The sequence below is a fragment of the Phascolarctos cinereus genome, unplaced genomic scaffold, assembly GCF_003287225.1.
Source record: "Phascolarctos cinereus isolate Bilbo 61053 unplaced genomic scaffold, phaCin_HiC Scaffold_4;HRSCAF=312, whole genome shotgun sequence".
NCBI classification, from domain to species: Eukaryota; Metazoa; Chordata; class Mammalia; order Diprotodontia; family Phascolarctidae; genus Phascolarctos; species Phascolarctos cinereus.
In genome coordinates this window covers 649,846,396-649,990,574 of record NW_027555847.1, presented here as the reverse complement: position 1 = coordinate 649,990,574, position 144,179 = coordinate 649,846,396, and the positions used below count along the sequence as shown (strand labels likewise).

The 144,179-nt window shown below is 42.9% G+C and overlaps 2 protein-coding genes and 1 long non-coding RNA gene across 10 annotated transcripts; 2 read left to right on the top strand and 1 right to left on the bottom strand.

Annotated features, from left to right (window-relative positions):
- Positions 1-16,039: 16,039 nt before the first annotated feature.
- On the bottom strand, positions 16,040-24,881 carry THEM6 (thioesterase superfamily member 6). Its single transcript, XM_020994980.2, has 2 exons — positions 23,829-24,881; positions 16,040-17,646 (listed from the first exon to the last, which is right to left on the bottom strand). Exons 1-2 carry the CDS (start codon positions 24,681-24,683, stop codon positions 17,536-17,538), a joined length of 966 nt encoding a protein of 321 aa, XP_020850639.1. The 5' UTR covers positions 24,684-24,881; the 3' UTR covers positions 16,040-17,535.
- A 51,966-nt stretch (positions 24,882-76,847) lies between these two features.
- On the top strand, positions 76,848-108,342 carry LOC110214195 (jerky protein homolog). Of its 8 annotated transcripts, none has more exons than XM_078153788.1 (6): positions 76,848-76,939; positions 82,929-83,224; positions 98,373-98,467; positions 100,966-101,092; positions 102,629-102,730; positions 105,686-108,342. In XM_078153788.1, the coding sequence occupies exons 3-6, from the start codon at positions 98,429-98,431 to the stop codon at positions 106,672-106,674; spliced, it is 1,257 nt and encodes a 418-aa protein (XP_078009914.1). In that variant the 5' UTR covers positions 76,848-76,939; positions 82,929-83,224; positions 98,373-98,428; the 3' UTR covers positions 106,675-108,342. The 8 variants fall into 8 exon arrangements, with proteins under 8 accessions (XP_078009914.1, XP_078009913.1, XP_078009912.1 ...); XM_078153787.1 differs by having other exon boundaries at positions 82,929-83,268; XM_078153786.1 differs by having other exon boundaries at positions 82,929-98,039.
- An 8,315-nt stretch (positions 108,343-116,657) lies between these two features.
- Positions 116,658-122,774, top strand: LOC110214216 (uncharacterized). Its single transcript, XR_013486356.1, has 2 exons — positions 116,658-116,785; positions 117,622-122,774. It is a non-coding gene; the product is annotated as an uncharacterized LOC110214216 (long non-coding RNA).
- Positions 122,775-144,179: the final 21,405 nt, after the last annotated feature.

Sequence of the window (144,179 nt, the reverse complement as noted above, 5' to 3'; positions counted from 1 at the left end):
AATTGCTATGAGACCCATTCCTCACCTAGAGTCCATGCTAGCCTGATAGTGGTTCACACACTTTATGGTGACTGTGTCATCAATCACAGTTCTCTGAGGCATATGCTCCAGCACAAAGCTGGAATTCTTTTCTCCCTCTTTTCTGATTAACAGCTATGAACGTGACTTTACTCAAGATAAATAAGAAAAAAAAAGTAAGAAGAAAATGGCCCTAGCAGTTTTGTCTTTTTTGATTCATGTCAGTTGAGTCCGATTCTTAGTGACCCCATTTGGGGTTTTCTTGGTAGAGATACTGGAGTAGTTTACTATTTATTTCTCCAGATCATTTTACAGATGAGGAAACTGGGGTAAACAGGGTTAAGTGACTTGCGCAGAATCTGAGGCAGGATTTGCACTCAGGTCCTCCTGACTCCTGGCCAAATGCTCTATCCACTGAGCCATGTAGCTGCCCCCCATGCCATCTTAGTAATACCAGATTTCAAACCATAGCTCAAAGTAGCAATCACCAAAATTCTCTGGTACTAGTTTTAAAAAGAGAGGGGTCTATCCATGGAGCAGACACAACATACAAATCCCAATATAGTAGCATAATCTTTAATAAGCCCAATGACACCACGTACTGGGGTAAGAACTCACTAGTCAACAAAAACTACTGGGAAAACCAGAAAGCAGTCTGGCAGAAATTAGGTATAGACCAACATTCACACCATATATTGAGATAAGCTGTGAGTGGGCATATAAGACTTAGCTAAAAAAGGACACAAAATGAAGAAGCAGAACATGGGAGAAAATGACTTTTAGATCTATGAAGAGGGGAAGGACTGAACAAGGGATGGAGAGGAACACAGATGACAAAAATGGACAATTTCAATTACATAAAATGAAAAAGCTTTTATACAAACAAAACCTATGCAGTCAAAATTAGAAGGGAAGTACTTAAAAGAAAAAAAAATCTTTATAACAAATCTGTCTAACAGAGGTCCCATATTAATTACATATAGACTGGATTCATAAGAGCAAGAGCCATTCCTCAATAAATAAGTGGTCAAAGGATAGAAATACACAATTTCCATAGGCAGAAATACAGACTGTCAACAAGCACATGAAAAAATGCTCAAAATCACTAATATTCAGAGAAATGAACATTAAAACAACTCAGAGGTTCCATCTCACACCTATCAGATTGGCAAAGAGGACAAAAAAGGAAGAGGAAAATTGTTGGAGACACTATAGGAAAATCGGCACACTAATACAATGTTGGTGGAGCTGTGAATTATTCCATCTATTCTGGAAAGCAATTTGGAACTATGACCAAAAAGTCATTAAACTATACATACCCTTTAACCTAACAATACCATATCAGTAAGTCCATACCCCAAAAAGATCAAAGAAAGAATATACAGAAATATCACTTTTTACAGTGCAATACAAAAATATTTATAGCCACTCTTGTCATAGCAATATGGGGGGGAGGGGAGGATGCACACATATTAGTAATTTGCTGAACAAACTATGGCATACAAATGTAATGGAATATTAGTGCACTGTAAGAAGTGACAAAAAGGATAGTCTCAGAGAAACCTGGGTAGCCGTATGAACTGATGCAGAATGAAGAAAGCAGAACCAGGAGAACAATTCCTACAATAAAAACATTGTAAAGAAAAATAACTTTCAAAAACTTAAGAACTCATGATTCCAGAGGACTGATGCTAAAATATACTACCCACTTTCTGCAGACTTAAGTTGCAGAATAAGATATACATTTTAGGTCACAGCCGATGTGGGAATATTTACCATGTTTTCTTTGTCTTTTTTTCTGGATTGGGGGCTTTGGAAGGAAGGTAGCAAGGTAGCAACAGGATTGTAAAAGGAAAATAAAGAAAGAAGGAAAGAAAGAATGAAGGAAAGAAAAAAAGGAAGGAAGGGGGGAGGAGGGATGAGGAAGGAAGAAAAGTCACAGAAACGTTCTTCAAAATGCACAGAAGAGAACAAAAGAGAAGACCAAAAAAATCACAGACAAGCAGGACAGCTTTGAAAGTGAAGTATTGAATTTATCATGCATTTCAAAGAAAAGCAAATTTCCTGTGTTTAGAAATGTCATGTGCAACCCTGTTTTTCTGTTTTACTGGGTATATGGAAATGTTTGTTTTATTTGGTGTTTAAGTTCAATTTTTTTCCCCAAAACATCATAGAAAAGAAAAAAAAATGGTTAAATACATTGTTACATGAATGTAATCATGGAATCTTGCTTCACAATAAGAACCAATGAATATGAAGAATTTAGGGAAACACAGACTTATATGAATTGATACAGAGTGAAGTAAGCAGAAACCGGACGACATTAGACACACTGATTACAACAATATAAATGTAAAAGAGGAGAAGGAGAAAGAGAAGAAAGAGGTGGAGAGGAAAGAGAAAACTGAAAACTTTATCATTATCATGGCCAAACTTGGCCTTGAAGTAGAGATGGAAAAATGTACCTCCCTCCCTTCTTTGCAGAGGCGAGGGACTGTAGATGTGAAATATTGCATATGCTGTCAGACCCTGTTGATGTGGGGGCTGCTTTTAAAAAAAAAAATTAAATAATTTATTTATTTTTAATTTTCAACATTCACTTCCATAAGATTTCGAGTTTTTAATTTTCTCCCCCTCCCTCTCCTTTCCCATCCCCAAGACATCGTGCAATCTGATATAGGCTCTACTTATGCATTCATATTAAGCATTATTTTCCCATTAGTCCTGATGTAAAGAATTAGAACTGATGGGAGGAACCACAAGAATGAAGCAATAAAAGAAAACAACAAAAGGAGAGCGAATAGTATGCTTCCATCTGCATTCAGACTCCATAGTTTTTTTGTTTTGTTTGTGGTGAGGCAATTGGGGTTAAATGACTTGCCCACTAGTGAACCTTATGTGTCTGAGGCCAGATTTGAACTCAGGTCCTCCTGACCCCAGGGCCAGTGCTCTATGCACTGTGCCACCTAGCTGCCCCAGACTTCACAATTCTTTCTCTGGATATGGGTCATTTTCCATCATGAGTCTTTTGGAGTTGTCTTAGATCTCTGCATTGCTGAGAAGACCCAAGTCTATCAAAGTCAGTCACAGCACAATGTGGCTGTTACTGTGTATAATGTTCTCTTGGCTCTGCTCACTTCACTCAGCATCAGTTCACATAAGTGTTTCCAGGGTTTTCTGGAGTCTGCTTGCTCATCATTTCTTATAGCACAGTAGTATTCCACTACATTCATATAACACAACTTGTTCAGCCATTCCCCAATTGATGGGCATCCTCTCAATTTCCAATTCTTGGCACCACAAAAAGAGCTGCTATAAATATTTTTGTGCATGTGGGTCCTTTCCCCATTTGTATGATCCCTTTGGGATACAGACCTAGAAGTGTTATTGCTGGGTCAACGGGTATGCACAGTTTTATAGCCCTTTGGGCATAGTTCCAAATGGCTCTTCAGAATGGTTGGCGGTTCACAACTCCACCAACAATGCATTAGTGTTCCAATTTTCCTGCATCTTCTCCAACATTTATCATTTTCCCATTTTGCCATGTTAGCCAATTGATAGGTGTGATGGTGTACCTCAGAGTTGTTTTGATTTGCAAGTAGCTACTTTCATTGAAATAGTTTTTTTAAAAACATGTCATTCTTGTTTTAGGGAATGGCTCTTTGGGTAGGGGAAGGGGAAGGGGAAGGGGAAGTATATTTTCAGAAATTAAAGTAATTCCAAACAAAAAGATACCAATTTTTTTTTTAAATGAGGGGATCATACCAGTTACTCTCTAAAGTTCTTTTCCATTCTAAAACCTATGATCTTCTGACCAAACAACCATTGCCGCTGTTGGGCAAATCATGGATAGAATCTACTCCCCTTTCCATCTTGGACCAACTTTCACTGTAAGGTCACTCATTGACGGGGTAGTTGTCAAGAAGGTGCCCTGTGCTACAGCACATCTCATAGGACTGAGGGTCGGGAGCAGGGGTTTGCTGAATCTAGCTCTAACAGGCACATGAGAATTGACTATTAAATTTTCAGTGCAACATTTCCCCTTCAGAAATCAGCAAATGCCTCTTTCTCTTCCTCTCCTTCTTCTTTTTCACAAAAATAATATATTGTTGTGATCATTGCATATAATGTTTTCCTGGTTCTGCTTAATTAACTTTGACTACATATCAGGGCATGATTTATTGTTTTATTGATCATGTAGACTTAAACTGATGGATTTAATAATGCAGATTAAACTTAAAAGAGTGTCCCATGCTAATGCATTGTTGATGGAGGTGTGAACTGATCCAACCATTCTGGAGGGCAATTTGGAACTATGCCTATAGGACTATAAAACCACGCATACCCTTTGACCCAGCAATACCTCTACTAGGTCTGCAACCCAAAGAGATTTTAAGAAAGGAAAAGGACCTTTATGTAGTACAATATTTATAGCAGATCTTTTTGTGGTGGCAAAGAATTGGAAATTGAAGGAATGGCTGAACAGGTTGTGGTAGACGATTGTGGTGGAATACTATACAAGATTGTGCTATAAGAAATCACAAGAGGGATGCTTTCAGAAAAACCTGGGAAGACTGATATAAGCTGATGCAAAGTGAAGTGAATACAACCAGAACATAGCACACAGGAATAACAATACTGTGTTATGATCAACTGTGGATGACTTAGCTATTCTCAGCATTACAAAGATTCAAGACAATGCTGAAGGACTCATGATGAAAAATGCCATCTATCTCCAGAGAAAGAACTGATGGAGTCTGAATGCAGGTCGAAGCATACTTTTAAAATTTTATTTTTCTTGGTGTTTTTGTTGGGGAGGGTCTGTGTTTCCTTTCACAACATGACTAATATGGAAATGTGTTTTGCATGACTGCACATGTATAACCTATATCAAATTACTTACTGTCTCAGGGACAGGGGGAAGGGAGGGAGGGAGGGACAGAATGCTGAGCTTCTGCTACCTCTTCTTCTACAAGGTGGGGACAACAACATCCAGACCACCTGCCTCACAGCTTCCAATAAAGAATGGCAAACGTGAAGCTGAACGAGACCTTGGATTGGCACTAGATTTATCTGAGGGTGGAGCATGTCTCCTCCCTCAAACCAAGGGTTCCTTGAGGACAAAGGCTGCATCTTCTATCTGGAAAAAAAATAATGGGCTTTTTATTTTCCAGGGAAGGAGGGAGAAAATAAGCCTTTGTATGGTATGTACGTATTATGTGCCAAGTGCTTACAAATATTTTCTCATTTGATCCTCCTAACGATTCTGAGGGAAGTGCTATTATTATCCCCATTTTACAGCTAAGGAAACTGAGGCAGGCAGTGGTTAAATGATTTGCCCAGGGTCACACAGCTAGTAAGTGTCGGAGGCAAGATTTGAACTCTTGGCTCTTCCTGACCTCAGCCCCAGCACGCCATATTGTGCTCCATTTAGCTGTGTCCAGCAAAGAGTTCTATTCCACTCTGAGCCTGGAGACTGGTGCCTGGTGACCTGTCTCCCCCAGGCTCTCTGGAGAGGTGTTCAGATGTTGGATAGCGGAGGAGGGGAAGGGAGGGGACATCATGGCTGAGCTCCAATTTCTCTCTACCTAGGCCTAAAATGTTCCTCTCCCTCTCCCTAGGGCCATTAGTAAGTGCTTGTCAGCTGGATGTTGCTAGAGAACTGATTAGGTCCCTAGACCAACCCTTTCTGTCTCTGGGAAGAACTTGGTCGTCTCCTGGGTGGCTAGTCTCTCCTTGCTGCCCGCAGCAGCATCTAAGGCCCTTTCTAACTCACCTCGCACAACCCCCTTTCAGTATGTATGATCACCTCCTCAGGTCTCAGTTTCCTCTCCTGTAAAACGAGGGCATTGGACTAGATGATCTTTAAAAAACCCTCAATTCTGACATTTTGTCAATTAAAGATCACAGAAACATCTCAGGGGACCCCTGGGGAAGGAGAAAACATCAGACAGAGAGCCAGGAGGCCTGGACTATCACCTGGATTCCTTCCAGTCCCCCAAGAGATACACTATTTACTATTGACCAATACTGCCTATATTAACATACTGACCATATGATCTTGAGCAACTCCCCCCTCTGTGGATCTCATGCACCTCATTTGTAAGATGAGGGGGCTGGATCTCTGAGCTCCCCTTCTGTGCACATTTGCTGGCTGACCCCCATGCCTGGAATGTTGTCACTCATCTCCACCTCCTGGCTGCCTTGGTCTCAGCTCAAATCCTACCTTCTATAAAAAGCCTTTCCCCACCCATCCTCTCCTCCCAATCTCAATGCTACTGACTTCTCTCTGGGATTGCCTACATTTTATCCTGTATAACTTGTTTGTACAGTTGTTTGCATGCTGGCTTCCTCATTAGATTGTAAGCTCCTTAAGGGCAGGGATTATTTTTGCCTTTCCTCACATCCCCAGCACTTAGCACAGCATCTGGCACACAGTAAGCACTTCATAAATGCTCGCTGACTTGACTTCTAGCTTTAAATCTCTGGACCCCATAGCTCCTCAAACTCAAATGAAGGGGAGACATAACGAGGAGGCACCCAATAGATAAGTAGCCAAAGGATACGAAGGGTTATCAAAACAACTGTAAGCTAAAGACAAGTATCTGAAATCATGCTCCAAATCAATAAGGTAGAGAAATCAGCATTTTATATCAGCATAACGTTTCCCTTCATGCCTTGTACATCTGCAAAAAATAACAAAAGCAGGAAGTCAGGTTAGAGGGGCTGTGGGAAGACACACTGACTAATAATTTGTTGGTGGAGCTGCGAATTGGGAGGACAATTCTAGATATCGATTTAGAATGATGCAAGAAGAGACTGGAAAACTGTTCATACCTTTCCACCTGAAATCCCACCATTGCGAATAGACTCCAACCAAGACAAAGACAGAAACAAAAATAAAAGACAAAAAAAGTATATAAAATCATATTTATAGATTATATATTTATATTTATCATAATTATTATATATAATGTACATACATATAATAAAAGACAAAAAATACACACACACACACACACACACACACACACACACACACACACACAAGGACCAAAGCAATGCAAATTAAAAGATTGCAATTCTAAGCTCTGGGAAAACCAATACATGTGCTCCAGAAGAGAGAATGAAACATGCTTCCTTTGGGCTGAGAGGTGAGAGATTACTAGGGCAGAATGGTGAATGTGTTTCTGGATTTGACTAATGTCTTGGGCAAATTTTCCTTTGTTACAGGGAAGGTTCAATGTAGAAAAGGGGGCAAAGGAGATATTTCCAGAAATGAGGCAGCTGGATGGCACAGTGAATAGAGCACCAGATCTGGAGCCAGGAGGGCCTGGGATCAAATATGTCCTCTGACACTTACTGTGTGACACTAGGCAAGTCACAAACAAAACAAAAACCTCTGTCTGCCTCAGTTTACTCATTTGTAAAATGGAGATAATGATAGCACCCACTGCCCAGGGCTGTTGTAAAGATAAAATGAGATACTATTTGTAAACTACTTTGCAAGCCTTAAAGTGATATATAAATGCTAATTATTATTATTACTACCACTAATGGAAAACAAATGTCATCAATAATTCTTGAGGAAAAAAACCTTCGAGACTTGGAATCAGGAAACTTGAGTTTGATTTACAGCTCTGAAACTGACTCCTCATAATAAAAAAAAATAATACTTATATAGCATTTATGATAATAATAGCTAACATTTACATAGCATTTACAATGATAATATCTAATATTTATATAGCACTGACTATAATGATAATAATAATGTCTAACATTTACATAGTATTTACTCCTTGCCAGGTAGTACAAAGTGCTAAGCACTTGGAAATTATCTCTTTTTACCATCATAGCAATGCTGGGAGGTAAATGCTATTATTAACACCATTTGACAGATGCAGAAACTGAGGCAAACAGATTAAGTGACTTGCCTAGGATCACACAGCTAGTAAAGTATCCGAGGTTGGATTTTAACTCAGGTCTTCTTGGCTCCAGGCCCACAGCTCTGTCCATGGTACCAGTGGCTGCTAGGCCTGTCACTAATCCTCTCTGATCTTTGGTTTCTTTCTCCATTAAACCAGAATAATGCTACCTGTGTAACACAGCTTCATGGCAATTGCCCCTTGTTCTGGCATGCCGGGCATGGGGCATTGTGTCCACTAGACAGCACAGACTCTGGTTAGATGGGGGCCTTTGTGGTGTTCCCAGTGAGAGAAGCTAGATGGAGTTTTTGGGAGAGAAAAAAGACTTGGAAAGGTTTGGAGTATTATGCCTAGAGCCAGAAGAGAAGATAGAGAAGACAGAGAAGGAGGAGAAAGTTGGTCCTTGAGTGGGACTTGCTGGGGACTCATTTCTTTGGCTTTGTCTGCCTCTCTTCTCCTAGGCCCAGCCCTTGGCTGCCCTTCAATCACATGTGCAAGCTCTTTTAGATTTTAAAACAGTGGCTTCGCTCCTTCCATGGGGGGACATGCACATCGAGGACCCTGTGTCTTGGCCAAAAGAGAATGCCAGGGGTTTCTCCCCTTCCCTGATAGGGAGTAGCCATGCTGAGAGTCACGGCCATGCCAGGCATTCATAATTCAAGGCAGATCATTAACACCCTTCCCGGCTCCTACCTTTTAGTACTCTGCTGATGAGACTACGCAAAGAGCCAGAGCCCAAGACTTGTTTATCTCCCACTATTTCCCAAATCTCCCTGATTCTCCAACACCCAACTGAGGCACTGAGCCCACTGATCTTCCTCTTCCCTTGGGCTTGGAGACCTGCCATCCCCATTCCCTAATTACTTTCCCCTTTCTCCTATCTGCCACTGTGTCTAGATGAGCACTCCCAGGATCCCCTCGCTCTTTCTCTTACCACATCGCAGACCTCTTGGATCTAAGCCAGGGAATTTACTGTGCCTACAGAGGAAAAGAGTGTATGTAAATTCTGATATAAGACACCAGGGGAAGATCATTAGAACTATACAAAATAATCTATCTGGTGCAGACTGAGTGGGTCTGGAACATCTAACCTGTTTTATGAGATCAACTTTTCCTAGCCTACATTGTCTCTATACTTCCCCCAAGTCAATATATTGCTTTGACACCACAGCTACTGTCTTATGGCCCCTTCCACAGTGGTGTCATTTGCCCCATAATGTCCTTGCCCTTTCCACCTCCAACTCCAACTTGGAAACAAATCTGACTTGTCTATCCCCTGTTCAAGACCCTTCAGTCCTATTGCCTTTAGGATAAGATGAAGACTCATGGCTCCAGCCTACCTCCCCAAGCTTGTTACATACTATTTCCCTTCAGGCACTCCCCAGTGAAGCCAAGCTTTTCTTTGGGCTGTTCCATGAATTCATCACTCCATCTACCCTCTTCTACCCCATGCCTTCCCTCACTCCCTCCTTTCTTTGTGTCTCAGAATACCCGGCTTCCTTCAGCGCTAAGCTCATGCACCATCTCAAGATCCTTCCCCATTTCCCTGATAGTGTTCTCTTCCCTCCTCAAATTCTCAAATATATATGTCAATAAGAGGTATCCTTCCAGAAAATGTAAGCTCTTTGAAGGCTTCTGAAGCCTTCTGTCCCCAGTACCTAGCAAGGTGCCTTGCCCAGAGAAGACTCTTAACAGATGCTTGTTGGGTTGGACTGGGAAATCCACAACCTGTTACTTTGGAAGAAGTTTTTTCATTAGATTATAATCTTCAACTCCTCAACCATTAAGAAGTCAGTTCTGGTTGATGGCAGATTCTTGGTGTCCCACCTACATTTCTATGTAAGTGATGGGCCATCTAACTAGGCATCTCCCTTTTCTCTATCCAAAGTAGAGAGGGGACAGGAAGGAGGAAAAAAGCCAGCAGGAAATACAGGGAAATTTGAAGACCCAATACAATGCCTGTATTTTAAAGCTGAGGAAACTAAGACATAGAAAGGGAGAGTGATTTGCCTAATGTCACACAGGAGCAGAGCTTTGAATCTAGTTCCTCTGATTGTAAATCTGATCTTACCATTACACCACACTGCCTGTATTAAAAAATTTTTTTCCCAGTCTTCTTGTTACCCAGAAAACTTATTAATTCAGCCTAAATCTATTTCCTCTACCCTTCCAAACTCCTACCTGCAAAATTGACCAGAAAAGATAAGTTACATAGTGGTAACCTGAGAAATTGATGATAAAGTTCCCTTCTTTTTCTGAACTTCAGTTTATGGAAAAGTTTCTCTAAGAAGAGAGTAAGTGGTAAGTAGGTAAGGGTGGAGAGGGACGGTGAAGACTACACAAAAACAGAATGTCCAGGACAGAAAGCCCCAAGCCTTGGGATGGAAGAGGAATATGTGAAGGCCATAAGTCAGGCATCTTGTTATAAAGACTCAGGTCACTGTATCCGTGGCGTGGGGGAAAAGCATCAATTGTAGTTTGTGGGTTTAGTGGAAAGAGTATCTGATATAGATTTGAAGGACCTGAGTTAAAATCCCAGCTCCACAACAAAGCAGCAGTGTTACCCAGGGCCTCAATTTCCTTCTTTAACAATAAGGGGGTTGCTTTGGACCTGACACCCCACTAGAAAGATATTCCAAAGAATACAAAGGCAAAGGACTGCTATACACAAAACAACTATGGTGGCATTCTCTGTTGTAAGCAAAGCACTGGAAGCAAAGGAGGTGCCCATCAACTGAGGGAAGGTTGAAAAAATTGTGATATACTAATGCAGTGGAATATTATTGTGGTATAAGAAATGACAAATAAGGATTCAGAGAAATTGGAGGGGTTTTATAATGAAAACAAAAACAATTTTCAAAACTTTAGCTCATTGATAAAGGTGGCAACTAATCATGGCTTTAGAAAAATGCATGAAGCATGCTTCCTGCCTCTGGGTAGAGAGGTCCTAGGATCACAGATTTAGAGCCAAGTGAGTCTTATAAGTCATGTGGTCATATTACAGACAAGGAAACCTGTGTCCAAAATGTTGCGATTTGACAAAAGTCAAAGGTAGTAAGTGGAAGGGGTTCAGGATGAAAAAAAAAATACATATTTTCAGACATGGCCCATGCGTTGGTGAGCTTTGTTTGACTAGACTTATTTGTTACCAGAGAGAAATTCTATTTAGGGGTGGGAGGTGAATTACTAAGTAGTGATAGAGATGGGGGAAGAAATCAATGGAACGATGTCCTCAGAAGTTACTAAACTGCACACTCTCTTTGATCCAGTGATACCACTACAAACCCAATACCCCAAAAAGATCAAAGAAGGAGGAGAAAGACTTATGTGTATAAATTATAGCAGCTCTTTTTTTTTTTTCTTTTAGCAAAAAGCTGGAAACAAAGGGGGCACCTATCTATTTGGGAACGGCTGAACAAATCATGGTATATGAATGTAATGGAATATTATTTCATCAAAAGAAATGATCAAAGGGATGGTTTGAGAGAAACTTGGGAAGACTTGTATACACTACTATGCGGACAGATTTGAGCAGGACCAGAACAATTTTTACAATAACACTATAAAGACAAACAAGCAGCTTTGAAAGATTTAAGGGCTCTGATCAGTGCAATGGTCAACCTTGATACCATAGGACCAACGACAAAGCAAGTGTGCTGCCGGCCCATCTCCTAGCAAACGTAAAAGACTTGGTGCAGAATGACGCGTGTGTTTTTGGAAATGGCAAATCTGTCCGTTTGTTTTGCTTATTTTCTGCAAGAATTTTTTCTTCTTTATTTTAAAGGAGAGAAGAGAGGAACTAGCAGTTATGTTTCCCCCCCCCCAAAAAAAAAGGATGAAAGGAAAGAAAAGGTCATTGCAGAATTTTTTTAAACATAAAAGAGAGCAGAACGTTCAAAGGAAGACAGAGAAGCAGGACAGCTTTGAAAGTGACATGATGGATCTGTTATACACTTTAAAAAAAAAAAGCAAGCTATACACAGTGGAGATACACAGTTTCACTTAGAATACTCTTTTTCTATTCTGCTTTGTATATGGAAATGCCCTTTAGAGGGTTCACTAAATTCAGAAAAAAGTAAAATTTTTAAAAGAGCATCAATAAAACATTGAAAACACAGGAGAAAAACAAAATGTTCAGAAGGGGACAGAGTGATTTTGCTGCTTATCTTGTTAAAATGAATATACACTTATTAAAAAAAAATGTTCCATATGCAATGCTCTTTGTTCTTTGACTATCAAAATGTTTGTTGATGCTTAAATTCATAATTTAAAAAGAAACATAATAAATGAGGTTGCAATAAATGATTGCTAAGGTTTCTTCTACACTCTAATAACAATAACAACAACCACCACAAGCATAAGGCCTGGGAAATTTTAGAAAGGAGAGCTTAGGAAGCAGAATTCTTCTAGGCAGTTTAAGGGACCTCATGAATCTGTAAGTTGACTTTCCTCTTGTGAATACCTGGAGAGAAACATTCTTGAGGTCTGGAGCTCATGGAGATGAGGGAAAAGGGAGATGAAAGAGCAGCTTTCTAGATTGGGGCATCCAGTTATGAAGGGTGGCTCAGAAAGGGGACCCAGATAGGGCAGGGATTGGAGAGGTGAGTCATGTAGGCTCAAGGAACCCTAACAAGCCCAGAAGTCTCAGGCTTCAAGGATCTTGGAAATCTCAGACACTGGTGAAAGATGAAGGCTCTGGGAAGGGAGCGGGGAAGGAGGAAAAGGTCCCCTGAATTAACTCCTAGAAGAGGCTGGCAGGCTGGTTGCAGATCACTAAGGCAAGAGGACCTTTCACAAGGATTTTTTTTTTAAACAGTAAGTTCTCAAAGTATTAACTACTGGCTGACTCATCTTGCACTGAAGTCATACCCAGAGGCCCAGGGAAGAAGTCAGCTTCTACCCACAAGGCTCTATGCTCCCGGACATCAAAGGCAAACTTTCCCCAGAGAATAAATGGAACTAGGATTTCCAAATTGGAAGGGGGCTCTAAGGATGTCTGATCCAACCTTGCTTGGGGGAGAGAATTTCTCTTGGAAACACCCCACAGGCGGTCATCCTGCCTAAGCTAGAGCACCTTGCCACATCCTGAGGCAGCCCAGTGCTCACTTGAAATATTATACAATTAGTCAATTTGGCTTCCTGCAACTGCTTTCTCCCAGGTCCCAGCTCTCCTTTACTGGATCTGCCCTCTGGGACTAAGCAGAACACTTCAATCCCTTGTTCCCAGAATACCCTTTTTTAAATATTTGAAGGTTACAATCTAGTACTCCTAGCCTTCTCTCCTCCAGGCTAAATTCCTTCAATGTGTATTCCTTGGGCTCAGCCTTAAGCTAGTCAATCAGCACACAAAAGTCTTGGGGGGAAACTCAAGAAAACCCGATTTGGAAGGGACCTCATCTCATTGAACCCTTGCTCCAGGTCATCTGGCCAGTTAGTGACAGCTCCACGCGAATACAGGGTTCCCTGCCTTCCAATCTAGGGTTCTTTCCTCATAAGGAGGTGTGGAAAATTGAGCTAGTGCTGTAACACAACCATAATCTGGGTGGGATGAATGGCGTTTTGGGCTGGGGCACTGAGCTTCCTGGCGCAGTGGATAGCGTGCTGGGCCTGGGGTCAGGAAGACTCATCTCCCTGAGTTCAAATCTGGCCTCAGACACATTAGCTGTATGACTCTGGGCAGGTTACTTAACCCTCTTTGCCTCAGTTTCCTCATCTGTAAAACGAGCTGGAGAAGGAAATGGTAAACCACTCCAATATCTTTGCCAAGAAACCCCAAATACGGTCACGAAGGGTCAGATATGACTAAACAGCAGCTCGTGTACTCCTTCAGTGGGTGGAAACGGCTGATGGGTAAATGACACGTGGGAGGACACACTCTCCCTGAAGGTCTTCTGGCCCACCATGCTTACAAGACAACTCCCCGGCCACCATTTCTAATCATTCTGGACTGAGTCCCTTTGCTGGCACCCAGTGTTGCCTGACTGGGTTCCACGTCTGCCTTATGAAGGGACTGGAGTTCTGGGGTCTTGGAGCTACCCACCTGCTAATCTCAAAAAATGCACAGAGATGCCTATGGCATGTTGCTTAGTCAGATTCACAGACACACCTATGCCACAATGAAGATGAGCAGGTGTGTGCCAAGGTGGGATGCCAAGGCTTTCTAGCACTGTCAGAAGCCAGGAGTGCTAGGCTCGGGGGCCAGGATGGCCAATCCCAGCTCAGAATCATGGGGGAGTGGGGGTGGGGAGGTCCAAGTGAAACTTCTGCCAGAGCACCCGATCAATCACATCTTAAGAACTTGCTTTAAAAGCCACAAAGAGCTCAAAAGAAGGGTGTTGTTTTTGTTTTCAAAACCACCAACTATGTCTTACTCTCCTTACTCTCATTTCAATTACATTTTAAGGTTTACAGTGTGGTGGGTGGATTTGATAGTCCCTTCTAGATCTAAATATATGGAACTATGACTCCCATTTGACAGATGAGATAACTGAGGACCAAAGGAAGGAAATAAATCCCTCCCCTGGCCCCAAAGCTATCAGCACACAGCATGGTAAGGGATCAAACTTAGGTCCTCTGCTTTCCAAATTTCACAATATACTGACCCATGTGATGTTATGGGTCTACAAAGCCTTTCCCTCACAAACCCCTGGTAGGACAGAGTAATATACGCGTTCGCATTACACAGATACAGGAACAATGACTTCCTAGGGTCATGCGGCTGGTCACTTTCAAGGCTGGGACTTGAATTCAGTTGACCCAGACACTCATCACTCATAGGTTTGATGGGGGGCTCGGGAAGCCAGGGGGTAGGACGACTCAGAGATTATCTGGCACCTACTTTATATATGCACAGGCAGAAAAGACTAGCCACAGTACCCAGGATTCAGAAGTAATGTGCCTCAATCAGTGCAATGTATGTTTCGTATGGGGTCCAGGAAACAGTCCTGGGGAATGGCAGTTTACCCATTCCTGGCTCACACACTCCTCAAACACATCCTGTCCTCTCACGCCTCCATACTTTTTATCAGGCCAGGCCTACAATGACCTCCTTGTCTTACCCCCTTCGTGCAGACATTCCTTGATTTTGGTCTAGATCTGTGATTTCATGTTTGGGAACTCCTATGGGAAACTTCCTCCATGATACGTAACTGGTAACTCATCTGTAGCCTTATGGAGTAACCTGGGGCTGTGGCTTGGCCCTGGTGATCCAGGTAGTGCCCTACAGGGGCAGAATTTGAACTCTGCTCTTACAGGCTCCAAGGCTGGCTCTCTGTCCACTATACCACACTAACTCTCACTGCATTCCAAATACTTCCTCAAGTCGCACCTCCTCGGGGGAGCCTTCTCTGATACCTCTACCATTAATGCCTTTCCCTCTCAGATCTCATGCAACACTTTGTCCCTTTGCTGCATTTATGTAATATGATGAATGAAAATTACCTGTGTGGGTGTCATCTTCCCACACTGGGATCCCCAAGAGGCCAAGGACAACCTTAGTGATCTCTCCCAGACCTAAGCACAGCATAGTGTAGTGAGGATTCTAGCAGAGGGTTCAACTGAACTGAAAAAAATCTGCTCCGATTTACCATGAGTTCAAGGGCCTGATTCAAAGCCAATGTGCCTAAGGATGGATTCCCAGGCAGTGCATTTGCCTCGAGGCAATTTCTAATAAGGATTTGCCAGATTCCCAGCATTTCTTGTGGAGCAGGAAGGTGTCAGGAAACATTTTTGCTTCCCTAAGGTAACAGCCTTTCTGCATGGATCACTAAGCCACTTACCCCCTGTGCACACACTTGCAACAGGTGCTGAATATTCTCTGAATGCCCCACCCCCTGTGTGACCCTCAGAAGTCACTTCATGGCTCTGAAGCTGTTCTTTCATCAGCAAAGTGGAAACATTTATATTACCTTTATCATAGAAAGGATTTTGAGCAAAGAGTTTCGCAAACCTTCAAGAATTATTGAAATGTGAGAACAGCAGATGAAAATATCTCCCTCTCTTTGGAACGGCCAGGACTTTGACTGCATGAATGTGTTTTTAAGGACCAGAAACAAGGAGACGCCAAGAATGAAGAGACCATAGGCTCCTAAGGATATTTTGTTTTAAAATCTTTTTAATATCTCTCTCTTAAGTAAAACAAAAAGACTGCAGCTTTTCTGAGACAGGGGATGAGAATGGCTGGGGTAACCGAGGAGAAAGAGAGCTTGAGACCTGTGGTCCCTGGGGCACCTGTTGGGGCAGCCACAGGAGAAAGAGTTTGGGACTTAGAGTCTCTGGGGCACCTGTTGGGGCAGCCACAGGAGAGAGCTTGGGACCTGTGGTACCTGTGGCACCTGTTGGGGCAGCCACAAGGCAAGCAGAGGCTGCAGTGGTGGAGGGTAGGCCTGGACGACAGAGGGGAGTATGGCTCTACGTGGGCCCTCAGGTCCCCACTTCTTGTTAGAAAAGCAAGAGACTGGGCTTCCCCTGCCTGGCTGGGCCTGCCCTCTCCCAGTTTTGGCTGACCACATGCCAGCATCAGCTCCTTGGGAGGAAGAGACAGAAATGTACAGGCCTTGACACAGATCTGGTATGGTGGATTAAATATAGTCTCATCCATAAAGTGCTTATTGGAGGGGAACCTGTGTAGGAGAGAGACCTGGTCACTACATTCAGGTGTCTGAGGGATGGGCAAGGTGGGGTGGCTGGCCACCAATCTCTCTTCTTCCCCTGCTCCTCGCAAAGAGGCCCACACAGCAGTTCTGGACCCCCACTCAGGGTAGAGAGAGCAAAAAGACTCTTGTCTTGTTGGAAAAGTCAACTTCGTGGGAGTCTGGGGTGGGAAGGGGCTTTAGGAGCATTCCAGCATGCTCTTCTCAGCATGGTGTGGGACAAAGGGGCACTAATTGATCGCTCTACTACTCACTCCCTGCATAACCTTTATAGGAGTCATTTCCCTTCTCTGGACCTCAGTTTCCCCCTCTGTAAGGCCAGTTGGATTAGACTATCTCTAAGGTCAGTTCCAGCCCCAAATCCTCTAAATCCTATGAAAAAGGAGACAGAGGCCCAGAGAGAGGAAAGGACTCTCCTAGGTCATATAGTGAGATCATGAAAGAGCTGAGATTCGAACCCAAGGCTCTTTCCACCACCCCAAGTTAGTCAGTAAAGGGGCTTTCCAGGCAGATTGTTCACTTGAAGAGTAAAGCCCCATGGGAGGCATAAATAGTAAAATCAAGGAAAGAAGGCATAGGAAGAGAAACAGAAAAGAGCCCAGGACTGGGAATTGAGAGGCGCAGGGGCCAGAGGCTCTGCTAGCGACTTGCTGTCAAGCTGGCCAAGCTGCTTTTGTACTCTGGGCCTCAGTTTCCATTTCTGTAATATAGGAATGACAGCCCCTGCCTGACCTTTCCTTTCCCCTCAGTTCACCCAATCTGGCCCTGCCCAGGTAGGGGGTCAGACAGAAGCCTCCCTGACCTCCTCCCATCCCTTCCCTGAGAATCCCAGCCCCAGTGGACAAGTGCAAATGTGTAGAAAATAAATTAATAAGTGACAGGGGCCCTGGCGTTCCTTCCTCAAGAAGAGGGACGGGGAAAGGGCAGGGGCCGGCCTGTTACTGATCCTTGGTGCTGCTGAGGCCAGATTCCGCCCGGAGTTTCTGGCTGCTGGCTTCGTTGTAGTTAATCCAGTGCTGCAGATCCTCGGGGAGCTCGGGGGACTCCACCTGTGGGGGACAAGCAGACAGGTGAGGGCCAAAATGGGTCCTGGCAGTGGCCTCCCAGTCCTGGCTTCTGATCCACAAGGGCCCCTCGACTTCTAGCTCTGCCGCTAAGAAGCTCCTGCTGACTGCCTTGGCCTGCGGTCCATGCCAGGGTGGGGCCAGGGTTCTGTCCCTGACTTCTGAGTGACAATGACTGCCCAGGTCCAGCAGCACCGGGAACCTCCTTCAGAATTCCAGAAGGACCACTTACTACCTATCACTGGGTACATCAGATCTTTACTACCCTAACATTGGGCAAATGACTTCTTCTTCTGGGGCCTCCTCTGTAAAATGAGGGGTGGGGATAAGCCTAGACCAGGAGTTAATGGACAGATTTCAGGGGGTCCATGACCTTTTAAAAAAACAATAACTTTTAATATAAATGGTCTCCTTTATAATCTTATGTAATTTATTTTATGCATTTAAAGCATTAATCTGAGATGTCCATAGGCTTCACCAGATTGCCAAAGGGATCCAGGACAATAAAAAAAAAAAGGTTAAAAAACCCCGGGTCTCAATCAGGGCTGGGGAACCTGCGGCCTTGAGGCCATATGTGGCCCTCTAGGCCCTCAAGTTCTGCCCTTTGACTGGATCCAAACTTCACAGAACTTCTGATTTGGATTCAGTCAAAGGGCTGCACTTGAGGACCTAGACGGCCGAGGCAGCAGGTTCCACCCCTGGTCTAGATAATCTCTAAAAAGTTCCTTCCAGTTCTAGAACCAATGAGCCAATGCAGATCAGAGCACCTCCCTGTCTCCGACACACACCAAGCTCATTCTTGCCTCCACATGCAGTTAGGACTGTTCTCTGCCTTGACCTGGAATGAACTCCCCACATCCCACCCACTCTCTTCCAGGCCAATGTCTTCAGGGAACTATTCCCTGGTTACCCCTGTTCATGGCCTTCCCTCTGCGCCAGATCCAAAAACATTTGGATGCATTCATCTGATCAAACTGTACAGCGGCTGGCACGCTACAGGTAGACAACCTGGTCTGGTCCAGCTGACGCTATCAGACCCTAGAGGTCAGCTTACTGCACTTCTTCCTTCCATAAATGTTTAGACCGATCTTACAGTTGAGAAAACTGAGGCAGGAAGCAGTTAAAAGCCTCACCCAGGGGTCACACAGCTAGTGTCTGAAGCCAGATCCTTCCTGACTCCAGACCCAGGGCTCTACCCATTGCACCAGAGGTCACAGGGGTCCAGGTGCGCTTGGATCAGACGGGGTGAATGCAATGAGAAGCACACTACGTTCTGAATCAGAAGACTTGGGTTCAAAGCCCATCTGTGACCTTGGGCAAGACGCCTAGCTGCTGTGAGCTCCACTCAGTTTACCCCACTATAAAATGAGGGAGTTAGATTAGATGAACTCTGTTATACGTGAGGGATTCTTAAGCTTTTTTCGCGACATGGACCTCTTTGGCCATCTGGTGAAATCTATGGTTCCCTTCTCAGAAGAATGTTTTTCAATGCATAAAATAAAATACAAAGGATTACAATCAATCAGTAAACATTTATCAATCACTTACTAGGTGGCAGGCACAAAGGAAACTAGTAATATTGAAATATAGTTATTAAAATACCTCCTCAAATCCAGGTTCACAAGCCCTGCCACGCCAAGCACCAGACTCAATGATCTCCATCTGGCTGCTGGACAAGCCTCACCTTGCCCCCGAGGGGCCTGGATCACAGCACTCCCATAGTCCCCTCAGGACAGATGACAGATGTCTACCACCAGTCTCTCTGTATGCTGCACAAAATGCCAGCCTCCACTGCCTGAAACTGCTCTTGGCGAGTCCTTCCCCACTCCAAAACCTTGAGATTCCTATAGATACTGCTCCCAGTACCCCAAAACACGTAGCTGAAAGCCCTCAAGCTAGTGTTCCAGGCCCCAAACTCATGTTTGTGGAAGCGTCCTCTTGATCCCAGCCAAACTCGTCTACACACACCCAAGGCTTCCTTTTCCTCCAAACCTGAAGTTCCTGCTCCTCGTTCCAGGGCCAGATCAAGTGTCCAGGGGGAGTCTTCTCCCCTGTCTGGAGGCTACATCTGAACTCAGGTCTTCCTGTGTCTCCTATTAGAATTCTCCCCACCCCCACCCTTTTCTAAGGTCACTAAGGAGCCTCATTTAGGTGCTAGAGTAGACGTGGAAATGATGATTAAACACAATTCATAGCCTATGGTGTTTTAAAGTTTACAAAGCAGTTTCCTCCTCATAACTGCCCAAGACAGGTCATTCAAGCATTACCATCCCTCATTTTACAGAGGAAGAAACAGGCTTCCAGATGAAAATGGCTTGCACTGAAGGTCCATGAACTTGAATGCAAATATAAAAGCACCTTTCTTGTCACCAACATCTAACTGAAATTTAGCATTTCCTTAAATTATTTAGGAAACATCATTCTGAGATGGGGTCCCTAGTTTTCACCAGACTTCCTAACGGGTCCAAGACCTCTTGTCTTCAATGAAGGCACTGATGGATGGCATGGTCAACAGTGCAGATGACACAAAGTCTAGGAGGTATGACAGCTCACAGGTTGGATAACCCGGCCAAGGTCTGAAAAGATCCTGATAAGCCAGGATTCCTTTTGATTAGGATGAGATTCAACATGGACAAATGAAAAGTGTCACACTCAGGCCCAAAAAATTAACTGGAGAACAGAATGAGTGAGACAGCCACATTTACATGAAAAGGAATTGGGGTTTGGTGCCTGCAAGGTTAATATGAATCAGAAGCATGACATGGGAGCTAAAAAGGTTAACTAGGCTCTCTCTCTGGGTGCACTGAGAGGTACAGAGAAGCCACAAGAACAGAGGCCATAGCAAGCACCACGGTTTTTGGCCCAGGTTAGACCATAGAAGGAGTACTGAGTTCAATCCTGGGTGCCTCTTTTTCAGATGAAGGATCTTTTAAGGTATCCAAGAGGTAACCAAGAGGCTGAGATAACCACAGACAGGGTCACAGGAGGAGGAGCTGATCTGAGGATGTTTAGCCTCGGAAGGAGAAGATTTAGGGGGAATATGACAGCTATGCTCAAGTGGCTAAAGAGGTATCACATAGAAGAGTAAGACACGGTTTGCCTGACCACAGAGAGAACTAGGATCGATGAATATAAGTGGGAGAGGCCGATTTCAACATAAGGAAACACTTCCTAACACGAGAATGATCTGAAAGAGCAAAGAGCCAACTCTGATGGTAGGTAGCTAGCTAGGAGGAACAGTGAGTCTGGAGTCAGGAAGGTTTGAGTTCAAATCCAACTGCAGAAACTCACTAGCTATGTGATCCTGGGAAAGTCACTTCATCGCTGCCTGCCTCAGTTTCCTCACCTGTAAACCCAAGGTGGTTGGGGGATCAAATGAGATAATATTTGTTAAGTGTTTTGCAAATCTTAAAGCACGAGATAATAGAGCGCTATTATTATTATCTCATTTGACTTGGGACATTATAGAGGAACTTTATGCCCAGTTCTGGGTTGGACTAGATAACCTCTCTAAGGTCCTTCCTAATTCTGGGATTCTGGAAACTCCCTGACTTTGGGTTTGTGTCCTCCTCCCTATTCTCAGACCCTGCAGGTTAAGCTCAGAACTGCTCAGAATTACCTATTTGGCTCAAATGTCCTGAAATGCTGTCATTGCTTAAACACCAAGGAAGATTCAGGAGATCTGTGATCTACCACTTGTTATCTGGATCTCATTAAACCATTTCCTTCCCTTCTGGAGGGCTCAGTTTTCTCATCCGTAAATTGGCCCCAATCACTAATTCATCTACCTCACAGGGAAGCAATTGAAATAATATGGAGCAATGTAAGCTTTTCTGATGAATGATAATGAGGAGATGATGTGAAAGGATCCCTGGGGTTTCTTCCAGCTCTCACATTCTGCGATTACATAATCCAACCCCCTCCCTTGACAGTCTACCCCGACAGTTTTTCTGCCCTAGGTCACATGGTGAGCGAGTCCGTAGCAGGGCCAGGATTAGTGGCAAGAGCCCTGAACCCTAGGGGAGTCAGGACCCCCGGCTTCTAGTGCTGCTTTGTGACCTTGGTCAAGTCTCCCTGGAAGCCCCTGGTTTTATCTTCTAAAGTAACTCCCAGGCCTCACATTCCAAGGTCCCTTCTAGCTCTGACTTTCTATATTCTATAATAATAGTTCATAATTATATAGCCCTTTAAGGTTTGAGAAACACTTTACATATGTCATCACGTCATCCTAACAACCAAGTAAAGAATTATATAAATGTAAATATATATGTAAATAATTATACATATCATATATTATAATTATATGTAATTCAATATAGAGATGGGGCACAGAGGGGTTTGGTAACTTGCCAATTGTCACAGAAGACGCAAATTCAGAAGTGAGATGTAATCAATAATAATAACTCACATTTGAACCCAAGTCTCCTTTGACACCAAGTCTATGGCATTTGCCACCATGCCATCCCACCAAAAAGCTTTCCCCAATCCCTTCAGTAGTTAGGGCTCCCTCCCTCCTCAAACTAACTTCTAGTCTCTTACCTGAATGTATTCAGTAATCCCCCCCCCCAGCTGAGTACAAGTGCTTTGAGGGCCGAATCCTTTGCACTTTGTATTTCTCACTGACTTGCACAAGGCCTTAAACATAGCAGGTTATTAATTACAAGCATTCTGTATTCTAAGGCCATGCTGGAATTCCATGTTCCAAAGTCTAGACTTTATTCCATTACATTTAACCGACATGGATGTGGCTGTAGTCCAGGAAGATTATGCGGGACAAGGCAAGAAGCTGCTAGAATTAATAGAAAACTCTACAGACAAATGGCCCTCCCTGCTCTGGCATTCTACATTCCAAGGGCCTTTCCAGAATTGACATTCTTCATTCATTCTACATTCCAAAAGGCTTCTCAGCAACCAGAATGTCAAGTTCTATGTTCTGCCATTCTGTGTTCTAAAGTCCCTCCCAGCTCTGACTTTCCATATTTTAAGTTCCTACCCAGCTCTGATAATGTGTTCTAAAGTCCCTCCCACCTCTGGCATTCTGTGTTCTAAGATACCTCCTAGCTCTGACTTTCTATATTCTGAGTTCCTACCCAGCTCTGATACTCTATTCTAACGTCCCTCCCAACTCTGACATTCTATGTTCTAAGTTCCCTTCCAGCTCTGACATTCTGTGTTCTAAGGTCCCTCCTAGCTCTGACTTTCTATATTCTGAGTTTCTACTCTGACCTCCTAGCTCTGACATTCTGTATTCTAAGGTTTCCCCACCCACCCCCATGCCCCAGTTCTGATTTTCTATATTCTAAGTTTCTACCCAGCTCTGATACTGTGTTCTAAGGTCCCTCCCAGCTCTGACATTCTGTGTTCTAAGGTCCCTTCCAGCTCTGACATTCTGTTTTATATTCTAAAGGAGCTCCCAGCCCTAACATTTTATGATCATAGGCCATGTAAATTAAGATGAAAATTAGATGGTGGTGATGGGGAGAACTGGTAGGGACAGAGAGTAGAAGAGGCAGAGGATTGAGCAAAGGGAACAAGAGACACTGAGTTAGCAGGTGAGAAGGGAGAAGACGGAAGACATCAGTTGGGGTACAATAGAACCAGAGGGCCCAAAAAAACATTTACTAGAGGGTTTGCCCTGGACTATTAGGAGATGGCAGGGGGGCACAGGAGACTGGAGGCGGAGGGATGCAGGAGGCAAACGAGGCACGATGCCTGACTGTGTATAGGATCGAGGCCGCTGGGGGTACAATGCAGGTCATGCATGGGGAGCTAGGGGTGCGGAATAATTGGTGCAGACAGGGATGTATGCTCTGGGGATGCCATTCAGGGGGCACCGGGAAGGGTCAGTTAGAAGGGGATGTTGGCACATGCGGGGATGCCATCCGAAGGAGTTCTAGGGGGAAGATGTTGCATGCAGGGATATCTGCTTGGGGGATGCCATGAGGGACTTTGGTGGGGATTAGAAGGAGGGAGTTGGTGCAAGTAGAGATCCCATGGGGGGGGAGCTCTAGAGGGTGGGGGAAGGTGTTGGTACATGCAGGAATGTCTTCTCGGAGGATGCCATCCAAGAGAAGCTCTCTTGGGGAGGGGGGCGTTGCACATTCAGGAATGCCAGGGAGGGTAGTCGGCTGAGGGTCCGGACCAGCGGGGAGTAAGGGCTCGCTCACCCGCCTCTTGCACAGGTACTGCACCACCTGGTCGGGTGTGGTGCCCAGCACGTGCTGGCGGAAGAGAAGCAGCGCGCACACGAAGCCGTCGCGGCCACTGATGAAGCGGGACTCCAGGTAGAAGGCGCGGCTGTCCCAGCCGAGCAGGCGGGTACGCACCTCGAAGGGCTCCAGCAGGCGCAGCGAGCGGCGGTAGCGCGCGCAGGAGGCGGCCAGCACCGCGTGCGCCCCGAGCGCGCGCAGGGCCCCGAGCACCCCGCAGCGTGCCAGATGCGCGGCGCGCGCCACGTCCGCCTCGCGCAGGTAGCGCGCGTTATTCATGTGCCGCAGCAGGTCCAGGTCGGAGGGCAGCACGCGGCCGGCGTAGCTCTGCTCAGCCAGCAGGTCGCGCACGGGCGGCTGCAGCAGGCGGGCGCGTAGCACAGCCAGCGGTACGCGCACCAGGTACCAACCGTCCAGCAGGGAGAAGTAGGCGGCCGCCAGCCCCAGCGCCACCAGCAGCCACAGCATCCCGGCGGCGGCAGCAGGCGGGGACGGATCGGAAGGCTGGCGGACAGCGAGAGAGCGAGCGCACGCCGGATGCGAGGGCCCCCCCGCGGCCTGGGGACCGGGAGAGAGACCGGGAGAGAGAGAGACAGACACTGAGCGAATGCAGCGCATGGGAGAAACCACCCGCGGAAGCCGGGCGAGGGGGGAAAGCGCGAGGCTGGGCGGCCCCCGCAACGTGGCTCCGCCCTTCCTCACGCTCTCCCCCCCCACCCCTCCCAGTCGTGGTTCGTTCCGCCTCCGGGTCCAGCCGCGCCGGCTTTCCCTTTTTCCCCCCGGTCCTCTGGGGTCATTAGCCCGGAGTGTCATCCCCTCCAGATTCCCACTCAACGCGGTGAGAGCTACGGCGCCACCTGCCGGCCGAGTCCCGGAACTTCAGTCCCTCACAGGCAGATGATTCTCCCGGATATTCCAAGCCTCTCTTGGATGTGCAAGTCAGGAGCTGCTGCTGCAGGCTGAGGCCCTGGCCAGCTGGTCCAGCGTGCCCAGCGCGCGAGCTCGCCATCCCCCGTCCCCCTCAGGAGAATGCAGCAGTCCAGAAGCCAGGCCCCTCTCCAGAATGGATAATACGTTTCAGGGCGGGGTCATACCACTCCGGGAGTGGGGTGGGGGGAATGTTGCCTTTGCCCTAGGGAGGGTGACAAGGTGATGTGCTACGTGCGTTAGATTCAGTGTCAGAAAATTCATAGATTTCGTAGGCAGCAAGGTGATGCAGTGGATAGAACGCTGAGCTTGGAGTCAGGAAGACCTGAATTCGAATCCTGCCCCAGATGCCTACTAGCTGTGTGACCCTGGGCCAATCTCAACCTCAGTTATTTTCTCTGCAAAAGGGATAAATAGGAGTGAAAGAATACAATAACAGCACCTCAGGGGATTGTTGTAAGGCTGACTATGTAAATTTAGCTATATATCATCATCATCATCATCATCATCATCATCATCATTACTGAAAGGAGATTTGGAGCTCCTCTAATCTACTTTTGCTAGTTAATGCCGAAGCTAGGGCTCCTAGTACAATGATTATCTAATTAGTCTCCTAATAAACTCCTTGACTTCTGGCAACTCATTTCCCTTTCCTGGGCCTCACTTTTTCTTCTCTGTAAAATGATGGGCTGGAGCAGAGGTCCTTAACCTGGGGCTCATAGACACTCTCTAATAATAATAGTAATAGACACTCTCTAATAATTAATAATAATAATGATGATGATGGATTTCAAAGTGTCTGTCAACTAGAATGGGGGAAAATGACATCTTTATTTTTAATTATTCTTTACTTGAAATCTAGCATTTCCTTCAAATATGAATGTAAGCAGAAACCCATAGTAGTCTGCACCAGACTGCCAAAGGGGTCCATGGCACAAAAAAGGGTTAAGAACTGGACTGGAGAATCTTTAAAGTCCCACAATACAGCTCTAAATCCTATAACCCTCCTTTTTCTCCATGGCAAGGAAGGGGACTTGGAGTCAGAAAGACCTAGGTTTAGATATGGCCACAGACACTTTCTGACCCACTGACCTTGACCAAATCACTCAGCCAGCTGCTCAAAGCCTCAGTTGTCTTATATGTGAAGTAGTTATAAAATAATGCCTACTACCCAGAGTTTTTGGGACAGACAAGTAGGGTAGATACCTACCGAGTACAAATAGGGTGGGTGTCACCTGGCTGGGTACCCACTGAGTTGCACAAGTCTGGGCAGCAGGAGGTCTATGGGTGCTTCTGGCCAATGCTGTCAGGGTTTGAGGCTTGACAGCTGGCCTCACAGGACTTGGTAAAGCTGATGTTGCCTGTGAAGGGATAGCCTGTGGGGAAGATGGGGGAGGAAGGAGGGTGATGCAAAGTCAGGGTTGAGTAAGAAAATTTTCCCAATATGGGCCCTCTTTCTCCAGTTCCATTTTACTGTTGATGGTACTGCTACCCTCCTAGTGACCCAGACTCAAAACCTCAGCATCTCCTCACTCTCCCTCATCCCACATAATCCAACCCAAATCTTGTCCATTTTACCTTCAGAACATCTCATGTTTATGTTTTCTTCTCTCCATTTACACAACTACCACCCTGGTGCAAGCCCTGACCACCTCTTGCCTGGACTATTCCAGTAGCCTTCTGGTTGACCTCCTTGCCTCCAGTCTCGCCCCACTCCAATCCATCCCACACTCAGATCTTCCTGCAGCATGGTTCTATGTCACCACCCTCTCCTTACTCAATAAATTTTACCAGCCCTATTGTCTCCAGGATCAAATGTAACATCCTTTGTTTGGCATTTAAAGCTCTTCCTAACCTGGCCCCTTCCTACCTCTCCAGTCTTATATATTACCCCATGCACATACTCCGTGATCTAGTCATTTGGCTTGTTCACTGTTCTTCACGTACAGATCTTTGTGTCCTGTCTCCATACCTTTGTCCTGGCTATCCCCCATTCTTGGAAATGTGCTCCCTTCCTCCTTCCCTCCCTCTGCCTCGGAGAATCTCTGACTTCCTTCAGGACTCAATTCACTTGGTCACCTTTTACAGGAGGTCTTTCCCCCATCCCCTTCAGCTGCTACAGGTTACCTTCTTCCTATCTACTCTATACTCTATTTATTTACATTAAAATGGAAGCTTCTTGAAGGAAGGGATGATGTTTTTGCCCTTTTTTGTATTACTAATGCTTCCTGGCACAGGGCACATAGTAAATGCTTAATAAATGTTCATCTTATCCATCTTATCCAACCTCATTATTTTATGAGGCCAAGAGAGGGCCAGATGTCACACAACTAGAAAATGATGAAGCTGAGGTTAGAACTAAGGTATTCTGACTTTTAAGTCCATTTCTCTCTTCAGCCATGCTCCTCTCTACCTCTCCTACATAGACCACATGTTCTATAGTTTTGGAGTCTTCCTGACTCTGGCCATGCACTCCTCCTGCCTTGTTACCAGGGAGCAAATTCTTACCTGAATCTACAGAGTGCTTTCTGGTGAGACAGGCCACGTGTCCAGGAGCGCACATGCTGATATTCTTGCATTCGGCAGTGTCCGTGGGTTGCTGGCAAGTGTAGCATCTCAGAGCCTGACCTGGCATGAGCGGAGGGAGAAGTGAAGGATCAGCTGACAGATGGCTTGGGTCTGGCCTTACCTCAGTCTTTGCATCTGAGCAGCCTTTAATGGTGTACTACAGCCTTCTCACAGCTGTTATCTTATTGAATTCCCTCACTTTCAGCCTCTTCCTAAGGAAGCCTTTCTGGATAGACCCAGCACATCCTACCATGTGTTCTGAGTGCCCTCTCACTGTATTTTGTGTGTGTGTGTGTGTGTGTGTGTGTGTGTGTGTGTGTGTTTGGACATATTTAGAATCTATTGTGTGTCCCTCTTCATGTGGGGGCTCCTTTTCCCCACCTCGGAGGAATATGTAATCTTGTCCTTCATGAAACCTTCAATCTGCAAAGAGAGATAAGCATCCTCAGGCAAGTTTCTGCAAGAGATTATCTACATGCCAATCTGGTAAGGGGCAAAAGGCAGGACCACTCAGAGGGAAAATGAGAAAGGGCTAGAATTAGAGAGATTAGGGGCAAGGGGAGATAGAGAGTGGGAGGATGGGAGAGAGAAAAGAAGAAGAGAGAGAAGATAGAAGGATGGGAAAGATGAGAGACAGAAAGATAGAGGGAGAGAGGATGGAAAGACATATAGAAGGAGAAAGAGACGTAGGCAGAGAAAGGCAAAGAAAAGCAGAGGCAGAAGGGGAGAGATAGAGAAAGAGACAGGATCAGAGAAATGAGAAGTACGATGAGGGACAAGTCAGTAAGCATTTATTAAGTGGTATGAGTGCCCAGCCTAGTGCCCAGCCCCTAGGAAACATGTAATAAAACTTTGTTGATTGATTGAAACAAACATTTACTGTGTACAGGACCCTGTTTTTAGGACTGGGGACAGAAAGATGCAAAATGCCATAGCATTTGTGTTCAAGGAACAGTCTAGTAGGGAAGATAAGCTATTTACCAAAAAAAAAAAATTGTAGCATGCATTAAAATTCTGTGATCGCAAAGGAGAGGTCCAGCAAAGACTTGAAGGACTGCAGTAGAGGGGAATCATTTTCAGTGTGTAAGGAAGCTGGAGGGAGTGGTGGTGATAAGGAAAGGCGTTGGTCTCCTCCCCACCAAGCTGGACTTGAAGGGAAGGGAAATCCTTTGATTTCAACACCCACAGTGAAATACAGTTAGAAAAGCACTGTACTGTACTAATAATAACAACTGATCTCACATGGGTTTAGTCCTTTGATATGTTACAAAATGTTTTCCCATCCATTCTCTCATGTGATTGAGGTGGTAAAGATAGCTGACGTTTATTTTGCATTGTCAAGTTTGCAAAGATAGACACACACATATACATAGCTACACACACACACACACACACACACACATAAATGTATATATGTGTATCTATGTATATGTAGAATCTCTGTAGATTTGATCCTCACAATAACCCTGTGAGGTAGGTATTATTTATTATACTTAGGGAGGAAATTAAGAGCTCAGAATGGTCAAGTAATTTCCCTAGGTTCATATAGCTAGCAAGTATCTGAGGGGGGTTTCGAATCCAGATCTTTCTGACTCCAAGTTCAGAACTCTATCTGCTGTGTCCCAATGTCCCCTCTTTGAAGACAGGAACAGTAAGACTTGGGGATGGGGAGGAAGGACCATTTTCAAATATATTACAGATGAAATTCACTGTCCTTTGTGCAAGAAAGGGTCAAGCTACATGGCTTCTGAGGTCAATCAGTCAATGAGCATTTATTAAGCACCTACTGTTTTTTTAAAATCTGAGACTCTCTGAGACTTGTTCAGTTCACATCATTATCATCATCATCATCATCATAGCTAGCATTTATATAACACGTACTATGTGCCAGGCACTATGCTAAGTGCTTTAGCAATATTATCTCATTTAGATCTTCACAACACCCTAGGAGATAGGAGCTGTTATTAACCTCATTTGACAGATGAGGGAACTGAGGCAAACAAAGGTTAAGTGACTTGCCCAGGATCAGAGAGCTATTAAGTATCTGAGGCTGGATTTGAACTCAGATCATCCTGACTCCAGGCCCAGTGTTCTACCCACTGCATCATCACCTTGCCTCTAGGACTCAGTGGTAGAGCTAGGGAGAAAACCTAAGTCCCTTCCCTCCCAGGCCCAGGGTTCTTTGCACTGAATCATAGATTTTTTTGTGACCTGGGTTCTAGTTTTGGGTCTACCGCTTCCTTACCGTATGATCTTGGGCAAATTAATGCCCACTTCTCTGTCTCAGTTTCCTCTTCTGTTGAATGAGTACAACAATCCCTTACCTACCTGCCTCCCAGGGTTTCCTTATGTGCAATAAAGGAGGGGAAGGAGATTGGGAAACATCACAGAGATCTTGAAGGAGGCACTTGGAGGAGGCATGTAAGTTGCCTAGATTAAGTGCTGGGGATACAGTCAGGAAGACGTGAATTCAAATCCTGCCCCAGACATTTACTAGCAAGTCATTTAACCTCTGTCTGCCTCAATTTCATCCACTATAAAATGGGAATAATAACACCAACCTCCCAGGGTTTTTTGTGAAGATCAAATGAAATAATACTTTAAAAGCATCTGGGACATAATAGATTCTTAGTAAAATTTCCCCTTTCCTTCTTTCCCTCTTTCTTCCTTCTTTCCTTCCTTCCCTCTCTCCTTCCTTCTTTCTTTCTTTTCTTCCTTTCTTTCTTTCTTCCTTCTTTCCTTCCTTCCTTCCTTCCTCTCTCCTTCCTTCCTTCTTTCTTTCTTTCCTTCCTTCCTTTCTTCCTTCCTTCTTTCCTTCCTTCCTTCCCTCTCTCCTTCCTTCCTTCCTTCTCTCTCTCCTTCCTTCCTTCCTTCCCTCCCTCTCTCCTTCCTTCCTTCTTTCTTTCCTTCCTTCCTTCCCTCTCTCCTTCCTTCCTTCCCTCCCTCCCTCTCTCCTTCCTTCCTTCCAACCCATGGCATCTTTGGGCCAGAAACAGCTGGGCACATCCTTACCCAACATTGGAGCCCCTTTTCCAGAATCCCTGACAGTTGACCACGTAGCATTTGCTTGAATAGATCCAATGATAGCTCATTGTCTAATAATCCTAGAATCATCATTATCACAGAACTATTGTTGTTAATTTTAGAGACAGAGAAGAGGAGGTTCCCCGGGTCTGGAGAGACCACATTGGGTTAGGACTTACTCTACCGGGACCCTAAGCTGGCAGCCAGCAGAAGAACAAGGAAAGGCCACATGGTGGATTGTTTCTGCTTTTTAGTTCTGGTGACCATCTCCTCACAGCTGACCTTTTAGGAGGAGGGCCCAGGAATGAGACTGTACTGGCTTATCCCATTGTAGCCCCAGGGGTGATGATCTGAGTGTACCTAGATGATTGACCTTCCTTCCTGAGGGTTCCCGGGAGCCTCAACACAGGACACGTCCTGTAGGATGAGGGACGCTTCCTGGTGAGCTGTAAGATAGGGACAAGTGACTGTTGTGGTGGCTATTTCCCCCTCTGTCTCCCTCATTCACAAAGAACCAATCAATAAACGTTTATTAAACGCCTACCATATACTAGACACGGTGCTGAGTAAATTCTGAGAATGCAAAAAGAGACAAAAAAGACACACAAGGAGCTTACAATATAATGGGGAAGACAACACACATACCAACATATACAAAGCAAACTATATACAGAATAACTAGACACTTTCCATATATCTTATTTGATCCTTACAATAACCCTGGGAAGTAGGTGCTACTATTATTATTCCCATCCTAAAGATGAGGAAACTGAGGCTGAGAAACATTAAGGGACTTGTCTAGGGTTACACAGTAAATTTCTAATAATTGCTTAGCATACTGCCTGGAACATAGTAAGCACTTAATAAATGCTTGTTCCCGTTCCTGACTCCAGGCCCAGTGTCCTCTACACAGGAGCACCACAGCTACCCCTGCTGGGGCACTTGAAGGTTAGATGGTGCATCTTTGAGAACAGTCCCGTGAGTGATGCTGGACCTTTCTTTGACAAGAGGCCTGGCGTGGGTAAAGGACTTGCTGGCAGCCCCCACCCCAGCTGATAAGTGGTAGAGCTAGGGCTTGTCCGAGGCCCAGTTCACTTCAGCAGACACTTAAGGTCTTTACCTACTGTGTGCAAGTAGATACTCACCTACTATGTGCAAGGTGCTGGGGGTAGGACCCAGTCCTTCCCAGTCCGGTGTTTTCTACCATACAGATCTTCGTATTTTACAGATGAGGAAACAGGTTCAGAAAGGTAAAATTATGTCACTGACATCTCAGTCGTATCCTACCCTTCATGACCCCCTCTGGTGTTTTCTTGGCAAGCATACTGGAATGGTTTGCCATTTCCTTCTCCGGCTCATTTTACAGATAAGGAAACTGAGGCAAACTGGGTTAAGTGACAGAGTCACTCATAAGTGTCTGAGGCTGGATTTGAACTCAGGAAGGTGAGTCTTCTTGACTAGGGGCCCAGCACTCTATCTGCACCACCTAGCTACCTCTTGGTTACTGCTAGCCTACCTAACAAATTGATCATGCTCAAGTCCTTGGCTTTTTGCTGATTCCAAGCCCAGTGCTCTATTCACTGTGCCACCTAGCTGCCTGCTTTATAGTTTATTTTCTTCATTTTTTTTTTCAATTTTAAAAGCATTTTTTCCATACTTTCTTTCCTCCTCCCCACCCCATCACCCCAGTGAGAAAGAAAAAAAAGGAAAAGGAAACCCTTGCAAAAAATATGCCTAGCCAAGCAAAACAAATTCCCACAATAGCCACATGTACAAAAATGTGTGACTCATTCTCCACCTTGAGTCCATCATCTCTCTCTCAGGAGGTGGTAGCATGCTTCCTCATCAGTGCTATGGAGTCATGAATGGTCATTTCATGGATTGGTGTTCTAAAGTCTTTCAAAGATATTTTTCTGCATAATGTTGTTGTCATTGCATAAACTGCCCTCCTAGTTTTGTTCATTTTATTCTGCGTCAATTCACTTAAGTGTTCCTAATTTCCTCTGAAACTATGTCTTCACTTCTTATAGCACAATAGTATTCTTTTATATTTATATATATTACTTTCGTAAGCTATTCCCCAATAGGTGGGCACTCCCTTAGTTAGTAATAATAGCTAACATTTATATGGCCACTACTAGGTGCCGGGTACTGTGTTAAGGATATTATAAGTATTATGTCATATGATCCTCACAGCAACCCTGGGAGGTAGGTGCTATTTTATCCCCGTCCTACTGTTGAAGAAACTGAGGCAAACAAAGGCAAAGTGACTTGGCCCAGGTTACACAGCTAATAAGTGTATGAAGCTGGATTTGAACTCGGGTCTTCCTGCCTGTGTGGTCAAACTCTCTACAGTATGCCACCGAGCTGCCAACACAGAAGGAGCTACCATATATTTATTTATTTATTTGTTTGTTTGTTTGTTTGTTTGTTTATATATTTTCATATGGGTCCTTTTGTCTTTTTTTTTTATCTCTTTGTGCCTTTAGCCCAATAGTAATACTGCTGGGTCAAAGTAATTTACAATTTAGTGACTTTTTAGCCATAGTATCAACTTGATTTCCAAAATGGCAAGACCAAGTCATAGGTATTCCAACAGTGTATTAATGTGACTGCTTTCCTACAGCTCTACAATATTTGCTATTTTCTACTTTTGTAGGATAAGGACTGGACCTATAACATCATTGGTATGGTTAATTCCCTAGTGAGAAATTATATATTAACCAATATGTTATAGGTTTATTATAATTTTAATTAAATTTATTTAAATTATAATTAAAATAAGTTAATTGCACTGGTTATTATATTAATAATTAATCATTATATTAATTATAATTAAAGTTATGAATAAATTAAAATTAGAAACAACATGTAGTATATTGGCTAATTTATAATTTTACCAATAAAAATAACAAAAGTCTTGCAAAATGCTATTCAATATAAGGAAAATATTAATAATTAAGAACTGAACATTTGATTTCATTGATATAGAGAGGGCCCATTAAAGAAATTCCTGTGGCAGTGTAGGGTCAGCATATTATCTACAATTTATAGCCTCTGACTCGAGGCTTAATTTTGTCCAAGGTCATACTGCCAGTATATGTCAGAGGCAGGATTTGAACACACGTTGACTTGGATCCAAGGCCAGCTTTCCATTTACTGTCATGCTGCCTCTATAATGATTAGAGCTTTCTGAAAATGGAATATATTACCTGGGAGAGTAGTGACATTGTCAGTGAAATTTATGCATTGAGTAGAAGTTGATCCAGATGACTTTTTTGATCCTTCCATCTTTGAGATTCTATAAATTACAGAATTTCAGAATTGGAAGACCCTCTAGTCCAACTTATATTAATTGAACAAGAACCAAGTGGTCTTTCAAAATCTGTTTGAAGCCTTTTATTGAAGAGGAACCTACTACCTACTGAGTCAATCTGTTTCACTCTGGGACAACTTTAATTTTGGGAAGTTTTTCCTCACATCCAATCTAAATTTACCTCTTTGCAAACTGATTTTAGTTCTACCCTCTAGGGCCAAGCAAAACAAATCTAATTCTCTTTCATATGGCAATCCTTAACATATTTGGGGAGGGGGGAAGCTGTTGTGTCCCCCCCCCATAGTCTTCTGCAGTCTAAACATCCCTGTTTCCTTTAACTGATGCTCACATGGCACTTCTTGAAGCCCACTACCATTCTGGTTGCCCTCTTCTTCATATACTCCAGCTGGTCAATATCATTTATTTTTTATTTTTTGGAAGCAATCAGAGTTAAGTGACTTACCCAGCATCATACAGATAGTAATTGTCTGAGGCTAGATTTGAACTCAGGTCCTCCTGACTTCAGGGCCAGTGGGTCAATATCATTCTTAAAATGTGACTCCTAGAACTCAACCCATTGTTCCATATGTGGTCTGACAAGGACAAAACACAGTAGGATTGTCACCTTCTTAATCAATCGATCAGTCAATTATCTACTGTGTATCGGATAGAGAGATGTAGCCAGGCCTCCTCCTCGTCAGGAAGACCTGGGTACTGAGTAAATCACTTGCACTATAAGTGCCCACAGCCAGTGGTGTCTGACTCAGAGACAATTCTCTACAGCCTACTGACTTAGAAAACCATGAATTCACATGACTTTCTGTTGTATTATATTTTTATTTTGTTAAGACATTTTCCAATTACATTTTAATCTGGTTTGGGCTATACTTTCTAGAGATTGATTGCTTTGGTCTTGGTAACTCCTTAAGATTCTAAATTGCAGAGAAGGTGGTGGTCTTAATTGATAGTTTCCTCACCAGGGAAACCCCTATACTGGTGAATTTCTAGTTCCAGTTTTTGCCTTATGTCACTGTGTTAGTTACTATGTGGAGGGATGCAAAAGCGAGACATGGTGTAACCTCAAGGATAGCATATTTTACTAGATAAATAAAACAAGTATTCAGAGAGTGGTGGCCAGATTTATTCTAAGTGATCACAGGGTCTTTGAGTGGAACCATTGGACAGTAAATTGTCATGTCTTTTCTAGTAGCTATGATGATATTGATTTATTTATTGTTTCCTGGGTAAGAGGTGGAAAGTAGTGGAAAAAGAGGGGAAGAAGTTAAAGTGTGGATCTCTGATCTTGTCCTTGGGGAGTTGATTTTTTGATCCCAAGTATAAGACTTTACATTTATCTCTACTACCACCAATACCACATGTACCAAATGAGATAATAATTGTAAAGTGCTTAGCACAGTGCTTGTCACATCATAAGTGCTCTATTAATATTAGCTATTATTACCACACTTTTTCCTCATCCCCCTCACCTCCTGCTATGCCGCTTCTCTACACAGTCTTATAGTATGCAGAATCTATAGTCATAGGACCCATCCCCTCAAGCCAAGCCACATCCAACAGGTCATCGGTAATCTTACAGTTCCTTCAGGACTATGAATGCCTTTCACACATGATAGCACCACCCAATGAGCCTTCGTGTTTGGAGGTACATTTCTGCTTCTCTCTATTGCTTTTTCTGTCTTCTATCTTCTTCCAGGGAAACTGGCCTGGTTATACAAATTACTTTGGACTGCTTCTCAAAAGATCTATAAAAAAGGAGATATTTACCTATAATGAGGGAGAGGAACAAATTTCTCTCAAAGAGAGAGATTTGCATTCTAGTTAGATTGGAACATAAGATTGCGTGATGGAGAGTGGATGATGAAAAAAGCTCTGGGAATGTATTTTAAAGTCTTTTCTTAAATATCCTATGTTCTGGATCTGTTTGTATTTCTGTGTGTGTGTTGTGTGTGTGTGTGTGTGTGTGTGTGTGTGTGTGCGCGCGCGTGCGTGCTGTTTTCTCTTTATACTTGGGTCTCCTAAAAGGTCTGGCTCATGTTTTTCCTTGAGACCAGGTATTACCCGAAGGCACAAGCTATGTAAGAAAAGGAAACATTTATCTATCTTGGGTTATGCTTCTAATTTCTCCTTTCTCCCCCACATTATGCCTAAGGGAAAACTGTGCCCTCATTTATAAATGTTTGCTGATGAGTCTTAGAACCATTAAACCCTCTTACTATATAACAGCTCTGTGAAAGACAAACAGGTCAATTGGACTATTCATTTCCTTCCACTCAACTATTCTTCAGCCTTTGAGAGTGTTTGTAAAGGTTTTCAGCATATCTCTTCCCCCCAGCCTTGGTCACCCTTTGAACATGGAATATTACTACTTCACATTCAGCTTGGACATTCTATGTTCTAAGGGCCCTCGCATCTCTGACATTTCTACCCCAACTGAGACAACCTGTGTTCTCTGGTCTGTGACTTCAGCTGGATTATTGAATCCAGGCATATCCCAAAGAACTGATTTAAATGTGATCCCCTTCCCTTGTGTAGAGAGGCCTGGGGGTTTAGAAGAATTGGATTCAAGTGTAGGCTTTGAACTTACCATTTATGAGAACTCCAGAAAGTCATTTCCTTTTCTCTGGCTCTCAATTCCTTGACCTGTAAATCCAATGACCTGTGAAGGGCCCTTCCAACTTTGACATTTTTTGGGCCAGTGAGTCTCCCTCTCCCCATGGCAAAGCCAACCTCCCACCTTCCATGATGATGTTAATTTCCCCTCCCTTTCCTGGTCTTCTCTTCTCTAAGCTAAACATTCTCCCCGTTTTTTAAACTGATCCTTATACAGCATGACCTTGGGGCCCTTCACCATTCTCATTGCTGCTCCTTTTAATACTTTCTGGTGTATCAATGTGTTCATCAAATGTGGCTCCAAGAATTGCCTGCCTTGCTCCATTTGTGATTTGACCAGGACAGAGGACAGCAGGACAGTCACCTCCCTAGTCCTGGATGCTCTGCTTCTCAGAGTACACATGTGACTCACTGATTTTGCAGTCCATTAAAAACCCTGGATCTTTTTTTCAAAAGACTGCTCTTCATGAAAGCTGATGAGTTCAACCAACGTTGAAAGCATAGGGAGAGAAGAGAAGTTACTTTGGAGTGTCATCCCTTATGAAGGTGATTGTTTTAAAAATCCGAATGGCAGCTTTTACATTTATTCCTAACAAATCCCATCTTTTTTTTGGGGGGGGGTAGGCAATGGGGTTAAGTGACTTGCCCAGGGTCACAGAGCTAGTAAGTGTTATGTGTCTGAGGCTGGATTTGAACTCAGGTCCTCCTGAATCCAGGGCTGGTGCTCTATCCACTGTACCACCTAACTGCCCCAAATCCTATCTTATTAGAGTTGACCCAATTTTCTAACCTGGTGAGAACTTTTGGAATTCTTACCTTGTGGACCAATGTGTCAACTACTCTTCCCAGCTTTGCACTGTCTATAGATTCATAAGTATGTCCCTCCTATTCCTTTATCTAAGTCATTGATTAAAATATTAAATAGCACAGGGCCAAGCACAAATCCCTGAGGCATCCCTTCCAAATTGACATTGAACAATTAATAACTTTCATTGGGGCAGATAGGTCACACAGTGGATAGAGTGTTGGCCCTGGAATCAGAAAGACCTGAGTTCAGATCTGTTCTCAGATACTTCCTACCTGTGTAACTGTGGACAAGTCACTTAACTTCTGTTTGCCTCAGTTTCCTCATCTATAAAATAGGGATAATAATAGTATCTTCCTTTTAGGGTTATTGTGAGGAGCAAATGAGCAATAATTTTAAATATCTTACTTGCACATAGTAAGCACGACATAAATGTTAACTATTATTATTATTGTTGTTATTATTATTATAATTATTATTATCATTATCATTATTAGAGTCTGGTCCAATCATCTATATAGTACTGAATTCATCTGACTGAATTATCATCCAACTCACACCTCTCCACCTTTTTCATAAGTATACCCTGACAGACTTCACTAATGACTTTGCCAAAATGTAGGGAAGCAGTATCTAACAGTATTCTTCTGCTCCACCCATCTAGTAACTCTGTCAAAAAAGGAAATGAGGCTAGTATGGCATGACCTGTTCTGGATGAATCATGCTGGAAGTCGGTGATTACACTTCCATTTAGAGATGTTAATTATATGTTCTAAAATTTTTGTGTGGCATCAAAGTCATGCTTGCTGGCCTATGGTATATAGGATCTATTGTCTTCCTTTTTAAAAAAATCAGGTGAATATTTGCCCTTCCCTTATCCTGTAGGACTTCTCCATTTCTTTATGATCTTTCCTAGATAATTGGCAATCACAAATGCCAATTCATTCACCCTAGGTTGACAAAGTCATCAAGGACAGCTATGATCCCTTCTAAAGTCATAGATATTAGAGCTGGAAAGGCCCTTAGATCATTGAGCAAAAGAGGTTTAGAGCTGGAAGGGGCCTTAGAACATAGGACATGGAATGTCAAAAATGGAAGGGGCCTTAGAACATAGAACATAGACGGTTAGAGCTGGTACAGGTCTTAGAGCATAATAGCACATGGGCTGTAAGTTAGTAAGAGCTTTGGAACATTGATCATAAGATATCAGAACTGGATGGGACCTTGAAATATAGACCGTAAGAGCTGAGAGGGATCTTAGACATCACCTAGTCTTAGGATAATAGTTCATAGGATGATAATATTTATAATAGGGGTTCTTAACTTGGAGTCCATGCCTCCCTTGATTTTGAGGTGGGCATCAGGATATGTGAACACGGATAGGGAAAAATTGAATCTTTATTTTCGCTAACCTTTGATTTTCTTCATAATCCTTTTATTTTATGTATTTAAAAACATTCTAAGAAAGGCTCCATAGGCTGGCTCATAGTTCAGTCATTCAGCTGCCAAAGGGGTACATGACAAAAAAAGGTGAAGAACCCCGATTTAGCATTACAAGTGGCTTTAGAGATCAACTCCCTTATTTTACAAAGACAGGGAAACTGAGGCCCAGGATTGTGAAATGACTTGTCCATGGTCACCATTATGAGGACATAGCTGAACCAAGTAGAGCCCAGGTTTTCTTGCCTCCTAAGCTACCAACTAAACTTTTATACGATCATTGATTTAGAGCTAGAAGAAACTTTAGAGGCCATTGGGTCCAACCTTTTCATTTCACAGATGAGGAAGCATAGGCTAAGAGGGGTTAAGTGACTTGTCCAGGGTATCACATAACTAGTAAGTATCTGTATCAAGATTTGAACTCAGGTCTTCCTAACTCTAAGCCTAGCACTCACTTCACTTGACTACCTAGCTGCCTCCATTCCTGATGTACCTCTGCAAGGACCAGACCAAGAAATACAGCTGAAACATGGGCTGTGACACCAGGAGCTATAGGACCACAAGATTTAGTGGCAAAAGGGGCCTTCCATATGATCTAACTGTATCTGAAACTCAGAGATATATCTAAGGTCACATGGAAATAGCAGATCTGGGGGCCAGGGAGGAGAACCAGGACTGAGCCTCAGAACTAAGGCTAGGAAGTAGACCAATCCTAGATGGAGATGGAATGGGGGCTATCCACACAGATTGCTTTTGAGGATGCTGGGAAGAAATGGGTCTTTCTTCTCTTATGTCTGACTCAGTTTGGGGAAGGGAACATGTTTGGTCTATATGTTCATTCAGTGCAGTATACATACTGCGCTGTACTCTTCTAATGGGAGAGGTATACCAAGCTGGACTGTCACCCTAGGGGAATCTTCAGAGGTGGAAGTTTGGGAAGAGTAGCCACTTCAAGAGCCAACACGGCAAATTTCCATGGAGTAGAGACAGGTTTAGCCATCTTGTGCAGCTTTCCCATATGACCCCCCCCCCAGCAGAACTAGCACTGATGACTGGGTTTTCTAAGGGGGCAGAGTTTTACTTAAAGAATCATCGTGTCAACTTTGAGTGGACTTGAGAACTCATCTAGTCTAGCACTCTAATTTTAAAGATGAGGAAACTGAGACCCAGTGAGGCAAAGTAACTTGTCCAAGGTTATAGCAGATGATAGCAGGACTGGAATGTGAACCCATGTCCCTACACTCCATAATGCCAGGCTCCTCTCCTACAACCTTCCTGTTCTATATAAGGAAAAAATTCATAACAATTAGAGATGCCCCATTATAGAAGGGGTTACTTCAGGAGGTAGTAGTTTCCCATTACTGGAGGTATTCAGAGACAGGATGGCTACTTGTTGGATACTTGCAGAGGGAATGACTCCTCAGGTGTAGATTAGCAGCCGCTAAGATTTTCTGATCAATCCCTCATCGGCTCTGCAACTAGCAGAAGTTCCCCAGACCTTGTATTTTAAAAAATATTGGAAGGGTTTATATTTTCCTTTAAAAATAGTAAAACACCTTGAAGAAACTGCTTCTGACTAGGGCTTCCTAAGAGCAGAATGAGCTCATGAGGATGGGAATGTTAGCTGGTAGCAGGTAGAGTGAGAGAGGCCAGTAAAAAAGGGGAGATGTTTCCCAAGAGCTGGGGCAGAGGACAGGGAGAGCAGGTGTTATCAGGTCACAGAGGGACTGTTAAGCAAGCTCTTAACCCCTTCCTGATTGAGACTGGAAGACTATTACATCACCGTTCCCTTTTGTCCCCATTGTCTTTGGTTCTATGCATTTTATTTTCAATAATTCTTTGGTTCTCTGAATCTAAATTCCCGCTGTTCTGTGGCTCTATCTGTCTGGGAGCTTGCCCTTTCAAATCTCTCTTTATCTTCTGGCCCCTGCCCTGCTGCCTATAAAAAATACCCATATGTTACCCATCCTACAAAATAAAAACCAAAACAACCCTTTCCCTTGACTTAACCCTCCTCTCAAGTTATTGTCCTATAGTGTCCTGTCTCACACCGTCCACCTCCTAGAAGAAAAAAATTGCTTCTATTTGTTCATTTTCCACTCACCTTTTAACCCCCTTCAATCCCACCAGTCCACTAAAACTGCTCTTCAAAAGGTTGCCAAGGATCTCTTTATTTCTAATTCCAATGACCTTTTCTCAGTATTCATGTTTCTTGACTTCCCTCAGTTTAAGGATACTTTTCTCCTGAATGCTACTGAATACTGCTTCCTCCTGGTTCTCTTCCTACAGGTCTGACCACTCTCTCACTCTACTCTTTGTTGCTGGATATCACTCTCTTTTTTTTTCTTGCTTTTTGGCTAGGCAATAGGGTTAAATGACTTGCCCAGGGTCACACAGCGTGTCAAGTGAGGCCATATTTGAACTCGGGTCCTGCTGACTCCAAGGCTGGAGCTCTATCCACTGCACCACGTAGCTGCCCCCAATATCACTCATTTCTCCGCCTCTTACATGTAGATATCCCCCAAGGCTCTCCTCTTGCTAAGCTGTCCTGGAGATCTAATCATCTTCAATGAATTCACTTATTACCTTGATTCAAATGACACCCAATTCTCCTATCTTGCCTTTGTCTCTCTTCTAAGCTCCGGTTTCCTACCACCAACTGCCTGCTGGGCATCTTTATCTGATAAGTATCTAAAAGTCAACACACCCACACCAGAACTCGTTATCTTTCCCTCTTCCTAACTTTCTTATTTCTGTTGAGAGCACCATTGTCTTTCTGGTCACCTGGGTTCACAATCTCAGAGTCATCCTTGACCACTCAGTGATCTGTAGCCAATCATTTGTAGATTCTACCTCTGAACCATCGCTCACATTTTTACTTTCTCTCCAATCAGCCCATTATTCTGATTCAGACTGTATTCATCTACTACCTGGACTACTGTCGTAATCTCCTAATTGATCTCCCTACTTTTCATCTCCCCACTTTTCATCTCCCCATATATCAAATGGCTCCCAAACTAACATTTCTAAATCACGAGGCTTGGCTAGGTTACTCCTCTGCTGAAGAAGCTCCTTACTTCCTCTAGGAGAAAATCAAAATTCATCTGTTTGACATTTGACTTCACAATTTGACTCCAATAGATCTTTCCAGACTGATTTCACTTTACTTGCCCTAAAATGCCGAACCTTCTAGCCAAGCTGGCTTTCTTGCTGTTCTTCATACATAATATTCCACTTCCCAATAACAATTCATTTCTGTGCCTTTGTGCTTGTCCCCCATACCTGGAGTATTGTCCCTGAGCACCTCCACCTTTTGGAACCCCAAGCTTCATTCAGGCTTCCTCATACACAAAGCCTTTCCTGATCATCTCAGTTGTTGGTGGTCTCCCATTTCCAGTTACTTTATAGATCATAGATTTAAGAGCTAGAAAGAGATCTTAGATTATCTAATTCAACCCTTTCGTTTTAAAGGTCAGGAAACTGAGGCCCAAAGATGTTAAGTGACTTATCCAAATACTCATAGAAGCAAATGACAGAACCAGAATTGGAACATGAATCCTCTAGCTCCAAATCCAGAGCTCTCTCCACGGCTCCATTTTGTAATTACTTATTTGTGTGCACATCCTACCCTCCCTCCCCTCTTTCTGATGGAATGTGTGCTCCTTACATCCTTAACAACAAAGGCTGTTTCTTTTCTTTTTTTTCCATTGTATCCCTAGCACCTAGCACAGTGTCTGGCATGCAGTAAGTAGGTGTTTTATTAATGTTTGTGGGTTTTATTAATGTTCAATTCTCTGGTTCTAAGATTTCAAGGTTCTACACACCATAGAATCATGGATCTAGAACTGAAAGGGACTTCAGAGGTCATGTGATCCAACTCTGACATTTTGAGGAAACTGAGTTTCAAGGATGTTAATTGACTGAACCAAGCTCACAGAGGTTCTAAGCATCAAAGGTGGGATTTGAACCTACACCTGTTGATTCTAGACCCAGTGCTATGTCCATTGTGCCATGGTTCTAAGTTTGGTTCTGGGAATCTTTGCCTGTGTGGTTTGTGAATCTTTGGCTCTATGGTTCAGATTTGACTTTCTATTCAGGAGCCCCCTCCCATATAGTAAACCTTACCACACAATACACCAGTCCCCTCCAGTAAGGCAACTTGCATTATTAAGCACTTGTTATGTGCCAGGAACTGTGTTAAGAGTTGGGGGCACAAAGAAAAGCAAAAGACATTCCCTGTCCTCAGGGAGCTTACATTTTAATGGAATAGACAGCATGCAAAAGAACTATACACAAACGGGATAAACTGGAGGGAATTTCAGAGGAATGGTATTAGCATGAAAGGAAACCAGGAAAGACTTTTTACAGAAATTGGGATTTTGTTTTATTTATTTTATCAGGAAGCCAGGAGGTAGAGATAAGGAGGAAGACTGCATGCCAGGCATGGTAGACAGCCACTGGAAATGCCCAATTTCTAGAGATGGAGTATTTTGTGAGAAGGAGGTCTGTGTCCCTGGGTTCCAAAGTACATGGAAAGGAGTCAAGTGTTAGAAGACTGGAAAGGTAGAAGGTGACCCGGTTACAAAGGGCTTTAAAAGCCAAACAGAGGGTTTTATATTTGATCTTGGAAGTCATAGGAGTTACCAGAGTTTATTGATTAGGGAGAGAAGGGTGAAGGCATGGTCAGACCTGCACTTTCCACAGCCTCTCTATGTAGTCCTGGGAGGAGTCTGAGCACTCACGAATAATCTGTCTTACAGCTGACTTCCTGTCTGCGGCAGTTCCACACGAATTTGTAGTTGTCATTGCTGAAGGCATCACATCTGTAGCATTGTAGGGTGTCACCTGACCGATGGAGGGATAAAAGGGATAAAGAGGGCTCAGGCTTCAGAAGCAGCTTCCTTTGCCACTACCATTCCCATCCTCCATCCCCAGTACCCCAACCTTTGCCTATCATAGGGAGAGGTGGCCTCCCTAGGGAGTCAGGAGACTGAGGTTCTAGTTCCTGGCTCTGCTATTCCTCAGAAAAGACCTTTCTTCTCTCTGTGACTCAGTTTCTTTGTCTGTCAGATGATGTTATACTGGCTATTCTCTAAGGTTCCTTCCAACTCTGACATTTTATAATTTTAAGGCGCTTCATCCTAAGTTATCAAAGGTTCTGCAATTAGGTGGAGATTGGAGTGGGAGTCAGGGAAAAGACCCCTAAATCCTGAATTAAAGCCCCTCCCCTGATTCTTCCAATCTTCTTTCCTCCTCCCCTCTGTCCCTATCTTTTCATCTTTTTCAGTGTCTGTCTTGGTCTTTTTGTCTTCCCCTCATCCTGTCTGTCTCTATCTCTCCAATTGTCTCTTTCTTTGTTTCTCTCTGTATAGACTTACCCCCTCTCTCTGTTTATATCTCTGCCTCCTTCTATCTTTCGCCGCCTTGCTGACTCTCTGTCTGACTTCCTGTTTCCCTTTTAGACTTAAAGAAAGTCAGAACTGGAAGGGATTGTAGAGACCATGTTGTGTTCCCATAGTTTCACCCAACAGGTAAAGAAGACAAGGCTATGAATGAGAAGTGGCCTGTCCCAGGTAACATGGCGGATCTGTTGTAAGTAGAACTCAAACTGAGACCTCTTGGCTCTCCTTCTGGTTCTCCTCACATTGCTCCAATCTGCTCCCTCCTCCCTATGCCCATCCCTATGCTCTCCAATTTATTTTCCAGTTGGATTTCCCCTCCTCACCAGACTAGCCACTAGCAGGATGAGATGAACTGTTGTGGCTTCAGGTGGGCAGCTTCCAGCTATGGGATCTTTATGTATAGCCTCTCCTCCTCAGGCTCAGTGCCAGCCCAAGGAAATCTCAGGGCCAACTCTGATCTCTGAATTCCAGATCAAGACTGTGTAAGAGCAGCTCTGGGGGACTGACGCCAATGTCTCACCCAGCTTCTCTGCCCTTGTTTTCACAGAAGCCTTCACATGTGCTGCCCTCACACACTCCCTGAGTCCTAGACAGCACAGAGAATGAAATCAAAGGGGTCGGAGACTCCAGTTTCCCTATTTTATAGGTGAGCAGACTGAGGTCTAGAGAGATGAAATGATTTGTCCAAAGTCACATAAGGTAATAAGTGTTAGAAGTAGGACCAAAATTCTGGTGTCAAGGCCCTTTCTACCCCACCAATTGCAATAGGTAGTGGAACAGGCATGGAATTTGGAATTAGAGAACTAGGGTTCAATTCCCAGCTTTATTTTTTACAATCACTTCCTAGCCTGTCCTTGGCCAGTGGTCTCCACACCCTACTCTGCACACTATACAATGAGTGGGGCTGGTTGGACTGGAGGGCTATGAGGTCCCATGCAAATCTAACACTCTTAGGGATCAGCAAACTACAGCTTGTAGGGCAAATCTAGCCCACTGCCTATTTCTGAGCAAACAACTTTATGTCTTCTGGCTTTAGTTTCTTCCTTTGTGAAATGAGGAAATTATACTAAATGAGCTCCAGGGTCCTTTCCAGTTAGCACAGCCATGGGACCGTCACATTGGAAGGGGCTTGAGATGGATGCTTCCTTGGGGTTGGTGAGGTGAGTGAGCACAAAGAGGTGGGTAAAGGCAATAGCTGGGTGAAGAAAAGGTATCTCTTGTTCATCGGCCTAAGGGAAGTCTTCTATATCAGCTCTGCAATAACCTGTCAGCCTGGGGAGGGGCCAGAAGGAGAACCAGCCTTAGAGTAGAAAAGAATCCTAGACTACTGGAACATGAAAGTTTCTTAGAACAAAGAATATCAGAGCTGGAATGACCACCAAGTCCCAGATCAAGTCCCAAGGAACCCCGAGGCTCCAAATGGCAAAACTGGGCTTCATAAGATAATGTGGATACCAGTGGTATCTTCCCCTCTAAGATATTAAATATAAACGTATGTAATTATGTATGCATCAGTAATCTGATTACCTACAGTGAAAATTTAATTTGAAAATAAACTTCATTTCCTCCATTTTGCTTCAGAATCTCTCAGACCCCTTTTATTCCAGACATATTCCAGACCCTCAGACCCCCCACCTTGGTCAATAACCATCCTAGAGGCATTCTATGGTCCATTTATTTTGGAAAGCATCAATTTAGAGCAGGGGGTTGGCAAACTATGGCCCAAGGGCCAAGTCCAGCCCCCTGCTAGTTTTTGTAGAGCTAAGAATGGTTTTTTTTTTACATTTTTTAAATAAAAACTTAAAAATGTAAGAGCTATTTTTTGCTTATTGACCATAGAAAAAGAGGTAGTGTAAGGTATGGAGAAACTAGCCAATAAGAAACTAGTCTTTATGAGTGCCAGTGGCCTTCTCTCTACCCTCGGGCCCACATGAATCCATGAGCACATGACCTTGATATTACTTCTGTCTCTGTTATAGCTATTCTTTCTTGCTCTTAGATGAAGGAATATTGGAGATGGGATGACCCTATGAGATTCTAAAGGTCAGAGGACCAGTGGTCCAATGTCAGGAGTCCATGATTGAGCCTGGTAAATTCTCAGCAAGGCCTCAAAGAGTAACTCATGGGATTCTGCCCAGAGGTAAATTGGACCTAGCTGCCAAGATAACATTTTCTTTTCTTTTTGTATTTTTTTTAAAGATTCATTAATTTATTTATTTTTAGTTTTCAACATTTACTTCCTTAAGATTTTGAGTTCCAAAATTTCTCCCCATCTCGTCCCTCCCCCAACCCCAAGACAACGTGTATTCTGAATACCCTTTCCTCTAATCTGCCCTCCCTTCTACCCCCCCCCACTTCTCTTATCCCCTTCCTCTTCTATTTTCCTATAGGTCAGGATAGATTTCTATACTCCATTGCCTGTATATCCTATTCCCCAGTTGCATGTGCAAATTTTTAACATTTGGTTTTAAACTTTGGGTTCCAAATTCTCTCCCTTCTTCCCTCCCTACCCACCCTCATTGAGAAGGCAAGCAACTTGATACAGGTTATACTTCTATAGTCATGCAAAACGCTTCCATAGGAGTCATGCTGTGGAAAACTAACTATATTTCCCTTCATCCTATCCATTTATTCTATTCTGTCTTTTGAGCCTGTCTCTCCTCAGAAGTGTTTGCTTCTGATTACTCCCCTCCCCCAATCTGCCCTCCTCGCTATCATCCTCCCGCTCCCTTATCCCCTTCTCCTCTATTTTCCTGTAGGGTAAGATAGCTTTCCATACCCAATTGAGTGTGTGTGTTATTCCCTCCTTAAGCCAAATCCTATGAGAATAATGTTCACTCATTCCCTCTCACCTTCCCCCACTTCCCGTCCACTGTAAAAGCCTTTTCTTGTCTGTTTTATGTGAGATAATTGACCCCATTCTACCTCTCCCTTTCTCCTTCTCCCAGTATAATCCTATCTCACCCCTTAATTTTATTCTCCAGATATGACCCCTTAATCTTCAACTCACCCTGTGCCCTCTATCTATCAATCTATCTATACATATAATTTTTTCCCCTCCAACTACCCTAATACTGACAAAGGTCTCATGAGTTACAAATATCATCTTTCCATGTAGGAATGTAAACAGTTCAACCTTAATAAGTCCCATATGATTTCCTGTTTACCTCTTCAGGCTTCTTTTCAGTCCTGTATTTGAAAGTTGAATTTTCTATTCAGCTCTGGTCTTTTCATCAAGAATGCTTGAAAATTCTCTATTTCACTGAATATCCATTTTTTCCCCTGAAGGATTATCCTCAATTTTTCTGGGTAAGTGATTCTTGGCTGTAATCCTATCTCCTTTGTCCCTCAGAATATCATATTCCAAGCCCTCCAATCCCTTGATGTAGAAGCTGCTAAATCCTCTGTTATCCTGATTGTGTTTCCACAATACTTGAATTGTTTCTTTCTGGCTGCTTGCAAAATTTTCTCCTTGACCTGGGAACTCTGGAATTTGGCTACAATATTCCTTTGGGGATCTCTTTCAGGAGGTGATCGGTGGATTCTTTTAATTTCTATTTCACCCTCTGATTCTAGAGTATCAGGGCGATTTTCTTTGATAATTTCTTGAAAGATCTTTTTTTTGATCATGGCTTTCAGATAATCCAATAATTTGTAAATTATCACTCCTGGATCTATTTTCCAGGTCAGTTGTTTTTCCATTGAGATATTTCACATTGTCTTCTATTTTTTTCATTCTTTTGGTTTTGTTTTACAATGTCTTGATTTCTCACAAAGTCATTAGCTTCCAATTGCTCCATTCTAATTTTTAAGGAAGTATTTTCTTCAGTGAGCTTTTGGACTTCCTTTTCTATTTGGCCAATTCTACTTTTGAAGGCATTCTTCTCCTCTTTGGCTTTTTGGACCTATTTTGCCATTTGGGTTAGGCTATTTATTTTTTTAAGGCAATTGGGGTTAAGTGACTTGCCCAGGGTCACATGGCTAGTAAGTGTCAAGTGTTTGGTCTATGGACGGATTTGAACTCAGGTCCTCCTGACTTCAGGGCTGGTGCTCTATCCACTGTGCCACCTGGCTTCCCCAGATTGGGCTATTTTTAAGGTGCTATTTTTTTTAGTATTTTTTTGGGGGTCTCCTTTAGCAAACTGTTGACTAGTTTTTCATGATTTTCTTGCATCACTCTCATTTCTCTTCCCAGCTTTTCCTCTACTTCTCTTACTTGCTTCTGAAAATCCTTTTTGAGCTCTTCCATGGCCTGGGACTGATTCATGTTTTTCTTGGAGGCTTTGAATGTAGGAGCTCTGACTTTGTTGTCTTCTTCTGGTTATATGTTTTGATCTTCTTTGTCACCAAAGAAAGATTCTATGGTGTGACTTTTTTTGCACAGTTTACTCATGATCCCAGACAATTTCTTGAGTTTTAAACTCTTAGTTAAGGTAGGACTCTGCTTCCAGTGTGGAGAATGTACTGTCCCAAGCTTCGGGGGTTTTGTGCAGCTGTTTTCAGAAATACTTCTAGGGACCTGTAAGTTTTCAGTTCTTTCAAGGTGGTACAATCAAGGGAAAGGTGTTTACTCCTTTCCTGGTCTGTGCTCTGGTCTATGAGTGACCACAAGCACTCTTTTCTGCATTGAAACTGTGAGGAGGATTCTGTCTTCACCACCACTTTGTTCCACCACACCAGTGCTCCTCCTCAACCCAGGATTGCCACCCAGAACTGTGACCCAGATCCAAGCACAGGCAAAGCAAGAGAATCCTGCTTCCTCACCAGCAAAGAGATCCCTGCAATCCTTCCCCTCCCTCCACCCCGCCCCAATCAACCACTCGGTTCTCCCTTAGTCTGTGGGCTGAGATCTCTGGAAGCAGCCGCCATCCCAGGGCTGCGCCAGGACTGGGGATGGGCCTGAGCTTCTCTCTCACCATGGTCACAGACTTTTCCTACTGACCTTTTTTTTTTTTTTTTTGCTGAGGCAATTGGGGTTAAGTGATTTGCCCAGGGTCACACAGCTAGTAAGTGTCAAGTGTCTGAGGTCAGATTTGAACTCATGTCCTCCTGACTCTAAGACCTGAACTCTACCCACTGCACCACCTAGCTTCCCCTCCTACTGACCTTCTAAGTTGTCTTTGGTGTTTGTAGGTTGAGAAGTCTGGAAACTGCCACAGCTGCTCATGATTCAATCCTCTAAGGCCTGCTCCAAGTTCACTGAGGTCTGGTCTTTGCTTGCATGCACGCCTATGCTGAACTGCGTTTCTCTCCCAGGCTGACATGATAGACCTTTCTAATCAAGGTTGTCTTTGGCTGGAAATTTGTTTCATTCTTTCTTTTTGTGGGTTTTGCTGCTCTAGAATTTGTTTAGAGCCATTTTTATAGGTATTTGGAGAGGTTTGGGGGGAGAGTTCAAGCAACTCACTGCTTTCACTCTGCTATCTTTGCTCTGCCCTTGAGACAACATGTTTTGGAGCCAATTCATTCACCTGATAGACCTCATTTGGAAGTGAACTTGGGTGGTTCATAGGGAGGAAAGGGTTCGAGAATAGAAAGGAATGCTTTTTGACCACAGTCCACTTTCCCTAGGGACTGAGGTGTTATAGGGAAGAGTGTACCCCCAGGTGATGGGGGGAATGTTTTGTACTTCTGTCAATAAATAGCCTTTCATAAAAGCTAATTGATGTTAATTGGTTAAATGTAACTGGGGTATTGATGTTGACCACTGATATTGAGGGCAAGTTTGGAGGAAGACATCCCCAACCCTTCAAGAGGACCCTGAGAAGGAGCAATAGCTAGGCTTGATGGGGATCAGTGAAAGCTGGGCAGGCGGGGTAGGGATTCTCAGAAATCAAAAAGCTAAATAGAAATGAAGAAACTGAAGTCCAGAGAGGGGAAGACACTTTTCCAAAGTCACACAGGAAGTTAATGAGAGACTAAAAGGACTTTAACTGACATCGTCTGACTTCAGACTAGTTCTGCCTGGCTTCAGAGCACACATCTAGACTATGGACAATTGTGGAAATCTGGTGGTGGTGGAAATGGTGGGGTGGGCAGAGAAGGCAGTGTGGGCAGCCATTTTAGGCTCCTTATAAGGAAAAGCTTCCTACCAGTCTGGGTAGTACAGAAGTGGAAAGACTGCCCAGAAGGTGGTGGATTCCTTTCACTAGAAATCTTCAAGCTGGTTGTTCACGAGTCAGAGATAAAGCTCCTACTATGAGCCAGGTCCTGTGCTAAGCACTTTATGATTATAATCTTGTTTGATTCTCACAACAACCTTAGGAGGCAGTGTTTATTTATATCATCCCCATTTCACAGATGAAGAGACTGAGACAGACAGAAATGAAGTGTCATTCCCAGGGTCACACACAGCTAATAAGTATCTGAGGCTGGATTTGAACTCAGATCTTTCTGACTCCAAGCCCAGCATTCTAAACACTGGCTCCCCCTAATATTGTAGGGGTGGGGCATTCCTGTTCATATATGAGCTGGCCCAGATGGCCAACTTTAAGCATCTGTGACTTTGGTCCTGAGCTCTTTTTGCCTTCCTGAGCTGTCTCCTATGAGCCCAACTCCATGATCTGGCTCTACAGTGGAAGACAGCAGAAGGAGATGCTACTGTGTCTCTGCCTTCGTGGAGCTCCACCAAAGTTAAATGATGAGTGAAGGTCTTTGTGGAAAGGCAGGGCTCATTCCCAGAAAATAAGGACATTGGAGAGAAGAGAGTCAAATGCTCTGGGTGTGATACAGTCTCGACATAGAAAGTCAAAGAGAAGGGGGGTGATCAGGAGAAATTAGCCTTTAGGGAAGACTTCCTGGAGGAAGCTGAACCTGATATGGGCCTTGAGGAGTAGGCAGGATGAGGAGGTAGGGAGAGCACAGAAGTTAGGAGGAGCTTGTATGGAAGAGGGTAAGCATTATGGAGGACCCTGAATGCAAAACTGAGGCTCATTTCTATCTCACACCCTCTCCATCCCTACCCTTTGCCAAGCCACTCCCCACCATTGCCAAGAGGCCTCACACTCTGGCCCAGGCACCGAACTATTAATGGTAAATGGCCTGTGGCCTCTCCTCTGGCTGACATTTTGGGTTAGTGAACACGTCACAGGATTTAATATTACCTCCCACACTCCTCTACTGTGAAAGATCTGAGAGCAGAGACCATGGGATCTCTTCTTCCTCCTGCTTCCTTTCAGGTCTAATCCTCAAACCTGGCCCCAGGCTGAACCCCAACTCTGTCCACAGAACTAACTGTTCCCAGGTTCAAGGTGGGGAGCTCCAATCCCAGACAAAGGCCCCACTTTGATCATAGGCAGAGCTCTAACCTTAGCTCAGGCTGTGCCTTGACTCCAATAGACATCTCACATCATATGATAAACCGTCAGGGTGAAAGAGTGTGAATGGCCCTCTATAGTGGATCCCTCCAGCTGAGGACAAAGCTCAGAGCTGCACAGAAGGGGTACAGGCCCTTCTAAGTGACGCTTTCTTCCTTTGTCCATTCTTTCTGCTCTTTCTCTGTCCTCAGAGACACCACTTGTCTTGTGTGACATTGTATTTGATTTGACCACAGAATAATTAGTATCTCCTGGCCTGGGCCCAAGTGAGTTTCTCCAGAAATCCTTCCCTCTTCCTTAACTCAGTATTTTCTCTCTCTTTTCCTCCATAGCCATCCATCAACCAGGGGTCAAACAGTCTCTTTTCTTTCAAGGATGGGGTCAGACAGGGACTGAGGTCAGAAAACCACCAGGACCAACCAGTTATCAGGAACTAGAATTGAGAGGGGGCAGCTAGGTGGTGCAGTGGATAGAGCACTGGCCCTGGAGCCAGGAGGACCTGAGTTCAAATGTGGCCTCAGACACCTACTAGCTGTGTGACCCTGGGCAAGTCACTTAACCCCATTGCCTAACCAAAAAAAAACCCCCCAAAAACAAAAACAAAAACCAACAAGGAACTAGAATTGGTAGGGAGAAAGCTCCCCACCCAACCATCCCTATCCCCCATTCTTGATGTTCATTTGTGTTTGGCTGTACTCTCAGCCGGCCTGGCTAGGAGGCTAGCTGGTGAGCTTACTCTCAGGGCCCTGGGGCAGCAACCTCAGTCAGCCACAGGTCACTGTGTCTAGCTTTGTGCTCACCTGCTCTGGTTGGAAAGAAAGGAGAATACACTGGCCTTTCCCTCAGCTGAAATGCTGTCTCCATGAAGCCTTTGCCAATCCCACTGGTTAGAAGGGACTCCTCCATCCTCCCAGTCCCCATAGCCTTGTGATCCTACTTCTCTGAAAGCTCTTATCACCTCGTGCCTTGTGCTAGAACTCTCCCTTCCTCCATGTCTTAACTCAGCCTCCTCTTGATTGAACTCTGAGGTCTGGGAAGGAAGGGGCTAAAGCCTATTAATTTTTCTGTCCTCCTTGGTACTGAGCCCAGAGCCCTGCCAATGGCCACCACTGAATAAGCTATTTCATGGAATTGACACTCTTAGGTCTGTTGCAGCTCAAAGAGGCTATGATTTGATGATTATAAGGTTCCACGACATTTAAGATTCTAATTTTTGTTTGTTTTTGAGGGTGTGAAAATATTTATTCCCCAAACTTAATTCTATTATTTTTCCAATTTCCAAGCATTTATTTCCTCACCCTCCCACTTCTTCCCTCCTCTCCAGTTGAACAATAAAAAGAAAACGAAAACTCTCCTAGCCAAATCTCACAAATTCCCACATTGGCCACATCTAAAAATGCCCATCTCATTCTACTTCTGGAGTCTATCACCTCTCTGGCAGGAGATTGGTGGAGTTCTTCATGTTTATCATTCTGGAATCATGGTTAGCCACGGTGTTAATCAGAGTTCTAAAGTCTTTTAAAGATTTTTTTTCCCCCTTTATAATGTTGTCATTGTATAAACTGTTCTCCTGGTTCTGCTTACTTCATTTTGCATCAATTTATACAACTCTTTCCTGATTTCTTTGAAACCATTTTTTTCTACTTAGAAGCAGCTAAATGTTACAGTGGAGAGAGTACTGGACCTGGAGTCAGGAAGACCCTGGCCTCAGACACTTACTAGCTGTGTGATCCTGGGCAAGTCCCTTAACCTCTGTCTGTCTCAGTTTCCTCAAGTATCAAATAGGGATGATAATAACAACACCTACCTCTCAGAATTGTTGTGAGGATAAAATGAGATAATATTTGGTAAAAGCTTAGCACAATGCCAGGCACTTAATAAATGCTTGCTGCTTCCTTCCTTCTCATTTCTTATGGTGCAATAATATTCCATTACACCCATTCCCCAGTAGACAGGCACATCCTTAGTTTCCAGTTAGGGGCTACTATGAAAAAGGCTGCTATAAATATTTTTGCATATATGGGTCCTTTTCATATTTCTTTGATATATTTTGGTAATTGGTCTACTAAAGTTAGAGTGAGAGGTATGCATAGTTTAGTGGCTTTCTTTAAAAACATAATTCCAAATGATTTTCCAGAATAGCATCATCAATGTATTGTGTTTTCCCACAAGTGGCCACTAGGTGGTGCAATATTTCCTTCTTGACTTTGACCTTATGTGTATGTGTCTTGTACATAGATGGAGGTAGATCTCTCTCTCTCCTCTCCCCAACTATATCTATATCTATATCTATATCTATATCTATATCTATATCTATATCTATATCTATATCTATATCTATATCTATATCTATATCTATATCTATATCTATATCTATATCTATATCTATATCTATATGCACAGATGTGTATATATATTGTGTGTATGTATAAGTGTGTATACATGTGCACAACTGTGTGTATGTATATGTGTATATACACATATATGCACATATACATACATATACATGTTATATGTGTATATGTTCAGTAGTGGGATTTCTAGATCAGAGGGCATGGACATTTTTGTCATTTTTTAAACATAATTCTAAACTGTTTTCCAGAATTGCTGAACCAATTCACAGCTCTGCTATTATCTTATCAGTTTGCCTGTCATCCCATACCCACTCCAATAATGGCTATTTCCATACTTTTTATCTTTGTCTATTTGCTGGATGTGGGACAAAAACCTAAGAGTTGTTTTAATTTAAATTTCTCTTATTAGGAATTTGGAGCATTATTTTCATATCATTAGTAATTTGCTATTTATCTTTTGAATATTACAGTTATCCCTTCCACATTGCATTTTTTTCCCACCATGGTTTGAATATATTTTGGATCAACATAAGAAATGAAATGAGAATTTTTTGGGAGTTCAGATGACACACAAAGGTCAGCAGACAATACAGAACCTATGACCAAATACTCAACCCAAATTTTATAATAAAGTACTATAAACACCCCATAAAAGAAAAATAAAAAATCCAGACTTCTCTGATACGAAGGGAGGGGCAAAAAGTTTTACACAGATTTTCAAGATCTGGAGTGGGAGAGGCATCGCACCCCAACCCCTGTGATGTGGAAGAGGCAACCGTGTTCTGTCCTAACTTTTGAACACTCATTTGTTGGGGAATGGCCCTCAGTCTTATGTATATCCGTAATAATTCTTTATATATCTTTCCAATTCTTATTTTGTGGGTGAAGATACTGATGCCTGGGGTGTTTGTAAGTTGCTCAAGGATAAATAAGTAGCAAGTAAATGGCATACTTGAACTCGGATCCTCTGTCCCTGAATCCAGTATGCTTTCCATTGGACCATGTCGCTTTCTCATCATGGGAGTTCCCTTCATTACCCTGATCACCCTCTTCTGGATGAGCTCCACCTTTTCAGCTCTCTACCTAAGATGGCAAGAATTATAGCTCTCTCCCCCTTCCCCCACCCCCACCTCTAGTTCCCCATTCCAGGACCAGGAGAAGTTTAGGGCAAGGCTCCTTCTGGGTCCCTTTTGTGATGTTTCCACAAACAGCCCTGGATAATTTTAATAGCCCAGCTACCCCCAAGATTTGCAGAGGTTCAAGGGTCATACATTTTAAAGCTAAAAGGGACCTTAGAAGCCACATCCAGCTCCCCCATTTTTACAGTTGAAGAAATGGGAGGTACAGTGAAGTTCAAAGACTTGCCCAGGGCTGCAGAACTAGGAAGTGTCTGGTGAAGGATTTGAACTCAGGTCTCCCTAAGTACCAGTCCAGTGCTCTATCCACAATGCCACTTACTCAAGTGAATGGGCTACCACCTCCCCCAAATCCCTAAATCTAATGGGGAAATGCTAATATGAACAGGAGATATCCAAGTGCTGGAGGAGAGAAGAGGCAAACAATACTAAGCCATCATGAGCCTACATGTAATTGGTGGAAAGTGACCCACTTGTAAGGTGCAAAGGGGAGCCCAAATCTCTAGGGCCCTAGGGGACCTGTGTATTTGAAGTCCAATGCTGTGGTATCCGTGGTACAAAGTAATGCCTCAAGGAAACAGAGGCACTCTGGACCAGAGGGACATTTTTTCCAATGGAAAGACACACTGACCAAGAGATAGACTCCAGAGAGTTCTACAATTTAGGAAAGTTGGTTCTATGGGAAAGGGAATGAGTTCCATCTGCTGGGAGTTTAGGGGAACTGCAGTGAAGAAGAACTCGATGATGGAGCAGAGACCAAGGATACCAACCCGCATAAGAAAAGACCAGTGGTCCATGGAGGACCGTGGAGGCACAGGAGTCATGAAGGGGAAGCCTAGTGCTTCATATTGTGCTTGCGGGCCACTAAGATCCCCAGGTCATTTTTCACATGATCTGTTCATCATTGAGTTCAAATCCAGCCTCAGACACTTACTGTGACCCTGAACAAGTCACTTACCCTATGTCTGTCTCTATTTCCTCGGTTGTCAAATGGGGATAGTAACAGCACTTATTTCTCAGGGTTGTTGTGAGGATCAAATGAGACAGTACTTGTAAAGCACTTAGCACAGTGTTGTTGTTCAGTTGTTTCAGTCATGTCCGACTCTTCGTGACCCATTTGGGGTTTTCTTGGCAAAGATACTGTCATGGTTTGTGATTTCCTTCTCCAGATCATTTGACAGATAAGGAAACTGAGGCAAGCCAAGTTAAGTGACTTGCGTTAGTGTGTGTCTCAGGTTGGATTTGAACTCATGGAGATGAATCTTCCTGATTCCGAGCCCAGTGTTTTATCCACTATGCCACCTAGCTGCCCCACTTAGCACAGTAACCTGGCACATAATAAACACGTAGCTCTCTCACCTCAGCGATGTATCATTTGAAAACTTGGTCAGCAAAGTATGTATGCCTTTCTCCAAATTACTGATTGAAAAGTTATTGATATTGTTATTGATATTGAACAGCATAGGTCAGGAATGGATGGATCCCTACCATCTTAGACCTCCCTCCAAGTTTCCATTAGGTGTAAGAAGGGAAGGCAATAAGCATTTCTTAAGGACATACTATGTACCAGGCAGTGCACTGAATGCTCTACAAATTCTATCTCATTTGATCCTCACAACCACCCTGGAAGATATTGTTATCTCCATTTTACAGTTGAGGAAACTGAGGCAGACAGCAAGTGTCTTGCCAAGGGTTATGCAGCTAGTGTCTGAGGCTGGATTGGAACTCAGGCCTTTCTAACTCCAAGCCCAGCACTCTATCCACTGTGTCACCTTGCTCTCTCGTTATGATGAATGCTCTTTGGGTTTCAGAATCTGCCTTGCTTTACGCTCACCTAGCATTCTACTAATCTACCAGTTTAATACCCCTGTTAAAAAGGAAATGAAGTCAGTCTGATGTGATCTATTTCTTTTTTAGGAAGTCATGCTAACTCTTTATCATCGTTGCTTCTTTTTAAGTTCTCACAAACCATCTCTTTTATAATGTGTCCTATGAAATTTTCCAGGAAGAGAAGTCAAGATGACCAGCCTTTAGTTTAAAGACCTTAATCCTTTTATGTTTTTTTTTTTAAACAAACTGGGATACTTGTCCTCCAGTTTTTTTGGCAGCTCTCTCATGCTCCATGGTCTTTCAAGGATCACTGATAGTGGCTCAGAAACCAAACATGCCAATTCTTCAAGAACCCTGAGCTGAGACTTGGTCAGTTAAACTATGTGAGAGCATGTCACCGGCCTGCTCATTTACTATCTCATATATCTTGATTTCCAACTTCTTATTAACCATTTTCTGCCCTTCACAGTTCAAAAATCATTCTCTTTGGCAGAAAATAATTCAGAAGAATGAAATCAAAACAAAAGCTGAGTAATTCTTCCTTTTTACTATTATCTTTTTTTAATATAAATTTATTTATTTGTAGTTTTCAACATTCATTTCCACAAGTTTTTGAGTTCCAAATTTTCAACCCATCTCACCTTCCCCCCACCCCAAGATGGCATGCATTCTGAATACCCCTTCCCTTAATCTGCCTTCCCTTCTGTCTCCTCCCCCATCCTTCTCTTATCCCCTTCCCCTTCTATTTTCCTGTAGGGCAGGATAGACTTCTGTACCCCATTTCCTGTACTTCTTATTTCCCATAGCATGTGAAAACTTTTTTTTAAACATATGTTTTTAAAACTTTAGGTTTCAAATTTTCTCTCTTTCTCCCTCCCCACCCACCCTCATTGAAAAGGCAAGCAACTCAATATAGGTTGTACATGTGCAGTTATGCAAAACACTTCCATAGCAGACATGTTGTGAAAAACTAACTCTATTTCCCTTAATCCTATTCTGCCCTCCCATTTATTCTATTCTTTCTTTGACCCTGTCCTCCTCAGAAGTATTTACTTCTGATTACCCCTTTCCAATCTGCCCTCCTCTCTATCATCCCCCTGCTCTCTTGTCCCCTTCTCCCCTATTTTCTGTAGGGTAAGACAATTTCCATACCCAATTGAATGTGTATGTTATTCCCTCCTTAAGCCAAATCCTATGAGAATAAGATTACTCATTCCCTCTCACCTTCCCCTGCTTCCCTCCACTGTAAGAGATTTTCTTTTCTGTTTTTTTTTGTGAGATAATTTACCCCATTCTACCTCTCCCTTTCTTCTTCTCCAAGTATAATCTCCTCTCATCCCTTAATTTTATTCTCCAGATATGACCCCTTAATCTTCAACTCACCCTGTGCCCTCTATCTATCTATCTATCTATACATACATATAATTTTTTTTCCTCCAACTACCCTAATACTGACAAAGGTCTCATGAGTTATAAATATCATCTTTCCATGCAGGAATGTAAACAGTTCAATCTTAATAAGTCTCTTATGATTTCTCTTTCCTGTTTACCTCTTCATGTTCCACTTGAGTCCTGTATTTGAAAGTCAAATTTTCTATTCAGCTCTGGTCTTTTCATCAGGAATGCTTGAAAGTCCTCTATTTCACTGAATGACCATTTTTTCCCCTGAAGGATTATACTCAGTTTTGCTGGGTAGGTGATTCTTGGTTGTAATCCTATCTCCTTTGCTCTCCGGAATATTATATTCCATGCCCTGCGGTCCTTTAATGTAGAAGCTGCTAAATCTTGTGTTATCCTGATTGTGTTTCCACAGTACTTGTTTCCTTCTGGCAGCTTGTAAGATTTTCTCCTTGACCTGGGAACTCTGGAATTTGGCTACAATATTCCTAGGAGTTTTCCTTTGGGGATCTCTTTCAGGAGGAGATCTGTGGATTCTTTCAATTTCTATTTTGCCCTCTGGTTCTAATATATCAGGGCAGTTTTCCTTGATAATTTCTTGAAAGATGGTGTCTAGTCTCTTTTTTTGATCATGGCTTTCAGATAGTCCAATAATTTTTAAATTCTCTCTCCTGGATCTATTTTCCAGGTCAGTTGTTTTTCCAATGAGATATTTCACATTGTTTTCTAATTTTTCATTCTTTTGGATTTGTTTTACAGTGTCTTGATTTCTCATAAAGTCACTAGCTTCCAATTGCTCTATTCTAATTTTTAAGGAAGTATTTTCTTCAGTAATCTTTTGGACTTCCTTTTCCATTTGGCCAATTTTTCTTTTTAGGGCATTTCTCCTCATTGGCTTTTTGGACCTCTTTTGCCATTTGGGTTAGGCTATTTTTTAAGGTGTTATTTTCTTCAGTATTTTTTTGGGTCTCCTTTAGCAAGCTGTTGACTTGTTTTTCATGATTTTCTTGCATCACTCTCATTTCTCTTCCCAGTTTTTCCTCTACTTCCCTTACTTGCTTCTCAAAATCCCTTTTGAGCTCTTCCAAGGCCTGGGACTGATTCATATTTTTCTTGGAGGCTTTGGATGTAGGAGCTTTGACTTTGTTGTCTTCTTCTGGTTGTATATTTTGATCTTCTTTTTCACCAAAGTAAGATAATATAGTCTGACTCTTTTTGCACTGCTTGCTCATGATCCTGGCCAATTACTTGAGTTTTAAACTCTTTGTTAAGGTAAGAGTCTGCTTCCAATGTGGAGAATGTACTGTCCCAAGCTTCAGGGGTTTGTACAGCTGTTTTCAGAGATACTTGTAGGGACCTGTAAATTTTCAGTTCTTCCAAGGTGGTATGATAAGGGGAGTGTTTACTCCTTTCCTGGCCTGTGACCACAATTCCTTTCTGTCCTGTAACTGTGAGGAGGGGTTCCTCTCCACAGCCACTACAAGCTCCACCATGCCAGCTCCTCCTCACCCCAGCACCGCCACCCAGAACTGTGACCCAGATCCAAGCATGGGCAAAGCAAGAGATTCCTGCCTCAGCACTGGCAAAGAGATCCCTGCAATCCTTCTCTGATCAGCCACTGGATTCCCCCTCAGTCTGTGGGCCGGAAGCTCGGGAAGCAGCTGCCCCCCCCCCCCAGGGCCATGCTCTTGGGGAATGAAGCTGAAACCCACCTTCCTCCTCTCAGCACTGACAGAAACAGACTTTTCCCACTGACCTTCTAAGTTGTCTTTGGCATTAGTGGGTTGAGGAGTCTGGAAACCTCCACAGCTGCCCGAGATTCAGTCCTCTGAGGCCTGCTCTGGGATTGCTGCGGCCTGCGCGCCCATGCCGCACTGTGCTGCGCTCCCAGCCCAGCGTGATACACCTTTCTGATCACTCATCCAGGTTGTCTTGGGCTGGAAATTTGTTTCACTCTGTCTTTTTGTGGGTTCTGCTGCTTCAGAATTTGTTTAGAGCCATTTTTTATGAGTATTTGGAGGGGTCTGGGGGAGAGCTCAAGCAAATCACTGCTTTTACTCCGCCGTCTTGGCTCTGCCCCCTCTATTATCTTTTATTATCCTACTTATTGTGAGCAGCAAGAATAAGATATCATAGATATTCCCTTTCCCTAACCTTCAAGGCAGGAAGCAACACAAAAGAACATACTATTATGTGGTTTTCAATACTCAAAAAAAAAAATTAGAATGGGGCAGCTAGGTGGTGCAGTGGATAGAGCACTGGCCCTGGATTCAGGAGGACCTGAGTTCAAAATCCAGCCTCAGACACATAACACTAACTAGCTGTGTGACCCTGGGCAAGTCACTTAACCCCATTGCCTAGCCAAAAAAAGAAAAGAAAAAGAATAACAAAATCATGGAAAGTTTTGGGGTAGCTAGGTGGTAAAGTGGATACAGCACTGGCCCTGGAGTCAGGAGGACCTGAGTTCAAATCCAGTCTCAGACAAGATACTTGACACTTACAAACTGTGTGACCCTGGGCAAGTCACTTAACCCCAATTGCCTTGAAAAAAAAAAATTACAATATGTTGAGACAATACACAAATCATTTTCAAGGTTCATAGCAAAGCACTCTTTCCATACGATGCCATATACATTATCTGGAGAGGGGCTGTGTCTGCGATAACACTGGAGTTGGCCTTTTGGGGCCACCACAGGCCAGAAGGTTCTCTGGCCTAGGAGCTGGAACACTTGGCATCTAGTCTAAAATTTTGCCCTTTAGTGTTGCCATATGTAAAATGATGATTTTGGATTAAGTGATCTCTGAGCTCCCACATTTCTCCAGCCTATATGTTAACGAGCTTCTCTTATTTTTACTATATTTTGGTGCACCACAAGATGGCAGCAGAGTAACATGTCTGGTTTTCAGAGTTCTGAACAGAAAATGGACAGAGACCTAGGAGCCATGAAACCTGTAACGTCAACCTGAGACCTTAGAATATAGGATGTCAGAGCTAGAAGGGATTTTAGGACATAGGGTGTCGGATTTGGAAGACACTTTAGAATACAGAATGCTACAGCTGATAAGAGGAGGAGGAGGAGAAGGAGACATAGAAGATTTATATAGTGCTTACTATGTGCCAGGTACTGTACTACGCACTTTACCATTATTACCTCATTTAATTTTCACGACAACCCGGGGAGACAGGTGCTGTTATTATTATTCCCATTTTACAGATGAGGAAACTGAGGCCACACAGCTAGTAAGTATCTGAGGCTGGATTTAAAATCATGTCTTACTGACGCACAACATTCTATCCATGTACCACCAAGGGATCATAGAATATGGAACATTGATTAATAAAATGGGAAGGGATCTTGGGACGTGGAACAACATGGAAGAACTGCAAAGGTATTTCTGATCATCTGATTTTCTTACACATCCTTAGTAAAATTTCTACCCTCCGTACCTCTCACTCTCACAAGTTTTTGTGTGTATAAGTTCCTGCCTGGGGAGGATAAATAATCAGACTCCAGGTAAGGACCAAGGTGTCTGCTCACCCTGTGCAATGTCTAGCTCTTACTCTCCAGATCTTTCTCTTGTTCTTTGAAGACACAGAAATAGCCTGGTATAGTGAGAAATTTCACTGGACTTGAAGCCAAGAGACCTTGGCTCTGCTTTGCCACTTACTACCTGTGTGATCTTGGGCAAGCTACGTCACAGAACTCAATAAGCCTTGGTTCCCTCATCTATAAAGGGAAGGGTGTAGAGAAGGGGAGAAGACTGGAAAAGGAGGGCAAATGCAAGATTCAGGCGTCTAGTTACACAACAGTAATAGGAGAAAAAAGTAGGGGTGGAGGGACCCACTTCTCTTATATCAGGGAATTAGCTAAGCAGGTTCAGGAAGTTCATTGGGCACCGGGCTTCAAGTTAAGGTCCCAGGATCAGAGAAGGTTTAGAGAGTGGTGAAAGGGCTGATGAAAGAAAATGTGTCAGAGAAACAGAAGGCTTGCATTAACTGATGCAGAATGAAGTGATCAGAACCAAGAAAACAGTTTCTACAATAACATCAATATGATAAAAATAAAGAATCTTGGAAAACAACTCTGATCAACATAGTGATCAACCATGATTCCAGAGGAATAATGATGGAGAACGCTGCTCATCTCCTGAAAGGAGGTGGACTCAGACCTTCATGACCTTATTTCATTCCCTGATTTAAGAGATAAGTATGCCTCCACCCCTAATAACTTTTTTCTGTTGCTGTTATGGAACTAGATGCTTGAATCTTGCATTTGCTTTCCTATTTCAGTCTTCTCTCCTCTACACCCTTCCCTCTTCCATCAGAATTCATTTTTTGAGCTGGCTAATGTGGGGATTTATTTTGCTTGGCTATGTTTATTTATTTTAAGGGTTTTTTCTTTTCTTTTCCTCTTTTTCTTTTCTTTCCAGTGGAGGAAAGTAGAGAGGAGGATGAAAAAAAAATAAATATTTGACAACTAAAAAGATTTTAATCTCAAAAAGTGGTGAAAGGCATAGATGGCTTTCATATCAAAGCCACATATGACAATCACAAATCTTGGAGGGATAGCAAATAGACTGCATGATAAAGTCAGGATTCAGAAAGGTCTTGACAAGCCAGGATATTGGAACAAATCTAATAAAATGGAATTTAAAAGGGGATAAATGTAAAGTCTTGTACTTGAGTTCATGATTTTTTCCTAACAAATATAAGATGGGGGTGTGGCATATGACTAGACAGCACTTTGTCTGAAAAAAAATTAGGAGGTGTTTACAAGGTCAATATGCATCAATAGAATGATTTGGCATCCAAGAAAGTAATGTAGCATTGGCCAAGCTTGGGTGCCAGTTGGAAGAGATCGAGAGAACAATTACATCATTCTTGGCCACTAGAAATGAGAACTCCAGGAGAGACAGAAGAGTAAGAAAGGACATAAAGGAATGGAGGAGACAAGATGGTGAATGTCACAAAGAACAAGTTGTGGGTCCTGAGATCAGGTTCATCTTCATGAGACATAGATACCCTTGAGCCAGAGCCCATTCAGAGGAGTAAATGGCAAGGCAGAAGAAGCTTGTGCCATGGCCTGAGCAGAGTAGCCAGCAGAGAAAAGTTGGCCTCCAGCTTTGGTCTGTCCCTTGGCCACAAGAAGAACTCAACCTGGATGCAGTTTCAGAGGCCATGTCATGTCCATCCTACTGAATGATGAGATTTGAATGTAGATGGGGAACTAAGAGGTATTTCCTAAAATCATTGGCCTTCTTATAGGAAAAGTGACCCCTGGGTTTGCTAAATATACTGACCTATGTCTTCCTAAAGCACCTGAGCTTGGAATGTATTTATAAGTGTTCAAGAATGGCCTGGAATAAGAGAAGCTGTGGGTGCACAGTATATGGTAGATGTTTTATTATGTACTGTCTTATTACTTTTATTGCATCTATTCAAAAAATAAAAACACTACATGCAGTTAAACATGTCTGCCTATTTACATGGGGGATAGTGCGGATGAGGAGGTGTGGGGGAGGGGGGAGAACAACTCTATTATGCCAAGATCACATAACTAAGGATCACTGAAATACTAATCAATCAACAAGCATTTATTGAGCACCTACCATATGCTAGGTAGTGAAAGGCAATGTAGTGTAGTGGATAGAATGTTAGCCTCAGAACCAGGAAATCCTGGGTTCAGGTCCTATCCTTTGACACATGCTGGCTGTATGACCCTGGGCAAATCATTTAACCTCTCAGTGCTCTCAGAACTCTTTAAGTCTATAAGCTGCAGTGAAGGTGCCAACCCATATTGGTAGAGAGAGTTCCTTCATTCAGGATAGCAAGTATTCACTTTTTTGGTAGCAGTCTTGGGTATTCCATGGATCCCTTCTCAGAATGTATATATGTGTATATACATACACATGTGTATATACATACTTGTATGTGTATGTATATATGTATTTATACACACACATACATACATACAGGCACACAGACACACATATATGCATATGTGTGTATATTATATATATATTCATATAGCAGCTTAGGTTCCATAGTACATAGAGTCCGGACCTGGAGTCAGGAAGGCTCATCTTCCTGATTTCAAATCTGGTCTCAGATACTTACTAGCTGTGTATTCCTAAACAAATCATTTAACCTTATTTGCCTCAGTTTCCTCATCTGTAAAATGAGCTGGAGAAAAAAAATGGCAAACTACTCCAGTATTTTTGCCAAAAAAATCCCAAGTGGGGTCACAAAGACTTGAATACAACTGAAATGACTGAACAATTATCTATCTGTCTATCTATCTGTCTATCTATCTATCTATCTATCTATCTATCTATCTATCTATCTATCTATCTATGTTCATGGGCCTCAGGTTAAGAACCGCTGATCAAGATGCTGCTTGAAATCATCGGTCTAGTCCTCCTAGTTCCTATGTACTAGGCACTGAGGGTACAAAGACAAAAATGAAACAAACAATCCCCATGATCTCATGGAGCTTAAATTCTATCAGGGGAAATGTGTCTGTATATAGGTGTATATATAAATAAGATACAAAGTAATTTTTGTGGGCAGGGCACTAGCCATTGGGGAAATCAAAAAGATTCCATGTAGAAAATGGTGTTTGAGAAGAATATTGAAGGAAATGTGGGATTCCAAGAGGAAAATTTGGGGAGGAGGTAGAGTTTCTGATGGGTAGGAGCTCATGAGCCAATTCTGATTAGTTATATCACATTAACCACTTCCCTTAGCCTAACAAAATGAGATCAATGAAGGTCCCCTAGGAGAATTTGAGGACAGACGTCATTCTGCTCTTAGAGAATCAAAGAGAACAAGTCATTGATGTCAGAACTATCAGTCTCTTTCTAGAGTGGGCTGGAGAGCATGACCCCATGGATGACTATGGAACCTCCCAGGGCCTGGTCCTTTTGGTTAAAAGGATCAGGCTGGTGGTTTAGCCGTCCCAGGTAGCAGTTCTTAGGCTGCCTTAGGAGAGGTATGACGTCCGGGAGAAGAGAGGGCAGAATCCTGTATTACTCCGTATCAGTCAGACTACAGCTGGAGCATCTTGTTCAGTTCTGGGCACCACATTAAAGGAAGGAATTTGATAAGCTGGAAGGATCAGAGAGGTGCCACCAAGAAAGCTAAGGCTCTCCAATCTATGCTGTATGACAATCTGTTGAAGTAACTAAGGATGTTTAGCCTGGAGGAAAGATGACTTGGGGGCAAGGAAGATGGGGAATAGTTGATAACTGTCTTTAAGTGTTGGAAGGACTATTCCTTGGAAAAAAGATTAGTCTTGTTCTACTTGTTTCTGAAGGACAGAACCAGGTCAATGGTTGGAAGTCGAAAAGAGGTAAAGTTAGGTTTGTAGGGAAAATCTCCCCCACATCGGAATAGGGGCAGGTCGGTGGCGTAGTGGATAGAGTGCCAGGTCTGGAGTCAGAAAGACTCATCTTCCTGAGTTCAAATCCAGCCAGAGAAGTCAGTAGGCAGAGTTGAGCATTCCAGGCAGGGTGGATAGTCAGAGAAAATGCCTAGAACCAAGAAAACAAATATCTTGTATGTAGAACAGCCAGAAGGCCAATGTCATTGGACCAAAGACTACATAGCAGAGAGAAAGGTGTAAGAAGACTGGAGGGGGAGAAAGGGACTAGGTATGAAGGGCTTTGAATAATAGAGGATTTTGTATACAATCCTGGAGGCAGTATGGAGGCGCTGGAATTTAATGACAAGGTTGGAGCCATGCTGTAGAAAAATCATTTTAGTCACTGAAAGAGATCCGATTTGTATATAAAATATTTATTGCAGCTGTTTTTGTGGTGGCTAAGAATTGGAAATTGAGCAGATGCCCATCATTTGAGCAATGGTGAACAAACTGTGGTATATGATTATAATGGAGTATTATTGTGCTATAAGAAATGACAAATGGTATGATTTCAGCCAAGAACAACTTACATGAACTAATACAATGGACAATGGATTGGAGTGTGGGGAGACTTGAGGTAGGCAGACCCACCATCAGGCTATTGCAGTAATGCAGGCAGGAGGTGATGAGGACCTGCACCAGGGTGGTGGCAGAGACGTATTTGAGAGATGTTGTGAAAGTGAAATCAACGGGCCTTGGTAATAGTTTGGATGTGAGGAATGGGGGGGTAAGAAATAGTGAAGAGTCCAGAATGACTCCTAGTTGGGAGCCTGAGAGACAGGGAGGATGGTGATAACTTCTGTAGTAATAAGGAAAGTAGGGGGGAGGGAGGGTTTAGGGGGGAAGATGATGAGTTCCATTATGGATATATTAAGTTTAAGATGCCTACTGGGCATCTAGTTCAAGATGTCTGAAAGGTAATTGGAGAGGTGATATTGGAGGTCAACAGAGAGGTTGGGGTAGGATAAATAGATTTGAGAATCATCAGCATAGAGATGGTAATTAAATCCATGGGAGCTGATGAGATCGCTAAGTGAAGTGGTATAGAGGGAGAAGAGAAGATAGATCAGGGCAGAACCTATGGTTAGATGGTGTGATCAGGAAGAGACAAAGGAGGAATAGACCCACATTTTGCTCTTAAGGAGTTCTTAGCTTTTTTTGGAGGGGGAAGACGAAACGGACACATAAAGAAGTAAGACAGTCCGCTTTATGGTTCAGTTGGTTGATATAATAGTAAATGTCCTAGGTATTCAGAGAAGGGAGGGAGGGAGAGAGGGGGAAAGAGAGAAAAAGAGAGAGAGATCATTGACTTTTTCCTTAAGTATGGGTTCTACCACAGCTAACACTACCACTCAGTAAATTCTAGTGGCTCCCTGTTCCCTCCAGGACCAAATATAAACTTCTCTGTTTGGCATTTATATCTTTTTCAACCTGGCTCCATTCTATCTTTTTAGCCTTATTATTATAAGGCTCCTCTACTTGCACACTGTGGTCCAACAAAACTGGCCTCAGTGCTGTTCCTCAGACACAACACTCCTCCCATGCATCTCCAATCCTTTGCACTGTCTGTCCCCTAGTCTGTCTTTCCCTCTTTCTCTTAAAGATAAGCTTAAGTATTACCTTGCGCATGCAGCTTTGTCTATTCCCCACTGCTGCCCTCCCCTCAAATAGACTCCAGTATCTCCCTACCACCTTCTGATGTGGAGTCCTCTGTTTGGCATTTAAAGCTCTTTACCACCTGCCCCCTTCCTACCTTTCTCATCTTCTTATATTCTGTTCCCTTCTGGCCTACTTGCTCTGCCTTGTACTTCACCTCCTTTCTCCATTCCTTTGTATTGGCTGATCCTCCTGCCTGGAATTTTACTCCCACTCCCCCACCCCTGCCCCCAACTTCTGAATCCCAGAATCCCTGGCTTCCTTTAAGACCCCAAATAAAATGCCACTTTCTCCACGAGGCCTTTCCTGATCCTGCCAACTACTAGTGCTATCCTTGCTAAGGTTATCTTTCCTCTACTCTATATCTTCTTTATATATGGTCTCTCCCCTGCTAGAATGTAAGCTCCTTGAGGGCAAGTGCTATCTTTCTTTCTATCTATCTCTAGCCCTTAGTGAAGCGCCTGGTGCACAGTAAGCCTGAGTAAATGCTTGTTGTTTGATTGATTTGTTACTGAAAAAAAATGATAGCATATCGGGAAATGCCTGTAATGTAAAAACAAAAAGGCATCAATAAAACATTTTCAAAAAAGGAAAATAGACAAACAATACCCTTGATGATTTAGCAGTTTCACATCTGATGGTCTGGTAGCTAAATTGTCTGAGAGCTGGGAACAATGATGTATGTAAAGTGTTTTTGTAAGCCTCTAATCACTCTATCAATGTCAGATACTATCGTTATTGTTTTATTTATGTTTTCCTTTCCCTTGCTTGAAGAACTATTTCTGTAACTGTTATTGTGGTAGAAGCTTTGGAGAATCATGAAATGTTTGATAGGTGCAGAGGAGAGATCGCGTATTGACTGCAACATACCACGCGGAGACTGCCGGCTAATTGTACACTTGCTAATATCAATACAGGAAAGGGAACAGTTAACCAGCTGTGAAATATTATACAGATAGTTTGATATGCTCTGCAATAAAAAAAAAAAGGTGTCCAACAGCAGCTTTTGAAGCAGGACTATAATTCAGGAGAGCTATTAGGGCTGGATATGGATTTGGGAGTCATCAGGATATAAAACATGTGGGAGTAGATAGGATGAGTCAGAGAGTGTGGGAAGAGAGAAGAGGGTCCAGGCCAGACTGGCTCTACAGCAGACCCATGCTTGGGATTTGTACAAGACATTCCACCAGCTCACTCTGGGCATTTTCACTGGTTGTCCCCCCTGCGTGGAATGTTCTCCCTCCTCATCTCCACCTCCTGGACTTCTTGGCTTCTTTTAGCTAAAATTCTATCATTTGCAAGAAACCTTTCCCAATCCCTTTTAATGCTAGTGCCTTCCCTCTGTTGGTTATTTCCAATTAACGCTAAAAGTATCTCATTTGCACTTTTTTGCTGGCATGTTGTCTCCCTGTTAGACTGTGAGATCCTTGAGAATTAGAATTGGTTTTGGTTGTCTTTGTATTATTCCCAGTGCTTAGCACAGTGCTGACACATAGTAGGTACTTAAGGCAGCTGGAAGCAGTGTAGCAAAATAGAAAAAAAAATAAAGTCTGGATCTAGAGGGACAGCATCTGAGTTAGCATCCTAGCTACTCCTTACTAGATTTATGGCCTTGGGCAAATCACTTAAATGTTCTTGGCCTATTTCTTCATCCATAAAAATGGTGATAAAGGTGCCAAGCAGGCAACTGGTGATGCAGGACAGATCGTCCTTCCGGCAACGTAGATTACAGCCTATCCCTTTCTTCCTCTTTTCCATGACTCCCATTCTTTGCTGGAGGGACCACCAAATATGCTTTTCTTGGTTTCAGCAGGTGGCAGAAGGATCCCAGTAGAAAATGCATCACTCTCACCATGTGACCCACCCATCTTCTATTTCACTTGTACTTTTAAAAAATATTTTTATTGATACCTTTGCTTTTACAAAACTTAGGTTTCCGCTTTCCTCTCCTGTTCCCAGAGAGACATCACTTCAACAAAGAATTTTTATGTTAAAAAAAAGAGGAAGAAAAAAAAATGCTGTTAACCCAATAAGGGCATTAAAGAAATCTGACATGTAATGTCCCATACCCAGGAATCCTATTTCCCCAAAACTTTCCTCTCTTCTACACAGGCTTGCAACTTTGGGATCATCTTTCACTCTTCATTCACACTCACCCCCCCACATCTAATCTATGACCAAATCTTGTCATTCCTTCTTTCACAGCATCTCTTGCATACCCCACCTTCTCTCTACTAACCCAGCCATTGACCCTAATTAGAATTTTTGTCACTTTACACCTAGACTTCTAAAATAGACTTTGAGTTGATCTCCTTGCCTCAAGTTTCACCCCATCCCAATGCATCCTCAACTCAGGTGCCAAAGTGTTTTTCTTAAAGCTCAGATCTGAAGGTGCTAGAGAAGGGTGGGAAAATGGATGGCTGGTAGAGGAGAAAAGGGCATAACAGTATCTGCCTTGCTTAGCCCCATGTTTAAGGCTCCTGGGGCCACAGAGAGACCATAGGCTAGCTGGTGGGAGATATCTAGATCTCTTAGAATTTTAAGAGTAGAAAGGATCTCAGAGCATCTCTAGCTGAATCTTTACTGAAACATGAATCATTCTCCTCTAGCAATTCACTCAACTGATTACTAAGGTGAGGAAGAGTGGTGGCTTGCATTGGTAGAAGTAACCACACTGATGAAATCACAGCTCATCAGTCCCAGGAACCATGGCCACATCTATTCTCTTACAAAGAGTAGTGACATCAGTTTCAAGCACTATGGTCATCAGTGGTAACAATTTGTTTATCAACCTTCACAGGCATTGTATACCAGCATGCATTCCTGACAATTTCTTTCTAAAAGAACATTTTTGTGACCAATGAGGACACTATCTTTTCCTTCATCTCCTCTTTCTGGTTTCCATGGGATTCTTCAAGATTTAGGGCTAATCCCACCTTCTTCAAGAGGCCTTTCCTGATCTCACTACCTCTGCCAGATTACCTCTCATTTACATTACTCATATTGTGTATAGTCAATAAATACCCAGCAAACATTTATAAAATGCCAGCTATTTGCCAGGCACCGTGTTAAGTGCTGTGATGTATATGAGATTTCCATATTATCTCCTCCATTGGGATATGAACTTCTTGAGAGCAGAGAACATATTTTTGCCTTTCTTTCTATTCCCACTGCTTAGCACTGTGCCTGGCACACAGTAATTGCTTAATAAATGCTTGTTGACTGACTGAATTTACTCTTTGACCATGTGAATTCTCTAAGTTTGAGCCCACTATCCCAAGGGATCTTGTATGTACAGGAGGTGGGGTGAAGGGGTCTGGGGAGGGGGCGGAGGATGCTTGTCTGTTTTTGTTATATCCATAGAGTAAAGACCTGGTTTTCATAGTTAATTAACTTTGGCTAACTGATAATCAGTTGGGAGCACACTAGATTGGGGCTCATGAAGAATAATACTAGAAAAGTTCCTGGCCTTCAGGTTATACCTAGAAACCACTCTCTGCATACTCACTCTGCCCTTACTAGAGGAAGTTGGCAAATAGGATGGAAGGGGTGCTGTGCCACTTTGAAAATACTCTCATATAAAGGCAATGCCCCGATTCCTCACCACCACCACCTCAAAGAAGGCAGGTTCTGAACTATGCCTCCAGGAGAGGCTGCATGCTCCAGTGAGCCCTGCATACCTCTGGTTCATTCCACAGCCAGGTTAGGGCTCAGTCTGGGGATGAGGTTATGGATTACTTTGGGTCAGGGATTAGGGTTCAGTCCCTAAACAGGACTGGGCTTCATCTGGAGCAATGACTAGGACTTCACCTGTGACTAGGATTAAAGCTCAATCTGGGATAAGGGCTAGGATTCACTTTGGGGTCTGGGTTAAGATCCAACCAGTGGTCAGGCTTACAACCCAGTCTATTATCAGAATTAGGGCTCAGTCTATGACCAGGATCTGGGTTTAATCTGGGATTTGAATTAATGTTCAGTCTTTCACTAAGGTCTGTTCTGTCATCAGTGCTAGAGTTCAGTTCTAGCTTAGGGATCTGTCAGGTGCCAGAATCAGGGTTTAAATTATCACCAGCTTTAGGACTCAGCTTGGATCTAGTAATAGGGCTCAGTCAATGGTTGGGATTACAATTATCCCTTCTGCATTGTGGGGGTTAGGGATGTGGCATGCCCCCTATATGGAAAATCTGCATAAAATTTTTTGGTCCTCCTTTTGTACTAGAGAAGTCTGAATTTTTTTTTTCTTTCATGAGGTGTTTACAGTACCTTATTGTAAAATTTGGTTAAGTATTTGGTCATAGGCTATATTATACAATACCATACATATATTTTACATATTTCTGAGTTTCTAAACTTTTTCTATTTGTTGTCCACTGGCCTTTGTGTGCCATCTGCGGCTTCCACAAAACTCCCCCAAGATTCTATTTAATTTCTTTCTTTTCTTGTTTTTTTCCTCGGCGAAGCAATTGGGGTTAAATGACTTGCCCAAGGTCGCACAGCTAGTAAGTGTCAATATCTGGTGTGAGACCGGTTTTGAACTCAGGTCCTCCTGACTCCAGGGCTGGTGCTTTATCCACTGTACCACCTAGCTGGCCCCTTCCCCATTTAATTTCTTATGCCAACCTGTGACATACAGAAACTGCGATGGGGAAATTGTGGTGTGGAAGGGATAACTGTAGTTCTTACTTACAGCATTGCAGAATTTAAGAGCTGGACTTGTCCTCAGCAGCTGTCTAGTTAAACCCATACATGAAGAGCAATCCCCTGTACAACACAGGCAACCAATGGTCATCCAGCCTTTGGTTGAAGCTCTCCTCACTTCTCACCTGGCTGTACTACTCTGGCACTTGTCTGATTTCTCCACCATATCCTTTCTCCCTCTTTTCAGTTTCCTTTTGTGTCTGGTCTTCCCCCATTAGACTGCAAACTCTTTGGGTGCAGGGACTATGGTTTTTTTGGTTTTGTTTTGTTTTTTAGTAGTTGTATCTCTAGCATATAACAGTGCCAGGTACGTATTACAGGCACTTAATAAAGAGTTGTTGACTATGAGTATGACCACAATTAAGGAGAACCCATTGAGGCAGCCCACTTCATTGTAATTTTTCTAGATTTTTTTCCCCCTTACATCAAGCCTAATTCTGCTTCTTTCTAACTTCCAGTTATTTGGCCTATTTTTGTCCTCTGGTGCCAAACAGAATAAGTCTGGTCCTCCTTCTATGTGACTTTAAGTTTCAACACTTGAAAGGAGTTACGTTTCTTCACTTTCTCTTCCCTGGTCTAAACTTTCTTATTCCTCCAACCAGAGCTCATATGGCATGAACTAATGGCCTTTCACTATCCTGGTGGCTCTTCTTTGAATGTCCTTCCTACGAAATGGCTCCCAGAACTGAATTCCAATTATGGCCTGACATGGGCAGAGTAGAGCAGCATGATCACCTCATTCCTTGACACTGGGGCTCTCTTAATACTGTCTAGGATCAGTTCAGTCATTTTAGATAGTTTTTCTTTTCCCTTTTTATTTGAATTTGTGTGTGTGTGTGTGTGTGTGTGGTGTGTTCAGAGTTTTATTCTTGAGAGTTTCCCACCTCTTCTGAACTGACTTCTGTAGAATTTTATTCCACATTCCATCCTCCTCAGAAGCCCTTGAAATCTTCTCTTCAAAAACCCAAGGTGCGTATCAGATTATACATGGCTTTCTTCTTTATCATAAACTCTAAGATGGAGTGGCCATTTCCCCCAGAAGGCTCCTATTATTTCCTCTCCAGCAATCAGTTCCTTCCTGTTGGTGAGAATGAGATCCAGAATTAAATTTTCCATTGCTGGTTTCTCCATTTTGAAGGATGGAATTATTCTTAAGGCAAGCCAAAAAATTATTGTCTGATCTGCCTTTGTTAGAGAGCTGCAGCAGACATTCAGATGATTGAAGTTGCTCATCTCCAGTAGATCATGACCAGTATTTCTGATCTGTATTTTTCTCTAAGATGGCCTCTATCTAGTTTTGTCCAATGATAATAACACTTGTATTTTGGCCTCCATTGATCTTTACTCAAATGCTCTCTCCCCTTCTGTCTAGTTTCTGGATTTCATTAGTTCATTAGTTCATCTAGTTCCTGGATATTACATTAATATATTTATTAATAGGTTGATACCCATAATAACATATAATACAGACATTAGGAACTGCTGAATTGGCCAGTTTTGCTTTACTGTTTTATCTTGTAACAAGGGAAGTTTCTGGAAGGTGTACGAGTGAGGGATATTACCGTGATGTAAAAAACAAAGATATTAACAAAAATAAAAATACATATGTAATGCTATCTTCCACCCTTTGACCTACCTTGTTCTCTTTTGAAAAAGAAATATAGCTGAGGGAAGGTAGGATGATAATGGGCAAAATTTAGGTGAAGTCACAAGAGATATCAATAACAATTTATTTTTAAAAAATGAAAAGAAAAATGGTATATAGACTTTTACAGCCATACTCCAATCGAGAGTTTCATCCCACCAAATGTCAGTTTTATTTAGTGAGGTTAAATTTGCCTCCTTGGGTAAGGATCTATAGTAATAATGATAATTTATTTATATATTATTTTATTTTACTTTACATTTATATAATGCCTACTATGTCCCAGGCACTGTGTTAAGTGTTTTACAAATATTATCTCACTTGATCCTCACAAAAACCCTGGGAGTTAGATGATATTATTATACCTATTTTACAGTTGAGGAAACTGAAGCAAACAGCAGTTAAGTGACTTGCCCAGGGTCACACAGCTATTAATGTCTGAGGCCAGAACTGAACTCATGTTTTCCTGATTCCATGCCCAGTACTCTATCCGCTACGCCACCTAGTTGCCTCTATTGTTCTTTTCATTTGTTAGTCATACTTTTTGCATTTGTGTATAGACAACTTATGAGCATGACTTTTATTACTTGGTCTTTCTTGGATTTTGTCTCTTGTGAACTTCTGGGTACTTAAGCTACTACTCTTCTGCTTTTATTGTAGGCCATTATCTCCGGTATCAAGTGTTGAGGGCCGATCTTAAGAGTCTGATAAGGGTTTAAGATCCAAGGCAGAGTTTACCTCTGCCCAGGCTTTTCCCCGAAAGGGCTCAATGATTAAGTGATACGGCTCTCCAATCCCTTCCTGATTAGGAGGTGCCTGAGACATTCCTTCTCACCCTTTGAACCTTAAATTTACACATTCACTCCTTTATGCAGGTGGCGCCAAGGCGCCTGGGAAAACCTTGGAAAATACAACCCAATCTAGGAACCCTGATAACGAGGAAATTCATGTTGTCACATCCTCAGCAGATGTTCTGGGGAGTATCTCACGGGGAGGACTCTTTGAAGTTAGGCTAGATTTTCTCTATATATCCTGTACCCTCAGATGAATAAACTGAGTCAGCAATTCTACTCTGCCTGGCCCATGTCTCAAGTTATTCCACGCCTCTCCGTTCGGTGTACAATCTGGTTGTGGGCAACAATCAAGCTTGTGGAATACCTACGTAGGTTTTGTTTTTAGTTTTTACTCATCTCCTATCCTTTTCTGTTTAAAGACTTTTTTTGTATTAGACAAGTAAGAATCTAGGTAAAAAATATTCTTACTAGTTCTGGTTAGATACATCTCAACCTTGACAAGGAGCCTATCATTCCTAATCTCATTCCCTTACCAAAATGATTACAATGAGCATTAAATCTGTGACTGGGGGTGATAGATCACTCTGGGGGTGAGACTAGGGTTCAGTCTGTGACTTGGGTAAGGGACAAAGTCTAGCTTTGTTCCAAAATCAAGTCTTAGAACAAGTTTGGGTCTCAGCCTTTGACGGGTGTTACTGTAACCAAGACTGAGGTGAATGGCCTCAATTTTCTCACTGATGTATGAATGGAGGTCTTCAGCTGGGGTAGGAGTGGGTTAGGTGGTGCTTTATGAGCTTTGAAGAGAAAAGAAAAGGTTTGGAAGGGCCACTGTGATGAGTTAGACAGAGAATCAATTAGAGAGGTGTATAGGAATTGCCTTGCTACAGTGAGTGCCCAGGAACATGAGATAATCTGCATGTATAATAGACTCAGTCAGTCACCTCCTTTATTATGCCCTCAAAAAGTGGTCAACAATAAAGCCCAGGAGAGGGCCCTTCTTTATCTGGGAGCTGGATGGCACAGAAGGGAGGAAAATCCTTGCTGTTTCAACTATTTCTCTTTTCTTCCCCCTCCTCTTCCTCCTCCCTTCTTTTTTCCCTTTCCTCCCTTCCTTCTTCCATTTTCTCTTCTCCTCCTACCTCTCCTGACTCCTCCTCATCCCCTTCTTTCTTCTTCTCTTCTTGGTTCTTAAGGGTTCCCCTGAACTTGTCCTTTGGAGTTTCCATGTTTTCCAGAAACCCTGAACCCAGAATATCCAAGAGGCCCTAAAAGGGTCCAGGATGAAGTGCCCCTCACCTCACCCCCGCCCAGATGACATACTTTGTTGTTTGCACCCCAAGCTGGACTCCCTGTGTCTCCTCCAGACAGATGCCTGCCTATCAGTCTGTGCTAGACAGAAACTGCTTATGCAGCTGAGACCCTCCTAAATAAGCAGACCCTCCTATCTTCTAGCAGTTCCAGACAGAAAAGAATGCTGCTTTCTCCATCTTAATTATTCAAGGTCTCTTCTCCCCTGCCACTCCCATTTAGGAAGAGGTATATTTCCTTTGTTGTAATCTCATAAATATGCAAGTTTCTGTTTGGATTGTGAACTCTGCCTTGGATTAGGATTCCACATGCGTGTTCATTTCTCTTTTAATAAATCTAGTTGCAATGCGATGTCTCATAGACTTGTGATACTGTTTTTTGTGAGCATTCTTTCCCTCCTCCCCTTTTCCTCTTCTGCTCACCCTTTCTCTCCTCCTCTTTTTCCTCCTTTTCCCCCTCCCCATTTCCATCTTCTTTTCTCCTCTCCCTTTTCCCTCCTTCTCCTCCCTCTCCTTATTTTTTCCCCTTTTCCTTTCCCCCCTTTCCTCCATCTCTGCCCCTCCTCCCTCTTCCCTGTCTTCCTCCTTTCCCTCCCTCTTCTCTTCCCTCTGGTCTTCCCTCTCTCCCCCTCCTCTCCTCCTTTTTTCCTGTCTCCCCATCTTTCTCTCCCTCTATCTCCCCCCTCCTCTTTCTCCCCTTTCCCTCATCTTCCTCTTCTCTCCCTTCTCCTTCCTCTTCTCTTCCCTGTCTTCCTTCTTTCCCTCCCTCTTCTCCTCCCTCTGCTCTTTCCTCTCTCCCCCTACTCTCCTCTTTTCCTGTCTCCCCCCCTTTCCCTCCCTCTCTCCTTTTCCTCTCCCTTTCCCTCATCTTCCTCTTCTCTTCCTCCTCCTCCCTCTTCTCTTCCCTCTTTCTCTTCCCCTCTTGCCCTCCCTCTTCTCCTCCCTTTCTCCATTTCCCTCTCCTCCCCTCTCCTCTCTCCTCCCTTCCCCTCACCCTCCCTCCTTCCTTTCCCCCCTCCCCTCCTAGGCCACCGAGAGTACCGAGATGCTCCGTCCTCCGGAATTCCTAGAGCGTTCCCGGAAGTAGCCTGGAGGGGGGCCCGGCTGCAGCAACTCCGCTAGGGAGGGGGGCCGGGTCGAGAGAGTGTGGGGTCCACTTCCGGCTGGGGGCGCGGCTCAGGCTCGGGGCCTGAGGAGACGGGTTCTTGGCGTGCGGCGCGCGGGGTGCCCCGTCCCCCGCAAAGCGCGTCCGGTTCCGCGTGTGGGAGCCCCACCCTCGGGCTTGCGCGTCCCGGGGCGTCTGTGCTCCGGCCTCTGTCCCGGGGGGGTCCCGCGGGGCCGGGGCCGGGGCTGCCCGAGGAGCCTACACGGAGCCTCGCTAGCGAGCGGCCGCCGCGGGTGAGTCGGGCCGGGGCTGGGGGCCCATGCGCAGAGCCGGGGGCTGGGGGAGCGGAGGTCAGGGAGGTGGGGTGGGAGGGGGCGCCCTGTGTGGCCAGTCTCCAACAGCCCCTTCCCCTAAATAAGAACCTGTCTCCGGGAGTCTATCCCGCCCACCCGAGGAAACGGGCCCAACGCTGGGCCCCCGGGCTCCCAGCCCATAAAGGTGGATCGGATTGTGGACCCCTCCTCCGACCCCCCCCTTTGAGAGTCACTTCTTTTTCAGCCCCCCCCAAAAGGGCCAGCTCCCCGCTTGCCTTTCGCCCTCCGGGGCGCGCACCCACGTCTGACTCCAGGGTCCTTGTCCACAAGAGAGCTGGGCTGGGCTGCCCCTTCTGCCCCAGCAAAGGCTTCTCCAAGACCCCTTTTACTCCTGCTGTTATTACTCAAGTTCAAGGACTCTAAACCTTTGTGTCACAGACTCCTGTGGGCGTCGAGCCCTTCTCAGAATGATGTTTTTACATGCGTAAAACAAGACCAAAGGACCACTAATTATATTGCAATGCATGCTGTCAAACTGTCAGAGAAACTAGTTCAGGACCTTTGCTCCTGTCTTTTGTTTTCACACACCATTTCCTTCTCCACCCATCTTTTACGGGATAGCGGTCTCCTTGGCCCAGGTTTCATAATTTACATGAGTTCTGCCTTAGTGGTGTCTGTTTCCATACATAGCCCTCCAAAGAAAAACCAATATGGTACCTTTAATTATAGAGTTGAACTCTAGAGATAATCGTCTGGCTTCTCCACCATGGGAAAAATAATAGAATATTGATTTTTTTTTTACATAAGTGTTCATGGAAGTTACATTTTAACTTAATTCTTTAAAGCACTGGTGTCAGACTCAGAAATGGATCCCTATTGACCCTCATAACAACTTAGAAAATCACAAATTAGGGGCAGCTAGGTGGCTCAGGATAGAGCACCGGCCCTGGAGTCAGGAGGACCTGAGTTCAAATCCTGCCTCAGACACATAACACTTACTAGCTGTGTGACCCTGGGCAAGTCACTTGACCCCATTGCATAACCAAAAAAAAAGAAAAAGGAAATCACAAATTAACATTATCTGTGTTGTATTTTTATTTATTTTATTAAATTTTTCCAAATTACATTTTAATCTGGTTTGAGCCACACTCCAGTGGTCCTGTGTTTGACACCTCTGTCTTAAAGGACTTTTACATAATACCAGTTGCTACCCCAAGGCACAGTATTTCTTTTATCTACATTGAGGTAAGATTCTTTTTTCTATGCTACCTTTCCCAACCAAATAAAACTTAAAATAACCATTCATATCTTCCCTATCAAATCCCGCTATCGGAATCCTTCCCTGGTACTTTTTCATTTCTGAACTATTAAGAGCAATTTTTGTTTGTCCCAAACAAACTAGCATTTATTGTTTAGGTTTTTTTTTTTTTGTATAGCTTCGTGAGTGGAATTATATGTCCCCACCCGTATTAAAAGCTCTTCTTTCTTGTCCTCTCCAGGGCCTAGCACAGGACTGGTCATGCATCACAGCTCAGTAAAAACTTGTTGGTTGTTTTTGGAACACTTGGTGTTTTTAGAGAATATTTTTGCTAGAGGAATGATTTTTCTGAAGCCTAGTATCTTATAATTCACTTACCTGCCATTCAAACTTGTGTCAGTCTTAACTGGAGCCAGAACCCAAAACCTGCAAACGCAAAAGGACCTCTAAGCATTGAGAAGTAAAGCTGTTATAAAACCTAGGGACTTGACTGCATAGGAGAGAGGTGTTGTCATCATCCCCCTAACCACTGGGTATTGACATCTGCAATCATGTGTAAGACAGAACAGTATATCTTTGATTACCTGGTCCAGTGCCCTCATTTTGCAGGTATAGAAGTTGAGAGCCAGAGAATGTTACTTGCCTGGAGTCACACAGCCAGCTGGTGCTACATCAAGAGTTACAGCTCCCTTCTCCTGATTTCTACAGATTTAATGGTGCTGCTCTTCTGATGCTGCATTTGAGATACTGTATCGCAGTGGGAAGAACATTGGGCTTGCAGTCAGGAGGCCTGTGTTCAGACCTGGCTCTGACACTTCCCTGAGTAATCATGGACAAGCTACTAAATCCCTCTAAGCATTAGTTTTCTTATTTGTAAAATGGTCATAATAATATTACTTGCTTCCTGTTGTAAGGGAAATACATTGCAAATTTTAAAACATTTAAAAAATGACCATTATAGTTGTTTAGTGTGCTTTCTGCTATACCACAGCTGCATCTTGAATCAAGTTGTATACTTTCAGAGTTGAGGGCTATTGTACTATAGCACAGAACAGCAAATTTAATGGACAATTACTAAGCACCTCTGTGCAGAGCATTGTGTTGAAGGCACAACATTTAGATTAAATTCTACACTCTCTGCCTTCAGAGAACTTATGATAAAAATTGGGTATACCAGCCATCCACAAATAAATATAATAAAAGATAGAATGTGATTGGGATAAAGGAGAAGTAGAAACATAGTGTTCTAAAAAAGTTTGAAGAGAGAGAGAGAGAGATCGCTTTCAGCTTGGGCATCAGGGCAAACTACATGGAGGGAAGGCCCTGAAAGAATAAAAGGATTTTAGCAGGTAGAGCTAAAGAAGGAGGTTGTGATAATTCAGTTGGTTTTTTTTTCCTGCTGCACCATAGCTATATTTTTAATGAGGTTGTAGAATCATGGGATCTCAGAGGTCATCCATTCCAGCTTAAATGTGTGCAGAAATCCATTCTGTGACTTGTCTGATGAGTAATCATCTAGTCTCTGCTTGAAGACCTCTTATGATGGAGAATCCTTGTTGATTGGATGCCCTGCCTGAAAACATGGAGGCATGAGAGGGCATGATGAGCTTGGGGAACATTGAGTAGTACATTTTGGATGTGACATAGCACATATGAAGGAAGAGTATGGAATAAGCTTGAAATGGTGGCACAGAATCTTAGGATTAGGTTCAACCTGTGCCCAAAGATGAGTCCCTTCAGTGATCTCCTTAGCAAGTGGTTGGTTGTCATGCAGCCTCTATTTGAAGTCCTCTAGTAAGTTAGAACCCACCTTTGGATGTCCAATTGTTAGATATTCCTTCTATCCAGCCTAAATCTACCTCTGCAGCTTTCCCCCCTTTGGTCCCAGTACTGGTTCCTGGGGCCAAGCAGAACAAGTCTAATCTGCCTTCCATGTGATGTCTCTTCTGATATTTGAAGATGGTTTTCTGTGTCTACTAAGTTATCTTTTCTCCAGGGTAAATACTGCCATGTGGTATAGGATCTTAGAGTCAGCTGGGAAGAGACCTTAGAGGCCACCTAATATCCTCATTTTACAGATGGGGAAACTGAGGGTCAAAGAGGTTAAGTGACTTGCCCAAGGTCATACAGTTTGTAATTGGTAGATCTAGGATTTGAACTGAATACATTGTGCCATGCTGCCTGATCTCAAGGCCTTTTATCAACCTGGCTGTCTTCCTCTGGATGCTCTTCAGCTTGCCAATGCCCTTTCTGAAATGAGGTGCACAGACAGAACACAGTACTCTAAATGTATTCTGATGTAAGGCAGAGTACATACAGCTGAACTGTAACATCCTTAGTTTTTAAATATAGGCTAAGATCACATTAGCTGTTTTTGATCTCGTGTCACACTGTGGGCTTAAATTGAGTTTTACAGTCTGCTAAACCCTTGGATCATTTTCAGATGAACTGTCTAGCCAAGCCTCCTTTTTCTGTATTTGAGAAGTTGACTTTTTGAACCCAAGAATAAAACTTTATATTTATCCCTGTCAAGATCTTTCATGTTAGCTTTCTCCCCCAAGATAGGAGTGAAATAGTTTGGTGGCCTAGTAAACACTAGGCGAAGTTATTTGTTTTAAATTCTCTTTGAGCAGAGGAGTGACATAGTTCTATATTTTGAGAAGGTTTGGTCATCTTTATGAAAGATTATTTAGAGAGGAAAGGGGGGGTTATAATAATAGTGTAGTTGAGAAGTGATGAAGGCCTTAACAGGACAAGTAATTGATGTTCAAAATGAAAACTAGATCATAAGCAATTTCTTTCAGTAAACATTAAATTCCAGACACATTCAATAAACATTTATCAAGGGCCTTCTGTGCTCAATCAGTCAATAAACATTTATGAAGTACCTGCTATATGCCAGGTGCTGTGCTAAGTGTTGAGGATACAAAAAGAGGTAAAAGACAGTCCCTGCCCTCAAGGAGCATACAATCCAGTGGCACTATGCTAAACCAGGCACTGTGTTAGTTATGCTGGAGATTGAAAAAAAAAGACTACATAGTAGTCCCTGTAATAAAGGAACTTGCATTCTACTAACCAGTTAAGACATTATACAAACAACTAATTCCAGGTGTGATAGAGAAGTAAAACAGTCGTAAAACAAGGTGTTGGATCACTTCAGGCTAAAGGAATTATGGAAGAAATTCTGGAAGAAGTAGCCTCTCAATTGGGTCTTGAATAAAAGGAGAATTTCAGTGGACAGAATTGTGGGGAAGAGTGTCTTCCCACCATGACATTCCCCCTCTCCCATTAGCTATGTGATTGGGCATATTATTTCCTTCTGTCATTATTTTCTTCCCAGAGTAAGAGCTGCCCTATCTCCCTCACAGGGTTGTGATGAGAATCAAGTATGGTCATATATGTGAATACACTTAGTCACCATAAGGTGCTATATACACATAAGTAGTTATCCCACAGGCTGGTTGAATAGAAAAGCCTTAGTGTGTGAAGCTGCTGCAGGGTGTCAGGTAATATTATACAGTCAAATCCTTAGCTCCTGGACAGCTTGAGGAGGAAGGGTGGGATAGGCTGCTTGGGGATGGCTTCCTGGGCCTTCCTCAGGGCCTTAAAGTTGGTATGATTTGCTCCTTGGTGCTACTTTAAAGTTGGTTTCATTCCTCACTGACATGGTGGTTTATGTTTTTCAGGTGTTAGTGGGGTAGATGGGGAGCCCTTCAGGGTCTTTGTCTGCCAAGACGGTCTCAGGAAGAGCAAGGCTCAATGATCCAGCCCCTAGGATGGACCTGTGTATGTAGTCAGGGCTCATTGAATAGCTACTAAATTGCATAAAACCTCTTCTCTAGAAGGCCAAGTTGGCTATGCCAAGATTAGCATTGAAAACAACTAGACAGCAGTTCAGGAAGGGGAGAAGTTTGTGCTTAGATGAAAGCATAATAGTCCAGACCTCTTTTTCATACTCACTTTATACCTTCACAGTTTTTCCCTGAAGGGGCTAATACCCAAATGCAAATTTAGAACTCCTTGTCACTTAGAATTTGATTCCTTGGGGAGGCGGCGTGGTGTGTGGGGGAAAAAAACAAAACAAAACACTGGACTGGAGTCAGAAATCCTGAGTTCTTGTTCTGGCTGTGCCACTTACTGTGGAATCTTAAGAACCTTAACTTCCCTGGGCCTCGGTTTCCTTCTCTGCAAAATATGAGCAACTATGAACGTTGTTCACTTTGTATAAAGCCTGCTATAGACAACCTAATTTCCTTTACCTTAATGTTCCTCAATTTGTCAGACATTTGTTGCAGACTGCATAGGTTCCCCATTGGAGCAGCAATCCTTGGTCTTTTAACCTGTTCTTTTTAGGTGATCCATTCTAGTTTACAAAAATAGAGGGTGGGTATGCATACAAATAATAATGATGATAGCTGATGTTTCTAAATAATCACAGCTAATATAGTTTTCAAAGGTTTTTACAAACCACCTCATTTGATCCTTGCAGTAGTCCTGTTCAGTAGCTAATGCAAATGTTATTACCTGTACAGATGAGGAAATTGAGGCTTAAGGAATATGTAAATTGTCCTAGGTATTATATAATCTCCATTTCATTTATGTGGCTTAGGATTAGAACCCAGGTCTTCTGACTCTAATTCCATTGTTCAAATGTTCTGGACAAACTTTCCATAACATTTTTTTCCTTTTTTTTCCCCCTCTGCTTTCCAGTTCATAACGTTCTGTGCTTGTAAAACAGCATTGTGGATACTGGAGAGAGCCACCCACAACTTAGACAGTAAAACCTTGATTAACCGGAACTCAGCTAACCGGTATTTTTGTGAGGGTGGAAGGAAGCTGCAGGCGGAAGGCAGGGAGAGCTGCCCCCAACCACCAAGAAGCCTTGAAGTTCAAAGCAAAGTTCTGTGATTGGTTGCTTCATCGACTGAGAAGATCTGCCTCCCCAAGTCAGAGAAGCTCTGCATGTGGTCTGGGAACTGAACAAGTTGCTAAAAAAGTGGATTTCTGTGAGCACTTGAGTGCAGAAGACGGGGGAAGCTGAGGCAAACGGGTGGGGGTCTTGGGCAGTGGGAGGAGAAGGAAGGAAAACTGGTGGGAAATGGGAATAAGGACAGGGCAAGAAGGGAAGACCAAGTGTTGGTGAAGTGGAGAGGTAGCCAGGAACCTTGGGAGAAAGGAGTGTGGGTGGAAGCTGTGAGAGGAAAATTAAAAGGAAGGAGAGGAAAACCTCAAGCAAATTGAAAGAGAGAGGGGGGCAGTGAGGTGAGAGGAGAAAAGCCAAATCAATACTGTGTGCAAGGAGAGCATACACCTCTATTCCTCTGTAAGTCACAGTGTGTATAAGCCATCCACTCCCATGGCTTCCAAACAGCCCGTAGTGAAGAACAAAGGAGAGAAGCGTAAGAGAGTTGTGCTGACCTTAAAGGAGAAAATTGATATCTGTACACGTCTTGAAAAGGGTGAGAACAGGAAAGCTTTGATGCAAGAGTACAATGTTGGCATGTCTACCTTATATGACATCAAGGCGCACAAGGGACAGCTGCTGCGGTTTTTTGCTAATTCGGATTCTAACAAAGCCCTTGAACACCGCCGCACACTGCACACCCCTAAACTAGAGCATCTAGATCGGGTTTTGTATGAGTGGTTCTTGGTGAAACGGTCAGAGGGAGTCCCTGTCTCGGGCCCAATGCTCATTGAGAAGGCTAAAGATTTTTATGAGCAGATGCAATTAACCGAGCCATGTGTTTTTTCTGGGGGATGGCTTTGGAGGTTTAAGGCACGGCATGGCATCAAAAAGCTAGATGTTTCCAATGAAAGACAGTCAGCAGACCACCAGGCTGCAGAGCAATTTTGTGGGTTTTTTCGAAGTTTAATTGCAGAGCATGGTTTGTCCCCTGAGCAGTTTTACAATGCTGATGAAACTGGCCTGTTTTGGCGTTGCCTGCCAAATTCGACTCCCGAAGGGGCCAGTGCCTCAGGTCTGAAGCAGACCAAGGACAGATTGACTGTCCTCATGTGTGCTAATGCTGCAGGCTCCCACAAAATCAAACCTTTGGTGATTGGAAAGTGTAATGGTCCCAGGACTTTCAAGGGAATTCAGCATTTACCTGTTGCTTACAAGGCACAGGGTAATGCATGGATGGACAAAGAAATTTTTTCTGATTGGTTTCATCATATTTTTGTACCTTCAGTCAAAGATCATTTTAGAAATATAGGCTTACCTGATGACAGCAAAGCCATTCTTCTGCTAGACAATTCTCGAGCCCACCCTCAGGAAGCAGAGTTAGTCTCTGATAACATTTTTACCATCTTCCTGCCTGCCAGTGTTACCTCGTTGATTCAGCCTATGGACCAGGGCATTAGGAGAGATTTCATGAGAAATTTCATCAATCCTCCAGTCACTGTACAAGACCTTCAAACTCGTTACAACATAAGTGATGCCATTTTTAATGTTGCTTGTGCCTGGAATTCTGTTACTAGTGAAATACTAAGGCGGGCATGGAGAAAATTGTGGCCTAGTGTTATGTTTGCAGAAGTATCTTCTGATGAAGAAGAATTTGACCGATTTAGAGTAAGGCCTCCAAATAACACACTGGTGCAGATCCTTGAAATGGTGAAGGATCCTCCTTCACCTCCAGTCAACAAACTGAATAAAAGTGAAGGAGATGAGTGGGCTGATGCTGACCAAGAAGGTGAAGTGTCACAGGGTGTTAGTGACACAGAAATAGTAGAAACTGTTTGGAATCCTGACAATGGAACTGATTCTGAAAAAGACAGTGATGGAGAAGATTTTAGGGAAGGGGAGAAAACATCTTGGGAAAAAGCTGCTTCATCCTTTGATTCGATTATTAGTTTTGCAGAAAAGCAGCCCGTGTTTTACAAACCAGGAGATTATGCAGTTGCATATGCTGCATGCTATTTTTATGCGACAGAGGCAGATGGCAAACAAACAAACTGAGATCAGGGATATAGTCAAGATAGAAAATCCCAGGGGTTATCCTGGAGTTTGCACTGATTCAGCCCAATCTCCTATACCATCTACATCTACAGCACTGTATAGTGATAACTGATAGTGATTTTGGTGTCCCTGAGGCCCTGTGAGATCTTAAATCATCAGAGAAGAATTCAGTTATATCCAGCAGGCTATATTTTTACTTAGGCAAAATAAGTGGACTTTTAGACAGATTTTCCACGGGGGTTGGTTAAAACCAAAGGTTGCGCATTGAATCTGGAAATTCATTTAATTGGAACAGCCCAAACTCTCTGTGCATTCCGGTTAATCGAGGTTTTACTCTATTGCCCTTTATGTAGTGTGAGGAACTCCTAAAGGAAAACAGTAGAACCGAAAGGCTTTTTCTTTGTAGCACAGAACTGAGTGTAGTGCAAGCCTATATTTTATCTTTCAGAAAGCACTTCCCATACAGAATCTCTGTACAGTAGTAACAAGATCCACAAAGATAGAGCTTAGTGTAGAAGTGGGGTATGTGTAAGGTGTTCAGGTTACCACAAATCAGTGTCTACAGACCTTTTCCTTGTGGGGATTAGATGAGACTTAAGGCCTTGTTGCTTTTCTGGGTTTTTAACTGGAGAGAGGGGCTTGGAACATCTGACTTTGACAAGTTTATTAGGTAGCATAAATCCTTCAGACTGAACTTAAGTGAGATTCTGTGAATGAGTCTCTGGAGGGCTTGGGGCCATCACATTCCCACTGGAAATAAAAATAGTCTATTTCAGTTTTTGAGGTAATATTTCTAAGAACTCAGAACAAATAATATTCCCAGCTTAGTATAATTACATTCCAGTAGAAAGAAATTGCTCTGTGACCTTGGGAAAGTCAGTCTCTACTCTCACTCCAAATACCTGTTCTTCCTATCAGTAAAATTGGGAATTAGATTAGATGACCTCTAAAGCCCTTTTTCCAGCATTCCATGATTCTATGGAAATACATTTTTGGCAGTTTATATTTGAAACAAGGCACTAGCAGCAAGGTACAGCCACTCTGAATGTTAAAATAATTCCTTCCCAAGGATATAAGAAATGCCATCTTAAATCAGACTGCTCCTCTGTCCAGCCCAGTGTGGGGACTCTGATGGGTATTTTGCCTTCTATTGGGTGACTTGGGTCAAGTTACTTCCTTTCTCTGGGGTGTTTCCTTACCTCTAAAAGGAAGGGTTTTGATGAGGCAGTCTTGAAGTGCCCTTCTGTCTTTAACTTTCTATAATTGATATGTTAATTTTGTGGGGGTAGAGGTTATGTACTCCAGAGTCTTCTATATCACATTCCCAGGAATTTCATTTGGTCCCATTTCTGGATTTTGGTAATGTCTTTAAATCCAGACCAAGACTGAAGAAGTTTCTTTAGTTTCTGTTGTATGTAAGTTGCTGAATTTCCTTGCCAAGAAATATACAGTGATTATTTGAATTATCCTTTGTGGCCTTGGACATTCTTATCTCAGTATTGAAAAGTCTGGCTGCTTTTTTCCCTTTTATTGTTAGGCCAATTTTGTCAAAAGATTTAGTATTTTTTCCCATTTATACCATGTTAATCTTTGACTTATAAACGGTTAAATGCATACCATGAACCATATATATCCCTACTTAAGACCCCCTCCCTACATACCAGCGTTTCTAGGAAACACGCTAAATACTTGTATTTTTCCATTCTTTTTTTCACTCCTGGGTCGCTAACTCCCATTTAACTTTGGATTAATGTTGTGGCAATGGAATCAGCACATACTTTTCATTCCAGGGTTTCCTATCCTTTCCACCAAGAGGCATTTAAGACCTAGTGGATAAAATTTTGTCCACAGCCTGTTTATAACTATTTCTACATATTTCTTGCGTTAAATGAAATAATCCTACAAAATATAAATGCATTGTGTATTTCTTGCTTTATATGCATGTGTATAGATTATGCAATATCTCAAATAGCTTCTAAAAAATTTCATTATTGCTAAAGTCAAATTGACTTTGTTCCCTTATTACTCCTACGTCACTTGCTGTTGAGTCCCAATGTGTCTTTGAGATGATGTTTGTATATCCGTGTATCTTTGTGCTGTTTCTGTGCTCTTCCCTGTTGACCCTTCTACAAAAGACCGTTAGATTCACCTCTGCTTAGGGAAATGACATGCTGGATGCTGTAGTGATTTAAAGCCACTGCTCTCCTCTTTCCCTCTTTATTGCTAGTAACCCTGAATGAAGGGCAGCTCATTCAAAAGACCCCTTCCCTGAGGCAGTTACCTTCTATTCAGACCTCAAGGTCTTTAAAAAGGAAAAAAGTGAGCTTTGTAATTGTCTTTTTATGAAAATCTTGATAATCAGGAGGACATAGGATGAATGCTGCCTTAAGTAAGATACCGAGTTCCTGAACTCCAGCTGGAGGTGTTCAAACTCCTAGTAAAGTGCTTTGCTGTGCTTATTGAACTGAACAGAATGCAAGGCCCACTGCTGTCAGGGATGTCATTGGGGAGATTCATTTACAGATGTCCCCTCTGACTCCGACTCTGTGATTCTGTGAGTTCTTGTTTTGGTTTCCTATGTGTGAATCCTGTCTCCAGCCAGATTGTAAGCTCTTGGTGAGCAGGAGTTATGTCTATTTCAGCATCAGTCACAGGCTGAACATATGGTTGATGATCAATAAATACTTGATTGATTGAGGGGATGTGTCTCCCAGAGGTTCTCATCTTGATAGCCCTATGCGGTATCCCAGAAAGATGATGGGAAGACTGTATTTTATAGTAAGCTTACCAAATGTCATATTATCTCTATTTTGGTAAAGTTACCAGTACCCTGATGATGAAATACTGGGATATGATGACACGTGATCCTTCCTTTTTCCATTGGTCACTTATAGTACTCTGACCCAAAAGCTTAGTCCTTTTTGGATTAAGTTTGGGATTGTTGCCATCGCCCTTTCCTCCGTATCCTACCTTAATAGGAGGTCCCCAGTAGCTTCATTCATAGACAAACTGATCATAGTGCACAAACTACTCTATGTGGTATGCGAGGATGATTAGTGTATGGATAATTAGCACATTACAAATACATAGAGTAGTACCTTTTGCCAGACTTAAGAGATTCTGTTATTTCTGAATTGGTCTACTCAGAAGTTCGACTCCTGCCTGGCCTTGGCTTTTCTTTCTTTAGCTCCCTGAAAAGCCAGGTTTCTTTTTGTGGGTTTTGTGCAATCTCAAAAATGTGTTCTCTTTGTCTCAGAAAGTTGGCTTCACCGCTCAATACTTGATCTTTACTATTTGGTTTTCAGTCTAGATCTCCTAATGGCCCCAAAGTGATAATACCACTCAGTTCCCTCTCAAGCCTTTTTTATGGGGCAAATGCCCAGTTTCTCATTTTTAATCCAGTTCCCTCCCTTCTCCATTCGCTGATGCATTCTGTGACTAATTCAGATGCTGGCTGCTCATTGCTCTGGTTTTATTATACCTCTGTTGTTCAGGAATATGCCTAGATATCTTATTTTTCACCTGCCTACGGAGGAAATGTGATGTGGGAAAAAAAAACTTACTGGGAGCCAGGAGACTTGGGTTCTAGTCTCAGCTTGGGCCTCTATTTTTGTTTTGTGATTAATCATTTCTGCATATATAAAATGGATTAGGCATAGAGGGAGAAGGGGGATTAGAAGACTCCTAGGAACTTTTCTAACCATAGTATCCTAATGGTTCCTCATAGCCTTTCTTCTGATTTTTTCTTTAGTCTTTGATAACGGAATTCTGGAAATTCCAGTGGAGGTCTTGAATTGTTACTCAGGTGTGCTCTTCACATTTAGCCTTTTTATGCTTTCTTCAACTATCTAACCCATACAAATAGAACTTCCAAGTACATACAAAGGATGAGCTGAATTTTGACAGGTGATTGCCAGGTTAATGACCTCTGTTCCATTGTTGGGATAGGCTAAGTGATGGTAGTAAGGGGTCACTCATAGAGCCCTCGTATTGCTCAAAAATGACCCAACCAAAACTTTCCCTGTCAGATTTATTTGGGTTAATGTAACAAGCTACTCTTTTACTTCCTTGAAGTAGGACCTCTTACATTCATAACTTTGTGTAAATTTGTTTAGTAAGATTGCTTTGCTCCTAATCTCTAGTTGATGGCAATAATGATGTGGGGTTGAGAATCTGGATTAGGCTTGTGAGAGGAATTATTTCTTGAGGGGGACCACAGACCTGTGTGGAATGAATGTCAGGAGAGGAGCTCCCTACAGGGCCAAAAGAAGATTCCAGAACCCTGGTGAATTCATTATAAGATAGTTTCTGGAAGTTGGGTTAGAGCTAGAAAGGATGATTTCCAATCATTTTATTTTATAGGTTGTGAATGGACAAAAATCTTGTCTTTATTTAATTCATTGTGCTTTCTACTGCTCCACCGAGTAAAGCCTACTAGTTTTACCTGAGTTTCTGGTGTAGCATGTCATCTTCTGCTTAGAAAACAAATGCAGTGGGAAATGGGCCATTTATAAGTCATAAGGCTAATAGGATTGTTAGATGTTAGGACAGCAAGAGTGTAAATTAGGGATGTAAGGCTGTCTCTGTGGATTAGGGAGAACCTGGGATCTGGTCTTAGGCCTTACTCATAAACAATCAAATCATTCCCTCCTATTTCTAAAGCTTTCTTGTCTATAAAAGGTGGGAACTAGAAGGGGCCTTAGAGATCCTACTGTCTGAACCACCTTTTATAGTTGTGTAAATTTAGGTATGGAGAGAAGCAAGTGACTTGCTTAAGAGTGTACCTGCTAATGAGTGATCTCAAGTCTTTAGCTCTCAAGTTTAGTTCCTTTTCCAATAGTATAGGGATCTCTGGGTTCTTTTTCCATGTAATGTTATATGATCCTATGATAGATTTAAATTGATAATTGGAAGAAACCAGAAATTGACAAAATTTCTTGAGACAAGACATTCTGTGTGGAAATAACTGATCCTTAATAAGAACCTCAAAGCAGAACATCCCAGTTTCCCCTAAGAATGGTTTATGTCTCTGTTACCATGAATTCCCATGAATTTCCACGAATTACCATGCACTGGTAAAACATTTCTCCTACCTTTACCCTCTCTGGAGAATAATGTTACTGTTAAAAGTAGTGAAATCCTTTCCCCTAAATTTGCTCTCTCCATGGGAGCTCACTCCTTGAGATTTTCTGAGATTTCATGAATGACTTCCTCCTATATATACTTGATTTATCAAGTTTGTGGGTTTTGAGCAGATCCTAAGATTTTGTCTTTCCATACTAAAGAGTTATAGTTGACCCCTTTAATCTGTATTTCCATTGATTTCCTTGGTTCTTTTGGTTACCTTATTTGGATCTTCATCTCTATTTTATCAGTCAACTTGTGAACACTTGCAATGTGGTCTGGTTCCGGGCCACTTTCATAGTTCTAACATGATTATAGGTACAGTTGAGTGGAAAGAGCACTAGATTAGGGGTTAGGAGACTTGGATTCTAATCCTACCTTTGTTACTGACCATTTCACTTTTCCAAATGACAGTTTTTTCATTTTTGATGTGAGAGGATTGGGCATGTTATGAGACCTGCAGTTTTAACATTTTGAAATGAACTCAGATACTTAGAAACTCATCTGCCCACTCATCACACCCTTTGGTGTTTCACTCCTCAGAAAAGCTTAGTCTCTTCTAAGCTTGCAAATTTGGCTGCATATTCTGCCTTCCAGATCATTTATAAAATGGTTGAATAGTCCACCACCTATCCCTGGGACACTTCACGTATATTTCCTCCCAGAGAAGTGGCCGTTTTGAGCTCTTCCTGTCTTTCAAAGTGTGAAAGGCACTTTGGTTTAGTGGGAAAAAACACTGGATTTTGAGTCTTTTAAAAGACTTGGACTTGAGTCTTTACTGTCACTAGCTATGTGACTTTGGGCAAACCACTTTATTTTTATTTGAACCTTAGTTTTTTTCATTTATAAAGTGGGAATAATAGTGCACTAATCTCAGGACTGATTGTATGGATCAAATGCAATAATGTGTACGAAGGACTATATAAATGGTAGCTATTATATATGCCAGTTCCCTATCCATGATAGAGCATCTTTCCTTGCCTCCCCTCTTATGGTAACTCAAATTTTTAAATAGTCTTTGGTGTGAAACATTCCAGAAGGCATTTTGAGATGTTCTCTGGTTCTGTTTACTTGCTCAGAAAAATCTGAGATTAATAAGGCCAAATTTATCCTAGCAGAAAATGGGATGTCTTTCTTCCGGTAGGTAGGTTTTTTTCCCACTACTGTGACCCAGCTCTTTATTATAGTCTTCCAGATTTTTTGATCCAGAAAAATGTTTCACTAGTTTGTTGTTGGGAATTCTTTCCAGGACCCTGTTATAAATGGAACCTACACTTGCAGCCTCCCACTTCTCTGGCCCAGCAGGTATTGGTACTATATTGTTTTGTTCTCTTTGGCATACAGCCTCATGGTTTCTCCTGTGGGCCACGGTTTTGTAGAACCAAGTCCTTTGTGGACACCTTTTCTGATACTGTAGTCTCTTGACTTATGCTGTGATTCTAGGACACCAGAACCCTGAGGTTTTTTTTCTTTCTTTCTTCATGCTTCTGTCTAGCCAGATACTCCCTTATCCTCATACATACAGTTGATTTGGAACCCAAAGGCATATCTTATCATTTGTCCTTTCTGAATTTTATCTTGTTAGGTTTGGTTCCTTCAAAACATCTGGGTAGACGCCATGTAAGTCTTAGAACATCTACATCCAGATCTAGTACTGATAATCAGTTTTAACAGAGAAAATCCTTGGGTCGTATAGCAGAGAATTTATGCCAGGCCTCCTGTTTGATCCCTAATTTAAACTTTTTCACTATGATCATAAAATGATCTAATGGATTCGTTACTGATTTTTTTATTCCAATGTGTCTTACCAACCTCTTAATACTTTTGGAGGAACTTGCAGAATCTTTGTTGAATACTATTTGGACTACTTAATTTTTAGTCTTCATGTAACCTATCATAGTTTCCCGTTCCTCTTTTCCAGATTATTTTTTTGAAAAATATATTTTTCATAATAAAAGTTCTCAGAACAGAGAGGCTCATCACTAGAAAGGGAACAAGCATTTATTAAGCACCTACTATGTGCTTTACAAATATATCATTTGATAGAAAACTGGCTACCTGGTGATGCCTTAAAAAATTATTTTTAAGACCATATTAACTCTGAAATAGAATTTCCACCTGCTTTGATGGAGGTAGCCCGCACACCAGTGAAATTACTGATTCTTGAAGCCAGTAATAGAATTTCAGGTGACAGGGCTTTTAAAGGTTACCTCAGACCCCACTAAGCATGAATCCCTCTTACTGTCCTGCATGATGGGAAGGGAGTCCACTTCAGGAGACAATCTATTATTCCTTTTTAGGTTAGCTCTGATTATTGAAAGTTACTTATGTTGAGCCAAAATCTGCTTCCTTATAGCCTTCCATTGGCCCCGGGCCCTATGTCTGTCTTCTGGGGCTATACAAACCAACTTGCTGCTGTTTCTCTTTGATATCTTTGTATTCTAAATGTAATCTAAGGCATAATACAACAGGACTGTCACCCTTCTACCTTTGGACCTTGTTGAGCCTAATCAGTGTAGTCTCAAATCAAATGAATTCTTTTGGTGCTGACTCCTGTTAACTCAGGAGCAGCTAGATGGTGTGGTGGATAGAGTGCCAGGCCTAGGGTCAGAAAGACTCATCTTCTTGAGTTCAAATCTGGCCTCAAACACTTACTAGCTGTATGACCCCAGTAAAGTCACTTAACTCTTTGCCTCAGTTTCCTCATCTGTAAAATAATCTGGAGAAGAAGATGGTAAACCATTCCAGTATCTTTATCAAGAAAACCCCAAATGGGGTCATGAAATGTCAGCATGACTGAAAAAATGCCTGAACAACAACCCATTCACCCTGTAGCTTATTAATCAGGCTTTCTTCCTTCCCTCCCTTCCCCATTCTAGGTCATTGTCATATGAACTGTCCCATATCTTCTGCATCTTGTACTTATGCAGCTGGTTTTTTGAACATAAGTGCAGAACTTTACTTTTTACTTAGAAAAACCACGTATTAACATCTTTGTTCCATTATATTTTCATTTATTTTGTTAAATATTTCACAGTTGCATTTTAATCTGGTTTGGGCTGGGCTGTTGGAACACTTAGGATCTATTGCATCAGCTGTTCTTTTCAGCTTTTATAGGATCTGTGATCACAGATTGAAAATTAGGAGGGACCTGAAAACCAGCCAGGTATAACCTTGACTTACTAAGGCCCAGAAACTGTGAGATGCATTCTTGTGGCCATGCAACTACAAGTGCCCTTTAGCTTCTGGCCTCCTGACTTTTTTCCTCTCGCCTTCCAAAAAAATGTGCAGGTTTTATCATCATTTGCCTTCCAAAAAATGTGCAGGTTTTATCCTCGTTTTTCAGTTGAAACTGAGGCTCAGAGAAGTCAGGTGACTCACATTCAGGAACCGAGATAGTAAATGGAAGGGCCAGTACTGAAATCCTGGTCTTCTGACTCCAACTTCTCTCTCTCAGCCTGTGAAAGGGTGAGGACCAGAGGAATCTGGCCAGAGCAGAGGGAGCCTGCTCAAGCTTGGAGAATCAGTGAGGTTTTGTATATCATCTGCTCATTTCCTTGTTTGACCCTCCTCAGATTGACCCCTACTCTGTTTTCATCAAAACTTCCTTTAATAGAATCCTAGACTTTCCTGTTATCCTGTCTTTTTCATTGCAAGTGTCCTGGACATATTCAGTATCCCCTTTCTTTACCCTTCTCACCTACCTTTCTCTATCTGTTGAAATTCCTGGTTTCCTTCAAGGCCAAACTCAGGTACCACCTCTTTCATGGGCCTTCCCTAATACCCACCCCTAAGGAAGGATTGCACTCCTGAAATTTCTCATGTCAGTTTACCTACATCTCTGCTTTATGCTTACTCTACTTTTTTCTTATTTATAAATATTTTCCTTACATTATGGGATTACGAGCACCTTGAGCAGTATTGGTGTCACGTCAGTCTTTGACATATTGTGTGTCCCTCATGGCAAGTACAGTCCCTTGAACATGATAAGCACTTACGTGTTTATTTGAATTGAAGTAGATGATGCTGGAAAAGTAAAGTCCTACAAAATGGCCCCAATTGACTTTTCCGGCATCTTACTCTGTTGTTTCCCTACGTGGACATTCTGTTTCATCCAGACTCTTCTTACTACACCCATAGGCATGGCCATACCCATTTCAGCCCCCATATCTTATTTGTACTGGCTCTTCCTTTTATCCAGATCCTCTCCATCCTTCAAAGCCTTGTTCAGATTTTGCATCCTAAGAGAAGTCTTCCTTGACCGCTTCACTCCATAGTGATTGGCCCCTCCTCTGAACTCTTGTAGCAGTTACTGTCCATACCACATATCTGACATTGTATCTTACCTTGTATTGTGAATTAACCTTTTTTTCTCAACTAGATTGTAAGCTCCTTGAGGTTACAATTCATGAATTGTGCTCATTGTATCCTCCACAGTGCCTGTCCCAGGGTCTTATGCATAGTAGGGGCTTGATATACATTTGACTGATTTATGCAACTTTTCCTTGAGAGACAGTTTGGGTTGGCAGAAAACACTGGTCTTGTATTCAGAAGACCTGAGTTCAGGTCTCAGCATCAGTACTTACTGTGTGACTCTGGGTAAGTCTCTAACTTTGCCTCAATTTTGTCATCTGTAAAGTGGAAAAAATATATTTCATTACCTCTACTAAAAGCTTGTTATGAAATGAATGCTTTTTAAATTTTTAAGTACTGTATAAGTGAAGCTATAATAGGTATTTTTCCTAACTTGAAGGGTGAGTTCTCTATCCTATTGTGGGAAGCCAGTCCCTCTCCCCAAGCCCTATCATTTCTTGAGAGTTCTCATTTCCATCCCTGTGATCTTCCTGTCCCTCCCCACTGGCCTGTTAGATTGCAGAAGTCATTATAACTTAATCTAGCCCAAATCCCTTCATTCTTTCATCACAACTCTCAAATATGTAAGGCACATCGTGGCTTCATTTGTCCTCTACCAGTAGACTTGTGTTCCTTCAGTATTGCCCTCCTCAACAGCTGCTCTCTGAGGGCGTAGTTGATGGCTTTTCTGACCAAATTTGACTAGCTCTACTGTATTTAAAAAAAAAAATCTCTACTCCCTCCAGTACTGCAGACAGGATCTTGTTTTTGGTCAAAGGCCAATGGAAGACTTACGGAGCAGAGTGAATACAATGAGATCATTAAATGAGAAGATCTAAACCACCACGTTAGTGCGAGTTGAGTGTAAGAACAGGGTACTCATAAAAGGAGTCACCGGTGTATCAGCCTATTAGTTCAGTGCAGTAACTATTGAGTGCCTTCTTTGTGTAGGCACTATAGCTTTTTGGTCTAGCATTATTTTGATTTTTGAAGCAGTTGGTGTGAGTAGATTCTAGTACTTACGTATGTCTTTTTGTACAACAGTAAATAACTTACCTTTTACAGTATCGTTCTAGAGTAGAAATTAGTTACAGTTACTCTTATCACAGCCAAGGAGACAAGGCAGCTGAGCTGTGATGGTAAAGCAGCAGCTGCCTCCAGTAACTCGGAGAAGGGCACTAGCCTCTCCTATTTTAAGGCTAGTTGTAGATATCTTAAAAAATCAGGGAGAGTCTGGACCTCTGGGCTGGTATTCCCTAAACTGTACACTGAGGACAGGAGAAATAGAGAATAAACCAGATGAGACTTCTTATTGGCAAAGCGTTATGACTGGTTACTGGGTTGGTTTTCCCTGTATGTCTTTGTGTCCCTATATTGCGTGTGCCCCTGGGTACACATGCATTAGGCTACGTGTACTAGCTGCCTGTAGTCTTAGGCTTAGTGTACTCTTAGACACTAAGGCACAAAGTCAGTGTTAGCTATGTTCTTGACAGCACCTTTTAGGTCCTTCCCTGTTTGCTTGGAAGTGCCTGTGTCATAATTGGAACTGTGGTGAATAGTAGTTACTGAATCCTGATAGATTTTTTGCTGTGGCTCCACATATGTAGGGCAGATATGGTGTTCCTTAGGCATAGTAGAATCCACAATTAGAGGTTCACTGTGTCAGGGGAATTTGGTGGCCTACCCAACAGTCCCCTCTACTTTACATTCTTCCTAGGTTTGTCTTAAAGGCAGGTATATCTGACATTAAGCAAATGTGTTATGTAGAAATCTAAACTCAGAAATGGATACAATAAGGGACAGTTGCTTGCATTACTACACTATTCCTCGTTTGGCAAAATAACTTTTCCACCATGATGTTCCTTTATATAACAAGCTCCTTGAACAGTTTCAGAAGAGGACTTGGATTTATAAAAATTCAGTCTATACCTAGCTTTTCACAACTGTGTATTACAGAAAACATTGTATTTTTCTTGTATTCCCTGTGCACAGGTATTATCCATTTCAAGCCTTTCTGAAAATTTTAAACTAATCAGTATTTTTACAGTGGTGATTAAAATGAATTCTTGGGACAGCTTGATGGCTGAGCCTGGCTTTTTGAAAAGAACTGGGGTTTCCATGAACCACCAGGAGCGTGAAATTGGGTCAGTCTTGCTATGATTGGAAGGAGTCATTCCAATCCCTAGCACTGGAACCATGAGTGTTGACCAACATCCCAAAGAGGATTGGACTTTGGTGATGGGTGGATTATACTCGGATAGTCACCAATGGACTCTGATGGACTTTGTCATTTATTTCTCAGAGACTCAGAGTAGTGTGGAGAATACATGAAGTTATAGTGCTTGTCTGGAGCCAGCTGCTTGGGTGTGGATGATCTCATGTATCCAACTGACATAAAGAATAGTTATCTCTGTATTTTATTCTCTTATTAGACTGTGAGCTCCATGCGGGCAGGAATTATTTCATGTAAACATAGCTGCCCCAGTGCCAAGTGCAGTACATCCTTAATAAATGCTTTTTGAATGAATGAATGTTGAATGGAAGAGATTTGTCATTTTAATATGATTATGCTTTTTGTTTTTTGATTCAGTGTAGTTGGTTTTCCATCATTGCTTCCTAGTAAGTGCTCTTAGTGTTTGCTCAACAGTTCCAGCATCAGTATCCATGTGGCTAGGTTAGGCCTTGGAAGCAGGAGTGAAAAGCAGACATTAGGAAATGAGGGCATTTTGTATGGCTATTAGAAAGCCCCCAAATTTCAGAAACTAGTTGCCTTCATTTTTTCAGGACATGAAATTTTACTCATCCTTACTATACCAGGTCACTTGGTTCCTGGTTCTCCTGGAACTTTGGAGCTCCCTTTTGTCCTGCCTTGGCTGGTAGATAGCCTTCAGTGCAGGCTCTCAGAAACTGGGCTGCTAATACCAGCCTAGGAGAAGACTTAGGCCTCTAAGGAAAAGAAGAGAGGAACAGAAACACGAGGTGGTAGCCAGTGACCAGAAATTGTCTCTCATGCATAGGACAAAGGGGGATCATTTGCCAGTCCTTCCCACACTAGCCTGTTGCTATGTCAAGCACCAGCCAATAGGCTGGATATTATTATTCAGGCTTCCAAAGGAGAGAAGTTAAGGAAAAGATACTTGCTAAGTAGGGTAAATAGATAATAGATACAATAATCAGTGCTCGATTAGCAAAATTTTTGTCTCATGTTGGGAGAGAGGTTGGGATGGGATTAGGTGGGTTATGTGCAAGGATTTAACACTACAAACTTGTAAATTAGGATATGATATTCCTGTGGGAGCAATTAACTAGCTAACCAAGGTCTTAAATCTCTGACTTGCCCCCAAGGACTCATGTGACCTCAGCCGAACCTTTCACTGAACCCTCAGGTATTTCTTACACAAACTCACGTCTCCTCTGTCTTGAGAAATTTGCAGGGCTTAGCAGTTTAGCATTGATGTTTCTACACAAACACCCCCACACACCCACACATACCGTTTGAGAACTGAGATGGGGGCTGGTACTTTTTTTTTATAACTGCCCCTCCCCCTCATAATTTAAGACATGACAAGGTATAGAGGGAGGGGAGGGAGGAGAGGGAGAGTTGTAGTTGTTCTTGGTATCTCCAAATCCTCTAACGGGAATGGAAATGTTAGCATGAGTTAATGGAGGAATCTCAAACGAAGACTGATTTTACTCATGGTAACTTTCTCCTCTCTCAGCTTCTGCTCATCTTGGGCCTACCCTTTTCCTAGAGGGAAGTCCAAGAGACCAGGTGATGGCAGCTACTACAATCTTCCCCACAGCCAGGCCCCAGGTGAGCTGTCCTTCCCGAGATCTTATGGCTGTTTCCTGAGTGTGGCCCCAGCTCCTTCAGCTTTGAGCTTCTCTGCTCAACAAATCTCACTTAGGGCTCAAGCTCTAAGTACTTTATGTAATGAGTGTTGGGATTGGAGTCAGAAAAACCTGAGTTCAAATCTGTCCTCACATATTTACTAGCTGTGTGACCCTGGGCAAGTCACAACCTCTGTTTGCCTCAGTTTCCTCATTAAAAAAATGTTCATAATAAACCCTAACCTGTGGGTTGATTGTGAGGATAAAATGAAATATTTTTAAAGTTCTTTGCAAACATTAAATCATATTTATAAATATGTTAGCAGATACTACTATTTAGTATCTGCTGCTGCTACTACTACTGTTAGTCCTCTTCCTCCTCCTCCTACTACTGAAGAGGCTGGGACTATCTTGATATCAAGAGTTCCAGCTCTGCTACCTATGTATCCTGTGATATTAGAACACATCTGTCCTTTCAGTTTCCTCCTTTGTGAAATAAGGTTAGATTAGAGGATCTCATAAGGCCTTAGAATATAAAAGGCCCCTTCTCATACTAAAATTTATGAATGTAGGAGGAACTTCATATGGATAACTTCTTGGTGTCTTGGTGACTTCCCTCCCTGCCCCATGACTCTACATTCAGATATGTTTCCCTAGTCTCCCTTTGTGTAGTTATAGACTAGGGGTGGGTGGTAGGTAAAAACCCTATTGCCTGATTTCGGAATCTGATATCTGAGATGTTTTAATAACCTAGCATTAGGAAGTAGATTAAGCACAGATTGAGTATATTAGGGATAACTCACTAGCTGTGTAGCTCTGGGCAAGTCACTTAACCCCAATTACCTCACCAAAAAAACAAAACAAAACTAGTATATTGGGGACAAACAGATCATCTGGCTCAAGAGTTGTACCAGGTCAAACCTAAATCCATTTAACACCTTTATATTGTACTTTCTAGAAACAAAACACATGCACGTGCACACACACACACACACACACACACACGTACATGTATAATATACACATATATAAAATATTTAAAATATGCATAGTAACTATATGTAATTGTATATGTTTTATATGTAAATGTGTATACATTACATATAAATATACATACATATACTTATGTATAAATTTATACACAAAAGGTACAGGAAATTCATGGGGAATATATATTACATGTGTATATACACACATATGTACACATGTGCATGTGTGCATTCTCATGATTCTCCTATAACTTTTTTTTTTAGATTAATGGTTTTGTCTTGTGAATGACTTGCTCCCAACCCAGAACATTGTTCCTTAGTAGTTGATTTCCATGGTTTGCTGTTGCAGAAAAGATTGAGATTCTGGTGGCTAGCATTTTCATGAAGAGCTTTTTCAGATTTAGCTAACTGGTCATTATATGGCAGACATACAGTCTGTCGCCAGGCCTGTTCTTGAACCCTTACCAGCTTGGTGTAAGTTGTCATACTTTAAACTCCGCTGGAATATCCTCTGAGAACCTAGGAATGGGTATTTAGTATAGCTACAATGACCTGTGAAGTACCCTTATTGCTATTCTAGGACTGAGGCCCAGGTTGAATGATTTGCCCAAAATTACATGGCTAGTAATTAGGAGAACCAAGGCTCAAACTCATTTCCTGACTCTAAGGCTGGTGCTCTTTCCATTATAGCATGTTGCCTCTTTAGCTCAACAGGAAACTAGTAGTCATCATAGTTTTTCCACTGTCTTATTAACTAGGAATTTCAAATTTTGACTGTTGCCCCCAGAGAATTGTGTATAGCTGGATTTTACATAGTAATCCATTATAATTTTTAAACACATTAATTCACTTGTTCCTTCATAAAGAATATCCTCCTATCCTCACTGGAGGTCAAGCTGAGGAGGAGAGAGGGGTTGCCTAAGATAACTAAATGGGTGACATCTCTAAACGTAGGAGACGTAATGCCCAGTGTTTTCTAGGGCTCTGGAGGATTTGGGGAAAGGGAGGTGCTGGGATCTTTCTGCTGCACTCCTCGGTGCTTGCCTGGGGTGTTTGTTTCCTCTGGGTTATTAGTAACCTGGAGGAAGTCAAAATGGGTTTCCATCTCAGGTCGTCTCTGCAGGGCTTCCCACCACATAGATAAGTATGCAGAGAACCTTTTCCACCGTCAGACTCCTCCTCTCTTCTTTCTTTCTGATGCTGCCCCCCCCCCCCCAGGCGTAGAGGGAAAGAGCACTAGACATGGAGTCAAAGTACCTGGGTGTAGATCTCAGCTCTGCCACTGTATCAGGGCACATGATCACGGACAGGTTATCTCAACTCCCCTGGGCCAGAATCTCCTCTTTTGTAAAATGAGGGTGTTGGGTTAGATGGATTCTGAGGGCCTTTCTAGCTCAAAGTCATGTGATCCTACGAACGCCTATGAATCCTTTCCTTTCTCTCCCACTCTTGCCTCCTATGGCATTGTCCTAGCAGGAACGTGTTGTTTCAGGGGTTGCTGAACTTCGAAGACGTGGCAGTAACCTTCAGTCGGGAGGAATGGGGGTATCTGAATCCTGCCCAGAGGAGCCTGTACAGGGATGTGATGCTGGAGAACTTTGGGAACATGGGTTTGTTGGGTAAGGATTCTCCCAGCTCCCTGCCCCACTGACTCAGATTCTGCTTATGCTGGTCCTCCCCATGATGATAGATGTGGAAACTCCAGAAGCCTCCACTGAGTTTTGTCAAGGATGGAGATTCCTAACCTTCTTGTATTCCAGACGTACGTGTGTTTCTAAGGAGCGCATCTCTGTTGAGGGGAATGGTTAGTTCCTTAGTACTGGAAGCTATTGAGTCGGGGTTAACCTGGGGTCTGTGACTTTGTTATTTAAAATATTTTGATAACTACATTTCAAAAAACTCAGTCTCCTTTGTAATACTGTGTATTTTATTTTATGCATTTAAAAACATAATTCTGAGAAGGAGTCCATAGGCTTCACCACAGTGTCCAAGGGGTCCGTGACACATAAATAAGCCCTGCCCTAGAGGTAGTATGGCAGGTAGAGTATTGGACTTGGGACTGAAGACTTGGGTTTGAATTCTGGCCCTTCTGTTTACTAGGTATATGATCTGGGACAAGTCATTTAACCACTATGATCGTTAATTTCTTCATCTGTAAAATAGGAATAATAATTCTTACACTATCGATTGCACCAGGTTATTCTGAGGTTCCTATGAGGTAAAGCCCAATAGATATGGAATACTGCTTTCCTGCCTTCATGTCCAAAACTCTGCTGTGCCATACAAACCAAGAGTGTTCCCTGCTCTTTTTAAAGAGCGTATCCCCGAGGCCTAAGAACGTGTTCACCCCTGTTGTTACTAAATATGTGGTACTAAAGGGGAAAAGACAGAATTAGACATTTTAAAATAGTAATAATAATCTCCCATTTCTATAGTGCTTTAAGGTGCAGAAAACACTTTTTCCCTCCAGCAGCCCTGTGAGATAAGTGGAATACAATTATTATCCTCATTTACATATAAGGACTTTGAAACTCAAGGTAGAGTAACTTGTCCCAGGTCCTGTAGCGAGGAAGCAGCCTATCTAGGATTCAAGCGCAGGCCTACCAACCGCAAGCCCAGTGTTGGCTCCACTCTATCATCTGTAAAAATAGAATCCCAGAGGGAGATTGTAGATGTGGCCAAGGGCACGTCGACATGGCAAATCCAGGCCTTGATGCTGGGTGTTCAGAGCTCTTGGCCCTCTAGAATCCTAGAATCTTAGCAGCTTGAGAATGATAAGGGTCTTTAGAGACCATCTAGTCTGACCCTTCAGTTTATGGAAGCTTGATGGTTGCTTGAACCCCAGTAGTAAGTGACAGATTTGGTATTCGAACACAAGTGCTTAAATCCTAAATCCAGCATTCTTTCTACTGTGCTGCCTCTCCATTATTTAATCTAATGCTTCTTCCATAGAAGCATTAGAAAATAAATGTAAAAATTGTCAAAACTTTCAAGTTGCACTTGTAGAAACCTCCTTGGCCTGACTGATTAATTATCTTTGTCAAGACTTCCTTGTTCTGCCCCAGACGAGGGGGGGGGGGGAATGGCTGGGGATTACAAGGGGAAGCTGAGTTCTCCATGCATACCATCCTCTCCCTTTTCCTTCATGTGACCAGGGCTCCCCATCTCCAAACCTGAGCTGATCTGCATGTTGGAGCGAGGGGAAGAACCCTGGAGCTTGGATCCACAGAGAACTGAAGAAAGAAAATTCCAAGGGGGTGAGTGAAGTTTCTGGCCTAATCAGTCAGACTGGAGTCAGAGCGAAGGAACGGCCAAGCTTCTTGGGTCATGGGCTCACACGTTTGAGGTTTGGACAGCTATCCAGGGCAACCTCATTGGCAGACGTGGGTCTGATTGATTAGTAACTGGCACTTATCTGGCACTTTAGGTTGGCAGAATGCTTCCTGTACATTATTTCATTTGATCATCACAGCCATGTGACAAGGTCAGTTCTGTAGTAGTGATTATCCCCATTTTACAAACGACAAAACTGAAGCCAGGGGAAGTGAAATGACTTGGCCAGGTTGTCATAGCTAGTTGTGTGAGAAGTATTCAGGACTCAGGTCTTCTGGTGAAGTTCGGAAATGAAGAAGGGGGAGCTCATAGTAGAGGAATGTCATTCACTTTGTGTTTTGCTTAAAGACCTCCAGTGAAGGAGAACCCATTGCCTACCAAATCATCCTCCCGTTTTTAGAAAGCTGTAATTATTTGAAAGTTTTTCTTTTATTAAGCCTAAAACTACCTCTCTGCAACCCCTACTCATTGTTCCTTATTCTGCCCTTGGTGAACAAAACAGTTGGGATTCCTTTTCCATGTCCCTCCATTAAGTCCTCTCTTCTCCAGACTAAACCTTTCCAGGGCCTTCAGACAATCCTTATATGGCATGAACTCAAGACCCCTCACCATCCCTGTCTCTGTGGGAGGCTGAGTAGCTCACCTGTGTTCTTCCTTAAGTTGAGTGGACAAACCGAGCCTGATCCTGCATTTGTGCTGGGCCCAGAACAGAAGGTACCATGAGGGCTGCCTCCCTAGTCTCTGTTGCCATGCTGCCTGAGGTCCCAACAGCTTTGATTATCCTGTCCTTCCCCTCATGGCTTGTTTGCAGCCTCCTTCTGACATAGAAGTTGTGAGCTGGGGGAGGAATGGTCAGTCACCTATCTATAGCATCTTAAGGTTTATGAAACACTTTCCTCACAGCCATCCTATATGCTTTCAAGTGCATACTTATGAGACTCCATGTTACAGATTATGAATCTGCGTCTCCAAGATGTTAAGTCGGCCAGGTTAGAGAGTCGGGATTCAAATTCAGGTCCTCTGACCCCCAAATCCAGGGCTATTTGCAATGTATAACACTTCGTCTTCCACACAGGGCTATTTTTTTAATCTTAAAAAAAAATGTAGAATTCTTTCAAATAACATTCTTGACTTAAAATACAGTGAAAAAAGTAATCTAGGCAGAGTGGTGCATTCCTGTAATCCCTTCCTTCAAGGAGCTCATATGATATATGCATTAGAAAGTTGGAAAATCAGCTGCTTTTTGTTCTGTTACTGATTAGAGAGATCAGTAAAGGTTTCATATAGGAGGTGGTATATCAGTTACACTTTAAAGGCTGGTAGCATTCATTCAACAAATAAGGGAGGTAAGTGAGGCTATTCTGGGCATAGGGAATAATATGAGCAAAAACATCAAGGTGGGAGAATTCAGGGTCTGTTCTAGAAGCAAAGTATAATCTGGGTTGGGGGGTACATAGATTATCTAGAGAGGAGTCCTGTAAGAGAAATCTGGAAAGACTGGATAATCTAACAGTGTAAATGGCCTTTAATATTAGGGGAAAGAGTCTGAATTTAATAAGCAGTATAGAGCCAGTGAAGAATTTTGAGCAGAGAAATGCTGTGACCATTTTTCTGCATATGAAAGATTATAAGTAAATTGTATATATGTATGGATTGGAAGAAAGAAGAGAATAGAAGCAGGAAAACCTGTTCACAGGCTATCATAATACCTTAGATAGACAGTAATTTGAGTTGTGGTAATGGGACTAGAGAAGAGAGGGTGTGGTTGCTAGAGTGATTGTGGAGATGAAATGTCTAACTTGGGGCAACTGACTAGATCTAACAGGTGAGGGAGGGAGAAACATTTAAAAAAAACAAAGTTTTTGAATGTGGGAGAAGAAGGATGGTGGTGCTACAGACAGAAATGATGATGTTATAATAGGTTTCAGGCTTAGAAGAAACTATGTAATAAGCATAGTTTGGGCAATACTGACTTTGAGTTGCCAGATGGAGATGGACTTGTATGGCTGAAGCTCTGGAGAGAGGACGAGTGAATCTAGAGACAGCAGTCATCTGCCTGAAGGTGGGATTTGTTTTGTTGGAGTGAATAGGATGGCCGAGGAAGAGACCGTAGAAGAGAGGACTGAAGACAGGACCTTGAGGAACATATGCATTAAGGAGTGAGGAAAAAGATGAAGAACCACATAAGCTGAGAAGTAAGCTGTAAGAGAGAAAAGAGAAGAACCAGGGGCATCTTGTGTTTCTGTGGTCAATGGAAGATTGTAGGTGATGGTTAATGGTATCAGAAACTTCAGAGAAATCAAGGAGGAAGAGAACTGCAAATTGAATGTAACAGTGAACAAATCACTGGTGACCATGAAGAGGAGTTTCGGTAGATGGTTGGAGTGGAAATCACATTGCAAGGGTTTGGGGAGACGGATGATAACGAAATTGAGACACTGTGTTGAGACAACTTCTTCAAGACATTTAGTAGTGGAGGGGCAGGAGAGGGTTGGGTTGGTACCTTTATGGATAGGGAAGATAGAGGAAAGCCTTGTTAGACCTGAGGACACTTGAGCATGTTTGTAGGCAGAGGAAATCAAGATGAAAAAAGCAAGCTAGAAATGGAAGGTGGGAGACAGGGAGAAGAACCCTCTGCACATTGCGTGCTGACCGTTCCCTTCCTCCTCACTTCCCTCCCACCACATGCATCCCTACATTGCCATTCTTGCCCTTCCTTTCCCATCCTCTCCTCAGATTGTAAGGCCTTTTTTGAGAACCACTGATGGGCAAAGTATTAGTAACATGACATTTCCCATGTGATGATGCTAGTTTCAGCAGTTTTCTCAGCCTCAGAACAGGGCACAGCTGACATCTGTGTATTGTTTTTATATTTTCAGATTGTGAAGCCAGGACTGAGAACAAGGAGTTGATATTAAAACAGGAAATTTCTGAAGAAGTTGACTCGAAAGGAGAAATATTAGAAGTACTTTTAGGTGGGGTTCCTCAGGATCTACTGTTTGAAGAATCCTGTGAACTTGAGGACCATTTAGAGAGGCAAATGGAAAATCTGGTTGGGGAGAGAGAGGGCACTTTCCTGTCCCAGCAGAGAAGTTCAAAACAAATGACAGCTGCCTACCAGGAAACTCCAAGAGAAGACAGTGACCACGTAGTGACATATCATAAATCTCCTGCAGGACAGAGACCTTACAAATGTGATACGTGTGGCCAAGGCTTCAAACGCAACTCTGATCTTATGAAACATGAGAAAATGCATAGTGGGGAAAAGCCCTATGAATGTAATGAATGTGGGAAAGCTTTTAGTTGGAGTTCAGCCCTTATTCAGCACCAGAGAATTCACACTGGAGAGAAACCTTATGAGTGTAAGGAATGTGGGAAAGCCTTTGGGTGGAGCTCGGAGCTTATTCGACACCAGAGAATTCACACTGGAGAGCGGCCCTATGAGTGTAGTGAATGTGGGAAAGCTTTTGTTAGAAGCTCAGCTCTCATTCAGCATCAGCGGATACATACTGGTGAGAAACCCTATGAATGTAATGTTTGTGGGAAAACCTTCCGTCACAGGCCAACACTTGTTTACCATCAGGGAATTCATACTGGGGAGAAACCCTATGGGTGTAGTGTATGTGGGAAAGCCTTTACCCAGAGCACTACCCTTATTGAACATAGAAGAATTCACACTGGAGAGAAGCCCTATGAATGTAATGAGTGTGGAAAAGCCTTCAGTAGGAACTCGGCCCTTATTCAACACCAGCTAATTCATACTGGAGAGAAACCTCATAAGTGTAATGATTGTGGGAAAGCTTTCCGTCACAGGTCAGCTCTTATTTATCATCAGAATTCATACTGGCGAGGAACTCTTTGGATGTAATGGAAATTTGGAGGCCTTCAGCCTATTTCTCATATGTTATCACCACTTATCTCATATTTTATAACTGGAGAATTCACACCACAGGAAAATCCAACCTACATGAAGCACTAGGCATGCCTTTCATCACAGGTCAATTGCTGTCATTGAAATTCAGCATTGTAAATTAGATGTTTCCATCACAGTAAAGGGATTTGGGTGTTAGAGAGTTTGCCTAAAACATACTTTAGTTCTTCAATAAGCAGTGCCTCATTTAGGTAGCTACTAGGCTTTCCAGGTCCTTTTTCCAATTTTTCACTGGTCTGTCCTCACTTAGAAGGTCATAGGTTAATGACCACATTCACTCTTTTTTAATATTTACTAGGAACAGCTCTGTTTTAACCACTCCCCAAGTTTTCTTGGCCTGATGCATTTCACACGTCTTCCAGAGCAATGAGATTTTGTGCAGAGCTTAGTTCTCTGTTCTTCCTTTTCTTTGTTTTTACAGTTATTAGTTTCTTTTTAGAAACCTGTGGTTTGTCCTCTTCCCCTAATTTGCCAGTTTTGTAAACTAGACATTCTTTTTGGAATGACACATTGAATCAGCACTTTACAATCTGACTTCTTAAAGAAGTCAGTCTGTTTGTTTTTTAACAAAACCAAACACAATTTAAACAAAGTTAAACCATCAGATGCTTCAAATATATTAGAAAAATAAAACAGATGTCTTCTTTGTATTTGTTGATAAGGGAGATCCCTTAGTGAAAGCACAGAACTTGACCAGCATCTGAAAAGTCACACCATACAAACATGTGAACGGTATTAATTTGTGAGCCTTGTAGCTCTAAGAATTCACATTGAGCCAACACCGTTAATAACTGTAAGCTCACAAGCAGGGCAGGTGAGCCCTATGGAGCCCCAAATTCAGTATCACATGCAAATAAACTACTGATTAATGTTTGTTGATTGGCTGTCTGAAAGAAAAAATTCTTTGATAATGTTTCTATCTTACCCTCATAGAACAACAGTGAAGGGAAAGCTTTAGAAATTAGGATTCATCCCCACCAAATATTTCTGTGTTGGGAAGATAGGGCAGGGCACGATAACTTGTCTTTACAGTTCCTACTCAGAGGGACTGTGTGTGCTGTCAGTTCCGTACGATCTGAAAGGAGGCTGATGCCTAGAACAAGGACTTAATACTTAATGTCTGTTTGAGAAATAAGATGATGAACTTTTGATAAGTAGAAGGCCAAGTGCGGTGCCCTCCAGGCAACTATAAGAGATATAGCAGCCTGGGAAGGTTAGGACTGGAGATACAAATTTGGGAGCCATCCACAAATGGAATAGGGCCAAGTATTCTAAAGTTTTGTGCCACCATTTAACTGCAGTCAGGCTATAATCTGAGAGATTGTTAACATTCCTGTGGGGAGCATACACATTCAGTACAGTAATGTTCCTGAAGGCTTAAGATTCTGCAGATGGGTAGAATATTCCTATTTTTTTTGGTGTTTAGCACTTGTTTCTGAACTCCAGAAATGAAGACATTTGGGTTTAATTGCACTAGGTTAAAACCATAATGATAAATGTAAGGCCAGCTGGAGAAGGGGGTGAGGGAGAAAAGTAAACCTGCTGTAACTGTCACTGTTTGATATATGATTAACAATAAAATGACTTGTGATATGTGTGATTTGATGTAGTGTGTATCAGTATTGTAATTTTGTTCTTAACTCACTCTGAGGGTGAACCACTGAATCAATAGGGTGGATATCTAATACAGCAGCGAACTCAGTGAGGAAAGAGTATTTGTGAATTACTCTAGAGATACAGCATGGTATGTTAGAAAGATTGGGAACTAGGGAACCCAGATTCCAGTCCTGCTTTTGCCACTACTTATATGACTTTGGGCCAGTCACTTAACCTCTGAGCCTCAGTTTCCTCATTTGTGGAATGAGACTAGATTAGAGTAAATGATCCTTAAGGCCCCTTAAAGCTCTAAAAAGACTTCTGGCCTGCTTTTGGATCAAACTTACCATGTATGACTGAACTGATTTTGTGTTGGTTAGACTGGGAAAGAACATTTATTTTCTCCCCTTTTCTCCTTCCTGCACCTTGATCAGCTTCATTGGTGGTGTAAGAAATGTGGTGATGCCTGCAGTGGGGAATTTTGTTCCTTCTCTTTTCTTACAACTGTGATGTCACCAAGAGGAGCTGGTCAAGCTACATTCCAGGGAACGTTACTGACTGCTGATCCCTGTCTCCATGCTCCCCTCCCTGTCCAGCTCAGCCCTGCCCAGTCACAGAATCTCGGAGTTGGAAAAGACTTCAGGGTCCCTGTAATCCCACTCGTATGTGAATCAGTATACCCTCTTAAATATCCCCAATAAGTGATCATTCTGTTTCTGTTTGAGTCATCTCCTAAGGCAGTCAGCTCATCTTTGAGTCAGTTTTCTCCTACACGGAGCCTAAATATGCCTCTGCAAATGTAATCCTATTTGTAGTTCTGCCATCTGGGACTGAGCAAAAGAAGTTCAGTCTTACCCACGATATCCCTTCCAGTGCTTGAAGACAGCTATGATGTGGTACTTCACTGGAGTTCTCACTTCTCAAGCTGAAGATTTCTGATTCCTTTCACCATACTCCAATGCCGTGGTCTCCCATCCTCTCAACACCCAGGTTACCCTACTGTGGATACTCTCCAACTCAGTATCATTCCTAGAACATGGTGCTCATAACCAAACAATATTTAACATGTGATCTGACCAGGGCAAAGGACAATAGGTCTGTCTCTTATTTTGGATTAGAATCAAGTTCCTCTGACTCTATATCCAGTGTCTTTTCCACACTTTCATCCTACTTCTTTGTCTAAGTTGACATGCATCTATTAAAGATTAAACTTTGTATCTGGTCACAGAATCGTGGAATTGGAAAGGACTTCGGAATCCAGCTAGTTCAGCACAGCATAAGCAGGTGGTCATCTAGTCTTTAAAACCTTAAATGGGGTGGGGGGGTGGGGGGGGAGAGAAAAACCAAATACCTTCCAAAGCAACCCGTTCCACTTTTTATAGCTCTGATAACTAGGAGGTTTTCCCTTACATCAAGCCTCATCTGCCTCTGTAATTTCCCACTTATTCTCCCTCATTCAATCCTCTGGCATCAGAATAATTCTGATCCCTATTTTAGATGATAATTCTTAAGATACGATCCAATACTGAGAGGGCTAAGATAAGTAGAAGAAAGTTACTATTTCCCTTTTGAATCTTCTCCAGTCTAAACATCTGGTTTTTTTGATCAACCTTGGATGGCAGGGTCTCATCCTAGTTGGCCTCACAATAGTCCCCCACCTTTTCAGTGTCCTTCCTATTATGTGCAGAATGGAACATAATATTTCAGATTTGGTTAGACCGAAGCAAAAAACAGTGGGATTATCACCTCCCTCATTCTGGAAACTATTTTTTTTGGGGGGGGCAATTGGGGTTAAGTGACTTGCCCAGGGTCACACAGCTAGTAAGTGTCAAGTATTTGGTCTGAGGTGGGATTTGAACTCTGGTCCTCCTGACTTCAGGGCCAGTGCTCTATCCACTGGACAGCCTAGCTGCCCCTTGGAAACTATTTTCTTAATGCAACTTAAGATCAGTTTGGTTTTTCTTTCTTTTTTTTCCTGCTATGTCACAAAACTCAAATGGTGCTTGCAATTCACTAGAAACTGCCCTCCCTTTCCGCATCTTGAAATATGGCTGTCAGTGTACTACCCTTTTTTTCTGACTTCACTCTTGATGGCATGTATGGATCCCTTTATCATTGCATGGGGCAGAAGAATGAGATGCATCCTTCTCACAGGGTTAAACTCCATCCTTTATGAGAAGAGCCTCATACTCCTTTTATAACTCTAGATGTACAGTAGGCCTTCCCTTCTGTCTGTCACGTTCTTCAAACTTCCCAAGATCTGCCTCAATTTAGTAGTCAAGTGGAGGTTGCTTTAGTGGGGGAAGAGCCTGAATGCATGGAGGCCAATTAGGAGGCTATTGTAATAATCCAGGTGAAAGATGATGAGAGCTTGTTTTGGAGTGGGAGCCAAATAAGTAGAGAGAAAGGGATAGATGCAAGAGATGTGGAAGTAGAAATAACAAGATGGAAATTAATTAGAAGAGCATAACAATGAGGATGACTGAGGTTGTGAACTGAGTAGAAATAGGAATGGTGATATCCTCAACAGAAATAAGAAAGTTAGGAAGAAGGGATGGTTTTGAGGGGAAAGAAAATGAATTATGTTTTGGACATGTTAGGTTTAAGATACCTGCAGAACACCTAGTTGGAAATGTTCATTAAGCAATGGGTATGGAACTGTAGTTCAAGAGAGAGACTAGGACTGGATATACAGATCTAGGAGTGATGTTCATAGAGGTGACTTTGAACAAGTAGGAATTGATGAGGTCACTGGGAGAGTATAGAGGGAAAAGATCCAAGACAGAGTGCCTATGACGTACCCCAATATACACTGAAGCCTGGCAGAGGGGGAGAATGGAGCCTTAATGATAGTCCAAAAAAGGAGACTAAGAAACAATGAGATAAGTAGAAAAACCAAGAGAGAGCAGTATAATGAAAACCTAGAAAAAGAGATTGTTTGGGAGGAAAGGATAGTCGGCAGTGTCAGATGCTTCAGAGAGGTCAAGTAAGATGAGAGCCAAGAAGAGGCTATTGTGTTTAGCTATTAAGAGACCATTGGTAACCTTGGAGAGGCACTTTCACTTGAGGTTAGAAGACAGATAGCAAGGTGTTGAGAAATGTGTGAGAGGGGAAGGAGTACAGGCAACAAATACAGATGACTTTTTGTAGGAGTTTTGTTATGGAAGGGAAAAGCAATATTTGATGATAAGTTGGAAGGAATAGTTGGGTTGAGTATTTGGTTTAAGGTTTGGGGGAGACTTGGGCATGTTTGAAGGGATCAGGGAAGAAACCAGTAGAAAAGGAGAGGTTGAAGATTAGGGAGAGAGTGGGGAATGATCTGGAGAAGATGGGATCAAGGATACAAGTAGAAGGGTCTGGGCAAGGAGAAGGACCACCTCTTCATTCAGAGACTGAAGTGAAGGAGGTATTAGGGGAAAATGTCTGAGTGATATGAGATGAGGAGGTGGGGAGAAGGAAGGTCTCAGAAAGTGGCCTCAGTTTGGGAGAAAGAGTGAAGTAAGAGGTGGAGTCCTCAGATGAGAGGGAAGAGAGAGTGAGTGCAATTGGAAGCTTTTGTAAGTCTGGAGGACTGCTTATTAAGAATGTTGCAGAGGGAATTCCTTGTTGGGTATGAGTTGGAATGGATGATCTACTGGGTCTCCTCAAACTCTGAGAATACATGCTCCGTGTAGTTTTTTCTAACACTATAGAGAGTTCAGAAGCATTCTCTTAGTCCTCTGGTAGTACACCCTTTCTAGTCCATGTCCTCCACAACCTTTCTCCCTAATTGATGGGTACCCCCTGAGTTTCTAGGGTTTTTTTTGCCACTGCAGAAAGAGATATATTGAGCATTTTTGTTGTATAAATGTGTCATTTTCTTCTTTCTTTGATCTTTTTGGGGGTATCAGCTTAGCAGTGGTGTCACTGAGTCAAATGCAGTTTGGTAGCTTTGGGGGTATAGTTATCAGTTGCTTTCCAGAATAGCTGGACCAATTCACAACTACCCCAGAATACATTAATGTGCCTGTTTTCCCACAGTCCCTCCAACATTTGTCAGGCCCCGTCATTGACATTGCCAGGTAGAATGGGTGCGAAGTAGAATCTGAGTTGCTTTAATTTTAATTTCTCTATTAATGAGTTGAAGCATTTTTAATATAGTATAGATAGTTTGAATTTCTTCCTTTGAAAATACCTGTCTATGTCCCTTGACCATTTATCAATTGAGAAAACCCTTTCATCTTTAATCTCTTCTTGCGCTTCTTGTGTCTTCTGGCACTAATGCACCACTGTTAGCATTGAGACTCTCTCTGTCTGCCGTCATCACTGAACAATCTGTCCTCATTGTACTTCATACTATTTCATGTAAGCCTTTTCTAGATCTTGATGGTTGTCATCCACCAGCCTCCGTGTTATTCTCTTTTTTTCTCAATAGACTTTTGCACTAGATTCACGGTCTTCCTTTTCACCCCTTCCCCTACATCATACTTGGTGACTTCAGTATTTGTGATCATGACCCTTTTAACACTCTGTCCTCTTTCATCATCCTTCTCAACCTTTAGGACCTCCTTGTCCATTCTGCCCTAACTACCCACAGGGGCAGTCACTGAATTGGAGGGGACCTCAGAAGACATCTAGTCTGACAGCAGAATCTCCTCTATGACACACCCTACATGAGACCATCCTACTTCTGAACAGTCTTTCTTTGAGCACAGAAAGTCCCTGGGGCCAATGGGCTCAAACTTAAAGTACAATATTAATAAGACCTGTGTGTAAGAGGATACATGTGACAGAGGGATATCTTCTGACTTCTTGTCTGGATGTCCTTTTCTCCCTTCCTGGAGTCTTTGTGAAGTCCCTAATTAGCTGTAGCTCTGAGCTGGGTTCTAATATTGGGGCTTTTATAGAGTCCAAAGCTGCCACTTCTCCCCATCGCAAGGGGTCTTGATCTCTGAAGTCAGTCAATCAGTAAGCATTTATTAAGCACTTACTGTTTGCTAGGCACAGTACCGAGCACTGCGGATACTCAGAAAGACAGAATTCAGCCCCTGCTTTTGAGAAGCTTAAAATCTAATGAAAGGAGACAATACGCAAACAACTTTGTACAAACAAGTTATATACAGAATACATTGGAGATAATCAACAGAGGGAAGGCAGTAGCATTAAAGGGGGATCGGGAATGTCTTCTTGTAGAAGATGGGACTTCTGACTGAGACTTGAAGAAAGCCGGGGAAGCTAGGAAGTAGAGATTAAGGGGGACTCCTGGCATGGGGAGTCAGTGAAAATGTTTGGAGACAGGAGATGGGGAACGTTCTGTTTGAGAAGCAGCAAGGAGGCCAGAATCACTGGATCTCAGAGGGGGTAGTAGAGGATGTGAAGTATGAGACGACTATTGAGGTAGGAAGAGGCCTGTGTATGGAGGGCCTGATAAGCCAAGCGGAGGTTTTATAGTTGACCCTGGAGGATGCTGTTGTTATACTCCACTTTCTTTTCAGATTTGCCTGCATATGCTTCCTCCATCATTGGCTACTTCAGCTCTATCAGGCACTGTTACTGCTTCCTTCTGATCGGTTCTCTGGATCTCCTAAACTCTGACAACCCCTCTTGGAATACTTGTTTGTCTAACATTAGGAAAGAATAAACACGAGTTAGGGCAGGTAGGTGGTGCACTGGATAGAGCACCGGCCCTGGATTCAGGAGTTCAAATCTGGCCTCAGACACATAACACTTACTAGCTGTGTGACCCTGCGCAAGTCATTTAACCCCATTGCCTAGCCAAAAATAAACAAATAAATAAATAGGTAAACAAACAAATAAATAAATGAAGATGAGTTAGTGAGATTCTGGACTCATTCTCCCAGAATAAGACAGGTTATTTTACCCCTCAAGGTTCTAGGCATATGCCTGAAGTTCCAGGGGAGTCTTTCTCTGATACTTTAGCTTAAGCCCCCTTTCCAGCGTGCTCTCTCCACTATTCACTACTAGTGAATAGTGCCAGTTTCATTTAATTAATCAGCATCAATTAACTTTTACAAAGGGATTCTTACTGTGAAAATATAGCGAGAACAGAAAGTACAAGCATTTCCCCCAAAACACTGGGTCCCACGTCCCTATACCACCTCAGACTCTGGGAAGAGTGGACTCAGATTTGACACAGTTTCTACATAGCATTTGTCCCACAAAGTTCGCTTCCAAATGCTGTATGGCCTATGGATGGACGAGTCCAAATCTCTGCTAACTTTGCTGTTCTCTGGGGTTTTCGGATCTTCTGGGATCTTCACCCCATGCCATTCGGCTTTTGGGAAATCCTGGCCCGGACTTCAGCTCCTAGAATTCAGGTGGCTTGCTCTCCTGACCTTTTGAAGCTCACAAGGCCAGCACCATCTTTAGGCTCCTTTATGTAAAATCGGGAGAGAATAGATACAACAGCAAGGCCAAAGACTCTGATGGGGAGATAAAGGCCTGAAGGCACTCTCCCCACTGAGGGCCTAGTCCTTGCCTCCTCACTTGAACGCAGCCGGGCAGGAAGGAGGACCGTCCCACTTTGGCCAGTGAATGCCTTTTGAATGTACTCCAGTTCTGGCTATCCAGACAGTCCACAATCTTGCTCTTCACCCTGTGGTTGTGAATGCTCCAGATCAAGGAGTAGTATGCGTTACACAACCTCACCTTCTTCTGTGAGGGGCATTATTGTGCCTGTGCACCAGCCCCAGTTATACACAAAAGAAACAGTCGCCACGTGCTCAGGTTTGCCAGAGCGCCCAGGTGGGAGCTAGGGCAGCCCCTCCTTCCCTTACCCAGCAGTTTGTAGGAGTACTTGCTCCACTCCTCAGCGGGAAGCGAGAGACTGAATGATGCCCAAGTCTCACCTTTGCTGTGCACACTCAGTTCTGGCTTATCAGTTTTCCTGCTCCCCAGCCAATTCAATGACTTTTCCTCATCACATAGCATCAACCCTGAGTCACAGTCGCCAGAAACTGGCTCCCCAAAATTGACGCATTGGAATTGCCACAGGCAGGAATGTCTTTGTGTGCTTCAAGGACGGGGCACTGATCTCGTACTTACTGATATCCTCCCTAACATGTGGAACACAGAACCGAACACAGGGCCTCAGATGTGATCGGACTGGGGCAGGCAGGTTGGATTAACACGTCCTTAGTGCTTGACCCGATGCTTGTCTTAATGCAGCCTCAGATTTCCTCTTATGTCTCACAATATTGACTGATATTTGTTTATAGTTCAGGCAGCGTGGAGTGGTGGATGGAGAGCTACCCTCGGAGTCAGGTTGAGCTGGGTTCCTGTGTGACCCTGGTCAGGTCACTTCACTCCTTAATGCTCAGGCAACTCTCTAAGACTAAATGTTGAAGAGCTGCTACCGATCTGTACTGGTGGAAGGAGTTTCCTCTCCAAAGTGCTCCCTACATCGATGAAATCATAGATCTGGACCACTACTGGGTAGCACAGTGGCTAGAGCATAGCACCTGGAGACCTGAGTTCAAATCCAACCCCAAATACTAACTATGGGCATATCATTTAATCACTATTTGCCTCTCTTTCCTCTTTTGTAAAACAGGGATAATAGCACCTACTTTACAGGGTTATTGTGAGGATCAAATGAGAAAATATTTTATAAAGCTCTTTGCAAATCTTATGTTGTTCAGTTTGTTTGTTTTTTTTTAGTTGTTTCTGACTCTTTGTGACCCCATTTGAGGTTTTCTTGGCAAAGATACTGGAGTGGTTTGCCATTTCCTTCTCCAGCTCATTTGCAGATAAGGAAACTGAGGCAAACAGAATTAAGTGACATGCCCAATATTGCACAGCTAGTCTTTATATAAATATCAGTTGCTATTACTACTAAAATTAAAATTGTTACTACCACTACCACTGCCGCTGCTGCTGCTGCTGCTGCTACTACTACTACTACTACTACTACTACTACTACATCTTGGTCAATTAATAGCATTTAATGGATTGAGTCCAGGGTTCTAACCTGTCAAGAACTTTTTGACACCTGACTCTCATCCAATGTGTTAGTTATTCCTTCTTACAATTTATCCTCATGTCTTCCAAAACTTCAGACCTCCATTCACAACCTTCTGAATCTTCTCCCCTCCTGCCTGCCCTCTACCCTTTCCTCCCTTCCACCCTTTCCTTCCCTTCTCTCCCTTCCACCCTCCTCTCCTCCCCTCCCCTCCCCTCCCCTTTATGAAGTGCCTACTACGTGCTAAGCCCTCTACAAATATCTCTTTGGATCCCCCAACAACCCTGTCAGGTAGGTGCTATTATTGTCTCCATTTACAGTTGAGGAAACTGAGGCAGGCAGAGCTGAAGTGACATGCCTGGGGTGACACAACCGGCACATGTCAAGCCAGATTTGAACTCAAGAGTGACGCAGTGGAGATGAACGTCGGTACGCTGAATGTCTGCAAAAGCTTTGGACTGCTGGAAACTGAGGCCCAGAGAAATCACACAGGTAGTGAAGTGATGAGTCATTATTTGAACCCAGGCCCACGGACTCCAAATCCAGTGCTCCTAGTGGGGAGGGTATAACAGGCTAAAGGAATTGGTTTCAACAAGTTTAATTTCACAAATTTTGTTGCCTGATGTGCAGTAGTAAGGGATGCAGCACAGGCTTGGAGAGCCACCTGGTGGCTTGAGTAGGTATTGCATCCCAGCTAGTAACCAGCTGAAGAGGAGGGACCCATGGTGGGGGGGGGACAGGTATGCTTTCCATTTGGATTGCATTCTGTCTTTATCTTTGCTTGTTTAAATCCTTCTCTTCCTTTAAGATTCAGAAAAAGTCTTACCTCTTCCATGGAGCCTTCCCCAGGTGAAGATGTTGTTTTCCTCAGATTTTTCAAGAACACTTTGCCTGATAGCTCCTTTGCCCTTACGTAATTCTGCACTATATTCATTGGTTCATGAACTGTATATTCATTTATTTAATGAAGGAGAACAACCTATGACAGCCCAGTTAAGGTCCAAAGGTACCTGGGGATGCAGAATGGGGGGGGGCCCAACTAGCAGGTGTTCTGTTTCCTAACTGCCTACTAAATGGTAAATAAAGAAAAGGTCCTTTGGTACTGAGCTGGAACCTGGTGTTCATACAGAAATGTGCATCGTGTCCAAGTTGTTCTCCCTCTGCAGCGGGCTTGGCAGAGTTCAGATGAGGAAGGTGACGTGCAGTAAGCCTCTGAGTACGGGCAGAGGGCTCAGCCTTTATCTCCTCCACCCAGGTCGCTGGCCCATGAGTGCACAAGCCCAGCTGTTCCTTTTCTCTCTGCCGTGTCTCTTCTTTTCTACCCTCAGGTGAAGTATTGGACATGGAATGACCTTGTGAGATTCAAAAGGACTGTAGAGATCCAGTGATAGGAGTCCATGGCAGAGGCTGCTGTAGCAACCACAACCAATCCGGGTGAGGTACCAGCACAGCCCAGAAGAGCTGTCTGTGAGATCTGGCAGATCAGGGAATTGGCCAAAGATGTTGTGTCCTGCCAGAAAGAAACTGAGTGACTTCTGTCCATCAGCGAGGCCAAATTCAGGGGTGAACGTGGTGGGATGGATGTTTGTAGCTTCTGCTTTAAGTTTGAGGCCACTCCTACCAGGGACCAAGGCACTAGAAAAGAGAATAGTCTTCCCCCCAAGCCCCCGGTTGGGGAAATGTTTTTATACTTCTCTAAATGCAACTCCAGTCTTTCTCCTGAGCTCCAATCATGCATCACTAACTGCCGTTTTTACATCTGAAATTGGACGTTCCATTGGTATCTCAAACCCAGCGTGTCCAAAACAGGACTCACATTTTCTCCCAACAAACCCTCCCTTCTTCTCACCTTTCCTGTTGACTGTTGAGGACATCATCATCCTTCTTGTCATTCAGGCCTGCAACCTTGACTCACTCCCACATTTCCAACCCATTGCCACATCTTGTTGTTTCTACCCCCATGACATTCTCTTGTCTGTGTCCTCTTCTCTCTACCCCTATAGCTACAAGACCCTCATCACCTCATGCCTTGAATATTGAAATAGCCTTCTAAATTATCTCCCCTGCTTCCAATGTCTTCCCATTCCCATCCACCAAGCACTCAGTTGCCAAAGTGATTTTCCTAAAGTGTTGGTCTGACCATGTTATCCCTCTGCTAAAGGAGCTCCAGTACCTTTCTATTACCTTCAGGATCAAATGTAAACTCCTCTGTTTGTGATTTAAAGCTCTTTGTAACCTACTGCCTTTCTTTTTAAAAAAAAAATCTTACACTTTGCTCCCCTGTACACATTCTGTGATCCAGAAACACCGACCTGCTTGCATTTCCTCAAACGTGACCCTCCATCTCCATCTCTGCCTTTGCACTGGCTATCCACCATGCCAGAAATGCCTTGCCCCCTCACCTGGCTTCCTTAGCTCAAATATCACCTTCTCTAGAAGATCTTTCACATTATCACCATTTCTCCCTCCCCCCCCCACTACTGCCTTCATATAATTGTACGTATTTTATATACCTAGATATTTATATGCTCTCTCCCCCTGTGCTATGTCTTTCTTTATATACCCAACATAGCACAGTGCCAGGTACATAATACACACTTAATAAATGCCTGTGGACTAATAAACAGGAAGAGGAATAGCTCAAATGACTTTAGGAAGCTTGCATTGGGAATCTGGAAGTCCCTTCTTTCTGGGTCTCGCCTTTCCTGTCTCAGCTTCAGATCTTCATAACTAAGGGATTGTTAGGCACAGACAACTTAAGTCCCTTAAAGGCCCCTCTCTGTGTCTATATTTTCCCCAAGCTGGAGCCCTCAAGGTTAGGGTCCATGAAGACCTCTTTCCCTCAGCACTAACCCTTAACTAATTCTTCCATCCTTCATGTAGAAGGGAGCAAGCGAGGCTGCTTCTGCCCCAGTCACAAGACCATCCCTGACAGACGGTCATAGGCCAAGCCAACAAATCTTTCTCCCTTGAGTCAACCACCCTATCCTTCATGGAATTGTCAATGTCCTTTGTTAAATGTGGTCCTCAGAATTGAACACAAATCTCTAGATATGGTCTGACTAGGGTAAAGTCCAAAAAGATTACCAATCCCCTTATTTCAGACAAGTTAGACCTCTTAGAATGTAGCCTAAGATGATGTTAGATTCTTTTGGTGGCCACATCCTGTTCAACCTGGGTCCCCTAGAACACTCAGATCCTTTCCCCATCAACTAGTTACTAGTCTCATCTTCCCCTTCCTGACTTGAAAAGTTAATTTTCCTTAACGTGTCTTCTGCTTGATACATTCCACAGAGGTTAGTGTTGGTAGCAGTGGGCTGGAGAGCCTCTGTCCTTGCTGATAGGAGCTGGAATGAGCCTTCTGCCTTCTATTTTCCTGGAATGTTAATAAAGGTGCTGGTGCCCTGAAGAACTCCCCAGCTGGCAGGTAAGAGTCCAGAGAATGCATTTCAATAGTGGTTGGTTTGACTGACAACTGCTGTGTCCTTGGTGGCCCCTTGGTGTGACCAGCTTGTGTCTAGATCAACTATTCTAACACATGGCACCAACTCTTGAAGCCTGAAACCCAGACCTTGTTCCTTGCCAGCCCTAGCCTCAGACCTTGCATATTTTTGGTTTAGACCTTGTTTCTATCCCTGATGCCGTGTCCTACCCTGACCCTGGTTTTTTCCAGCTCATTGACTCGTCCATCTGGTTGCTGTCCCCCATTACCTTTCCCACCACTCTCTCTTCCCACCAATCCCCCATCAAGGGAGAGTCTAATCAGCACCATGGACTCAGCCCAGCCCCCCTCCTCCTCCCAGCCTACATCTGGCACAAGGGCTAGCTTTATAGTTCACCTCCATCAAATATCTTATTGGAAAGCAAGATAGAATAGTTGATAGAGGCAGGAATAATAATAGCTAATATTTAAATAGCACTTTAAGTTTTGCAAAGTGTTTTCACATATATTATCTCATTAAAAGTGTGCTATTCCAGCCTACCTGGGTGGAGGCAGGAGGACTACTTCCCCCTCACCTCACCCAGGGCCACCCAAAATCTGTCCTGGTACCCAAGAGCCTGGGGAGTAAGTGCCATGGGATGACCTCCTTCGACCTTCCTCTAGAACCAGACCCCTAGACTAAGTGTTGGAAGAAAATGCAGCCCTGGCCCTCTAGCACCCCTGGAGTGAGGGGGGACACTCAGCTCTTGCCCTTGGGAAGCCTGTGGTCTAAGGGAGGAAATGCAATCGCTGTCTTTTGGAGAGCCTCTAGTTTAAGAAGAAGTCAGGAATAGACGTCAGAGTGAGATTCAGGATCCAGCACAAATGAATAGATTATCAGCTTTTAAGTTCAGAGTGTGATACAGAGGAAAGTGTGGAGTATTTGGAGGCAGAAGACCCAGGTTTGAATCCTAGTTCTGCCGCTTACTTTTTGGGTGACCCTGAGGGATTTAACCTCCTTGGGGAGCCTCAGTTTTCTCATCTGTAAAATGGGGAGCCCCTTTCTAATTTGAGATGGGTGACCCTGTGATCCATCCCCTAGAGAAAGGGAGTTTAGAGCCTGACACAGTGGAGGAGTAAGACAGAAAATGTATATTGTCAGAACCCAAAGGAACCTTAGCGATCATTGATTCTAACGCCATCATTTCCCGGGAACCTGAGGCCTGATGCCCCATAGGATGGGGAAGTCAGTGATGGAGGCTGACTTCTTTCCCCACAGCAGGGCTCTTTTCTGAGATGCCCTTGACTTCTCTCCCTGCCTCCCATCTGGGCCTCAGGCCTTGGCAGCCAGGCTTTGATTTACATCCTGGACACCAGTTTATTTACAGTGCCTCCCCATCCTAGTTGCTAGCACAGCACCTCCCAACCCAGCAGCCCTTTGCATTCCCCCCCCCACCCTTTTGAATAAGTCATTTTCTCTCCTTTATGGGGCAATAAATTTTCATAAAGTATTTTCCCTGCAAGACCCAGAGCGCGGAGCCTCCCTCCCCCTGCGACATTTTGGGAATAATTCTTCGCCCGGCCCTCCTCTCATTAAGGCAACCACAAATCCACCTCTTTTTGTTTGGTGTGGTTGCAAAAGGAAACTAGGCCATGATTTTACTTCATTATTGAATAAAGTAACAAGTATTATTTAATTTTAATTTAAACCCCCGTCAAGAAAATGTCAGCGAACTTAATAATAACAGCTCATGTTTATAAAAGGCTTTAAGGATTGCAAAGAGCTTTACATTAATTATCCCATTTGGTCTTCACAACAACCCTCTGAAGTGGGCACCATTATCATCCTCATTTTAGAAATAAGGAAACTGAGGCTAAGAGGAGTTATATGACTTCCCAGGGGAAGGGTTAATCAGTAGTGTCAAACTCAAATAGAAATGGATTCCTGCTGCCTTCCTGTTGACTCTATAAAAACCATAAATAAACCATAAATTTATTGTATTTTTATTTATTTATTTAACAAAACATTTCCAGTTACATTTTAATTTGGTTCCGGCCCACTAGGGAGTTTTATGGGCCACAGGCAGCTTAGGCCTTGAGTTTGACACCTCTGTATTAAATGGCCCATTCAGGGCCACACAGCTAGGAAGGAGCTGAGGCAAGAAGTGAGGTTTTCCTCATTCCTACTCAGCGTTCTGGCCAGCTGCCTCCATTAGAACGGAGGAAGAAGGCTTGCGGTACAGTGGCAAGAGCCTCGTACGGGGGAGTCAAGAGACACGGGTTTGCATCCTGGCTGTGCTGCTGACGTGATGCTGTTGTCATTGTTTGTCCTTCGTTCTCTGAGAGGACCATGACATCAGGGAGGTGATGCTGTGGCTCACAAGTGAAGTGGATTTAAGTGAGGCAGGGCTGTGCAAGGTCACCAGCCTCACTTTCTCCTCCAGAGCCATCTGGGTCCAGTGGCAAGATACAGACCAGGAGGACTGGAGACGGCCCCCATGATGTGTTGTATGAGCTTAGAGAAGCCTCTATCTGAGTCTCGGTTTCCCCTGAAATAGGAGGAGGTTAGATAAATTTGGCATTTTCAAAATACGTTTGGTCAAAGCACACCTTCCGGCTTGAAATGCCTGACTAAACTTGGGCATGTTGGAGATAGCTTGCTGGTTCTTACGTTTTCAGTTGGAGCATTCACACCTCAGAAACGTGCAAACTGCAAATCAAGGCTTGCTTTATTGTTTTATTGGTGGACTAGACTCAAGAAAGCAATGGAGGAAATGTCGATAATGCGGATTAAATGCAGGTCTCTTGGGTCTAGACTCTAGGGTTGTTCCCTTAACACAAAATGTGCTGCAGCACATTGGGGAAGACTGTCTATTCAGTGTCCCATACACAGGAAGGCACCCCTGCTACAGGGTTAGGGGAGCACACTGGCCCCGGGGCCAGGAATCTGCCCATTTGTGAGCTATCAGATGAGAAGTGTTAGACTCACAGCTTAAAAGCCAAAGATGTTAATAAAAAATAAAATTATTTAATTGCTGAGGAAGTGATTAAGTTAATAAAGCCATTCTCTCCGTTTAGTGAACTCGATGAAAGTGTCCAATTAATTTAATTGGTGTGTGTGGGGTGTGTGTGTGTGTGTGTGTGTGTGTGTGTGTGTGTGTGTGTGTGTGTTTTAAATTGAGACTATTAACTTAGTATGAGGGCTGGGGGGGTCTTTAGTGAATTATTTATCTTTCCCATTCCAAACCCTTGTTTTTTCCAAGAGGAATCATGGAGGTAGCTTGCAGTACGGCATGGTAAGTAGACCCCAGAGTCAAGCAACCCGAGGTTCTGCTTCCAGCTCAGCCACTGTCCTGCTGTGTCACAGTGGTTGAGTTAATCCCTCCCTCTGGGCCTCAGTTTCTCCAGCTGTAAAATGAAGCGATCTCCCAGGTCCCTTCCAGGTCTGATGTTCTGCAGCTCTGTATTTAAGGCTGAGGGACAGGAATTACAAGGTCACCTTGTGGCTCCTGTCCATTCCTTGGCCTTTAAGCAGTGCCAGCCTGAGTGTTCTTGCCCTGCTGTTCCTTGTATGACCTTACAAGAAGACAGATTCAGAGCTATAGCCCAGGGATGGTCATGCGGCATTGCTGTTGCACAGGCTTCAGGCTGCTTCCTCCTCTTCCTCCACCTCTCCTTCTTCCTCCTGAGCCATGAGGCACTGTTAATTGGCCTTTTCTTCAGACCCTCCTCTTCGTGACATTCTAGTACCATGAGCAGGGTCCTAAAGTAGGAATGTTGCTGAGGCAGGCATCTGACCTCGAGTACAGGTGTGGGAAAGAAGGAGCTCAGCTCTCTCCTCCTCTGTAGCCCCATGAAGCCCACTTTCAATTCCAGGATGGCATAAAAAGAGATCTTATAATACCAGAATGCCAGAATCCCTGGGAGGGACTTGGAATGTAGAACATTGACTGTCAGGGCCTGTACAAGAAGGAGCCTTCGAACCCAGAGGAGGGCTACGGCATAATGTAAACAACACGGGTACATAGGTCTGGGTTTGAGTCCTTGCTTGGCTACTTTTGGGTAAGTCCTATCGCTCTCCTAGGCCTCAGTTTTGTCATCAGTGAAATTAGGGTGACCTACACTATTGTCTTGTAGAAAGTAAGGAGAGAGTTGGAAGCAGCCTGCCCTTGACTCTATTCAAGCTTAGAAGCAACCTCTTATTCAAAGTGTTTCCATGAGCCCCACCTTCTACCTAAGCAGCTAAGTGGTGGAGTTGATAGAGTGCTGGGGCCTGGAGTTGCAAAAACCTGAGTTCAGATCTGGCCTCAGACACTTACTAGCTATGTGATCTTGGGCAAGTCACTTTACTTTGGTGTGCTCAGTTTCCTTGTCTATAAAATGGGAATTATAATGGTGCCATTATCACAGGACCATTGTGAGGATTAAATGAAATAATAAATGTATATAATATAGCTTTATTATATAAGCGCTTGGCACATAGTAGGTACTTAATATAATGCTTGTTCTCCCACCCCGCTTTCTTGCATTCCCCCCAGTTGCTATTGTCCCCCACCCATCGAAATTCCTTTTTATTTACTTATGTGTTTTACGTGTTCTTTGCTCTAGGAAGGATGTGGTAGAATGGGTCCCATACTGGACCTGTAATCAAAAAAGAACTCAGTTTAAATCCTGCCTCGGACACTGGCTATGTGACTTCAGGCCAGTCATTTCCCCTTCCTCAGCCTCAGTTTCCTCATCTGTAAAATGGGAATAATTATAGCATCCACCACAGCAGGATGTTGTGCTCAAATGGAGTGACATGCAAAGAGCTTTATAAATCTTAAAGGGCTAACTATTGTTGTTATTATTAATTATCTTTGAGAATAAGGACTGTTGTTTTTGTATTCCCAGCACATAATGTCGTGTCTTACACACAGTAGGCACTTAATAAATGCTTGTTGTACTGAATTGAATCCAGTCCTACCATTTCATTTTATCAGGGAGGGAGAAAACTGAAGCCTGGAAAAAAGAAATGACTTGGCCAGGGTTAAACAGTAAAGTCAATGTCAGACTCCTCTTGACTGATGCCTGCTTTGGGACGTGAGCTTTGGGTCAGGCAGAGGCCAGCAGATGGGAGGCTGAATGATGAGCATCTGGAGAGAGCCACAGCTGCAGCCCTGCCAGCCCCAGAATTCAGGCCCAGGCCACAGTGACAGGACTGGGCCTTTCACGGCATCCCTAGCTCTGCTTTTCTTATTCCCTCAAAGAGGGGGTGTGGGGTACAAGTGAGGACAGGGAAGGAGGGAGGCTATGTGGGCCCCTCCCCAGAAAAAACCTGGCTCCTGAATCTGACACTATCACGATCCCAGAGGGCGGCTGAATCCTTCACACCCCCTCCTTTCTAGATTCATGCCTTGGTCTCCCACGTAGCCCCGCAGCCCCCTTTCAGGGGGCTGCTGGAGAAAGCTTCTGGTTTAAATATAGAAGCTGAGACCAGCTGTAGTGTGGCTCACTCTCCCTCCCCTGACAAATGATGCTGCTCCCTCCTCGCTGGTTATTTTAAACCAAGAAGACCTCTTCCCATTTTATCTAACCTTCTGTCTCTGGGCAGAACCAAATTTAGAACAACTCCAGACCAAGAAGACACACCTTTTTGATATGGAGACATGGCCCTTGCCTCCAAGGAGCCCCTGGTCCAAGGGCAGACACAGCCTCTGACCTTGGGGAGCCCCTGGTCTGAGGGGGACACAGCCTCTGCCTTCAGGGAGCCCCTGGTCTGAGGGGGACACAGCTTCTGTCTTCAGGGAGCCCCTAGTCTGACAGGGACACAGCTTCTGCCTTCAGGGAGCCCCTGGTCTGAGGGGGACACAACCCCTGCTGGGATATGAGACCAGCTTTTCTGACTCCAAATCCAGGATTTTTTTCCTGGACCCCTTATTTTTGAGGTCATTATAAAAGGAAGGTAGTGAGTGGGGGGGGGATCTTCGCATTACCTTTCTCTCATCCACACCTTATTTCTCACTTAACAACAGGCCCCTGTGGTTTGGCTCCTGCTGGCAGATTTACACAGATGGGAGTTTCTAAAAAGCCCATTATAATCTCAGACTGTCAGAGCTAGAAGAGACCTTAGAACACAGAATAAAGACTATCAGCCCTGGAAGGGACTTCACAATTCACCTTCTCCAACCCCCACATTTTAAAGATGGTCCAAAAAGAGAGGATGTGATTTCTTCAAGGTCACTTGGTGAGACATTGATTCGAGGCAGGACACAAACCCAGGCGTTTCAAAGCTCCCATCCTGGTACTATGCCATGATGCTGCCTGCCAGCATTGTTAAAAAAAACAGGCTGATGGTACCTCGAGCCTGTAAGGATGGAGGAGGAGGTCTCTGGATAGGGCAAGGACGAAAGGGGGTGCCCAGAAGCTTCCATCCCCAGACTGACTTGTTGGAAAACTAACAAGGGCAAAGAGATTTTTTAACCCCCTATGGGCTTGGCTTTCTCTAAGAAGGCGCCTGGGTCTGTGGTTTTCTGAACCACCTAAAGTTCTACCCCTAGGGATGGCTTAATATACTTTCCTACAGTACACTGCTTATACTTTCCTACAGCAGTAACATTAGGTTTTTAATTACAAAGGGCAGTTGGGTGCCAATATCCCAGTTCTGGGACAGGGTGACCCTAGCTATTGATCAAGGCTGTGAGGGAATGTCCCAAATCCACAAGCATGTGTGGCGAGGACTGATGATTCCTCCTGAAGACAATTGCCAGTTGTGTGACCCCGGGCTTCATCTTTCTTAGCCCTCAGTTTCTTGAAGAGATAAAATCCTAGCACTTCTTCCCTCACCCACTTACTGTGAGGAAAGTGTTTTGTAAACCCTGAAGTAGTTAAGAAATGGGAGCTATTATTTTCATTTGACACCTCAAAGATCTCTCCTTTTCATTTCCATCTTGCTAGTGCCTAACACATGTTTGAATTAAATTGGGCAAGAGACATTGCTAGGTGGTTTGGAAGATACCTGGAGGAGATTATCTAGTTGGAGATAAGGAAACATGAAACAATTAGAGACCAACACAAGATGATTTATAATTTCTGGGTCACACGCTACTTTGCTGTGAGTTCAGAGCAGTGAGAAATCCTCGTAGGCTGGAGTATTTGAGGAAGTCTTCGAGGAAGACAGAGGATGGAAGCTAAGCCTCAAAGAAGAATGAGACTGGGACAAGTGGAAAAGAGGAAAGAGGTCATTCCAGGTGGATGAACAGCATAAACAAGCCATGGAATTGGAAACTAGAAAGCTATGCTTATTTGTATGTAGAGGGGGGTGCTGGAGAGTAGCTTGACCGTATGGGGGGCTCATGAACAATAGAATGAGAAAGCTTCCCCTCCACCCTAATCCCTCTGGGTTGTCTCTAGAGCCCTGAGGAGAGAAGCAACATCCAACCTGCTAGCGTTAGTGGAGGTTGGGAAGTAAGTCCAGTAATTGTGCTACACATAGAAAACATTTCATCTTATAAATCAGAGGTGCAGAGCCAAAAAAGACCGCCCAGGTCACCTAGTCCATTTTCCTCATTTTACAAAAAAGAAAATTAAAACCTATGGAGGTTAAGTGATTGGCTTGAGGTTATCTAGGTAGTATCAGAGGCAAGATTTGAATCCAGCTCCTCTGATTCCAGAACCAGCTGTTTTTCCATATGGCCTCTCTCTGTAACCTGTTGAAGTGAATTAAATAGAATTGTCTTCTCAGCCAGCCTTGACAGTGATCTTAATTTTTTTTGAACTTTTGTTCATAACTTCTATCTCAAAACTCTCCATTGACAAGCATTAAACTTACTAGACTGTATTAAAGTCAAGTTTTATTAAAATTATTATTATTATTAAATTTTATTGTTAAAATTTATTAAACTTACTATATGCCAGGAACTCTGCTAAGCACCAGGGATACAAAGAAAGATAAAAAACATGGTCCCAACCCTCAAGGAACATTCTAATGTGCAAACAGTTTGTCTGGGCAAGGCATCTTGTAGGATCTGATTCTTGAGCGAAGCCAAGGGAGCTAGGAAACTGAGGAGAGGAAGGATAGCATTGCAAACATGGGTGGGGAGGAACTATTGCAAATGCACAGTCAGGAGTTGGAAGCATCCTATAGGAGGAAAATAGTGATGAGGCCAACGTAGTTTTATCTCAGAGTGTGTGGAGGTAAGCCAAATGTGAGAAGACTGGAAAAGGAAGAAGAGACCAAGTGGTTGTGTGTGGCTCTAAAGGCCAAGCAGAGAATTTTCTGTCATTGTTTAGTCATTTCAGTTGTGTCTGACTCTACTCCATTTAGAGTTTTCTTGGTGAAGGTACGGGAGCAGTTTGCCATTTCCTTCTCTAACTCATTTTACAGATTGAGGTTAAGCGAGGGTTAAGTGACTTGCCCAGGGTCACACAGCTGGTAAGTGTCTGAGGCCGGATTTGAACTCAGGTCCTTCTGACTCCAGTGCCAGTACTCTATCCATTGTTTCACCTAGCTGCCCAAAGAGAATTTTATACTTGATGCTGAAGGCAATAGGGAGCTATTGGAGTCAATTGTGTGTGTGTGTGTGTGTGTGTGTGTGTGTGTGTGTGAGAGAGAGAGAGAGAGAGAGAGAGAGAGAGAGAGAGAGAGAGAGAGAGAGAGAGACAGAGACAGAGACAGAGACAGAGACAGAGAGAGAGAGAGGGAGGGAGGGAGGGAGAGAGAGAGATGGTCAGTCCCGTCCTTTGGGAAATCATTTCAACAGCTGAATGGAGAATGGATTGTAGTGGGGAAAGATATGAGGCAGAGAGACCAACCAGCAGGTGTTTGCAATAATCTAGGTATAAGGTAATGAGGGCCTATACAAAGGTGTGACTCTGTCAGTGGAGAGAAGGGAGTGTATAGAAGAGATGTTAGTGAAGGTTAAATTTATGACCTTTGACCATCCACTGGACCCGTGCAGTGAGAGTGAGTAAAGAGTTGAGAGTGGGAGTCAGGTGGTGCCTTTGACAGTAACCAAATTGGGAAGAGGAGAGAAGGTTCAGAGGGACAAGTTCAGTTTTGAACATGGTGAGTTATAAGTGCCTGTGGAACATCTAATTTGAGAGTAGACTGGAGCTCAGCTGAGAAACTGAAGGCTGGATGTATAGATCTGGAAATCTGCAAAGAAATGGTAGTTAAACTCGTGGGAAATGATGAGCTCACCAAGCCAGACAGTACAGAGGGAAAAGAGAAGAGGGCCCAGGAAAGAGATTTGGAGGATATCTCCAGTTCGTGAGTGTGACCTGGATCATGGTCCATTAAAGGAGACTGAAGAATGCTCAGACAGGCAGGAGGAGGACCAGGAGAGGAAAAAGAGAGTATCCGGGGGAGAGAGAGATTGTTACTGTCAAATACTACAGAGAATCAGCTGCTGGTATATGTATCCCATCTCACTTACTGGTTTAGGAGCTTCCTGATAACAATGACAGGGTTCTATTTATCATTTCTGCATATTTAGGGGCTCAAGAGGTACTTGATGGTTAAATTCATAAACTATAACTTGAAACATGTTTTTCTAATAGTGGCGCAAGCTGGCTTTGTCCATCCATGTCCTCCACTCCAGATGTAAATTGGGTAAGATGTGATAGGAAGCTGAATTATTTTGGAGGCATGAGGAGAAAGAGAGAGGCAGGGGAGGGGGAGGCAGGGGAGAGAGAGAGACAGAGAGAGAGAGAGAGAGACAGAGACACAGAAACAGAGAGACAGAGACAGAGATACACAGAGAGGGACAGAGACAGAGAGATGAGAAAAAGACAGAGACACACAGAGACACAGAGAGAGAGAGAGAGACAGAGACAGAGAGACAAAGAGAGAGACAGAAAGAGAGAGATAGAGAATACTGTCTATGTAGCAGCTCGATTCTGAGGGTAGTAATGCAGGGTAGTAGAAATACACAAAGGGATTTAGACCTCTTCTGCTTTAAAATGAATTTGTATTTTATCAATCTATATAGATTTGAAATGTATGAGATACATTATTTATTGAGGCTACAGATGTTGTTTGCTTATTGATTATACTGAGTCACTTAGTGACATGACCACTGTTTTTCTGACACTTTCAGAGATTAACACTCTGGTTGAAGTCACGAAAGTTCTTGGAACAAGAATTAACACAAATAAATACCATAGCCCAAACACAAATGATTAAAGAGCACAAACAACCAGTTCTTAAAAGAAGCATCACAAACAACTTAGTATTCATCAAATCATTGGCAAATTGAAACAACTCTGAGCTTTCACATCTCATCTAGCAGACTGCCAAAGACGACCAAAGATGAAAATAGTCAACATTGGGCTGAAGGAAGACAGGCACAGTGATACATTATTTTTATGTTTGTTTTGTCATGAGGCAGTCGGGTTAAGTGACTTACTCAGGTTCACACAGCGAAGTATCTGAAGCCATATTTGGCCCTCCTCACTTCAGGGCCCATGCTCTAGCAACTGCATCATCTAGCTGCTCCCACAGTAATACATTGTTGGTGGAGTTGAGAATTGGTTCAACCATCTTGGAAAATAATTTGGAATTATGTTGGGGGAAAAGTGACTAAAATGTCTGTACTCCTTGACTCAAAGATTCTAGTGCTAGGTCTAGCATAGAGACTAACTGGGCACTGTTCTAATGAGACCACAGGGACCGGTAACCAAAGTCAATCCTAGTTCTTTACCTCCCGTATCCATTTGCCATGGGCTCATTGTTCTGGGGTAGCTTGATTCCACAGACATTCTCATATCGTTGTCTTTTCACTCCAACTTTGGCCACTCAGGGAAAGCTGCTACTTATAGGGTTGCTAATTACAGAGCTAGTTAGTTATGAACTCAAAGTATAGAGTTTTTTCCCTCTGGAGGGAATGTAAGAAAAGTACCCAATTTACAAACATGAATCAGATATAGAACAGGTAGTTTACTAAGAATCATAGAAACATTAGAACAGAATACAGCAACTTATTACTATTAGTGTGATCAGTTGGAAAGATAATACCCAAGCCCCACTGGGACAGAAATCTTTTTGTGTTTCTTTTGCAAGCCTGCTAAGTAGCCCCTTCACGTCTCACCTCTGCAGAGCACAGTGGCCTCTCTCTATTGACTTTTCCCTTTGGCCAGCTTAATTCTGCTGGTGCTGCAGCTGCACCTGCAATCCACTGCCCAGATAGACAATGCAGCCATTGCCTTGGTCACCTCCTAAGGCCTTATGATCTTTAGAAACTTACAAGGTCATCGGAATTGTCCCTCTCAAGGTCGCTTGCTCAGTTACCATTTGGGTGAGGAAACATAAGACGAGAGGTTGCCTCAGAACAGGCACAGGCTTACCTGAGTAGGACATGGATGAATGGATAGATAGGTAACAGATGGATGGATAAATAGATGGATGGATAGGTGGGCAGATGGACAGATCAATAGATAGTAGATATTAGACCTAGAGTCAAGAAGACCTGAGTTCAAATATATCCCACATAACAAATCACTTAACTATCATCTGCCTCAGTTTCCTTAATTGTAAAATGCGGCTTATAATAGCACCTACCTCCCAGGATTGTTGTGAGAATCAACTGAGAGAATAATTGTAAAGCATTAAGCATGGTGGTTGGCACTTAGTGAAAGCTATGTAAATGCTAACTATTCTATTATTATTAGATAGATAAATGGATAGAAAGGGTTAGAGCATTTATTAAGTGTTTACTATGTGCTGGGTACTGTGCTAAGCACTGTTGAGACATACTGAATTTGCAGTGTACTGAAAACCCCACATCCTTTTCAGAAAGCTTTCCAGCCACACTTCTCCCTTCTGGTGCTTATAAAGGTGTTTTTTTTTTTTAAAAGTACAGGACTTTATGTTTTTCCCTGTTAAATTTCATAAGATTCAGCACATCTTTCTAGTCTAGGCTATCAAGATATTTCTGGATCCTATCTCAATCACTCCATATGTTAGCAATCTCTCCCAGCTTTGTGTTATCTGTAAATTGGATAAACATGTCATTGACGCCTTCATCCCAGCAGTTGATTAAAAAATATTGAAAAGCACAGGGCCAAGGACCCTGCTGCACTTCTGATGCTCTTTCTTAAAGGTCTCCTTCTAAGATAACATGGGGCATTCAGGGCTACCATTTAGGTCTGGGCATTGTTCTGAAGCTACTTCACCGAAATCTCATGACTTACATCTCTCCCTATTGTCAGGAAAGGGTCAAGAGACTTTGTCAAATGCTGTGCTGAAAACCAGGTGTATTGTATCTATCTATGACTATATCTAGATGGATCGACCAGCCTAGGAAGCTATCCAAACAAGAAATCAGGCTAGCCCTTCATGGCCTGCCTCTGATGAAGCCATGTGGCACTCAGTAATTACCCCTTTCCTTTCCTTTCTAGCCAGCTCTTTAGTAATACACTGTAGAATTTTCTAAGGTGTCTGAGTCAAATTCACTGTCTAAAGTTTGAAGATGCTATCCCCTTTTTTGAAAATTGGTACATTTGTCCTAGGCTTGTGGCATTTAGGATGTCCAGGGGTTTTCCAAAATAATTCCAAGGACTCTTAATCATATTTTACAAATTCCTTCATAATAACAATGATAACAGCATGTATTTCTATAGTGCTTCAAAGTCTGCAAAATGCTTCGTGAATGTCATCTTATTAAATCTTCAACAACAACCCTGGGAAGTAGGTGTTATTATCATTATTTTGCAGATGAGGAAACTGAGGCTAAGTGATTTGCCCAGGGTCACACACTTAATAAGTGTCTAAAGCCAGATTTGAACTCAGGTCTCCCTGACTCCAGGACTATCCTTCTCTCCATTGTACCACCTCTCTGCCTCATTACCCTAGGATGTAGTTTGTCTGGGCCTGGTGATTTGAACTCGAATCAGCTGAGTTTTTGCCATCCCCTCACATTTCTCACATTTCCACTCCTAGCTGGAAAATAATTTTCCCCGGTAGAGAAAACAGAAGCCAGATGAAATTTGAAAAGTACTTCTGTCTTTCAGTTGTGTAATTCATCTGCTAAAGGAACAGTTCATAACATTATTAGGATTGGAGATTCAGAATTGGAAAGTATCTTAGAGATCATCTAATCCAACTGTCCCATTTTACAGATAAGGAGGCTGAGAGAGATTAAATCACTTGCTAAGGATCACAGAGATAATGCATCAGAACTCTGATTCAAGTTCAAGTTTTCTGACTTGAAATATTGTGCTCTATCTACTGGACTGCACTGAACATCCCTCCTCCTTTTTTCCCTCTTGCCTCAAATTTTGCTAAACAAGCAAACAAACAAACAAAACCTTGTTTTGTAGTCTTTAGAGTTCATGGGTAGCCTTGTACTAGTCTAGGTGATAGCTACCTGATCCATTTTGCATAGGACTGATGCCACTCTTGAGTTGATCCTCCATGGTCTGCTTTTCCTTGCATCCTGTGGATGTGTTTGTATTTATGTGTAGGTATAGGGTGGTAGTTAAACTATGGGAAATTTGTTTAAACTTTTAAGTTTTAACAAAAGGATTGAAGTGGAAGACAATATTTCTAGAGGCATGACAGATTTTAAAAAAAATTCTTGTCCTTTAAATTTGCATTTAGGGATCAACACAATTTTGAGGTTAAGAAAACTAGGATCCCTCAGTCCTACTTAGCCCTCAGTGATGTTTCACTTTGGAAGGGTAGTTCCTGAAAGGTTTCTGAAGGGGTACAAGTTGGCAATCAGGAGTTATATGGAAGTTACAAGGACTTTCTAACCCTAAATCTGACTAAGGCTTGGGATGAGGATGAGTCTGCATCCTCCTAGCTGTAGGCTATGACGTTCATAGATTTAAATCAACGTCACTTCCAAATTGACTGACTCTGTGTTCTAATAGACCTGGCCCCCTGAAGGTGAAGATTCTCATTCTGGAGAGCAAAGGCTTGCCAAAGCAAAGGCTATGGGAACTGATAGATCCCCCTCTCTTTATGGGTAGACAAGCAGGTGAGGGTTTTTTGAGTTTGATACAGGATGTGTGAAATGTCTGCCTTCCTAGGAACCTAAGTCTTAGGACTCTAAGATAAAAATGAGAGGGAGAGCCCACTTTCCTTCTAATGGGAAATGAGGCAGTAGCTCAGTTAAGGTCTCCTAATGAAGTCAGAAGCTTGAGACAGAAGCTCTGCAAGAACATGCCCAGAAAAGCAACAACTAGCAGTGATTATGAGATCTGTGCCTAGCAACGACCAGAAGACCATTAGAGCACCACCAGCAGATGCAACAGGCCACACAAGATCAGCAGAATGAAAGTCCAAGGGGAGCATGAAAGCATTCCCGGAAGACTTCAGTGGCCCTGCAGTGTTGGAGGTATATGTTGACACATTCCATCTGCACACCCTTTTATGTATGTCCTTTCATGTGTCATCTAGATGTGTCCAATCTTCCCAACTGACAGGTTATTTAATTATGGAGAGTTTGCCCCCAGATTTGTGGGTGGAAAATGTTCTACTGCTACTTTCCTTACTATACTATTTCATTAAATGAACTTGTTTTGAACTATATAATCTGTCCCCTGGCTTAGCAAAAGCAAACAGTGTGGGCTGGTGGGCTATGGTTTTTGAGTGGGTTTAGACCCCTCAAACTATCTTAAACCTGGGATAACTTTCTGGATTCTTCAAGTGAGAGAAAGTGGATCTCCAAGTGTACCATCTACATTTATTTGTTTTCATTAAGTCTAAGTTGGTCAATTTCCTGTGCCTCCATTTTAGTATCTTAAGGCAACTACCCCCTTTCCTCCTCCTTGGGATTGTTTGCCTTTTTGTCTTCAGAATTTCACTCCTTAGTATTTCTTATCCTTTCTGGACTGCCTCATTTTGTAGAATTTTTTAGTCCATGAGGTTATACCTATCCTTTCTCTAAATACTTTGAAGTATGTTCTCCTAAAACCTAGGTTACATGACTGACTCAATCTGTATTTCTTTGTCTTCTTTATCATATTTCTAAGATGGTATGGTCACTTTCCGCAAAGCTTTGAATCATTTTTATTTCAGCAACTAGCCCCTCCTTGTTGGCTTGAGTTTGGTCCAGAATAGCAGTTCCCTTCATCCCTTTCTCCACCTTTTGAAGGATGAAATTATCATTAAGGCAGGTCAAGAAATTATTAGCTATTCCGCTTTTGGCAGAGAGAGAACTCCAGCAGATGTCCAGATAATTGAAGTCCCCCGTCACCACTCTATCATGCATCTGTGCCAGACTTGTGATCTGTTTCCTGAATTCCTCATCTGTTTCCTTTTTCTTCTCTTTTTTTTTTCTGTCCAAGTGGTTGGTAATATATTCTGATGACAACATTGATCCTGTTCTTGCCTGCATTCATCTTTGCCCAGATGCCATCCACCATGCCTTTCACTCTCCTGGGTTTCCTTACATAAATATATTTTCTTAATATACTCATATTCTCTGTGCACTTTTTACTTATGCTTTTTCTTTTGAATAAGATATATCTTCACAGAGCCATTTTCCAACCTTGGGTTTCATTTCACCAAGGTTCAGTGATACCCACAAGGTCAAATTTGGCTCTTGGCATTAGGATTTCTAGCTCATCTTACTTGTTACTTATACTTTCTGCATTCTATATAGAGATATCTGAAGTCATAGGTTTTATTATTGGCTTCTTTCCAGGATCTTGTCTGCTGTGACTTCTTGTGTTTCTGAGGCCATCATTCCTCCATTGTAGCTACTTTCCAAGGTAAATATAGCTTGGTAAATATACATACATGCTTTTCTCTCTTTCTCTTCCTTTTATTTTCTTTTTAAAATATAATTTTTGAAATTTTTGTATCACCTTCATTTTCTCCCCTTCCCCACTCAGATAGCCATTCCTAATGACAAAGAATTAAAAAAAAAAAGATGCAGAATAAAAGTAATTCAGCTTGCAAAGCTAAGCAATATCAACCAAGCATAGTCCCCCATCCTACCCCTGTGACGCACTCTTTCCAAACAAGGGAGGGAAGTACATTGTCATCTTTGCTGCATGGCTGTGCTTGGTCATTATAATTACACAATATTGAATTTCTCTTTTTGTTACTGTTGCTGCTGTTCTTTCCATTTACACTGTTGTGGTCATTGTTTTTCTGCTTCTTCTATGCTTCTCTGTAATCTTCACAGTTACAGTTCTTCCTCAGACACTTATTGACTGTGTGCTCCTGGGCAAATCATGAAGTTTCTCTATACGTCAGTTTCTTCATCTGTAAAATGGGAATATAATAACACCTACCTCCCAGAGTCGTGGTGAGGATCAAATAAACTATTTGTAAAGCACTTTGTAAACATCTATCAGTGCTAGCTTTTGTAGCACGGCATTATTCCATTATATTAATGTGCCACAGTTTGAGCTATCCGCCTCAGAGAGGGGTATGTTTTTCCAATTCTGTACTATTACAAAAAGTGTTACAAAAATCATTTTTGCGTATGGAAGAATTTTCTTTCTCTCTTTGACCTTTTTGGGATACTACCTAGCAGTGGGATTTCTGAGCCAAGGGATATGGAGATTTTAGTAATTTTGTAGCATAATTTCAAATTGCTTTTCGGAATAATTGGATGAATTTATAGTTCCACCAACAGTGTATTAGTGTGCCTGTCTTTCTACAATCCCTTCAACATTGATTATTTCCATCTGTCACCTTTGCCAATGTTCCCTTTCAGTTTAAAGTCTTTTAAGTTAGATTTGCAGGATTCAAGGCAAAATAAGTTTTTATGAGCCCTAGGTAAGTGCACTCCATTCTTGGTCGCAAGGCCATCATTCCACTATTTTAAATTGTTCCAAAACCTGTTCTCAGATACTATCCTTTAACCAGTTGGTCACTTCACAAACTACTTCAATTTCTGAAGCTTTCTCCTTCCATGAGCAGTGGTGATGAAAATACCATGTGTTATTAAAGTCTTATCCAAGATTTCTTACCCAGTATTTCATAATCCTTTGTAGTGCTTTCTAGATTCCCCCTAGATACTGTCAGCATCATGTATTCCCACATGAGATTCCAGAAATGAGTAGCAGTCATAAGATTTGACAAATTTGGGGATGGGTGGTTCTCTTTCACATCCTGAGAAGACAGCTCACCTCCCTATTGTTAATATATTAGCCCTTGGCTCGGTATGACCCACAACTACTGCTTTTCTCTCTGTTATTGTTGTTCCATTATTTCAGCAGTGTCTGACTTTGTGACCCCATTTGGGGTTTTCTTGGCAAAGATACTGGAATGGTTTTCCATTTCCTTCTCAAGCTCATTTTACAGATGAGGAAACGGAGGCAAACAGCATTAAGTGACTTGTCTAAAGTCACTTAGTGAGTATATGAGGCCAGATTTGAACTCAGGAAGATGAGGCTTCCTGACACCAGACCTGGTACTCTGTGCCACCTAGCTGACCTAAAATACCTGTAGTAGCAAGGAGCAAATGACGTAATGTTTGTAAATTTTGAGGGAAGACATAAATGTCAGTTACCATCGTAATTATCACTACAACAGACAGCTTACATGTTTCATTAATATTCATGCAGTTATCAAAAGATCCAGGGGAACACCCCTAGAATATGGATGACCCTCTCTGGAGGATTTGTGGAAGAATGTGGTTAAGAATCACACAGGAGTAGAAGGAAGAGATGGGTTGTGATCTGCAATATTGGAGGGAGTATCCCCATTAATGAAGTTGTAGATACATCTGTGGGATGGCCATGTCTCTGACCAGGGAAGATGCCTTTGAAAATTACATATGAGACCAGGGAGTTTTGAAAAGAAAGGATAATGTGGTTGGTGCCACTCAGAATCCTGTCCTTTATTTTTGCCACATCTTATCTCATGTGGTTTGAGATATTGTTTTCATTTTCCCTTGTTATTCAATTTTTTGATTGTGGGGGTTGTTCAGAGAACCCCTGATCCCTTGAATCCTTCCCTAGCTCACTTGAAGATTACATATTGGGCAGGCAATAGACATGTGGAAATGTCATGGTTTTGCCCCTTTCAGATTCAGAGTAATTGAATTTGTGCCTTGAAAAGAAAATGGGGTGTGGTGTGTTGCACATCTATCCAGAGTGGACAATATTCACAGATTACAAAGGGTAAAAAACACCTGGGAATAGAAGAGTCATAGCTTGTAAAGGAAGTATAAATAAGTGTGTAGACATCATTGCTCTCAGAGGTATGAAGAAGTTTCTCCATCTACTTCATGGAATCTAAAGGAGCTGACCATTGGCAAGCTAAAAGATTGGTCACATCCTTGCTGGCCTTTGAAAAGCAAGCTAGCCAGCTCCCCAGACAGACTCTTGAAGGAAGGTGCCACCAGCAGTGGTGATGAGAGCCACTTATGGAGGAAGAGCCCAGCTCTTGATGAATCCCTCTTCATCTTTTCCCTTGTATGTGTTCCTAGTACCATTGATGGGAGGGCGATTTTCCTCTCTCCCTCTGACATAGCATTAGAATTTTGTGGTGGAACCCCCCACCCAGTAGAGATCTAAGAAGACCCAGCTGTTGAGTCAGACTGAGCTTAGGAGAAGAGCAGTAGCAGGTGTCTCTCAGAGATATGTACTCTTCAGAATGGCACAAAGAAGGGGGGAATATCATAAGGACACCACCAGAAGAGAAAAGACATGGAAGCATTGTAGTACTACTGGAGGCCTGAGTTGCCTTGGCCAATATGAGTGCCTTTCTGTTTGTGAATTCTGTGTCTAGCCACTCTTCCAAATGATACTATGTATTTGTGAGATGATACACCTCAAGTTTATGGGGGAAATGTATCTAACTATGTCATTTCAATAAATGCCTCTCTGAGCTTATTGTGTCCTCTGGCTAGCTATTGGAGACACATACATTTGTAGGGGCTCATGAGCTATAATTTTAGTAGTTCAGATCCACAGAATGCCTTGAACCTGGGGGTTCAACTTGAGTGTAATTTGTAGGCAATAGCCCCAGACTAGGGTGCTGCATCACAATAGAGGTATCAGGAGTTTTGTCACTATGCCTGACTCGAGACTTTATGAAGTTTCATTCTTCCAGGCCCTGGGCTGACTTTGCTTTATCTGTTATAGTAGCTAGCAATGGCTGCCAATTCCTGAACACTTAGCAATATTTCATAGACCCAGACACCAAGAAACATCACTTTCTGGGGCGGTTGAAAGACAAAGGATTTAATGCATGGTGTCCTGCTTCTCTAGATGGACTGTGGGTCTGGGGCCAGGCCAGGTACTAGGTAATGGTAGATTTACAACCTTCCATCAAGGGGTGTTTGTTAACAAATACTAGCTTGAACTGGCTCAAAAATTGCTGATTGTTAAATTTTCAACATGAGCAGTTACACCTCAGAAATCACAATAAATCAGGGCTTGATGTATTGTTTTGTTGGCTGTCTAGACTTAAGGAAGTAATGGGGAAAATGTTAATAACATATTAAATTTAAAAGTCTCTCATGCATACTTCAGAGACCCTTGTTAAACATTTACCAGCAGACTGCTGATTCCATCCCTGGAGGAAAGGAGAGATTGTTGAGAAGTGAGGTTGTTTTCTTGGAGCCATGGGAATTGGAATTGTTTGCCATTGATCTATTCTCATAGATCAGTGTTTTAACTAAACTGTTTTTATTCATACCATATGAGGTTTTATATATATATACATATATATACACATATAAATATGATTGTTTTAAAAGAGGGGAGATTCAGTGGATGGGGCTCATGAACATTATTGTGAGTGGTTTTGAACCCAAAGCTGGGAAGATTCTTGGGGCTAGCAGTAATGAACCCAGTTAACACACTGAAATATCAAAATATTGAAGCATTAGAGCTGCAAGGGATTTTAGAGACCTTCTCACCCTATTCCCACCCTACCCGTTTTACAAATGGGCTAACTGAGGCCCCTAGCTACTGGGAGGATTCAAGGATTGACTATAGGTATGTGAGTGTGTGTGTGGAGAAGCAGGGGGCTTGGACAGAGATTGCCAGGAAAGTGCCATTTTCTGCCTTCTCTAGTTTACAGTAGTGTGTTCATTAGGCCAATTTCATTTGCTTGGTAATCATGCAACCCAATTAACTTGGTTTCATTCTCCCAGCCCAGGGTGCTCCTCCTCCCCCCAACAGAAGTCTACCTTTGCTGTAGGCAAAAACAAAGTAAGACAAAAGAAACACTCAATGTGCATCCCCTCCCCTGGAGTGATGGATCAATAACTTCTCCCTATATTTATCATGGGACTCTGCTAAGAGCTTCCAGGGTCTTTAAATTAAATCATCTATTACATCTCGCCCTTTCTCTTTCGACCAAGATCACCCTGGGCGTCAGGGGTATAGATAAGGCTAGAACCCAGGCCTCCTGATTCCCAGGTCAAGTTTTTTTTCACTACATTGATTTGGAAAAATAGAATGTGGGAAGAGATGTTTAGAATATGGGTTGTTCAAACAGAGATCACAAACTATGTCACTGGAGGGGGCCTTAGAGACTCTACATTCCAACAATCTTATTATTAGGCTGCTAAGCGGTACAGGATAGAGTGACTCAGGAAGACCAGAGTTTGAATCCTGCCTCAGATGCTAACACTGGGATCTCAGTTCCCTCATCTGTAAAAGGGAGATAAGAATAGAACCATCACTATGAGATTTTTGTGAGGATAAACTGAGATAACATATAGAAGCTACTTTGCAAACCTTAAAGTGCTGTATGTGTTATTATTATTATTATTGTTAAGAAAACTGAGGCTGGAGAAGGAAAAAAATGACTCAGTCAGGGTCACCCACTGTCAATGGTAAAGTCACACTTGAACCCGGGGCTTCTAACTCCTAGGCCTGGGCACTTTCCTCTTCAACCAACTTTAAGGATGGCTCAGTGTTATGGGGCTGGCCACAACAGCATTTGAGCACATTAATAATTTTTATTTTGTTTTTACTGCTATTGTAGATTGGTTTTTTTTTTTTAAATTAATTATGCTTTGCCACTCAGAAACCTGAAGCCTTGCTAAGGATACAATTTTTTTTTAATTGAAAAAGTCCATCATCAGTGAATTAACACATTGTTAATTCAGAAGTTCCTGACTCCAGGGTTTATTTCCTATCAGCAAAGGACTTCTGGGCCCCTGATGAATCCTCCTGGAGTTATCAGCTTGAAAACAGCTTAGGTTTCCATTGCTTCTCATATATTTCATGTAACTGAGAAGTACAGAAATTGCCAAGCTTGGCAGAACCAGATCCAGTTATTGACTGACCCCCATGGCCGGGGAATGTAAAAGATTAGACCTCAGAACAGAACATCCAGCTCCCAGCATTGTTTCTGACATTCTAGAACAGCCTCGAATGTCTCCTGATTTTCTAAGGAAAATTTTCCTGGGATTAGAGTTGGAAGACCTTGGTTTGAGTATCTGCCAATTATTAGCTGGATGGCCTCCCAGCTGTAATATTCTATGATTTGGGGAATACTGGAGTGGAGTCCACCCCACTGTAAGTGGTGGAAGCCAGAAGTCAGCCTTCCACCTGCAACCCAATCCCTGGGAACACAGAAACCAGATGGCTCCTGCCTCCATTCTGGCCCTGGCAAGGCTGCCATCCTTCACCCAGGTCTATGGGATAAAGGCCGCCATCTGGGAAGGGTCCAGAGACTGGTGCTGACTATTAGGGAACACTTCTCACACTATCCCTATTGTTCTGGGGGAGATTAACCCACTACTGACTCCCAGACGTTTTTCTTTATTATCATCTCTGATGTGGGCAGTGTAGAAACTGAAGAGAGAGCTGGGTTCTGACACTGAATCACAGAATCTCATACAGATTATCAGAGAGGCAAGGTCCATCAGAGCTCCATCTGGCCCAGCTCACCCCTGAGCAAGAGTGCCTACTAGACTGGGGATCTGCATCTTATTTTTGTACCCTGGACACATTGAACTGTCTGGGGAAGCCTCTAGATCCCGTCTCCAAATAATGCTTTGAAATGCATAAAATAAAACACATAAAATTACAGAGGAAACAAATTATATTGAAGTAATTAGCAAGATTTTTTTTAAAAAAAAGAAAAGAAAAGAGCTCTTGGATGCTAGAATAAGGATTGCTGAGGAATGGTTTGGTGACCTGCATTTGAAAAGGGAGACCCTCCAGAGGTAGCTCATTTCACTTTTTAAATAGCACAGCTCTAATTTTGGGAAGAAGATTTTTCTTAAATCAACCCTAAATCTCATTATCTGTGATTTCCACCATGGGACAGAGACAGCATGGTGTGGTAGATAGACTTGGAACCACAAACACCTGGATTTGAATCCTGACTCATACATTTACTAGCACTGTGACCCCGTGCCAGTCTTTTCTTTTACTTCTCTGGTTCTCAGTTTCCTCAACTCTGCAATGGGAGGGTTGGACTCAATGACTTCTAAGGTCCCATCCAGCTTTAAGTCTGTGGTCCTATAAACTTGGATTTGTGTCCCAGCTCAGCTATTCCTTGACTGTGCAAACTTGGAGAACTCCCACTAGTCTGAGTCCTGGTTTCCTCTTCTTTAAAAAGAGGGGGGTTGAATTAAATTCTTTTTTTTTTTGGATTAAATTCTTTCTAAGATCTCTCTTCCAGCTATAAATTATCTGACCCCTGAACTTGAAGCTAGTATGGCAGGATGGGTACTTACACTCTGTGAATGATGACTCCTAGGCTGTTGTCTATTTCACTCCCATCTTACCTGTTCAACATTAAAAAAAATGCAGAGCAGGTAGGACAGAATGCCTATTCATTTCAAATCTTGTGCTCAAATACAATGATCTAAGACAGTTCCAAAGGACTCATGATGGAAAATGCTATCCACATCCAGAGAAAGAACTATGGAATCTGAATGCAGATCGAAGCATACTATTTGCTCTCTCTGTCTCTTTTTTCTTTCCTGTGGCTTTTCCCTTTCATTCTGATTCTTCTTTCACAACATGACTAATGTGGAAATATGTTTAATGTGATTGTTCAAGTAGAGCCTATATCAGGTTGCTTGCCATCTTGGGGAAGGGGGAGGGGAGGGAGAAAAAAATTTGGAACTCAAAATCTTATCAAAAACTAAAACAAAAATAAAACAAACAAGCCCCTCCCCACACACACCAAATCTTGTGCTCAGAGCAAGGGGGAGGCAAGGGCGGAGAAAAACCTGAGGAAAAAAATGCACTACTGGGGGTGAATAAGAGAGCCACGGAAACAACAGTGCAAGGTGAGATGAGATAAGGGTCGAAACAGAGGGATAGTTATAGGATTCTGGAAGGATCTAAGGAAGGAGAGATCACTTCTAGCTGGAGGAATCAGAGAAGGCTACTTGGAGGAGGTGGCAGTACAGTTGCACTTTCAATCTAATTCAACAAACAATTATCAAGCACTTACTGCATACGTGACTCTGTGCCTGGCACTGGAGAAACTGTGTAGGGAAAACAAACAAACAAAAAATAAACCACCCCCTACCACATTCTGCTGCACATTAAATACGTCAGACCCGACTGAATTCCTTCCCTCCCTCATTTTTCTGTAGATTGAACACCAAAAACTGACCCGACTACCTCTACCCTGCTCAGGCTGGTTATCCAAAAGCACAAGGCATTTGTTAGTTAGCTAGGGGTTACCCCACAAATGTTGCACCCTACAGAGTCAGTGTATCTCATTGGTCTCTTCAGATACCACCGTTTGCTTCAGATGGGCTGTGTAGTATGAGCAGACCTGAAAAACAAAGCTGTAAGAGACAGATCCTCACCCCAGGAGGCCGCAACTGCAGCCCGAGCAATGTCCAGTCAGTTGCTAAGCGTTGTCAATTCTACCTTGTTCCTATCCCTTCTCTTTGGTCACATAGGCACTTTCCAAGTTCAGGCCCTCGTTACCTCTCGCCCAAATGGTCGAACCAACAACAGCTAACCTCTACAAAGAGCTTTAAGGTTTACAAATCACTTGACATATGTTTTCCTCTGTCACTCCCCTGCTCATTCACTTTTAGTGGCTCCCTATTGCCAATGGGATGAAACACAGATTCCTTAGCCTGGCATTTGAAGTCCTTTGCAGTCTGGCAACCACAGGGCTTTTCAGCCATTACCCTTCACGTATTCCAGTCAAAATGGCCCACGCCGTCCAACTGTCCATCCCTCTATCCACTATGCTTAGCTGCCTCAGTTTCCTATGTACTTCACCATCTAGCTGCCCCACATATTCTAGTCAAAACGGCCTATTAACTATTCCCCAAGAATGATACTCCATTTCCATCCTCTGACCTTGACACAAGGTCATAATGCACTCCTCATTTCCACCTCTCTGAAGCTTTGTCTTCCTTCAAAGCTCCTTCCTTTTCAGGAGCCACCTCCTCCATGAAGCCCTCCCTGATCCCCACTCCTTTTTAAATTGTCCTCCTGCAAACTTCTTTGTGTATGAGTTGTATCCCTCCGGTAGACTATAAACTCCTTGAGGGCAGGAACTATGTCATTTTTGTCTTTGTGTCCCCAATGCCTGAGCACATTTATGGGTCAGGGTGGGATTCAGGCTTGAGA

What these genes read in the sequence shown, in the direction of transcription:
- THEM6 (XM_020994980.2), bottom strand. Translation starts at nt 24,683, where the DNA reads ATGACACTCCGGGCTAATGACCCCAGAGGACCGGGGGGAAAAAGGGAA. An exon ending in AGTACCTGTGCAAGAGGCGG is followed by an intron (nt 17,647 to 23,828) that starts GTGAGCGAGCCC and finishes TGTCCCCCACAG; the next exon opens with GTGGAGTCCCCCGAGCTCCC.
- LOC110214195 (XM_020994972.2), top strand. Translation starts at nt 83,575, where the DNA reads ATGGCTTCCAAACAGCCCGTAGTGAAGAACAAAGGAGAGAAGCGTAAG.